This window comes from Arabidopsis lyrata, assembly GCF_000004255.2.
Source record: "Arabidopsis lyrata subsp. lyrata unplaced genomic scaffold ARALYscaffold_7, whole genome shotgun sequence".
Lineage (NCBI taxonomy): Eukaryota > Viridiplantae > Streptophyta > Magnoliopsida > Brassicales > Brassicaceae > Arabidopsis > Arabidopsis lyrata.
The window spans coordinates 2,203,046-2,333,925 of record NW_003302549.1 but is presented as its reverse complement, the minus strand read 5'-3'; the positions used below and the strand labels follow the sequence as shown (position 1 = coordinate 2,333,925).

Here is a 130,880-nt window from a genome sequence, read left to right as displayed (position 1 = left end):
ATAAAGTTTGAACCTTTAGATAGAACTAGAGATTGAGCTGTTTGGTTTGCAATAGATTATGTTAGTAACTGTAGTGTGAATCGTTTGGTATATGTAGGCAATGATGGAGAGAAGCTGAGTTTGATAAAACTTGCTAGTTTGATTGAGGTATCAGCTAAGAAAGCTACTCCAGAGATAAATCTACAGAACAAGTTAACGGATCAAGTCGAGTGGCTTCCGGATTCTCTTGGCAAGTTATCGAGTTTAACTTCGCTTGATTTGTCTGAGAATCACATTGTGGTGTTGCCAAACACTATAGGAGGACTTTCTTCCTTGACAAAGCTCGATTTGCATTCTAACAGAATCGGTCAGCTTCCTGAGTCTATTGGAGAATTGTTGAACTTGGTTTACCTCAATCTTGGTAGCAACCAGTTATCGTTGCTGCCTTCAGCGTTTAGCAGATTGGTGCGACTCGAGGAGCTTGATTTGAGCTGTAACAACCTCCCGATTCTCCCTGAATCCATCGGTTCTCTTGTGAGTCTAAAGAAGCTCGACGTTGAGACAAATGATATCGAAGAGATCCCATATTCTATTGGTGGATGTTCTTCTCTGAAAGAACTCCGTGCAGATTATAATAAACTCAAGGCTCTTCCTGAAGCTATTGGGAAGATTACTACATTAGAGATCTTGTCTGTCCGTTACAATAACATCAGACAGTTACCTACGACGATGTCTTCTTTAGCTAACCTCAAAGAGCTGGATGTCAGTTTCAACGAGCTCGAGTCAGTGCCAGAGAGTTTGTGTTTTGCCACTACGCTTGTGAAGCTGAATATTGGAAACAACTTCGCTGACATGATATCGCTCCCGAGATCAATAGGCAACCTTGAGATGCTTGAAGAACTTGATATAAGCAATAATCAGATCCGTGTTCTACCTGACTCCTTCAAAATGCTTACAAAGTTGCGTGTGTTTCGTGCTCAGGAGAATCCACTACAAGTTCCTCCTCGTGATATAGCCGAAAAGGGCCCTCAGGTTCTTTCTCTGTCTCTCCTCTCTAGTTTTGTCATCATGTGTCTAGATTCTAAATGGTACTCACTCACGGATGAATTCATCATACGTACAGGCCGTTGTTCAATACATGAATGATCTTGTGGAGACGAGAAATGCGAAATCTCTAATGGTTAAGCCAAAGAAGAGCTGGGTCCAGATGTGCTTCTTCTCCAAATCCAACAAGAGAAAACAGAGCAGCATGGAGATTGTATAACACACACAGCTGAAGCTGATAATGTCTCTGACCCTAAATCAGGTAACACTTTTCTTTCATTCCCAAACTCAAAAATCAAGATTCACACTCTGTATTATACAAATAACAATAACACATGTTTTGTTTTTTCCCTCCTTTTTCAGGTAATTCTGTTAAAGCTGTTGACATCACAAGTGACAAACAAATCCAGCTATATTCACACGACAATGCATTGATTTGCATTGCAAGTTTGCAACTCCAAGTACTGTAGATGTTTCACTATTCATTCTTTGTTTGTTTCTTTCTTCACTATTCGCATGTATCATTGGCACAACATTGTTTCATTCATGTCTCTCCACATATCAGTTCTTGCTTAGAGCCCATCCCGAAACAGAACCGAACCATGTCCCTTGTAGATTGAGGGTTTTCTTTTAAGCTCTTACCACTTTGTGTTTAGTCTATCGTCTCTGGTTTTGTTTCTTTGGTTTGCAACTTAAGACACTCACAACTAAAAGCATCTGTGTATATGGATGGATAGAGATGTGATGTGATGGCTTTGATGTTTAGAGGAGAGATATGACATGAGTTGGCCATGAACGTGGTTTTGTCTAAAGAGTAAATTGGTTAATTAAAACTCCCTTGTAATAATGCAACTTTTTTTTGTTTTATTTTGTCTGTATAATCGTCACGAGACATGGTCTTTCTTTTATGTGTGTGTGTTTACAAAGTTGTTCAAAAGCATCTGTGTACATGTGACTTCACATGCGAACCAATGAAAGAAGCAAAACTTTGTTCAACATCAGAAACCCCATATCCCTCTCTCTCTCCCTTCATTCTGTGGAAGAAAAAAACATACAAGCCCATACAGTCTTTATTGGGCTGGATCTGGGTTGCATTATTTTAGACCTAATTTACTCTTAATTTCTTCAGGTGATTCCTTCAGGTATAACTGTTTAGCAATGGCCCAGCCCATACAGAGTAAATCATTTTTGTTGGAATAGAAAACGTGATCTTAGTAGGCCACTTGTACAAAACAATTTATCCTTTTATGTATGAAAAGTAACGCATCTTATGATCAACCTCATACAAATCGATTGAATCTAGTTTTGGTTCTTCTTTTATTAACTTCATTAAACATATATATACTCCAAACTTGATTTTATCTTTTACGAAAGCAGAGGCTGTGATTAATATGGTGAAAAGGTTATATTTTGGGTATAGGATCGCCAACTTTCAATGATGAGGCTGGCAAAAAGTGGTAGTAACTTAAAAGTGACAAATATAATGTGAACATTAGAAATAAGTAGGAAAAAAGGTTAGGGAAGATTAAGAGATGAAGGATTGAATCTTTGAAATATATCACTTTATTGACTGTGAGGGCAAAAGATAGTTAGGAGGAAAGTACCTGTAATGGAAAATTATTATTGATTTAATTAAAAGGAAAAGGAAAAAAAGAGAGAACTAGTTGTTAAACCTCGGACCATTCTCTCTATCTAACTTTCTTTTATTCTTCTTAATTGATAAGTTGATTAGATTTATATATTCCTGAAAATGATCATCATCTAAGAAGTAAATTTTCTTGAAATCCAAATTTCGCTTTACACTAGACACATGATACGCCAAAAACTAAATGATAATATGTTTTAAGAAAAAGTGCGAGGGACTACTTGAGTTTGAAGCTAATAAAATCAACGGCAAACATGTCTTATCAACTTTTCCAGTGTTCTAATTTCTTTGTGCTCATAATAAGCTCCTGAACTAGATAAGTTTTTCTGCATATATTGCTGTATAACGTTTTAAAAAACAGGATTTCACGAATCCAAGCGTGCAATAATTTCAAAACTTGTAATAAACTCAACGGTAACCAAGTGAATACATCGACCTTAAAATCAATCAATGGACTCGTCTATGGTAGTGTTCGGTCTTAACAAGAAAATACAAAAGAAAAGTTGGATAACGTTGAGCTATTATTAGAAGACAGAAAATGTAAAAAGCGAAGTTAAAAAGATGAAAAGTTTTGGCCGAAATTTTTGTATCACTTTTTTGCCTCTTGGGTGCAATTTAATAAAACATATGGAGAAAAAGAGAAGAAAGAGATAAGGCATAAGATTCCATTAAGTGAAACTGAAAGGTGGATGATACTTGGGCTTGTCATGCGTTTCTAGTGTCTCTCTATAAGTGTTTGGTGGTACGTTTATCGTTTCGCTTCAATATTCCTCTTTCTCCACCTTTTCCCCTTTATTCACTTTTATTTTATTCCCCATATTTAAAAATTAAAAATAAATGATAGTAGTCTAGTAGCATTCGATAGTCTAAATAAGAATTTTCAAATTATTAAGACAAATAAAAAAGAATGAATTTAACTTAATTGGTCGAAATCTAAGTACCGAAATAGTTAGAGACAAAGTCAAAAATTGAATTGCTAAAATGGTGAAAAGAGACCTAACAAAATTTATCACCGTCAAATTTATGCTTGTTTTAACATGGAGTAAATTTAGATATTTTTGTTATCAGAAATTGAAAAACATTTAAGACAAAACAAATAATGAAATATATATATATATATATATATATATATATTGTTAATTTGTCGATATGTAAGTTCGAAATTAATTAGTTAGAGTATGACACAAATATCTATTTTAACATAATTCCAAAAGATAATAACTATTAGTATAAATATAAGCCAAATAAATGAATTACTATAATGATGAAAAGGGACCTAACAAAATTAATTACCGTCAAATTTATGGTTTGTTTAACATGGATGTGTACTTTTAAGATATTTTGAGATATTTTGTCAAATCCATAAATGTTTGTAAATCTATAAGAATGAACTTAAACCAAAATAATTGAATTACTATAGTGGTGAAAAAGGACCTAACAAAATTAATTACCGTCAAATTTATGTTTTGTCTAAAATGAATGAGTACTTAAAAAAAAAATGAGTACTTTTTAGATATTTTGAGATATTTTGTTAAATTCATAGATGTTTGTGAATCTATAAGTATAAATCTAAGGAAACCAAAATAATCGAATTACTATAATGGTGAAAAGGAACCTAACAAAATTAATTATTGTCAAATGTATGTCTGTTTAACAAGGAGTACTCTTCTTAGATATTTTGAGATATTTTGTTAAATCGATAAATGTTTGTTTTAAGTTAATCCTCATCAACTTGCATAATAAATAACCAAAAACTTTTTAAAATCGGCCGCTAATGACTAGGTGATACCATAAATGTAAATGTAAGAAAATAATTTGAATTGCTATAGTGATGAAAGTGACCTTTTTTTTTTTTGTCGCTTTGAAATTTTATTATAGAAACTTGTTGTGGAACCTAACATAGTTCATTTTCATCAAATTTAATAATTTATATTTATTTTACATGGAGTATTCCTGGAATTTTTTTTTTTTTGTAGGATTCCTGGGATATTTTGTTAGATATATTAATTTTATTTTAAAATAAAATAAAATACATCTGTTACTTATATTATATGTGGTCGATATACATAAATTCATATATCTAATTCAAAAATAATATAGATTCTTATAAACTGTAGTCTTGTAATTTTTAATGGTTGATTAATATACTTGGTAGACGATTATTTAACACTATAGATATCAATATCCAAACGATTGACATGCGTTTTTCATATTATCATAAATTTGTCAAAATTATTAAGTTTTTAAAATAACATGGATAGATAATTATCTCAATTATTTATATATGCATAATTAAAAAAAAAAAAAAATAATACGTTATATATGCATTCGGATATTGTTGGATGGAAATGAGACTGAGTCATCCTTATTTGCGGGTAATGGAGATGAGGCCATCCATACATGATACATGCTTTCTTTGACTTGTGACTGAAAATAAGGGAGACTTTAAGTACGCACACACATTTACCATGATTTAATTCATTTTGTATAGGAAATGACCATCTTCTTCGTATAACTACAGTTAAATATTACAATCGATACAGACTAGCATTTCGCCAAAACTTAATACTACTAAATTGGACTTACAGTGTGCCAATTTTCCTAATTCTGACTAGTAATCAAAAAAGAATTGCTTAGTTTTATACTTACGTTTTTGTTACCTTTTTAGTAAATAAAATAAATAACATCGCTAACAAAATTTTATTTTGCTTTATTATCTATTTTACTTAGTGTGTTCGTCTGTCGGAAAAAGATAACGCCAAATTGATCGCCAAATATTTGCAAAACATTACAAGAAATTAAGGAAATAAATACTTTCCAGTTCCAAAAATATATATAATTAGTTTTTTTTTCTTGCTCTGAAACGAGTTCACATGACCGACTCTTTTCTTAGTGCTCTGGTTGTCCAATCATTTAAACCATTCTATAGTATATTTTTCGAAATTTTTTTAGTAAGAATATAATTTCTTATCGAATTGTGAATTCTTGGAAAGAAATTTAACAACTCGAACTTCGAAATTTTCATCTGATTAATTCATAACAGTGGATTACAGTGGAGAAAAATCGAAGTAACTAAAGATCACACTAATTCCTAATTAATTAGAACTTTACTTTTCTTTAATCATGCCGATATTTTTAGCAAATTATAAAAATAAATAAAGTGAAAATCTCAAGGAAGAAAAGCAGGAATAATGGCGGAAGTGAACTGTGAAGGATGTTGGTGATGAGGAGGTTGATCTTTGATCTGAGTCTCCGCCGTGGAAGCATGGTGGCCACACCTATCACACTTCACCGGCACCAATATCCGACGACAAGAAGGACACGACGACCGTGAAGTCAACCATTTATCTATACACGCCACGTGGAAGGCGTGACTACACAGCGGTAAGATCCTGATCTCGTCGCCGTCGGAAAATTCCGTTATGCATATTGCACACTCGGTGGATGAATCTCCGTCTCCGCCGGAAGAGCACGGTAGATCATCTGCGGCGGTGGCGGTAGAAGCAGAGGCGGTGTAAGTTGATTTAGGGAGAGCTTGAAGTGCTTTTTTCTTGAGGCCTTTGTTCGGCGGCGGTGATTCTCCGACGGCGGCGGAATTAACGCCGGTGAGACGGCGGAGCCAAGCGCAGCGAGCTACAGCGGCTAAGCCGGCTACGCATATGAGAGCGCAGAGAAGGGCTGAGAGAATCACAACCATGTCGGTTTCGGCGGCGAGGATTTCTTCCGGCGGTGGAGGCGACGCCGTACCAAGGAATCTAGAGGAGCGAGTCATTTTGTTTTGATTTTGAGTTTTGTCTTTAGAGAAAGAGGAAAGTTGTGAAAGACAGAGGGAAGAAATTTTGTTGTTGTTTAGAGAAGAAGAAGAATCTGATCCAAGTTATAATAGAGACACACACATACACATCTATACTTATATAAGACATGTCCAAATTGCAGATTAAATCAATTAAATATTCATAAATAGTAGTATTTAATTCCATGTCATATCGGCAAAAAAGGTTTTGGATGAACAGAAAAAAACGTAGTTTTACTACTTTCTTTTTTTTGTCAAAGGTAGTTTTACTACTTTCCGAAGATAAATAACGAGATTGCAGTATCCATAAAGACAAACATATTTGAATCTTTAATTAAAGTAAAAGATTTGATTTTTTTTATTTATTTTTTTTTTCTCTTTTTTTTTTTTTCTCAATTGATTTTTTTTATTTTGTATTCAAATTTGATGTCCTAAAAAACTTGATTTTTCTCTACAAACAAAATCTTTATTTTTTAGGAAAACCAAAGCTTACTCGAATGGTCCAAAATTTAAATGTTCAATCCAAGATTTTAATACATGCTTTGAACTTTTGAAGTATTTATATTTCTGATTAGCAAATTGCCAAAATAAATCATATAAATATGTGTAGGCAAACCCTAATACAATCATCAACTGGAATTGGGAGACTCACAAAAATGCCCCTTTTTCAATACCCTTTTTCAAAAATGCCCCCTTTGGATGTCCATTTTTAAAAATACCCCTTTTATGTACAAAATGACTAAATTACCCTTCTTTTAATAAAAGATATCATATATATATAAGGAAATATAACAAAATTAGGTCCACAAAATATAAAATATTTTTTGGCAGGAAAAGTGATCTTCCAATTTTTCCCGCCAAAACACTTGTAAAAATTTGTAAAACCTTTAAAATACCTTGTAAAATTTTCCCGTAAAATTTTTTCCCGCCAAAAAATTTTCCCGCAAAAATTTTTTTTTTGCGGGAAAAGTGATTCCGCAAATTTTTTGGCGTTAAATTTTTAGCGGGAAAAATTTATAAGGTATTTTAAAGGGTTTTTACAGGGTATTTATAAGGTTTTACAATGTATTTTAAAAGGTTTTACAACGTATTTATAAAGTATTTATAAGATATTATAAGATTTTACAAGCTATTTTATAAGGTTTTACAAGTTATAAGGTTTTACAAGTTTTTTATAAGGTTTTACAAGTTATAAATACCTTATAAAACCTTATAAGTACCTTGTAAAACCTTTTAAAATACATTGTAAAACCTTACAATACACTTGTAAATACTCCGTAAAACCTTTAAAATACCTTGTAAATTTTTCCCGCCAAAAAAATTTCGGCAAAAAAATTGCGGAATCACTTTTCCCGCAAAAAAAAATTTTTGGCGGGAAAATTGCGGGATCACTTTTCCCGCCAAAAAATATTTTGTATTTTGTGGACCTAATTTTGTTTCAAATAAGGGTAAAATGGTCAATTAAAATTAAAAGAGGGCAAACTTAAAAATGGACTCTCAAAAGGGGCATTTTTGAAAAGGGGTATTGAAAAAGGGGCATTTTTAACAATTTCTCAATTTGTTAATGCCATTACAAAATTTTATAGAATCATGTATTTTTGTATGCAAAAACTATATCATCCTTCCATTTTGTTATTTTTGACAAAACTAGACTTTGAATGTCAAAAATAAACATTACTTCGAATCGATAAAGGATTCACCATGGGATTCAAAACTGAAGATTGAAATATTTTTCCGTATAAAAAAATTGTTATGATTTCTTCTTTTATGCGTAATTTTTATATGTCTCGACGATTAACCTATTTTAGTTTAAGGAAAATCGAAGGCACTAATACTATCTGTTATAATTAAATAATTTCTTAGCCGCATCGGAGATCTTGACAACATGCGTCAGTCTACATTTAAATACGGGGTTCAATTTAAATAATGTTCTCCCATAAAATCCATTTAGATAATAGATTTGGAAATATCGTAATCGTATTCAAAATATCATAATTGGATTAAATTGCCGTATATTATTAGAAAACCAAACATGGAAAAGGATGGGTAGGTGTGGGCAATCTTTTTAGGTTCTGTTTGACGAACTCATTATCAAAAGGTGTAAGTATAAATTACTTTCTTACCTAAACCTACTTCGATTAGACTCTTTTATTTCTTTTTCTTTCTCTACATTCTTTTTTTTTTTTGGGGCATCTTGAAAGATCCCTTTAAAACCAAAAAAAAAAAGGGTAAAAGATTGAGATCAGAAAATGGTTTTCTTGACAGATGGTGCTGAAGTTTGGGTTCAATGAATTTCGAAGTTCTCAGCGATATTATCTAGTTTTATTAAATATTTATCTTCAATTTTACATCTGTGAAAATTAGAGCATTGGCATCAAAGGTATTCGATTTCCTGCTTCGTACAAGGATAATCGGCCTTCTGTTTTTAGTTGCTAGACTCTTGGAAATATCAAATTTGTTTTAACTAAAGTTAATATACTGTAGTAGTTAGTAACTTAGTATAGATATAGTATTATTTTTCATAACAGTTTTGTTTAGATTTTGTAACATATATGTTGGATTTTGTCTAGATGTAGCCGTGTAGGTGGGATCTTGATAATCAATTTACAGAATCTTTGAAATGGATCTACGTGTCCTCAGAGGTAGTATAATATTTACATTATAATATTAACGGCAGGTAACACCGTCCACGTGTGCATAAAGTTTCGGTGTTTCTAGACTCTCTCTGCCTCTGGTCATACTACTAACTGAAAGATTGTTTCAATTTATTTTGTATAATGTGGTTTTAGCTCTAAAAAGTCGAATCAAACCAACATATTATCAAATCAAACCAACGACGATAACCTTTTCCTGAAAAAATAAACGATTTCCGGCCGAAATATCTCAAGATTATCGGTCTTGGGCTGGACTTTAGAGATAGATAGATGGAACTTAGAAGAATAAATGAAAAAGAAATTGCAAGAATAATAACTTTGATCTTTGAAGTTCAAAGTACAATCGGAATGGAATATCTTTTTTTTTTTTGTGTTTGAATGCGTATGATGTGAGTGTTAACGTCATATATGGAACCAAAAAGGTGAAAAGCAAACCGAGTTATTAAACCAATAATTAAAACTAGAAGAGATTATTAGCACATCGGATTATAAAGAAGAAAATCAACAATAATTGAGAACGGAAGCATTAATTATAACATGTAAAAAACGGGAAAAAACAACAATAATGGAGGTTGGAAGCATCAGTTATATATGTGTTTTTTTTTTTTTGTTTTTTACTCAAATAAAGATGCTATATTTGTTATCCTCTGATCATATTATCTTCACTTCTTTTTTTTCGGTTTTGTATTTTTTTTTAAATGTAAATATTTTTCGTGAGTCCACACTAACCGGTACCAGTTTCAAAATCATCAATAACATCACCCCTAATCGCAAACACAACGGATTAGTCCGAATGACTCACCTAGTGTGTGTGTTTAAATTTAACATCTGCATCTTGAAAGTGGATATGAACACAAAACTGTGTAATACAATTGATATACATCATGGGTGATCACATTTTATGTGCTGTTCATCTATATCTTTAGGTATACGGCCAAAAATACGTACACCAATTACAATAAAGTAAGTTTATATCTTGGCATATAATATGATAGAGTCCATGCGATTCCAGGTAACCAGATACTACTAAAAATGATAGAGAAATGGTAGTTTCTAAGTAACGAAGGTTGACAAAATCTAAAAAGCCCATACAATCAGTTTTGAGACTTAAAAAGAGTTGAATAATGGACAGCAGCAACGAGTCAAAGTCATGCTTGTGTTACGTGTTCTATATGTGTCCATGATTATAACGCAAGAGCAATATCATGTCGGTGCGCAAACTTGTTTTGACTTTTTTTTTTGTTTGGGTCATGAAACTGAAATACCAATTTCAATACATATAACATATATACATGACGTCATAAAACGTTCCATTCAATCGCTATGCCATTTTAATATGATATAGTTCTAGAACTATACACCAAACACTCTTTGTTAATTCATTTTTAAATTGTTTTGTCATGTAACTATTGATTATTCGGCAACCGTCCCATGATAATCCCACCAACCGGTCCAAGAAACATCAATTCCAAAACAACGAAATAGAAATAGCTATTTAGAATCTAATGGGCTAAAGATAAGGCCCAAATCAAAAGCAAAGGCCCAATCTCTACACCTTGTCACAAAAACCCTCGAAGAACCGTGGAAGCTCTCATCACGATCGCAACAATGGCGGCGGCTGCGAAGGAGATCTTAACACGGCGACCAGTGGCGGCAACAATAAGGCTAACCGTTCCGGCGGGAGGAGCAAGGCCAGCACCACCGGTAGGTCCGGCGCTAGGTCAGTACAGGCTTAACCTGATGGCTTTCTGCAAAGACTTCAACGCTCGGACTCAAAAGTACAAACCGGACACTCCGATGGCCGTGACGATAACGGCGTTCAAAGACAACTCTTTCGAATTCACCGTTAAGTCTCCGACGGTGTCGTGGTACATCAAGAAAGCAGCTGGAGTCGATAAAGGAAGCACACGACCGGGACATTTGACGGTGACGACGCTATCGGTGGGACACGTGTACGAGATCGCGAAGGTGAAGCAGACGGATCCGTTTTGTCAGTATATGCCATTGGAATCGATTTGCAAATCTATCATTGGTACTGCTAATTCTATGGGTATCAAGATCGTTAAGGATTTGGAGTGATGATTTAGGGTTTCTGATGAAAGAGTGGAGATCAATGTGCTTTTGGTAAACGTTTTGCTTTGAGTAGTTAAGTATAAAACATGAGAGATTGTTCTGTGTTTTGGTGTTACTTCCATTGTTTTGTTTGTTCCAATGGATAATTGAGCTCCAAAAGCTTTTCAAAATCAGATATTGAGTTTGTCAGACTGTGTTACTGTTGTTGTGGCTGTAGAATTTGGATCGTTAGTATTCTAAAGTTTGTTCCTTTAACTTAATAGATCAGATTTTGTTCTCATGGAAGAAGTATTTGATTTTGTTCAGTTTTTCTATGTATAGTCGAGTTTTTTCAGAGCATTGTGTGTTCAAACTTCAAAGTTCTGTGATTTGAAGGAACAATGGGGGTGGGTTGAAATGGTAAGACACAAAGATCTTTAAGAAACATCAATCTCAAATTAACAAAAGTGAGAACTTTTGAATTGCGTTTCTTGAGTCTTCTTCTGCTATATGATTTCAAGTGTTGCAGCTTTTGTAGTTGTATGTTTGGAGAAACAAGAACTTTACTTTTGTTTCATAGGAGAATTGATCACACTGACATGTGATAGTTTGAAGTCTGTAATCGAGTCCCAAGCTTATGACATGAAATGTCCAAAATTTGCCGTGAATGGAAGTTTTTGAAATTTTGATACCATCTCGAATGTTATTGGTCACGCAACATTGACTTGGCCCTTGAGAAACAAAAAGACAGAGACACCTGACCGGAGCAAAGGGCAAAATAGAGAGGATTGGGCAAAAAGTTTAAATCGGGAAAATCTGAAGCAACCACATTGATTAAAAAAATCACAGAAAAGAGCAAAAAGTGGAGAGGGTCTTCCGTTTCAGGGCCACACGCAATCTGAGTGCCATTCCTCTCTTTGTCTTTCTCTCTCTTTCTCTGCTCTCTTGTCTTTCTTGGGTCCTTGCCAAGATCCAATTTTTACGATCAAAATCGACCCGGTGGTGGTATTCAGACACGTCTTTAGATAGAGATATGTCGTGTTCATCTTCTTCCGGATCAGAAGGAGAAGAAGAGGGTTTCGATGCTTACCGGAAAGGTGGTTATCACGCCGTCAGGATCGGCGATCCTTTTTCCGGTGGTCGTTACATCGCTCAGAGAAAGCTTGGTTGGGGTCAATTCTCCACCGTTTGGCTTGCCTACGATACTCTCACCTCTGTACGCATCTCTCTTCTTTTCCTTTTCTTCGATTTTTTTGTTGCTTTGATCGTATTGCTTCATTTTGATTTCTCCTCTATTCATTGGTTTCTTTTTCTCATCTGAGAATCTGTCTCTGACATATCGAGATCGAATCACATTTCAAATACACTGTTGAAAGCTAAAGACTCGTCCTTTATATGCAATACGCATCTGTTACCCTTATAAGTTCAATAGATTTTGGTGCAAGATCATTGCTTCATGTGATGATGATTCTTATTTTGATATTGTTGGATTATAACCCTAGATTTGGCACTGTACTTGTCTCTCTAGTTTACCAGATTTGTTAGCTCAATATGGTTTGCGTATTAAATGGTTATAGAATCTTTAATCATAGGAAGGTAACTGTCATATCCTAAGAATGTTTTCATGTCTCTTTTTGTAGAATTATGTTGCTTTGAAGATTCAGAAGAGCGCACAACAGTTTGCTCAAGCTGCACTTCACGAAATCGAATTTCTTTCAGCTGCTGCTGATGGAGATCTCGCCAATACGAAATGTGTTGTTCGTCTTATTGACCATTTCAAGCATACTGGTCCAAATGGGCAGCATTTATGTATGGTGCTTGAGTTTCTTGGCGATAGCTTGCTCCGTTTAATCAGATACAACCATTACAAAGGTCTGAAAATAAATAAAGTCCGGGAGATTTGCAGATGTATACTGACTGGTTTAGATTATTTGCACCGTGAGCTCGGTATGATTCACTCCGACTTAAAACCTGAAAACATTCTTCTTTGTTCCACCATTGACCCTGCCAAAGATCCCGTTAGATCTGGACTAACCCCACTATTAGAAAAGCCAGAGGGAAACGCAAACGGTGGTGGATCCTCTATGAATCTGATTGAGAAGAAGCTAAAGAGAAGAGCAAAAAGAGCGGTTGCTAAAATATCAGAAAGAAGAGTCTCAATGGTGGGTGCTACAGGTGAAGAAGCATCATCGAAGACAGAAAGAAGTCTTGATGGGATTGATATGAGATGCAAAGTGGTTGACTTTGGTAACGCTTGTTGGGCTGATAAACAGTTTGCGGAAGAGATACAAACGAGACAGTATAGAGCTCCTGAAGTAATACTTAAGTCAGGATACTCTTTCTCTGTTGATATGTGGTCTTTTGGTTGTACGGCTTTCGAGCTTGTCACAGGAGATATGCTATTTGCTCCTAAAGATGGAAATGGTTATGGAGAAGACGAGGTAAGATCTTAATCTAACCTCAAGAGTTTGCTGCTTCATTGTTTTTTCCTGATTTCTTATACGTTTTTGTTATCTGGTTTTGGATTTAGGATCATCTTGCTCTTATGATGGAACTCCTAGGAAAGATGCCTCGAAAGGTATGTGTTTTTTTGCTTTCCCACTGTGTTTTCTCGGTTTATAGTCTCCTTTTGATATACTTGATTGAGCAGATTGCGATTGGAGGGGCGAAATCCAAAGACTACTTTGACAGACACGGGGATTTGAAGAGAATCCGGCGGTTGAAGTATTGGCCACTTGATCGCTTGCTGATTGATAAATATAAGCTTCCGGAAGCAGAAGCAAAGGATTTTGCCGAGTTTCTGACTCCGATTCTTGAGTTTGCGCCAGAGAAACGACCAACTGCTCAACAGTGCTTGGAACATCCATGGATGAATGTAACAACACAGGACAACGCAGATAATGTAGATGCCCAAATGAACAACTTGCAGATCAAAGGGTGAGAGAAACTCAAACTACTTCTTTGTTTCATTCCTTTGTTCATTTTCTTTTAATATAACTTTCTTCTTCTTTTTATATCTTTTTTTTGTTTTGTTTTGTATAATTGTTCTTTACTTTTTGGAGACCTATGATATATTGATTAACCATCGATTTCATTTGTTGCTTATAAAGAATGTCTATGTAGTGATGAGATTGACTAACAAAGATGTTGCATATTCTTGTTTAGACTTTGAATTTTGAATTTTCTTTTGGTTTGTTTTGATATTATTGTTAGATGTCACTTGGTTTGGGTTTAAATCAAATTTGGTTTTGGGTTTGTATCGGTTGGGAGACCTTGTACTCCCTCTGTTTCTTATTAATGTATTTTTTAGGTTTTTCACTCATATAAAAAAAAGATGATAAAAATTGATAATAAATCAATTATTTGTTGTGGTTAACAATTTTTCATAATTTTAAACTAATAGTATTCAATTATTTATTTTGAAATCTACATTTTATTAATTTCTAACTAACAAAAATGCATAAAAACTTTAAAAAATGTATTTTTGCAACATTTTAAACAAATAGTTTTATAAAAAAATTTGGTAATCTAGTTCTTTCAGAATTTTAAATTTATGAATTACATGTTAATGATAGTTCCAATAATTTACATGTTAGTATGTCTAAATAGAAAAATTTGTTATTTATGTGATCTTTTAATGATAGTTCCTTTTTTTTGTTGTCCATTAATCCGTTAAATTTTCTTGTCAAAATATGAAAGTTTCTGTCGGTTGTTTTTGTCAGCGTCATGTAGATATAGTGCAGTTACTTTATACTTTATTGACTCTCATTTAGGAAACCTGGTCAAATACAAAATGAAGTTCCGATTTTAGATATGTCATTGTCAACGTATTTATTCAAGTAATAAATTAACGTTCTATAGAATTAGAAACCAAAGTACCCTAAATGGCGAAACTGAAATTTCGTAGCCATATAAACTGAAAAATAAAAATTACCTAGTTATTAGTAATTTTGAAAAGCGACATGGCCAGATGGTTTTAACTTTCAGACCACATGTGACGTACATGACTTAGCAGCTTTGTCTTTAGAGATTTGCGTATACTTGTGTGTCACACGTTCCATATCAGCACGTGGATCTACACGTGACACCCTGTATCCAATCGTTGAATCCACAAAATATTTTTTTCTACGTAATTTTCTTATTAACGAGTAATTGTTTCTTAGCAAATAAAAAAAAAATGGATTCAATGAAGAAAAAACTTATCATTCAACAAAAAAAATACATCACTTTATTGCATCTATTAATCCAAAATATCAAACTTTCTTCTACACAACTGCAATTGCAAATAAACCCATATATGTATTATGTATATATTTAACAATATATAACATAAATTCAAACACACCCAAAAAAGGAAACAACAATCTGATTCTTCTACTGAAAATGGCAATGCTGACCAAATCTTGAAAAAAAGAGTCATTTTTTCTGTAGACACTATGATCGTACGGCTTTGTTCTGCTTCACGCATTCTGGTGCCTTAAGGTCCTGGCATTTCCAAGAGGACGATCCCGGTATGACCGTTATCGCACCACTGTCCTCCTGCGGCTGAGCCACCGGTAATGGAGACGCGGAGGAAGTTCCATTTTCATGATTTCTAGAATTACAAATGCTCAAAGGAAGCTTCTTTAGCTTCACTACTCTTCCTCTTCTTTTAACCAATGAGTTATTTTCTTCCCCTGCTTTCTCCATCATCAGTCTTGAATCCACTTCATTCCTGTTTGATCTAGCTATCTCTAATCCTTCATACGAGCTGTCTGAATCTACGACTCCAGCAATGTCATTCATAGAACCGGTCACTACAATACTACTACTCCCACCTTCAACTACGGTCTTGTTCTTCTTCTGCTTCTTGTATCTCTGACCATTCTCCTCGAATCCCGAGCAAGTTCTCAAGACTCTAGGGTATGTATTGCCTATAGCTCGATGCAATCTACGCGCTAAATCATCGTCCTCGTCTCTTAGCTGTCCCTTTGAATACAAGAGCTCGACGGGGACATGTTTCTTCTGCTTGTTCTTCTTAGGAGACCTCTCCTTGCAATCAGCCATTGCTTCTTTAGGGAAAGAATCAACCAATTCCAGTGCCCTTTTAGCCGCAGCAATCGCCTTTGCGGAAATCAAAGCCTTCTCGTTCGCAATAGCTCTGGCCGCCTTTGCAGCTTTAACCGCTAAAGCAGCTGCAGATCTCGTTGCCTCCACGAGCTCTTCCGGTGACTGGTCATTGTTGAAACGGGATGATAGCAAGTTGTCGAGATGGGTCTGAACATGGGTGGAAGCAGAGGAAGATCCGTTTGAGTTTGAAGTAGAGGAAGAAGAAGCGAAATCTGAAGGAAAAGATCCATCGCCGTTGGAGTTTAGTTTCTTGAATCCAGCAAGTAATCGCTTTCGAGGAGGGAGATGCGAATCGGAATCGAGCTGATTCATGTCAGACGGATTCGTCTCCATTATAAATCAGCTAAAAACCCAAATCTGAGAAACAAGAACACGAAGTTGCGTCTTAATATCGGATTAAAATGGATCGGAATTCGAATTATAGATGAGATCAGCTCGATGAGAACTCTAGGGAACAAATCAGAGTAAAATACATCACGAGTCAGCTGAATCATTCAGATTACCAAAAAACAAAAAAAAAAAACAATTCCGTTTCATTAAAGATCGATACTTTAAGCAATCGTGAAGAAAGTAATATAAATCGATCCTTAAAACCCATAATCAAATATGCATCCCCAAAATCACACAATTTAACAAGAAAATAAGCAAAATTTTTGACAAGAAGAGCTGAATTACTCGATCACAAGGTGATCGATGAAGAAAGGAATAACGCAGCATTGAAAGAAGAAGAATCATAAATCACATGTATAAAACAAAATTTTAAAAACAGAGTACACGATGAACAACAGAACAAGCAATTCGGTTTTACCTTGGCGTTTCCTTAGAGTATTGAATTGTCGTAGTTTTGAAGTTACCTTATCATTTGGGAAGAAAAAGAGAGAGAGAGAGAGAGAGAGAGGAAGATGAGAAAAGGAAATTAGGGTTTGCAGAGAGAAAGGAGGAGGAGGATGAAGAAGACAAGAGAATTTTGTTCCAATTTCATTTTTATATGTAAACCCTACAAATCAACTCTTTGTTTCTTTTCTTTTTTTCTTTCTCTTTTAAATTAATGTAATTAATTATCACATAATTTTGTAATTTTGATTGACATTTGTTGTTTTTTTTTTACAGTTATCTCTTCCATGACAACAACCTTACTTAGAAAATTAAACAGCTGGTCTCATGCTTTCCGTTATTATTACACATCTCCGTCTAACTATAATAACGGCCGTCATTTATTTCCCCTCTTTCTTCACGGAGTTACTTTTTTTGGATCGGATTTCATTTTTATTACATAGAAAAGGGTCAAACATGATTCGATCTTCTGTCTTAAAAGAGAGAGTTATACTTGAAGGATCTGTATCAGAATTTTAGATCATGTAATCGAGATATACAAAGGGAACTACCTTATTATTTGACGTGTTATAGAATTTATGGTGGATGGATATCAAAGCAACGTGGTTGATCCAAGATCTTAGTTTGGGCCTTTGGGAAAAAAAAGAAATCGACAAAACAATTAAAATTAATCTGATAGATTTATGCTCATTAGTCCCTACTTTGGTGAAAATTAATATGTTTGGCAGAGATAGTCAACTTCACCATCCACTTGCCGTGCCATATCATTCTCAAATCTCAATAGAGCCCAAAAAAAAGTTAATGAAATCATTTTATACAAAGAAATTTATCGAATTATTACATCGTAATTATCAACAGTCTGACCAAAAAATATCATCAATAATGTAGAGAAAATTTTTACCAAAAAAAAAAAAAACAATGTAGAGAAAAGATATCAACAACACCTTTGAATTTTTTTTAGAAAGGATAGGATGTTCAATAATTTGGATACTGATTACGTATATTTTAATCTTGTGGCTTCTCTTTAAACGGCAAAAATTATGTGTGTTGTGTTTTGTATGAAATAAAACTTAACAGGGAAAAAAAGCTTTAAGGTGGTTAGAAATATAAATATGATGTATATACAACCAAAAAACACAAAACGCTGTCGTTTAACTAAACCCTAACCCCCAATTTCCGATTTTCCCTCCAGTTGCTAAACCTTTCCCGTTAAGAGCGAGTGAGATTATGGTGCGAAAGGCGATGCCTTTTTCTCAGTCTCATGTCTAATGGCGATAATCAGCTTCGCAATTTCCAGTAATTGATACCCGCGGGAGTTTCTTCTTGGGTTTAGGGTTTTTGTTTCTCGGTGTTTCAGTCTGATAATTCGGAGATGAAGACGATCAAGCCATTACCCGAAGGTGTTCGTCACTCCATGCGCTCCGGGATCATCATGTTCGACATGTCGAGAGTCGTGGAGGAAATCGTGTTCAACAGTCTCGATGCTGGTGCGACCAAGGTCCACAAAATCAATTTCCCCCTTTCTTCGATTTCTTCTGGTTTTGGAATTCTGCTTATCGATAACTCTATTTTCAGGTGTCTATCTTCGTGGGTGTTGTTTCATGCTCTGTCAAAGTTGTGGATGATGGTGAGTATAGCTTCAAAATCATTACTTTTACCTTTGTGCTAATCATTGAATCCTAATCTGGAAATATTTCACTGATTTTGGTTTTCAGGATCAGGCGTTTCAAGAGATGATTTGGTTTTGTTGGGAGAAAGATATGGTAAGTTCTGGCTCTCTTTTTTTTGTTTTGTTTTGTTATATGTTAGTTTTATGCGGAGAAACTTATCATGAGCAATTTGTAAAAACAGCTACTTCAAAGTTTCACGACTTCACCAATGTGGAGACAGCTGGTGAAAGTTTTGGATTCCGTGGAGAGGCCTTAGCTTCAATATCAGATATCTCGTTACTGGAGGTTAGGACAAAAGCTATTGGGAGGCCTAATGGTTATCGAAAGGTTATGAAGGTATGGGATGACTTTGATGCAACTCAACACTCCTACATTGTTTGTCTGTCGTTGGTTATGGGTTTAAACTTCTGAAAATGCTTTTCAGGGATCCAAGTGTCTACATCTAGGAATTGATGATGACAGAAAAGACTCTGGCACGACGGGTAATGTGTCTTCTGTCATCATTGCTTTTTCTAATATGCTTACCAATTGTGAAAGTGAAGCCTTAAGTACAATTTTCATAAACTATTTGTGCTATACGATATAGAAATGTGTTTGCTTTATTTTTGGCTAACATTGGCACATGCATGATTAACATCTGATCTTGCCCTGGTTGATGCAGTAACTGTCCGAGATCTATTTTACAGTCAGCCAGTTAGACGAAAATATATGCAATCCAGGTTCATTTCTTAGACACTTACTTTTTAGAGTAAGACATCTGGATTTTAACCTATCTTCGCCTTGTCTGAATTTTTTATGAATGCGACCATGTTTTTTTTTCTTTTTGCAATGGAAGCCCCAAGAAAGTTTTGGAATCTATCAAAAAGTGTGTGTTCCGGATTGCCCTTGTGCACTCCAATGTTTCCTTCAGTGTTCTTGATATCGAAAGGTGGGTTCCTACTTTCATTTTAAGGTCTTTATGAAATCAGCCCTTCTGATAGTTTCCTTGTTACAGTGATGAAGAGCTTTTCCAAACCAATCCTTCTTCTTCAGCATTCTCACTACTGATGAGAGATGCAGGGACCGAGGCTGTAAATTCGCTTTGTAAAGTAAACGTTACAGATGGCATGCTGAATGTCTCTGGGTATGTATCTGGTCCTGGAGATAGTTTCAAGGTAGGTTACTTGCTCCACTTATGGGCTTCAAAATTATCTCCCTTGTTTGTCAGATTGTAACTTTGAGCCTTACCTTTCTGAATTATTGTGGTACTTTCCTTGCAGGCCTTGCAGTATATATGTATCCATATTTCTGCATCTTTTTATGTGTGACTATACATTAACTATCTTCTGAAGTTTAGTTAGGCAGTTTCTGTATATGGTTGTATGGCCTTCACAGCGACAGATATCAATTCAAGATTCATTAGCAAAGGTCCTATTCATAAGCTGCTGAACAACTTGGCTACTAGTTTTGAGTGTGCGGATGACTGGAAGCCTACGGATGGGCAACAAACAGGAAGACGCAATAGACTTCAATCCAATCCTGGTTACATTTTGTGCATAACATGTCCACGCCATCTTTATGAATTCTCGTTTGAACCATCAAAGACGCATGTTGAGTTCAAGGTATTAGATTTCATTTGGATCTAAATTTAGGTAGATTTTTTTTTCTTATAATGATTGTGAATATTTCTATCTGTGGCAGAAGTGGGGACCTGTACTTGCCTTAATAGAAAGAATCGTTCTAGCCAGCTGGAAGAAAGATAGAAATCTTGGTATGCCACACTTTTCTCAATCTCTGATAGTATCCCTAATATTTTTTATGGGGTTTTCAATGTATTTATTACGTTTTTTTCTTAGAACTTTTTGGTGGGGGAGCTGATCTACTGGCCCAAGGTGATAGACAAGACCTGATTGATAACAAAATTAGACTTCAAAACGGTAAGTTTTTCAAAATGTTACATTATATAGCATTAATTCTTCTATATTGGAACGGGCAGTATTTATTGTTTGTCCCTTTGACATTCCTAGTCGCTCTTTTCTCAATTCTTCGTTTTTCTGGATGAAGATTGGCCCGAAGCTATGGAACCTACAAAAAAGAAGCTGAAGAGAAGTAATGATCATGCACCTTGTAGTTCTGTATTGTCTCCGTCTGCTGAGTTTAAAAGAGATGGTGATTATTTTTCTCAAGGAAAGGATGTATGGTCTCCACAATATGAAGTTGAACTGAAAATTCAGAGTCCCAAAGAGCAAGGTACTGTAGCTGGATTTGAAAGCCGGACTGATTCTCTTCTACAGTCACGTGACGTAGAAATGCAAACGAATGAAGACTTCCCACAAGTTACTGACCTCCTGGAAACAAGCGTGGTTACTGACTCTAAGTGCCGCAAACAGTTTCTAACAAGATGTCAGATTACCACTCCTCTCAATATCAACCATGATTTTATGAAAGATTCAGACGTATTAAATTTTCAGTTTCAAGGATTGAAAGATGAGTTGGATGTCAGCAATTGCATTGGAAAGCATCTCTTGCGTGGTTGCTCTTCAAGAGTAAGCCTAACCCTTCATGAGCCTAAACTATCTCATGGTGAAGGGTCTGAATCCGTCATGCCTATGATACTTAATGAAAAACAAAGTAGTCCGCGGGTCCTAGAGACCAGAGAAGGTGGTTCTTACTGTGATGTTTTCTCTGATAGGACTCCTAATTGTTCCCTAGGGAGTTCATGGCAGGATACTGATTGGTTTACTCCACAGTGTTCCTCAGATATGGGAAGTGTTGGAATTGGAAAAGATTCTAACATTATCCCCATAGGTACTGCGGAGTTTGGTTCTTATGAAGACAAAGTTGGCAGAGAAAAGTATCATTCTTATGTCAATGTGGGGAACTCTGTTACTGGTAGTTTCTCTTTGAGTTCTGAGTGGTCTCCAATGTTCTCCACACCTTCTGCGACCAAGTGGGAATCTGATTACCAGAAAGGTTGTCGAATTCTTGAACGGAGTTTGAGGCTGGGAAGGATGCCCGACCCTGAATTTTGTTTCAGTGCCGCTAACAACATCAATTTTGATCACGAGGTCATACCTGAAATGGATTGCTGGAAAACCGGTGCAGATTCGTTCACAGATATTCAGAACAGCATTAAGTCAGATGAAATTTTTTGTAAGTCTTCGTGGGAGCATGCAGATGATGTTGGTATTGAACAATATAGTATCAGAAAGGACAAGTTCAGTTATGGCACACAGTATCATGTTGGTAAACAAAGGTCAAAAAGAAGCCGATCTGCTCCTCCATTTTGTCGAGAGAAAAAGAGATTTATCAGCTTAAGTTGTATATCAGACACAAAATCAAAGAACTCTGATCCATCAGGTCTGGTCTTTTTTAAGATGTTGTTATTTTGTTGCTACTGTTGTTTTAGTTTTGGGAATGTGGTATAGAAGATATTAATGAGGTCTAACTTTCTGCAGAACCTGATGATCTGGAGTGTTTGACACAACCTTGTAATGCATCTCATATGCATCTTAAGTGCAACATCCTTGATGACAACATACAAGAAACAGAAAAAAGATTGAGTTCTGCCTCAGACTTGAAAGCATCTGCTGGTTGCAGGACTGTGCACTCAGAGACCCAAGATGAGGATGGTGGCGAAGGTAATTTATCTTATTTTAGCTGTATGTCTCTTTATTTGAATAATCATCTCCAAGACACTGCTACAAAAGGGTAGACATTATATTTTTGCATATCTCCCAGGTCGCTGTAGACTGTAGTTGTCAGTCAAAACGTGCTCCTTGACAAGTTTGGTATATAAGAGTCTTTCTTTTTTTTTTCTCCCCTCTTCCATCTGGAGTATTTAAGTATGTCATCTATCTCGCAGACTTCAGCTCAGAGGAAAATCTGGATCCAATTAAATCCACAACGAAATGGCGCCATAACTGTGCGGTCTCTCAGGTTACGCAAATTGAAAGGGTTTGTTTTTGCCAAACAGAATGACTTTCCGTTTCCATCCATGGAAGACAATTGAGCATCCATAATATTTTTCATTGTTGTGCAGGTTGGCAAGGAATCACACGAGCTTCATGATCAAGATAGTGTACTTGATATATCTTCAGGACTTTTGCACCTACGATCCGATGAATCCTTGGTTCCCGAATCTATTAACAGACACTCCCTTGAAGATGCCAAGGTTCTACAACAGGTTGATAAAAAATATATCCCAATCGTTGCCTGTGGAACAGTTGCCATCGTTGATCAGGTTCATCCTATATCATCTCTTCCGTCTCATTTATTTGAAATTCTAGAAACTTATCTGTAGATGGTTGAGGATTATGTTCAAACTAAGACGCCATAAGTTGTAGAAACTATTGCTCTTAATAAATTTCTTGCTACAAGTTGATCTGAGGGTATAATTTCTTACAGCATGCTGCCGATGAAAGAATTCGTTTGGAAGAGCTGCGTAAAAAGGTAAGAGCATCTTGGAATCTCAAGTTCATGGAACTACTTTTATAATGTTTCCTAGTTTGAATAATAGTGTTCTTCTAATCAACTGATAAAACAATAAAAATATATAGGTCCTGGCTGGGAAAGCAAGGACAGTCACCTACTTGAGTGCAGACCAAGAGTTGGTACGTTTGAACATGATATTAGATAATAGATAAAATCATCTGCTCGACTTGATCAGAGTTCTCGACTCTGGCTCAGTTTATTAATGATGCATCATTAATTTTTTTATGTTGATATTAAAGGTACTGCCGGAGATGGGTTATCAGTTACTTCAGAGTTATGCAGAGCAGATAAGAGACTGGGGTTGGATCTGCAACATTAATGTAGAAGGGTCAACGTCCTTTAAGAAGTAAATTACTTTTTTTTTTTCCTTTTTCTTAACTATATGATAATACCTGATGATCATATATGAGGCCGTATATGCAGTTATGTGTTTTAGATTGGGCCTCGTGATTGATTGTTTCCCTTTTCTACAGAAACATGAGCATCATCCAGCGGAAATCAACACCAATCACACTTAATGCGGTAAGGCAACTAGTCTCTACCTCTTTCATTTCACTTACTGCTTTTGCCAGTTAAAAGAGATTCTATATATACTCACTTGAATAATCACTCTGTTTACCCCACTTGTAGGTTCCATGCATTCTGGGTGTAAATCTATCAGATGTTGATCTATTAGAGTTTCTTCAGCAGGTACACTTAGAATCGTGTATACGCACATGGCTAATCTTTTCTTTTTCGTACTTTGAATTCTTACTCAATTGTTGCAAAACCAGCTTGCTGATACTGACGGATCATCAACAATTCCTCCATCTGTTCTTCGGGTCCTAAATTCCAAAGCCTGCAGAGGTATATTCCCGATCTCTCCAGAATTGTTTTGTATGTGCAAGGATGAGTTAGTGGCTACAATTCATCACTTAGTTTCTCGGCTGATTCTGTGTTTTCTTACAACTGCTAAGGTGCAATTATGTTTGGAGATTCTCTGTTACCGTCAGAGTGCTCTTTAATCATTGATGGACTGAAGCAGACTTCACTTTGTTTCCAGGTGCGTAAGAAACATCAAATCTTACCAAAGGAATTCATGTTTAATCAAATTAACCCATTAAAGTCTGTGTACAGTGTGCTCATGGGAGACCTACAACAGTTCCTCTAGTCAATTTGAAGGCATTGCACAAACAGATAGCAAAGCTCAGTGGTAGACAAGTGTGGCATGGCTTCCAACGCAGAGAAATTACACTTGATCGTGCTAAGTCACGCTTAGACGAAGCTAAAAGCTGAAAAAGTTGCAGCTGTATCACAGCCTTCTCAGGTTGCTATACTCTTAGTCTTAGTCATACTGTAAATGTATAGTTGTATAGGTTGATACCAAGCTTGAGTTTGAAGGGTGATATAACTCATTGTATGTACTCTTTGCATTATATACAAAATCTTATTAGTTTTCATATATCATTATGTAAAATTTAGTATTAAAACAATAAAATTAAAAAGAAAATACAAAAAAAACCCTTTAAAAATCAATATAGAAAATATCAAAATTTTAAAAACTTGAATACTAAAATCTACATAACGATGATGTGAAAACAAGTTGAATATTTGGAATCTCAAACGACTAATGCGGGATCCAAAATCCGGTTAGTTTCATATATCATTATGTAAAATTTAGTATTAAAACAATAAAATTAAAAAAAAAAACACAACGAAAAAATCCTTTTAAATCCGAATAGAAAATAGCAAAATTTTAAAAGCTATTTTTAAAATTCGAATTAAAAACTTAAATACCAAAATATACATAAAGATGATGTGAAAACAATTGAATATTTGGAATCTTTAACGATTAATGCATGATCCAAAATCCAGTTAGTTTTAAAAAATCATTACGTAAATTTAATATAAAAACAATAAAAATTTTTTAAAAAAACACAAAAAAACTTTAAAAATCCGAATAGAAAATATCAAAATTTAAAAATTTGTAAAAAAATAAATAAAAATCATTGTATTTAGTGGGAAAACATCAAAATATTGATTCAAAAAAAGGGAATCAAAATCTTTTATTTAACCTTCGAACATTAAAGCTTACGGACCAAAATCTTTCCCACCGTAGTTCGACTCCACTAAGTCGCGTTACCCCGCGTAGTATAGATTGGCTATGTCTCGGGTCTTCTCGATTCAAAGATGTCCAAAAAATAAAAAATTATGGACCAACTAAGGACAAAATGCTTAGGCTCGGTTAGTTTTCGACGTTATTAAAATTTAACACTTACATTAATTTTTTAAAAAGTAATAGTAAAATTAACATAGTTTTGATTAAAAACATTATTTTCTTAAAGTTTAAGTGTTAATTTTGTTTTAAATTTTAGTGGAAATAATTATTAATTTTTAAAAATGAGTTTAAGTGTTGAATCTATATTACGTGAAAATATGCCGAACTTCGTATACCAAAGCTTACGGACCAACTAAGGACAGGATGCCTAGGCGCTGTTAGTTTTCGACGTTTTTAAAATTTAACATTTAAAATAATTTTTTAAAAATAATAATGAAATTAACATGGTTTTGGTTAAAAGCATTATTTTCTTAAAGTTTAATTGTTAAATTTGTTTTAAATTTTAGTGGAAATCATTATTAATTTTTAAAAATGAGTTTAAGTGTTAAATCTATATTACGTGAAAACATGCCGAACTTCGAACACCAAAGCTTAAGGACCAACTAAGGACAAGATGCCTAGACGCGGTTAGTTTTCGACGTTTTTAAAATTTAACACTTAAACTAGTTTTTAAAAAGTAATAATGAAATTAACATGGTTTTGGTTAATAATTTTCTTAAAGTTTAAGTGTTAAATTTGTTTTAAATTTTAGTGGAAATCATTATTAATTTTTAAAAATGAGTTAAGTGTTAAATCTTTATTACGTGAAAACATGCCGAACTTCGAACACCAAAGCTTACAGACCAACTAAGGACAGGATGCCTATGCGCAGTTAGTTTTCTACGTTTTTTGAATTTAACACTTAAACTCATTTTAGAAAAGTAATAATGAAATTAACATGGTTTTGGTTAATAATTTTCTTAAAGTCTAAGTGTTAAATTTGTTTTAAATTTTAGTGGAAATCATTATTAATTTTTAAAAATGAGTTTAAGTGTTAAATCTATATTACGTGAAAACATGACGAACTTCGAACACCAAAGCTTACGGACCAATTAAGGACAGGATGTCTAGGCGCGGTTAGTTTACGACGTTTTTAAAATTTAAAACTTAAACTAATTTGTAAAAAGTAATAATGAAATTAACATGGTTTTGGTTAATTATTTTTTTTAAAGTTTGAAGTGTTTATTTAAAATTTTAAATAATTAATATTTTTGAAACCCTAAGTTTAATTTTTTTAACTAACAGTTAAGTTTTTAAAACTAATTTAATATTTAAACTAATCTTAAAAAAAAAAGGGAAACAAAAACAAAAATAAGAAAGGAGAATGTAGTACCTTGTTGGATTTGGTAGTATAGAAGGCCCCATACAAAAAGGCCCATTCCAAAGTGAGATTTGAGCTGAAGCTACGGTACAACAACCATGGCTTTAGACTACGATGGCTTTAGACTACGAGTCGTCTGCTGGTGCTGAAGCTACGGTACAACCATCAGGAATCTGCAAGAAACACAACACAAGTTTTAGGACTACAGACCTCAAACATCTCTAACTACTTTGAACAGTTAATATTGATTAAGTTGTTTTTCTTTACCTGGGCCATATACAGAACTCTTGATGTATGACCAGTGAGCTCAGCCATTTTCACCATGGATGGATCATACTTCCAAAGTGTGAGCTGATTCTGTGTAAACCCGTGTGAGCTAAGCAACTCTGTTTCATTCTTGCTCCATAACAAAGAACAAACTTGAGAGCCAGTGTCTACTGAATTCAAGCAAGCCCCTGTGTGAGTGTTCCAGAATTTTATCTTCCTATCTCCTCCACCACCACGCAAACAAATTCGCAGCAGATGTATATTGCTCAAGCCTGTGCAGCCATTGCGTAGTTGAGTTTGAGCTAGCAACAGAAGGATCCCATATGTGGAACACATTGTCGTTGCCTACTGTTGCTAGTTGCTGTCCAGATCCTGACCACTTGAGACCACAAACCTCTTGTAAGTCTCTACAATCCTCACATCATTGTTGATGATCAGTCCATTCTCTTGGCCATCGTCTTCCTCGCATCCGTCTCCGTCGTGTAATCATCTCCTTCGTCGCCGTCGGAAGAATCCTCCGGTGAAAGCGTTTCGGTGGCTGAGATATTTATTAGGGAGACACGAACTAAAAATTGAACTCGATTGATTGAAGATGTTGTCACGAGAGATCGAAAGAACATCAGTGATCAGTCTCGCAGAGCTTTAATCGACAAGAGAAATTGCAGGTCTCAAAAGAAAGAAGAAGAAGAAGGTGAAAGATTGATTTTTTGTTTTTTGATTTCTCAACGAAGAAGAAGATATGAGTATTTATAAGCAAAGGTTCCAAAACAACCAAAAAGGAAACTTTGGTTATTTCCTTTTTCCTAGACCCACTAGTTTCTGATATTTCCTTTTCTTTTTCTTTTTTTTCATGTTTTGCGAAAAAAGGAAATTGCTTAAGGTTAGAAAAGTCACGTTACCGTTACAACATTCATATTTTTTTTACTGTGTAACAACAATCTATCAAGGTAAAATATTTGATGTTTGGTTGAGTGACTGTTGAAACAGAGCATTCTTTAAAGTTTAAACAGAGAATGGAAGATTAGGTAGTTTCTGTATATGGTGACGCTTAGATGAAACTATAAGCTGAAAAATGTTGCGCATGTATCATCAAGCCTTTTGATGCCATAGACTCGGTAACTAACTACTTTCTCAATTTGCTACAATACTCGTAGACATAGTATAAAGGCTTTGCCCAAAAAAAAAAAAAAAAAAAAGTATAAAGGCTATTATAGGTAGATACTACACTAGAGTTTGCAAGCTGATATAACTCATTGTACTCTTTGCATTCGATTACAAAATAAAAGTTGCTTTGACAAACGATACATGGTCCAAAAGTTCACCAGTCAAGAGTTTTTTTCTTTTTTTAAGTCAAATTCTCCCATTACAGAACATATTGTGTGGTCATCTTCCAAACAAAACTGCCAACAGCAAGCAACAAATCTACAAGTTCTCTAATCACAACTTCAGTTAACTAGATACATCATGTTCTTCTTCAGCTATCGTTTCACTTTGGTGGTCTGTGCCGATAGCAGCACACAATGCTTTCCAAATGGGAACCAACATCTTCAATGGAGGACGCAGTTCCTGTACAAAGAGGAAATTGAACTCAAAAATCAATTGCTAAAAGTAATCTTCCCGAATTGAATTATTGGTAACTCTTGATTGTTTCTCAAAGTTGTCGGTAAAAGTTTTTCTCTCACAATGTAGTGAAACAAACTGGTGCCATTACCTTAAACACCAATGTAAGTTGTTCTTCGCCACGCAGAAATAAAGAGAGACTCCAGTAGCATGTAATGGGAGTGACACATTCGACCAACACAGGCTTCAAAATCTTGCCAACAGGGATAAACCTGGAGACAGTTTTTCCACTGCAAAGCAGAAGCATGCACAATATATTAAGTACTTGTGTGCTTGGTAAAACTTAAAAGCATAGATGAGAATAGGTCATGAAAATTATAGCAAATTCCACCATTATCTTAGACACCATTAATACAGAGTAGTTCAAAACATTAAGTCATCATGGAATGCAGACAAAAGAATACTAACTATATGGATAAAGCATACCTTAAATATTGAGTTTCAAGTTGGATCCCGAAGGTTGGCATGATTATCACATATTCTGAACAAATCAAATCAAAGAAAAGCTAGAATTAATTAAAACGTGAAGCTGATGTCATTTGGCAAGCCTGTAAAGCGTGTACAGTTATGAACCAGGATCTCACCTTTGTTGACGAACTTGCGACTTTGTAGCATAACTAAGAAACCACTTAAAAGGCAGCCCCAAGAAAGAGTTCTAACTGGATTTTCCTGTTTCATGTTAATTATCACTTTTCAATTCGAGTTTAGAAGAAATGATGGAACAACAACAAAACAAGCTTGTAATGTAACACAAACTAAGAAAAGTGCTCTTAAAACAAACCTTGTCATGCATTAACATAATGCTCAAAACATAATGAAAATATCAAACTATACTCCATCATCAATCGTAAGAAACAAAATGGTATGCCTTTCTCATAATACGCACTAGCAAAACTTGTTCTAAGCAATGCCTCAGAATTACTCAAATGTCAAGCAGATTCATACCTAAATAACAATCAGCAAAACCAAATTTCCCCTAAAAGTATGATTACCTTTCCAAGAAAAAAGTAGATAGAACTCGCCAGAAGCACAAGGAAGAAACCAATCCCCCTACGACGGGCATAACCAGTTGCTCTGCCTCCGTTGATAATCACATGATGAATGTCAATGGCTTCTCTAGTTGAGTTACTTTCACTTTCATGTATGTAAGTGTATCTCTTATTTGAAACAGACGAGCTCACCATTCGAAAGCTAGTTTAGTTGAAAAACACTCAATGTATCACCGTCGTTTACTCCAACTCATATAGGAACCTGCATAAGACTAGCTTCTCAATACCCAAGCAACAATTCTCAAACTTTTGAGTCTCAGTCAAATCAGACAGCAACAAAACTTCTCTGCGGCTTTCCGTCGAACAACACGCGTGCATTAGAAAAATCCCCGTTGAAATCCCATAAATCTCGCCAACTATTCCCCACACAATGTCCTCTAAAACACAGTAGAAATCTATCAAACAGGAAGAAGCAAGGATTATCCCGACGAGCGAAAGCCGCAATTCTTCGAATAGATCAAATCTGAAACCGGCTTCTCTTACCGGTGAAGAGAAAGAAGGCGCAACTATGGTGGAGGAGACAACAAAAAGCCAAAAGAGAGAAAATAATCCAAACTGTGTGCCGTCGTTAATATAGAAATCTAAGCGCCCTGCCGTTTTAATTTAATTCACATTAACACCTTGCCGTTTTATTTATCTCGACATTATAAAAACCTAATTTAGCTTATTTTTAAGGAAAGGTCAAATCTTTAATCTCTCGATTCGCCGGCGATCCGAATTTCATTCTTCTTCTGCTTATCGGGGGAAAAAAAAAACCTAATTTAAAGTTTGAAGCTTTAGGTTTGAATCATGCGTTGCAAGGGATGCAATAGAAGCAACTTTGTACGCGACGAAGTCACAGGGAATACGCATTGCGGTGGATGTGGGACATCACGAGAGTACGATAATTATGAGGCACACCTTGGCCCCATAGGAGGACCTCAAGGTACATTTATACGAGTAGGCACCATTGGTATAGGCTCTGTTCTTGCTTATAAGGAGAAGAAGATCTATGAAGCCAACAATTTGATTGAGGCTATTACAGAGAGATTAGATCTTGGTTATAAAACTGAAGCGATTAAGAGTATGATTTATTATATTACTGATGGGGAATTTGGACAAGGTGAGTGGTTCCCGATTTTGATTGGGGCGTGTTGTTATGCTGTGGTGAGAAAGGAAGGGAAAGGTGTTTTGTCTATGGAAGAGATTGCTTGTCAAGTTGGATGTGATTTGCATCAGTTAGGGCCTGTGGTTAAGCGTGTTGTGGATCATTTAGACTTGGAATTTCGAGAGATTGATCTTGTGGGTTTGTTTACCAAGACGGCGACTAAATCACCGAGATTGACTGATGTTGGTAGGGAGAAAAAGGAGAGGATAACAAAGCAAGGAACTTTTCTGATGAATTGTGCATTGAAGTGGTTTTTGTCGACGGGGAGGAGACCAATGCCTTTGGTTGTGGCTGTTTTGGCGTTTGTTGCTCAAGTGAATGGTGTGAAGGTAAAGATTGATGATTTGGCGAAAGATGCTCGTGTTTCGTTGACTACTTGTAAGACGAGGTATAAAGAGTTATCTGAGAAGCTTGTGAAGGTTGCTGAAGAGGTGGGTTTGCCTTGGGCGAAAGATGTAACTGTGAAGAATGTTGTGAAACATTCAGGGACTTTGTTTGGTTTAATGGAAACCAAGTCCAGGAAAAAGAGAAAACTAGGGACAGGGAATGAATTAGTTAGAACTGATGGATTTTGTGTGGAGGATATAGTGAGGGACTGCCTAAGCAAAGAATCTATGTTTTGTTATGATGATGGTGATGATGATGATCGTCAAGATACTATGTCTCGGTATTTTGATGTAGGAGGTGAACGTCAGCTTAGTTTATGTAACAACGATGGTAATATATCGGAGAAACAGTTGTCTACGAAGTATAATGAATTCGTGGATCGAGTTCGTGGTGGGACTCTTGCGAAAAGAAGTCAGGGAAATAATAAGAGTATGTGGCAAAGGAGATCAGTTTCCGAGATGTTTTCAAGTGAATATTGGTGGAAAGGCAAATCGGAATTGAGTCGAAGGGTTTTGCTCAAGGATTTGTTGGAGAAAGATGTTGGGCTTGATGCTTTGCCTCCTTCTTACATAAAGGGTTGCGTTGCAGTCGAAAGACGAAGAGAAAAGATTAAGGCAGCTAAGTTACGGATTAAGACCATACAACATCCTTCTGGCATTGTTAGTGAAGGTGCGTTGTCTTTGGAGCTTGAACATAGCAAGAAGAAAAGGAAGAAAGGATCTGAAATTGATTGGGAGGATTTGGTTATCCAAACTCTGGTCTTACACAATGTGAATGAGGAAGAAATCGAGAAAGGTCATTACAAAACTTTGGTAGAGTTGCATGTTTTCGACTCCGGAGAGATTTGAATTGAAACGCTTTACTTGTAATTTTAAGAACTGAATCAATTTTTTTATTTTTTACAGTATAATTAATTAAAGATATAAAAATCGTTGGGCATGCAGAAATTATCAAAGCAAGCATCACAAGACAATTCAACATTCCATGTAAATGTTTCTCTGAAAATGATTAATAAGATAAACTACTTGTTTCTTAATAAGCCTTGAAAAAAAACCATTAAAGAAAAACAAGTCTAAAACTGCTTATGACTGACTACCAAATCCATTTCATTGATCTCTCTGATGATTAGAAGTTTCCTCAGCTTGTTGTATTAATCAGCCTGACATGCCATAATCTTCAACATGATCATAAAGGTTGTAACTTTCAGACAGTCCCATCTTTCCAACAAGATGCTCATCCCCTACAAACACAAATCACAAGAAATTATCTGAGACAGACACAACTCACTTGACCATTTCTTTGAAGCCAATGTCACGTGTGAAGTAAAAGGGTATTTTTGTTACTTACTTGGGTTTGCTAGGACACCTAACAAGTGAAGATCTGAGCTCATCTCAGGGCTCTGGAAGCAAAGATCTTCAGGCCTAGGAGTAGTTGTTGTTGTTGTTGACCCTAACACATTATTGTTGTTATTTCCATCTGGAAGACTAAGAAGACTCTCTGGCCTTACTCTCTTCTCATTTAATGCCTCAACTTCAGTCTCCACCTCAGACTCACCATTATTGTTTCCAGAAGAACCTCCACCCTGCTGCTTCCTCTTGGATCGAGCACGTCGGTTCTGGAACCAGTTGTAGACATTTTGTTCAGCAATCTCGCCGTGTTGGCTCAGCTCTTCTGTTATCTCTTTGATCTTCTGCTTGCTCGGTGTTCCAGTGCCTTGGTCGAATATACGCTCCAGAATCTGAAGCTGGACAGGCGTAGGAGTCCACCTCTGTCTAGCTGTCATCTTGTGACCTATAGATGACATCATTGGGTCTGCATATAGACCTCCCAATCTCCCTCCTGTTACCAAACACATAAAAATGAAGCAGAGTTGTTGAAAGTTAAACTACATAAAAAAAAAAAAAACTAAAACTTTATCTCAAGAACACATCATCAAGCAAAAACACCTTTTTTGGTGGGAAATTCTCAAGCTCAATTGAAGAATTCAAAGGAGCGATTCTAGAATTCCCCAAGAACCATTACTCTTAGCACAAAAATCCACGAAAAGAATTGGCCTTTGAGTCCGATTTAAGCCAACAAATGATTAAAAGGCAGAGAATTTTCAATTACTCATTCACCAAAGTGAAGAAAAATCACTAAAAATCAATCAAATCACACAAAAATTCTGAAATTTTGTTAATCTGTATGTGAACAAAGAAGAAGAAAACTAAATGATAGAAGAAAGAAAGAAACCTGCAAGATCTTGTTGAGCAGTGAGAGTTTTGTGCATCTCAACAAGACGCTCACAAATGGTGCCGTAAATAGCAATCTGTTTCCTCAAAGTTTCATACTGCTCATCGGTCATCACCTTCACGTACATTCCTCCTCCGGCGCCGGAGCCGCCATTAACATCGATCCCTTGAAGATTAGAAGAGTGATGGTTATTGGGCTGTTGCTGATTATCCCATTCCATCATCTCTTTTGTCAGAATTTCGCTCAGAAGATTTCTCTCTTTTTTTTCTCTCTTTCTCTGTGTGAATGAAGGAAACAGAGCAAAGTCAGTGCTTTTTCGGGAGTAGAAGGAAAGGTAAAGGCAGAAAAGGACAAAAAAAAGCTTAATTTATATTATTATTTTTTTCGTTCTATGTATATTGAAATTATAATATATAGTTTTTATTACAAAGGAAAAATAATAAGAAGAGGACGGTAATGATCATTAAAGGAAACTATTTAACCAACGGTTATTTAGTTTCTATATTGGAATTTGACCGTTTGAGATTTTTTTTTCTTTTTTTTCGTTTGAGAATTTATACGTAAACGGCTACTTCCATATCTGAATATTTACATTACCTTAGTTTAAATGTTATTTTGATTTATAGTTTGAGATAGCCGTTGCTATTTATATTTATGGAAATAATATGCTGTTGGATGCAATCGACTTGATACATATATTTATAGCTAGTTCAGTAGTTTGATCGCATCAATGAAGTAGATTGTTAGTTTTTATAGTCGTTGGTTGGTTCTTTTCAAGAAACTGAATTACTATATTGTTCAAAGAAAATTCTGTATCCATTCTTTACGTTATGTATTTTGTTTACACCAAAAAATGATGAAAATGGAGTGTTTTCTGTCAAAGCGATTTTAGACAAATGGTTTGATCGAAATCTATAGCCAAATAATCTGATATTAAATCGTAAACCTCTGAAACTACTAGCAGCTCCCAAGTCCCAAACACTTTTAGCTCTAATATTCATAACAATGTCGTGACATATAAATTTATAAATGATGTATGAAAAGCTTGCTTAGCTTTTTCCAGTTTTTTCCTTTTGCTTTTTTAGTCCAATTCGTGTTATATTCTTTGGTCAACAGTCAAATTGGTATTACACAACTTTTAAATATGCGATAAAGAGCACTTTGTGGCAAAATAAATAAAACTTTTAATTTCCTCTTTTTCTGACCGATTAACTGACATTCCGTTGATTGATAAATTGAGGTTGCGATCTAACTTTTCTGACACATCCCAGATTATATTTTTTTCTCAATTATTTAGCTTCACCGTCTTTTGCAATCCCTATCATCTAATTCAAAATTAAGAAAAACCGTTATAGAAATGAGAAATACAAAAAAATTGCTAGGCCAGTCAGACTTGTGAGTTAAAGGAGTTGTGACCTCCCAAAAAAAAAAAGTTAGGGAGCAATATAATAGTTTCCACGTGTCGTTTAAACAGTAGAATTTGTAGGTGGTCGGTGTCCGCCGCCCATGTTCCACGGGCACTTTAGATTTTAATATGATCTAATCTGACTCATTAATTGCCAAAAACAAAAGAAAAACCAATGAAATTGACCTCTATATATATATATAGGATAAAATAAACCAGGCCAAACAATGAAATGTGACCATGGTCGACAAAAACATGAAAATAAAGAAAAATATAATACGATAATTGATAAAAATAGCATCAAAAAAAAATTTCTTCTAAAATTATCACATTTCTAAAATTTTATAAATAGCACTCTAAGCTTTAACTAAATAGAAAATGAGAAAAAACACTAAGTTAATATTAAATTAAATCATTTTTTAAATAGTAGAAATATATATTCTAAATTAGAAATAGGGAATCCAAATATAATACCACAAACTAATATTACAATGAATCAAAATTTCTTTTAAATGGTGGAAATACATACCATACATTAGAAATAAGGAACTCAAACATAATAACACAAAATCAATATTAACATAAATCAATCTTTCTTTTAAATGGTGGAAATATATATCCTAAATTAGAAATAGAAAACCCAAATATAATATTAGAATTTATTTTAGTTGAATAGTTTCGATATAAAATTATAATATTATTGGAAAAAATAATGGTTTTGCGCAAAAAAAAACCCTCAAAGTTGCCATTTTTTGCAACTTTACATTCCATCTCCGAAAAATAGAACAATTCTATGAAGTCTAAAATAATAGGCAATATAACCTTTATGTATATATTTGAAACGTTTTCACGATCACATACATTTGATTTTTAAAATTATAAAGATAGAATTGCACTCGTCGTCTTGAGGGCTTCGATTTGATATATTATTAATCACAATTTTAAAAACTTGAAAATAACGAAAAAGTGTTAGATTGCCTATTATTTTAGATTTCATAGGATTATTCTGCATTTTTTAGAGATGGAGGGTAAAATTACAAAATTTGGCGACTTTGAGGGATTTTTTGCACAAAACCTAATATATAAACTAGTGATAATATTATTGAAACAAAAAATAAATTATAGTGAGTAACTAATGCTATTTTTTGAAGTTTATTGAATATGTGTCATAATTGTCCTATTTTGGAGAATTCCTCAATATAATATGTGGTCATGACTCATGCCGTATCGTAGTCGGGGGCGTAGTGTTTTGTCGGAACGTATAAATAATTAACTCTTCTACGTACTTAGATACTGTGACCTTTTTTACACTAATATACAAATTATTACTTTTAACTTTCGTCAGCCAAAAGCTGAAGTTACTTGCTTCACAATTATATTCAAGGCAATGCCTTACGTAAATTATACGATAAGCCATACGAAAAAAATATCGAAACATTTGTTTATTTAATTAGTATCGTCGTTCTTAATTTCTTTGATTGATAACGTCTCATGGTTTTTTTTCCGACAGTGTTTTCGTTTGAGTAATATTTTAATTGTCAACATTATGGAAGAAAATAATGAGGTTTGCATGTGCGACCCTAAGTCAAGTATCGAGACCAAGCAGTCTATATGAATGCCAAAAAGTCCATATTCATACAAATATAGATAAAAAAAATTCTTGTCATTAGATGATAGGAAAATTAGATTAATATTCACAAATTTTAAACATTTAAATACTTGAATTATATATATCAACAAGTACAGAACAGAATGAAAAATTATTTTGATTATCCTTCATCAACACTTTTGGATAGAGGCTTGAATTTGAAAAACCTTTATAAATTCTTTACACTAACAAATTCTTTATATAATGTATAAATGTAAAGAATCATTTATCTTCCTTTAAGGATTATCTTTAATGAATTTTTCTAGTTTTTTTTTTTTTTTGTCAAACTAATGAATTTTTCTAGTTTAAAATATTGATTTTTAATTAATGTGAGATCGAGTCACAATGTGTAAGAAGGTTTATGTACATCTAGGAGTAGAACATTAAACCACCCGGACAATATAGAGACCACACAAACGGAAACATCCAGAACAAGACATTAATGTACGTAAGCATCATCAATCAACCAAATGATAGGGAAATTAAATATAGAAGAAAATATTTTCATACAAATTTGTCCGTGTGACCGTGTCTACATATCTTAATTACATGACCCACTTAGTGATGAGCCAGAATATAACCCATTGGATTCTCTTTGGCCCAGCTTCTTTGGATTCTTCTTCCTTTAGATTGGAGAGTTTGGTGTACCTATAGCTTCTCTAGTCTTCTACCCATATTTTAATCTTTCTTCTCTATCATTTTTCTTTTTTTGTATTTATTTTACAGTCTACTGTCGCCTATCTTTGTAATCTATGTTCTTACAAAGGTTTAGTAGGATTGTGAAAAGAAAAGAAAATTATAGATATTAACAAAAACTTGATATCTCTCTCTCTCTCTCTCTCTTTTTTTTCTTTTTCTTTTGTCAACGAGGACACCTTCCTCTCAAATTATTGCAATTGGTGTTCTAAACTTTAATAATATATAAGAGACGTGCTCATGATCAGAGTTTTAGCATGTGTTTATTGGGTGTGTAACGTGTGTTCATCTTACCAATTGCACCAGTACTGAAAAAATGATTTATCCAGGCCCATATTTAATATCTCCTCAGCCCAGCCCACCAGTTTGACGGTAGGAACTTAACATCTACAATATTGGTTAAACTAAAAATAGCCTTGTTCAAAAACGAGGACGCCTAGCCGCCGAGGCGGCCGTAAAGTCGCTCAACGGTGGACCTCCGCTGCGAAGAACCCAAATCGGTCGTATTAATCGCTTGTTCGAGTAAATCTTCTGTTTGGAAGCTTGGGTGAAGTTATTTTGGCTTAGTTTCTTATCAATATATTAGATCTATAGAAAGTTTGGTACATAAAGCAAGAAAAACAACCAAAAATGGTGAAAAAAAATATTAAGACGGCTGTTAGGGTTGAATGTCGCAGGACATAAAGAGGAAGAATGAAAGAAAATTACGATTTTACCCTTCATTAATAGAGAAATCCAAAAAATGTAACCAATATGGGGTTAACTTGGGTCGAACTAGAGGCATGTAGAGAAACACAGAGGAGTTTACCACCAGAGCTAGAGTAGATTTTGGAAAATGACTGCGGTAGTTTATATATATTATAGATTTTAATATAAAAGCCCTAAAACTAATCCTCGATTAATCCCCGTATAATCTCCGATTTTATCGCTAGGCGCTACGCTCACCTCGAGCGCCCGACTAGCGCCTAGCGATGTTTTGAACAAGGAAAAATAGTAATACTTTTTGTGTTGTTGTTTAGTCACTCACTAGCTAGACGTTACAATTTGTTGATTTTGATCAAATATCGAACTTCTAGACGTTACAATTTGTTGATTTTGATCAAATATCGAACTTCGCAATATTAACCGAATCTCTGTTAAAGTTTCACGTTTTTGGTGTCTCGATTTTTTTATGTAATTACAGAAACCGTTTCTCTATACTAATGTACTATTAAAATCGTGTCCAAGCTTGTCTTACACGCTTCACTTTAAAAGGAGGTCAATAAATTTCGATTTTCATTAGACCATACACATTGGGGCATGCTAGAGAATACATGTTAACTATATATTTATTATAAAATTTACTTATTTAAGAGAGAGGGGGAGACTTGGTCGGGGAGAGAGAGAGAGATTTTTTTTTTTAATGTTTCCAGCCACTCAAGCCTCGCCACCTGGCCTACACCCAACGAACACAACTTGCAAGTTTACATCCGTTTCTTGTATCCTCACCCTCAATTCTATTATTTTGGTTTTTTTTAATATTCACACCCAAGCTATACATGTGCCATTGTGTATGCCTGTAATGCAGCGGAAAGATAGCAAAACAAGGTTTCAAGGATCAATGGATCTTGAAACAAGGTTTTGTGCTCTGAATTCTTTGTAAAACAGAGAGAATTCGAAGACTTCAATTTTGAGGGAAACCTCTTTTCTTATTCAATAAAAACCGAGTCTCTAAAGAGACATTACATATCCTTATATAAGCCAAGTCACAACCGACCTTAGCATTATCAAAAACCCTAATCGAAAAGTAAAGTAAAGTTTATCAAAGAAATGGAAATCAACTCAGAAAAGTAAAACTCAAAGAAGAAAGGAAAGAAGTAAGAAAGCTCATGTCTTGCGCTAGAAGTAATAAGGATGACGCTACATCAGGTCGCCCGAGGTGAGAAGAAAATTCGCCCTCGAATTTTCATCTTCGTCTTCAGCTTCAAATGGAACCAAATGTTTGACATTGAATACGTCGGCTGTGTGCATATGAGGAGGAAGCTTGAGACGGTATGCATTGTTATTAATCTTCTCAACAATCTCAAGAGGACCTATCTTTCTCGATTTTAGCTTGTTGTAAGTACCGGGTTTAAAACGGTCTTTGGTTAACACGGCCCACACAAGATCACCCACCTTGAACTCAACATCACGCCTAAGAACATCCGCAGCAGCTTTATATTTTGCGGTCGAAATCTCTAAATTGGAATGAACCTGCTCATGTATTGTAGCAAAATCGTCAATGAAATCACATGCTCGACCATGGAAGCGAGTCCGATCTGGATTGATTCCCAAGTCTGTAGGGCAGCGAGGGAGATACCCATAAACCACCTTAAATGGACTAAAACCCGTACTGCGGTTCACAGCTCGATTATGAGCAAATTCAGCTTGACAAAGAATCGAATCCCAAGACTTAATGTTATCTCCAACTAAACATCTCAACAAGTCTCCCAATGCTCTGTTAGTAACTTCCGTTTGTCCATCCGTTTGTGGATGATACGCAGAGCTCATGTCTAGCTTAGTGCAAAGAAGACGCCACAGAGACCTCCAAAAATGACTTAAGAAACGCGAGTCGCGGTCCGAGACGATAGATAGTGGCAACCCGTGAAGTTTATACACTTCCCGAAAAAATAACACCGCAACTTGAACTGCATCTGTAGTCTTCTTGCATGGTATAAAATGAACCATTTTAGAGAAACGATCGACGACGACAAAAATCGAATCATTACCTCTTTGAGTTCGTGGCAAGCCAAGAACGAAATCCATACTCAAATCCACCCATGGTTGTGTAGGAATCGGGAGAGGTAAATATAACCCAGAATTGGTAGATTTTCCCTTTGCTGCTTGACATGTCCCACATCGTATAATAAAGCGTTCCACATCACGTCTTAACGTTGGCCAAAAATAAGAAGAACTTACCAATTTTAATGTTCTGTCCCGTCCAATATGGCCTTCTCCATGAAGCTCTCGAATTATTTGCAGCCTCAAACTACAATCTGGAATACATAAGTGAACTCCACGAAACAAGAAACCATCGTAGATGAGATAAACCGAACCAATTCCTTGTTCTGTATCCCTCCATATCTTCCCAAAAAAAGGATCGTTGGGATAGAGATCAGGAAGTACCTCAAAACCAAGTACTGAAACGTGTAATGTTGTCAAAAGAGAGTGTCTCCGACTCAAAGCATCAGCAACTTTATTAAGCGTTCCCGCGGTATGCTTAATAACAAAAGAGAATTGTTGTAAGTATGCAAACCAAGAGGCATGTCTCGCAGACACTTTATCTTGTGATCCCATATGCTTAAGCGCGTCATGGTCGGTATACAAAACAAACTCGCGATGAAAGAGATAGTGGCGCCAATGCTTAACCGCTTGAACAACAGCATAAAGCTCCACGTCGTAGGTGCTATACCGCCCACGAGATCCCGCGATCTTCTCACTAAAAAATGCAACCGGACGACTTGATTGGCTCAAAACCGCGCCAATGCCACCTTTGGATGCATCACAATGTAATTCAAATGCTACTTGAAAATTGGGAAGAACAAGCACCGGTGCTGACGTAAGCTTGGTTTTAATCTCTTGAAATGCGTTGTCAGCCGCATCCGTCCATTGAAATGAGGCAGACTTGATACAATCTGTGACAGGTGCCATGATACTACTAAAGTGTGGAACGAAACGCCTATAAAAGGAAGCCAAGCCATGGAAACTACGCACATCGGTGATATTGCGAGGAGTTGGCCAAGATTGTATAGCCGAAATCTTGGTTGGATCTACTTCTAACCCACGCGAAGAGATGATATAACCCAAAAAAAGAACTTGATCCACCCCAAAAACACACTTCTTTGTAGCCGCAAATAATTTCTCTTTGCGCAAGATACCCAACACTTCACGAAGATGACATAAATGCTCAGCCAAAGTAGAACTAAAGATGAGTATATCATCGAAATAAACGACCACACAACGCCCAATAAATGGTCTAAGCGCCTCATTCATCACACGCATGAAAGTACTCGGTGCATTCGACAAACCAAAAGGCATTACAAGCCACTCAAACAACCCTTCACGTGTTTTAAAAGCTGTCTTCCACTCGTCGCCTGGTCTAATACGAATTTGGTGATAACCGCTACGAAGATCCAACTTTGTAAAAACAGAGGCTATCCCAATTTGATCCAAAAGATCGTCAAGACGAGGAATTGGAAACCTGTAGCGAATAGTGATCTTGTTGATTGCCCTGCTGTCCACACACATGCGCCAAGATCCATCTTTTTTTGGTATAAGTAAAGCCGGAACAGCACACGGACTTAAGCTTTCACGAATGTATCCTTTAGCTAAAAGATCTTCCACCTGTTTTCGCAGCTCATCGTGTTCCATGGGACTCATACGGTAGTGAGGTCTGTTCGGTAAGACAGAGTTGGAAGCTAAATCAATACAATGTTGAATGCCACGCAAGGGAGGCAAGCCATCTGGTAACTCTGTAGGAAACACGTCTTGAAACTCTTTTAAAAGCTCATGAAAATCTGATGGTGCTTCTGGAATTACAGATAAAATCTGAGGTTTTGCAAGTAAGAAGAAAACCACATCGGATGATTGAAATTCTTCAAGTATCTGTGATTTTGAGACTAACAAGGCAGGTTTTGTATTTTCCCTTGAAGTAGAAGTAGGTTCCACCTCTGTACTGGAGACAATTGGTCCATCAGAAGCAACCTTAGAAGGAATCAAGGTAATACGTTTACCCTCATAGGTGAAGCTATGTGTATTAGCGAAACCATCGTGAAAAGTTCGTCGATCATACTGCCACGGGCGTCCAAGTAACAAGTGACAAGCGTCCATAGGCACAACATCACAGCAAATCAAATCCTTATAGTTGATGCCCATTGAAAACGGAACTCTACAACGTCTTTTAATTCGAAGGTCTGTCTTCGAAGTTAACCAAGCGATGTTGTAAGGTGTGGGATGTGGTTCTGTAAACAAAGCCAGTTTTGTGACCGCTTCCTCTGAAATTGCGTTTGTGCAGCTACCCGAATCAATCACCATTCGACACACTTTTCCTCGAATTGTACAAGTGGATTGAAAAATGTTGGAACGAAGCCAAGATTCTTCAATGCCTTGAGGAAGGAAGAAATTTCTGCGTAGTACTAACATAGGACCCAAATCCCCAGTGACTTGTTCGTCGGAGTTATCGTTTGCATCATCATCATCACCGTAATCATCAAACACAGGTTCCTCCTTTGCTAATAGACCACGACGTTGTAAATTGGGACATGAAGACTGTCGATGCCCTGTTTCGCCACATTTAAAACACTTGAAAGTTGCAGGTTTTTGATGTCCCAAAGACGAATTTCCTTCCAAAGCATCTGAAATTTTTGATTGCTCCAATGACTTAACAAGACCAGATTCTGTTGTCGATGATAAGCGAGCACGCTGAGCATTCCACGTATTTGTTTGACTTCGTGAGTTCTGTTCAATCAAGAGGGCACGTTGATGAGCTTCCGAAACAGTAAGAGGATCAAACTGAAGTAAAGTGCTTTGAATTTGCGACCGTAATCCTCCGATAAAACGTGACACCCTTTGTTCTTCATTCTCCGTCAATGAATTACGTGCCATTAATGAAAAAAAATCTGCAGCATATTCATCCACAGATTTACTCCCTTGTCTTAAATTCTGTAATTTCGTGTACAAGGTACGAGTGTAATTGTAAGGCAAAAAAGCTTTTCTCATTAATTTCTTCAATTTTTCCCATGATACGAGCTTTTCCTTCCCTGCTTGAGCACGAGAAGCTTTCAATTGCTGCCACCACGCTGAAGCTCGACCTCGAAAACGCGTTGCCACCAGAGACACACGCATATGATCAGGGACTTCTTTGAATTCCAACAGCTCCTCTGTTATGTTAATCCAATCAAGGAAGTCTTCAGATTGAATCCCACCCGTAAACTCTGGTAATTCAAGCTTAAAACCCGACTCCCATCTTCTATTATCCCCTTGTGGGACTGCGATGATGTCACGCTGTTGGCGAGCACCACGTTGATTCTGTTCACCCAACGGTGCAAAGTGATTGACAAAGACGTTATCTTCCTCTTCATCGTCGTCGTCAAAGAGTGGTTCTTCTTGACGTGGTAACACCGGAGCTGCGTTTTGTTGACCTTGAGCAAGAGTTCTCACGGCAGATTCCATGGTAGTACGCAAAGTATCACTCAAACTCTGCTGAAACTCAGTCATCATCAATCTAAACGCATCGTTGTGCTCCTCTAGTGTCGCTTGAAGGCTCTTCTTTGGCGGCATGACTAGGATTCGTTTGTCTCTGATACCAACTAATGCAGCGGAAAGATAGCAAAACAAGGTTTCAAGGATCAATGGATCTTGAAACAAGGTTTTGTGCTCTGAATTCTTTGTAAAACAGAGAGAATTCGAAGACTTCAATTTTGAGGGAAACCTCTTTTCTTATTCAATAAAAACCGAGTCTCTAAAGAGACATTACATATCCTTATATAAGCCAAGTCACAACCGACCTTAGCATTATCAAAAACCCTAATCGAAAAGTAAAGTAAAGTTTATCAAAGAAATGGAAATCAACTCAGAAAAGTAAAACTCAAAGAAGAAAGGAAAGAAGTAAGAAAGCTCATGTCTTGCGCTAGAAGTAATAAGGATGACGCTACATCAGCCTGGATGTAATTATTAATTCAAAGTGGATTCATAAAGTTGAGATAATCCAAAGCTATTCAAGGAAATAAAAAAGTCCCCAAAAAGTTAAAAGAGACCGTATCCGAGAAATGAAATATTCAGAATGGGCTCTCTTTTATTTTATGTTGCTTTCATATACAACCCAATCTATTATTACGCTAAAGAAATCGTAATAGAAAATGAAAATCTATGAAAGACACAAAAAGAAAGTAAGTATTTTCATTTTTATTTATCAAAATAGTCGGTGGTCAGAGATCTCAAAGAAAAAGGCAGCGTGATCTTCCACCGTCCATGTATATGAAATCGGACGTCTCTCGTGAGATCACGTAACAAAGGTCAGATTAGATCACCAACTTCAGCTAGGGGGACCCACATAGCAGATTAGCACTTGCCACGTGTACTATTTTAAGTGGACCCCACAATTTCATGACTATCAAATTTTTTGTTTTGTGGTGCAGTGGGCTTTATTTATAAACCAATATTTCTTGAGTTTGGCTTTTTGCCTATTGATCTTTCACTCTACTCATGTGTTGGTTGGATGAGTTATTAAGGACCATTTTCCTACATTTACTTTATCGCATGGATTAAGGTTTTTGTGGTAGCAATGCTTTGATCAATAGAATATCCGACGTTAGACTTTTATCAGAATACAACAATTGTTTAATTCGTAAAACCAAGTTTAATATAGTTTAAATATTCTTTTGTGACGAATACTATGCCATCTACGTTTAAAATTTTTCCAAAATAATAAAAAAAAGTTCTTTTTCGAATCAAAATATCTACATATACATTTTTACAGGGAATTTTTGCAAAAAATCTTTTGGATCCGGGTTTTATCCGGTTTAAAGCTATTCGGATCCTGGATAAGAGATTTTAGGAAATGTGTAATAAAAAACGACATTATCTCTTTAATTACCTATTTAACTCTGTTTCCTTAATTTATTCCCACATTAATCGGCATGTCATTAACATTTATTATCTAAATTTGCAAAATTTAATAAAGATATTAAGCAAACTAAATATCGATTATGTTGCTATATTCTCGATTGTATATTCTCGATTTAATGTTTTCAATTCTACCTAATCCTAACTAATTTAATATTAAATATTGTTGTTTCCTTACCTAAGATCTCATTTTGGTGTGATTTTAATAGATTTCATTTACTATTTACTATAAATCAAGGCTTCAAATATTCGAATATTTTATTATAAATAAAACAATTACTACTCTTCTAACCGAAATTATAGCATATTCCTAAAGTACATACGATAATTGCTATGTAAATCTTTTTTGGTAAGATATCTCTTAAAAAAAAACGACAATAAAATTAAATGCTAACAATAATTGTAATATCAGAATCAAATCTTCGATTTACACATATGCATGGTAATATGCAATTTTTAAGTAGTACAGTATACCAATTGTGAAGAATATTTCTCACACAAGTTACGGTAATTAGTTTGAATAGTTCCTAATCATGTGGGATCTGATTTCCTTATATGCCAACATATCGAAATTTGAAATTTAAATCCAAAAATAATTGGAAAAAAGTTCGTAATTCGCCCTAAAGGCTGAATCTATATATAGATGCTTCTTGAGATCTTCTCTCTATATAGGTGCCAAAGTCTTTATCGGTTTCTCCATATTATCTAGGTCTTTTAGGTGTATATCCCTTTGATTATTGCATTGCTTGCTTGTTGATTGCTAATCGTTGGCTTGATAGTATAATTCTAGGGTTTCATTAGGATTTTAATGAATGTATGATTATGACTTGATTAAGTTGTATTGACAGGAAAAACATGGCAGATAGCACCAGTGAGCATGTTATAGCATTGAAAGAAGCGATACACCATGATATTATCGTCAAACCTGGTGACAATGGTCCAAGAATTCTACTCCCACTAAGCTGTTTTGGTAAAATCTTTTAGAACTATATCAATTATTTGGAGTTATATATATAGGAATCTAACTTATAATCTTTTTTTAACTTCTTGATATACAATAGATAATTAAATCAAAAGTGTTTAGAAACGTGTTGGAGGCAGAGTGAATGAAGTTTAGAAAAAGGAGTGCAACGACAGGTTGATTCCGTTCTCTTGGTCTGCGTTACTCTGTTTCTATTTTGGTTCGTCCCCTGTTTTGCTCTGTTTTTTATTATTCTGTATCTGAACCCTTTTATTTAATATATCGATTCATTGAGACAAAAAAAATTGTTGGAAAAGGAAGCAGAGAGGACGAGCTCGTGGTAGTGAGACTTTGGTGAAGAAGAGAAGAGGAAGAAGGAGGAGTAAGATAAAGCAGGGATTGTGAATGCTAGAGCTTTTGATTTCGACATCATTGATCATTATAGCTTTATCTTAGATAATCACCAATCGAAAGGGATTTTTTTTTGTTTACTGTAGTTTAGAGTGTGATGGTTTTTATGATAAGGATTTGATGTTCCCAATTATTGATCTTCGAAGGAATCTTTTTAACTTTAATATCATCTCTTTACTTAGAATATTGATTAGGAATAGGATACATAAATTATTACCACACCATACTGATTTTAGGTCCCATTTGTGACAAAACATAAAAAGGTTTTTAGTGATAATGTTCGAAGTGTCAAAAATATTAAATAATCATAAAACACAATTTCCAAGTTTTTGTATTCTCATTCTCTTTTTGATATCAGTTCTTACTAATCAAACTTCTAATTGAACATTAGTCTCTTACCAATCGGTAAGGAAATGCCATATTTTACCATATATGACAATCGTAAATGATAATCATAAAATATACTTACCCGTGAAATATTTATGTGTTGAAATAATATCCTCAATTTATATTTATATATTTTAGATGAATTTTAAAGAAATTTTTTGTTATTTTTTAGTGAGTCGTATATTCAAATATCATATTTTATATTTAATCGGATCAGGATAAAAAGATCCACTTCATTAAAAACGGGTCATGTATTATTATGATCTGTTTTTTTTTCTTTTGGGTTAAGTTTAGTCCTTTTTATTTTTTTAACACATTAATAATAAACATAAACAACTCTATATATCATTTTCATATATTAAGCATAAATTTATAAACAATTGTTAAATATATATAAATTTATAAACACTAATAAATTTTTTTGGTACTTTGCCAAATTAATAGCACGAAGACTCCCTAAAAAGATGATGTGATATTTGTTTTTAAAAAATTATTTTTATTGTCATGCGGTGTACCATATATCTATAAATCATCTTAAAAATAATAATTTTTTATTTAGTAAAAATATAGGTCCGCGGTGTACCGCGGGTTAATTTCTAGTTAAAAATACACATTTGAAGGGACAAAATGTGTAGTATTTCCTTGAATCGTTTAGTTTTGGTTTGGTCAAATTTGTTGGAAATTCTTCAAAATGTGTTGAAAATTGAAATGATTACTCTTAATTACATCCCAGATATTTAGGAATTTTGACTAAAAAATGAAGTAATAAGTTTGATATGTTGCCATAAAATAAATGTTATGATTAATTTTAATTTTTTGCCGTTTATAAAAAACCGTCAAATCAAAGGAACCGTTACTTCCCAACACTCACTTCTTCTTTCTCTCTCTTTCCTCTTCTCTCTAATGTCCGACGAATTGAACCAGTGAGTGATTTGGTGATCTCGTAAACTCTCTTAAAACATTTCGTGTTTTGATCTTTGTCTATTTCATTTAATCGCTTCGGATAAGTTCACTTGGCCGTTCGATAAAAGATGTTCGTGAAGAAGTTGGTCGAAATAGCAGCGAAGAAGGTACTAATCCAATTTTATACGATCCCATTATTTGATTCCTTCTTTCTAATCTTCTTTTGCGATTGGGTTCATGAGATTCAGTGAACAAAGGTTCAAATTGTGATTCGATTTTTTCAAAACTTATCAAATTTCGAAATCCTGATTTACCGAAATCGATGTTAGATCCATATTAGAATAGTATTTGATTTTTTCCCCCTCTGGGTCTTACTAGTATTATTTTACATATTTTCACAGAATTAATGGATATTAGGATATGATTTGATGATTAATTTTTGTCGGATTATTACACAGATCTTATTACTTGAATGTGACTGTGACTCTGTGTCGGTTCCTGGTTAGCCCAGATGTTTAATCCACTTTCATTATAAAAAAAAAAAATGATGACGTAAGACGAATTATGTTGCCACGCATGTTTCGTGTCCTAAATTTTGAAAAGTTGCATCAAATTCGCATCCAAAATGCTGTCTATTTATTTTTCTAATCACCAATTATCTTTTGACTTTTGTACTTATCCATACATAAATTAAGACTTAAGCCGACCGGTTTAGTGTCGTCCAACCGAACCGGTCGGTTTAGTTCTAGCAAGAACAGTCTGCAAAGTCTTTCTTACCTTTTCCCTCCATTGTTGCAGCCTGGAGGAAGCTCAACGGAAGGACTGAGAGCTAATGACGTTGAGCCACGTGTCGCTCTGCATTATGGAATCCCGTCAGGTTCTCACGTGTTTGCTTATGATCCAATTCAGAAGATCCTCGCTGTTTCCACCAAGTAAGAGTTCTAAAAAAAAAGAAGCTTTTTTAAAACTGTTTGTTGTGTATTCATATCAATTCTTGGTTCTTGATTTTTGATTCTCAGGGATGGTAGAATCAAACTGTTTGGGAAAGATCAGACTCAGGCTTTACTAGTGTCTGAAGAAACATCCACAAGCAGGTTTCTTGAGGTGTTCACTTCATTATCTCTTTCTTCTCTCTTTATCTTCTTTCTGTGTTACAATTACATAGCCGTGACAACAATATTTTCCTCCATTTTCCAGTTTGTTCAGAATCAAGGAATTCTTCTCAATGTGAATGCCAAGAACCAGATTGAGGTAAGAATTTTCTTGAATGAACTCGCGTAGTATAGTAGTAGCATCTGGTCTGAAAGATGAAGTTCCAATAGGTTTGGGACTTAGACAAGAAGCTTCTGTCTCATGTTCATCATTTCAAAGGCGAGATCACTTCTTTCCGGGTTATGCAACATACCCCTTACTTGTATGCTCAAATTCTCAATCTTCTTTTGGTACTAATGTTGCATAGTTTCTTGATTTTCTGATAATGAGTGCAAGTGTGATTTTGGATTGGCAGTTACGTTGGAGATTCTTCTGGTAATGTATCAGTGTTTAAGATCGAACAAGATTCTAATCAAGTTATACAAATGGAGTACACTATACCTTACTTAGCATCAAATGGTAATTTTAATCAAATACCAAAAAGAGCTTCTTCAGTTTACCTTTTACATGGATCGAATCACCTATCATGAAACGTCTTGTTGTTGCGCAGGCTCTCCCGTTGAAGCTTCTGAGGATACTTCAGTTGTGAGCATTCTACCACAGCCAACAGCTGAAAGCAAGAGGTAACAAATCAACAAATCTTTTGTGGTGATCATAAGCCCATGAGTCATTTACACTTTTGCTCCATTGCAGGATTCTACTTGTATTTAGTAGCGGGTTTATAGCGTTATGGGACATCAAAGAAAGCAAACCGATTCTGAAAACAGGAGTACACGGGATGGTAAAGCAGGACGCGAAGAAAGCGACTTGTGCTTGTTGGGTTTGTCCTTCAGGAAGCAGAATTTCAGTTGGCTATAGCAATGGTGATATTTTAATATGGAGCATTCCTTCCAAAGGGGAAAGCTCGCCAGAGAGTTCTGCTATGATTTGCAAGCTAAACCTCGGATACAAATCCGAGAAGATACCAATAGCTTCTCTGAAATGGGTTTATGCTGAAGGGAAAGCAAGCCGGGTTTATGTCATTGGATCGTTCTCAAACTCGTTGCAGGTGGTTTTATTGAATGAGCAAACCGAAACTCGGATGATTAAGCTGGGGCTTCATGTATCTGAGCCTTGTGCTGATATGGAGATGATCATAGCTGATGTTAATGAACAAAGCAAGCATAAACAAGATTATCTGTTTGTTCTTGGAAAGTCTGGACGTGTGTATGCTTATGATGATTATATGATCGAGAAGTATCTGATTCAATCTCTATCCAAATCATCCCCTTCTCTCCCAAAGGAAACTGTGGTTAAGCTGCCATTTTCAGATTCAAGCAGCATCACAGTAGGAAAATTCCTCACAAATCCTTCTCACTTACTTAATCTATCAGATGAGGTAAATCTAAATTTTCATTGATGCATTAAGTTTAGAATGAAATGAACAGTCTTGTGATTCTCTTATGCTGCAGGATTATGCTCAGCTGGCGAAAGATGCTGTGCCGTTTCTTCCTTTTCAGGCAGTTCCAAAGGAAGGTTCCCGTTCTGCACATTTTCCTGGTTTCACAAAGGTTAAGAATGTTTACATCACTGGACACAGTGATGGAACCATTGGTGTATGGGACATGACCTGTCCTTTTCTTATTCCTGTCTTGTTTCTGAAAGAACAGGTAATAGTTCCCGGACTCTTTTGTGTTTTTTCGCAAACGCAGATCTTTTGAAAAGTCTTTTGCATTCGTTGTGTGTTCATTTGCAGACCGATCAAGATATATCTTCACGCGGGAATGCGGCATTGACAGCTTTGCATTATGACAGCAACTCAAGACTTCTTGTTTCTGGTGATCATAACGGAATGGTAAAAGGCATTTTACTCAAAATATTCTATGGAATGTCACTAAGATAGTGGCTTATTATCGATTTTAAACTTGTGCAGGTTCGCCTTTATAGGTTCAAACCTGAGCCATACCTAACAGAAAACAGTTTTATTCCTTTCCAAGGTATGTTAGAACATATAGGAGTCGGCTTTACTATCTTAAAGACAATATGTGTCTTCATAAGTTGATATTCTTTGGTTTTTCAGGAAGTTCAAAGAAAGGGAATAACCATATTGTTCAAAGTGTTAAGTACGTAAAGCTTACTGGTTCCATAACCTGTATTCAGAAAAGCCAAAACTCGAAACATCTCGCTATTGGATCAGATCAAGGACATGTAAGCTTGTTCTTCTTCCTTCTAGGATTCTTTAGTTGAAGTGATTGCTGTGTTAATACCGGTTTACTTACAGGTTTCTCTGGTTGACATTGAGGAAGCAAATGTGATATACACAAAACAAATTGGAAGTGTTATATGTCCAGGGATCATCTCTGTGCAATTTGATTGTTGCAGTGTGCAAGGCTTCGAGAAGAACGTGTTAGTGGTCGCTATGAGAGACTCATCAATTTTTGCTCTGGACAGCGACACGGGAAATATGATTGGAACCAACATGATTAAGCCAAAAAAGCCATTCAAGGTTCTATATATGCAGATCCTAGGTAGGTCCACCTCTCCCTTTTATAAGTTTAAATCAACAATCAAGATGTCATTGATTTTTCTCATCTTTATTTGCAGATGGAAAACAAGATACTTCAGGAAATGGATTTGATACGAGCAGAGAGAGCACAGTTGAGGAGATTTCGATAAGGCAGCCTTCGGTTTTGGTTTGCTCGGAGAAAGCTATATATATCTACTCCCTGGCTCACGTTGTCCAAGGAATGAAGAAGGTCCTTCACAAGAAAAAGTTCAGTTCTTCACCAATTTGCTCAGCTTCCACTTTCTATGGAACCTCTGGTGTTGGTCTTACACTTGTTTTCACAGATGGAACTGTTGAGATAAGGTGAAATTACATCTGCCTTTTCTTCTTTCTTCATATTAGCAAAAACGCTCTCTAAATGCTGTGACTTGCCTCAGGTCTTTGCCAGAACTCTCCCTGCTAAAACAAACTTCCATTAGAGGCTTCACATATTCTTCACCTAAACCAAACTCTTTACCAGAGATTACCATATCTGCTTCTTGGGATGGAGATCTAGTCATGGTAACTTTCACAACAGACACTCTGCAAGTAGTCAGTTTTAGAGCTGGATTTTGGTATATGATCATCATCTTCTTTTCTTTGCAGGTGAATGGAGATGATGAACTTATTGTCAGCTCAGTTTTACCTCAAAAAGACACATTTAGGTAAGACTTGAATGATCCTTTGATTAGCACATAGATGAAAAGTCCAAAACTGACTCTTTTATTCCAGGCTTGCCGAGTCCATGAGCCGAGTTTACAAGAAAGATAACGCGGTTTGTCACGAAGGAATCATCACTTCATCATCTCCGAGGGAGAAGAAGGTTAAACATTGAATTTGTTACACACAAACAGAAGTATAAGTACTAATTCATCTTATCTTGTTTGATGCAGAGTATGTTTGGTTCTGTTTTCAAGACTAAATCGAAGCGCGCAACTGATACAGAACCAGAAAGTTCCAAGGAAACCGTCGAGGAGCTGTCTAAAATCTTTGCAACAGCTAATTTCCCATGGAACAACAATGTTGAGAGTAGTAGAGAGATCAATACAGTTACTAGAGTGGAAGATGAAGAAGAGCTGGACATAGGTATGGTCCACTTTTGATGTCCTTCCGTGATGCAATATTTGAGTTTGGCGTATGTCTCTGATCTTTTTCTTTTTGACGTTTTGAAGATGACATTGACATCGACGATCATCATCATAGTCAACAACAAGAGAAGCCTAAAGAACAAGGGATATTGTCAGGGCTTAGTAAACAGAAAATGGCGAATAGGTTTAGCAATTTCAAAGGTAAGCTGAAACAGATGGCAGCCAAGAATGAGAAGAGTGTTGTAATTAATGACGAAAAGCATGAGGAGAAAAATGGCACCACAGTCGATCAGATCAAGAAGAAATACGGGTTTACCTCGTCCGAGGTAAGCTTCGATAAGCCTTATACAAGTTTGTAGTTCTGGCTCTCGTTGATTTCATCTTCATTGGTGTCTGCAGGAAATGGGAGCTGCCAAAATGGCTCAGAGCAAACTTCAAGATAACCTGAAAAAGTTACAGGTACTTTTCATGGCTTTTCAGATTTAACCGAATCTTTGATTGATTCATCTCTGTACTCCAAATTCTGTCTGAATGTATCTCTGCAGGGAATTAGCTTGAGGACGACGGAAATGGAAGATACTGCAAAGTCTTTCTCCTCTACGGCAAAGGAACTACTAAGTGCGGTTGAGTTCAATAAACAGAGCTCAAAACCTTAGCAGTCTTTTCTCTTGCTCGATCAATTGTTTATTTAAACTACATCTTAAAGAACTCGGGATGTCAAAATTAGCTTTCATTTTGTTTCTCCTTGTTGCTAAACAATACTGTAAATACTTTCTTCATAGTTGTACAAGTGTGAGAGTTTTGAACATTAGACAATGAATAGTTGCATTATAACAGAGCAGTGATCTTAACGAGTGATTCAATTTCAGCAAAGATGATAACAACATTGAATGCTTCAGGTAGGAACAAGATCCCACAATATGACAAAGGACAACCACAACATCTCAGACAAAAATAACATAAGACCAAAACCAATATTATCCATCAGAGAATTATTTCCTTTTCACAAGTGTGTTTGACTTTTCACCAGTGATAGATAGAGAGCAGAATAAACTTGCAAACACATGATATCATCTCATAAAATGTAGAATTGAAGCTCAAAGCGAAATCCAAAGTTATCATAAGAAGAAGTAGAAGTTACATCTGAATAATCTCACAGTATACAGAAAGGAGAAAATAGGAACGTAACAATTATTCTCCCTAAAAACTAGCTAAAAACACATAACACAACAGAAATACTCGATACACAAATCACTGATCCAACTTCCTAATCATCAGCTTTCTCCTGTAAAAAAAAACCAAAAACGGTTCAAGTGTTACAACAACAAGAGAGCCAAAAACAATGCGAGATTTACTAAAAAAATTAAGCCAAAACCTCTTGTTTCTCATCATCTCCAGCTGTCTTGGTTCCATTAGCCTGACAAAAAACATACATATATTTGTCAACACAAGAAAAAGCCAAAAAAAAAAAAAAAAGGAGAAGGAATAATTTGGTTATGGTTTACCAGTTCCATGTTATACTGTTGCATAGTCGCAGCATACTCAGTCTTTTTGCTCTTTGCTTTTGCTACAAAAGGTGCTTTATCCTGTTTCATTGGATAGATATTTTGGTATTATTAACTTAGGAAATTGAGTACAGACAGATTCTAAAATTTGAACCAAAACCAAAAACACTTACTTCTTCAGTCATCGATTTCCATTTCTTTCCAGCAGCTTTACCAACCTAATTTGCAAAACAACAAACTAAGATAATTCATATCCCAAAAAATTGCATTTGTAAAATCTCAGATAAGTAGCAGTAACTTACACTAGCGACGGATTTGTTGTCAGGGTTAGCTAGATTAAACTCCCTTCGGAAATCGTCCCTTCAAAATCACCCGAGAGAGATAATTATTATACTAATCTTAAAACAGTAAATCAAATTAGTAAAAAAAAGAGAGAGAGATTTACAGGAAGACGAAGAAAGGACTTGGAGGTTTCTTAGGCTTGTTTGGATCCTTTGTTTTCTTTCCACCTTTATTACCTCGAACTTTCAATCTGATAATCATAGAAGACGATTTGAAAAACAAATTGAATCTAAGGTTCGAGATTTCGGATTAAGATAAAGATACCTATCATCAGTGCTCCTAGATTCAACTTCCGTTTGGTTATCTTTCATCTCGAGATCTGTCACAGAGGGAAAAAAAAGTTAGGAAAACGAATGACTCGGAGTTGACTCAGATGAGGCGGCGAGTTCGAGCGAGCTTACCTCTGAGAAAGTTTTAGGGTTTTTGAATTTTGAGGAGAGACGACGACTGAGATATTTTTTTGATGCGGTGTTAATTTAAATAAAATTTCAGATTTCCCAAAAGATTTAATTTTTAAAATAATGGAAAATATTCCGTGATGTGGCGGGATTTGTCAAGTGGATAATTAAGATGTTGGTACTTTTAATCTTGACCGTCCGTGTATATTCATCGACAGTGTCCAGATTTAACTCTTTTTAAGTCTTAAGTTTGTAAACCAGTCTTAACTAGTACTCTAACAAACATTTTTCCTACACAAGTTTTTAAGTTACAACAACACACAAACATGCTAACATTACATTAATCCCTATAGTAGTTTACACATTAAACGACTCTTGATTTTCAACATCTCTGTCTCATGATGTGTCATGAACTCACCAGTGTCATCCATATACTCACCCCTACCACCACCATCACTGCCACCATTACCGTTGCAACCACCTTCCATTGCTTCCCTCTTCTTCTCTTCCTGCTCTGCACCTGTACCTGTAACCACAACAACTTTCTCTTTAGACAAAGATACTACTCAGTTTCTTTTATCATTACTAGCTCTCACATGCTCTACTGTTTCCTTTCTCCTTTTTCTAATTCTATATTTAGTAGAGCTTACTACTATACTCTTTCTTCATTCATGTCTCACACATTCTTACCTCGTTGTCTGCAATTCTCTCTGCTTTTACTTGGCCTATTGTTCCCCGCGCCCTGAGCTTTATTTGAGGTTTTACCAAAGCATCACTCTTCTCTGCTGCAACTTCTTTGGTCTGCACATCCCAACATTCACGACAAATTAAAAAAGATGTATCATTTATGTTATTGATGTCTAAGAAACATTACTACTCTCGTACCTCGGGAATAACAGTGTGTCCTTCATTCACCTCCTCCTGCTGATTTACTTCAGATTGATTTTTTTCATCAGGCGGCTTAGAGCTAGACTGCAACTGCAGACGGATTCTCCTTGGCGCAATGCCCTGGTTTATCAATCCTGTACTCTGCCGGTTCTGAGGCTGTCGAGCCCGGATCTTTATCCCCCTCCCTTCTGTGAGGTTGTTCTCGGTGTTATGATTGAGCATCTGCTCTGGATGAACCAAATCACTATAGTCCCTTGGCCATCCAGAAGCTCCGCCATTTGAATCATACTGATCAAATAAAAGATGAAAATTATCATTTTACTTATGTCATGATAGATAATGTCAAGAGAGATTGTAAAGATAACTGATCCAGAGGTTTCTACTCTACTTAAGAGAAAAAATTGGAAAACTTCTAAACTTAAGTGATGTCTCAAAATATGTTTCTTTGTGCTCACCTGCAATTGCGCCATCTCGGCATCTGTATCAGTGTAAGCCATAAAGTCGTTGAAGAAAACATCCTCTGGTGCTGGAGATTGCAGTATTTTAGAAGATGAAAAGATCCCATTTGGTGCAACTGTGTTCTCTCGACTGACTGATTCCTCGCAAGAGAAGTCATCAGGGTTATTGAACACCTCCTCCAACAATTCTGTAAGTGATACATCTGGTTCGCTGGTACCATCTTGAAATTGGAATCCAATCTCATCATAACTGAAATCACCAGCATATGTATAATCCATACGCGGTAGTGGTGCCCTTTGATCTTCAAGGTCACAAGGTAACCATAGATTTTCTTCAGGTGCCTATGAACACAAACTCAAAATTGGTCAAATCGCTCAAAAAAAGCCTACTTAATTAATTATTCAAGAGTTTCATTCATACCTCAATCATTGCCCCATCTGCAGCATTACTTTGAGCATAGCCGCATCCACCTGAATAATCTGAGGGTTTCTCCACTGCAGCATCAGAGGAAGGTGTTTCTTGGACAAGATCAGATGATGTGTCATCAGGTGAGTATTTGTTGCAGGTCGTAGGAGCTGCTTCATCGGACTTGACACCATTAACACGATCATCAAGCTTGTGGAAGAGGCGACAAAGAACGTAAGGGCTTTGGCCAGGGGAAGTACCATCAAGGTCCTTAAGAGTAGGACGATACTCGTGCATAATCCAATTGGTACGCTCACCTTTAGGAGCTCGTCCACGGTAAAAGACAAGAGTCTTCTTCATACCGATTAAAGTCTTCTTAGACTTGATGCTACGATCTTTACCAGTAGCTTTCCAATAACCAGAGTCAGTTGCTCTGTTAGAACGATGACCGTTGGGGTATTTCCGATCACGAGGGCAGAAAAAGAACCACTCTGGATCATCCGTCTTAATCACCGAGAGAGCTGCCGACCATCAGATTTGTTTCAATTGAATCAAAAAGAAGAAAAGAAAAGGTGGAATCTTTGAATGGGAAATCAGAATCTGAGAACAAAAAGGAATAAAATTTTGAGAGAAAAAGAGACGAACCAGGAAGATCCCAAGGTTCCCATTTGCAGACATCGATGTCAGGGATGACACGGACATCGGAGTGACGTCCGTTAATCTTGAGACGGAGGTAGTGATTGACGAGCTCTTCATCGGTAGGTCTGAATCTGAAACCTAGAGGAAGCGACTCCATCGATACAGCACCCATAATCAATCCTCTTCTTTAGGGTTTCTTTCCGACTTTGAATACACTCTCTCTACTTTTTTCTACTTTCTAAAAAGTCTTCTACTCTTTGCTTTCTCTCATCTTCTTTTTTTTTTCCCTCTTTTTTTTTTTTAACCTCTCTTTAGACCACGTGAGAAAGATAACTTCCACTAAAAAGACCACGGTTGATCCACTTCCACTTTACTCACCATTATATTGTTAACTATTTCAGAGAATCAACCGTTACTCTCAACGGCGACGCTCAATATTTACCTTCAACGGTGACGCCTTCAATCCTTGCCGTCACAACATGGGTTCGCCGCAACGTAGATCAAAGATTCTTAAAGCAATTTGATTTCTTAAGTTTGTGAAATTGCAAATATGCATCTGATTGATGGGTATTAAGCCGAGAGATTAAATCAAATAATTTTAACTAATTGAGTTTACAAAAATTTCACATGTGGATCTAATTTTTCTAATTCACCAAAAATTCCAAAAGAAAGTTGGATTCCACAAATAGAAAACAAGATTTGACCAAAATAATATAAATGGGATTCATAGGAGAATAGTAAACATAGAAGAGAAGATACGATATGTTTTGAACTATTTGTTTGGTATGTACTATTGGTAATTATTGGTAATTACTAAGGTTGAATGTACTACTTTCTATGAGTTTGGAATGTACTTTTTTGTTTTGAACTCTGATTTGTGTTCATAGTCGATTTAAACTTTAACTTGGTCTATTGGGTTCTATCTATGTAGTAGTCTTTAGGGTTTAACATTTTGTTTTCGTCGTGCATTTAACTTGACAATTTAGATTTTCTATTTTGTATTTCTAAAGATATAACATTCATTTTTCGACATGAGTTTAACTTGATAATTTAGATTTACCATTTTCTTTTATTTCGTTGATAAGTTTTTCATATTAAGAATGTTTTGTTCTATACCATTTCATTTTACTATATGTCATATGTGTTCTATTTATTTATTTATTTATTTTTTTTTTTGTAAACTGTGTTCTATTTATTATACATAAAAATTGTACTTTTAACCAATTTTTTTATTTTTTTATATGTTTATGTCTGTTTTGAAAAATTTAAATCATAATACATGTAAAAAAAAGTTCTAATTTTTTATAAAAGAATCATAAACTTGAATCAACTTTTTTAAACAAAAAAATTTGAGTGAGAATTGAAAAAGGGTAAAAAAAAAAAAAAGAGAAGGAGAGCTTCTCTCTCTTCTCACCCAGCCTTGAACCACCAATGATGGAGCTCTTCCTTCCACCTCAGCTGAATTTCTCCTTTTTCGGCAATACTAGTTTAGTCTTTTTTTTTCCTTCCTTCTTTATGTTACTTTCTTAATTTTTTCAAACATGATGCTATATTCTTAATTAAACATTAGATTTTGGTTATACAGCTAATAACTTTATGAGGGCTACAACATTTTTTTTTTTTTGATAAAAAGTTATAACTTTTCTCCAACCGAATGGCCGGCGTTTTTAGTGTACTTGGAGGAATTTCAGAGTGACAAGGAAGAATTTTCATCCTTCTCTTTATCTTTAATTTCTCGTAATGCTAATGTAAAAGCGGATCATCTGGCACGAAAAATTCGTACAGAACCGCTTCATATCACATTTGTAAACAACATTCTCCAGAAATGGCTCTTTTGAACTCTAATTAATTTCGGATGACAAAAAAAAAAAAAAAATGATAGCTCAATTGACAGTCAGTTTCAAAGTGATACTAACCTCTTAACATTTTTATACAAAACACATGTATATAAACATATTAATCTTTTATTTGTGTCTGAATACAAAGCATTTATATACGATTCTATGAATCTAAACGGTCTACTTTTCTACTTGTACATAACTAAACAAACAAGAGGAACAAAAAATTAAAGCCTTTCGCATACAACATGTCTACAACCAAAAATTCCTTTTTTTTTGGGACAAAATCAACATCCCAACACTTCATCTTCTCTTCTCTTCTATTTGTCACTTACAGACGCGAAAGGTTCGAACCAGCGGGAAAATAAGACACGATGATCGGAGCTCTCGGAGATATGCTTTTTGGTTTCTTTGAGGACAGGACTTTCAAGTTACTCTCATCAGTTGAGCTAATCTGTGAGTCTGATTTTGGAGCAAAGCAATTAAAGAAGGACGCAAAGAGAGAACACATGATCATACGAGTTTTTAAAACGTGTGTGGAGTCTATATACGATGAATGATGTTTAAGATTTGATTTCAGGTAATTATGTGAACGTTATGTATTTATAAGACAAAAACCATCGTTGAAAATTCTTGGACACGTTTCTAGGAAATGACCTCCAAATCTTGCTGGCCAAGCTTTGCCCTTTTCTTAATTGTTTTATATTGACAACACTTGAGCACTTTTTTTGACTTTCTAGTTAAAATATGGGCCTAATCGGACCAACTATTGATATTATGGTCTATGTTAACATCATCTTCATATCCACTCATCCTTTTCCAAAATATTATGATTAAAATTAGGGGTCTTCATGTCACCATCCAAGTATCCAACAAAGTTTTCCAAAATTTAACTTATATGTACGAAATAAAACTTATATATCCAAGCAATAGAAAATATTTAGGTTCTATCTAAACTCCATTTTATACAAAATAATAATTGTTTTCGATTTGAGTTTTATTAGCAAGTTCTCACTCAGATCAAATCAAAACTAGTATAGTTTTATATAGAAAACTCCTTGTAAGTTAATGTTACTACCCAGAGTATTTTGACACACTGTACTGATTTTTGATTGAAACTTTGAAACATGTCCGGCTTAATTTAGCTTAAATTCAGTTTGGAAAAAAATCATAAATAGTCAATAGAAACGTTATAAATCTTACCATATCCTTTTTTAACGCAATTATTCAGTTTAGTTTTTGAATACCTGAAATGAATTGGCTTTTAACATTATTATTTTTTACCCTCTCTCCCACAAAGCAGAAAAACGTATTGACTGTTTCCAGTTTTAGTGCTGCTGGAGAACTCAAGCCCATGACTTTAAATATGAATACTTTCAGCCCATGACTTTAGATATGAACAAAGAAAACCCAAAAAGAGAAAATGAAATCATGGTCATATATCACAATTTGACCAAATTGGAAATTATACTGGAATGCTGAATATTTCTCTGATTCATTTACCAAATTCAACCTCTGAAGTATCATTCTAAAAAACTTCAATTACCAAATGGGCTCGGTTCGGTGCGACCCGCTTCCCACTGTTTATTTTACATAAATACACTCGCACGCTCCGCTTGCCTACACGTGCATTCCGGAATATTCTGCCTTCTGCGTAACCGAGGACAACAATATACGTAACTTATACCAGTGGCCTTTTTGGTAATTTTCAACGGTGGACCAAGGGTAAATTTTTTAACCTACTTTTCTTCAAGCCTTTTTCACTTAATGACGAACGTTTCAAGTACAGAAAGCCTTGGATTCTTCTGCAGATTTTTTACACTAAAAAGGAAAAAAAGAAAAATAATATTAAAATTTTTATGTTAAAATCCTCTGCTTTTGCGACTCTTGGTCTTCTTCGGACATGGCACATTCCTTGACCTCACTCGCCGTTTTCCAGAGCGTCACCCGTAAAGGTTAGTCAAAACACCGACTAGAATCTCGAATCGGGTCGGGTTGAGAAATGGTTTATTTATTTATTTCTATGGGTTAATTTGTTAATGCAGAGATGATGAGGAGTTTGCATGTGTATGGATCGGTGGAGATTGAGAGAGAGTTCTTGTTCAAGAGTAAAAGCTGTTATGTAGAGAAGAAAGCGAAGCCTCTGTTTCGTTCGGAAGATTCCCGGCGACCGGAGATCTCGGAAGGGTCGGTTTTTGGCACGTGGCGTTGTATCTTTGTCTTCCGGTTTACTCACTCGCTTCCTCGGTTTCCTACTCTTCTCTGTCTTTCAAGGTAACGCCAGTTTTGACTCATTTATTATTCGGAACGTTTTTATTTTAATTTGTTTGTGCGATTATATATTCACATAACAGATTGATTTTTTTTTTTCGAATTCTTGAATCGAATTGTAGATTAGAGGAAACATCGCATAACCATTTGACGACAATGGCAAAAAATAGCAATGGAATTATATAAAATGAATGAGCTACTCATCAATTATAACAGAGTTGGAGGCATTATTAGGATGTGATATATCGTTTGTATTATCACGTTAAACTTGTTCTTCTTGGTACTAGACTTGCCACATATAACAGCTCAAGATTTACATATTTTCTTCACCAATATTCACTTCCACAGATCCTTTATATTATTCTTGTGAATCAGTTTGATCTCCCGATTTACTTGCTAAGATTCCCTAATTGTAAACAAATAGGCTTTTAACAATAACACATTGTAGTCTTGCATAGATTTCGGTCATCGGTATCTCTTTGTTGTATCTCCGTAGTAAGTAAAAAATTTCAAAAATGATATAAAACACATTGTAGTGTTCTTGAGTGTGTGCATTTTTAGAAACCAAACATGTTTTTGCTCTTTTTATTGACAGAAACCCTAAGCTGGAGGACATCCCTAATTTAGCCAATGAGCTCAAGTTTATCTCCGAGTTAAATACGAAGAAACCATCAAAGATTTCTGAAGAAGAACAAATTTCTGAAGATGAACAGTGCAGTACAGACGAGTATTATAACTCTGATCTGCCTAAACCGCGAAAGCTCGTTTTGAAACAAGATCTTAACTGCCTTCCTGATTCAGAAACCGAACATTCGGAATCCGAAAACGAAAAAACTGAGCATTCGGAATCAGGTACATCTCTTTCTTGAAATTGTCAATAGACTTGCCTTCCAGATAATATATAACTCTAGGCCAGTTTTAAGCATTTGGTGATTAATTTCGGGTTATTGTAAAAACACAGATGCTAAGTCTGAGATTTTGGAGAGGAAGAAGATGAGGACAACATCCAGACATGTTGCTGAACTTTCCTTAGAAGATCTTTCAAAATATTTTGGTCTTACTATCGTGGAAGCTTCTCGGAATCTCAATGTCGGTCTCACTGTTTTGAAAAAGAAATGCAGAGAGTTTGGGATTCCCCGGTGGCCTCATAGGAAGATCAAATCTCTCGACAGTCTCATCCAAGATCTTCAGGTCTTCTCTCTCTCCCTTCATCAATCCTAATACATCAATTCACTGAACCAAGCATTGCTATGTTTTGTATTGCTTAGAGGGAAGCAGAGAAGCAGCAGGAAAAGAATGAAGCAGCAGCAATGGCGGTAGCTAAGAAACAGGAGAAACTGGAGACAGAGAAGAGAAATATAGTGATGAGACCATTCATGGAGATACAGACAGAAACCAAGAAATTCAGACAAGACAACTTCAAAAAAAGACACAGAGCTTCTAGAGCCAAGAAGAATCAAGAATCTCTTGTCACTTCCTCTTCCACTTAATGAATCTAGGTCCTTTAACAGTAACATCATATATATTAGTTAGTTAGGGGTTTCTGTGAAGTGTTTTGGTATTTAGAAATGTTAGTTACAAGCCTAACAGATGCTAAGCTACGTTTGTTTTTGGCATAACAAGTTCCGAGAAGAGAGGAACTCTTGTATCATATCTTTTTGTGGTCAGATATCGAAAAATTGAACCTTTTATTTTTTCTTAGTGCAATTAGGTAGCAATTAAGATCGAATTTCTTTAAAGATTGGTGAAAAATCAAACCCAAATATTGGTTTATGAACTGATCCAAATTAACCCATCCGTAGTCAAGACACACTTTCAAAAGTGTAATGACCAATTTTGTTTAAGGCTATTGGTTATGTGTGTTATTGAGTGGTCCCTTTTGTTAGCTCGTGCTTTGAAAATCAACGACGACTCTGTCCACACGACGAAGACCATCAATTAACGTGTACCGTACAAAGAAGTTCGAAACTTAAGAGACTACTAGTGTGTATGTGTGTGTGTGTTCCTACGTCAATAATTACATAAAAAGAAAAAATGTTTTTATTTAATTCTTCGCATTTGAATATAAGGATTGAAATTTCATTTTCCATGCAACTGGCATTTTGTACGTGGTCGAGTATCATTTTGAAGTCATTTTCAATGTTTTTGATCGAATTTTTTTTTATATAACGTGAAAATATTTAAAAGAAATAACAATAGTTTATTTTCTGATCTAAAACTGTATATTACTCGACTTTCTTATATATAAAATAATTGTGATCATTGAAAATTATGTTGTTTTGATAACAACTTACGAACATCTCTGACAAATTTAAGTGAAGAAAATAAATTCTCTTACTCATGTTGTTAGTCAGATTCATATAAAAAAAATATATTATAATTTTGCCATTGGAGAATTTTGATGTTTCTAATTTTGAAACAGCTCTATAGACTATAGTAGAAATCGAATGAGTTTCAGAATTGTGGAAATAAATGAGAAATTTCAATAAAGACACAAACGTCCAAGCTGTGTGACTCAGAGGCTGACTTTTAAGCATTTTGATGGCACAAGCAAAAGTCTTTTTACTTCCTTACGGTTTCACATTTCTACTATTTTTTGAATGATGTGGACAGGGATTTAAAAAAAATGTGAAATAAAATTACAAATATAATTCAAAGAATTTCCAAAGTAAATCTATATATAATAATATTTGAGAAGTGTTTTTGCTGACGTGTCGGACTCTCAGCTCTTGTTGAGTCATTGATTTTACGTAATTACTTAATTACCCTTAATGAAATCTAATTAATTTTGGATTAAATTGAATTTCGGAATTAACCAAGAAAAAATAATTTTGGAAACAATAAACATGATAATTAACCAAAAAAAAAAAAGGAACAACGAAGTACCAGTTAGGAAGCTCTAATTGAATTCATCGTGTTCTTCGTCGTGTGAATATAATTCTTCTAAACGAAGGCAAAACTTGAAATCCTAACATAAAGCATATATTCATAGCAATAACAGAGATCTAATAATTTAGTGATAGAATTTCACCTGTTGATCTGTCGAAGCAGAATAGTCAAGCTTCTCATAGTATCTTGCCCATGTTATGTCTTTAAGACGTCAATACTATCCTGCACCCTATAATTCTAACCAATGAAAAGAACAAATATTTATTACCTTGGATACAGAGTTGACGAAGAAACCTTGGATAAAAACTCGACGAAGAAACTTGTAAGTGTTAATGTATGATGAAGCTTCCATGAACGTGAATTCGTGATCATAATGAAGAAACGTGTGAATGGAGACGGTTGATGGTTTTTTTTTTTTTTTTTTTTTTTTTTTTCTTTTTTACCTTTTGTGTAAACAGATCTGTTTCATAATTTATCGGAAAAGGAATTATACCAAAAAAAAAAATCGGAAAAGGAAAATATTTATTATAATATTGATATATTTAAGATGATAATGTCAAATATCCGAAAATTATTAATCGGAGCATTAATATAAACATAAAAGAATACTATTCTAACCTTACTCAAATTAATAAGATTTAGATATCCGAAATTAATCGTAAACGGCTATTAATTGTTAAACTAATTAAAATAAAGATCAAACGTACCGGAATAGATGAAATTTTTGGTATGATCGTCGTGTTCGTCGTCGTTTCAATCTAAATATTTGGAAAAAAAAACGAACAAAAAAAATTATATGTAGATCAATGAAAGAGAACCCACCAATTTAGAAACGGTTATCACGCCATCGTATTGTTCGTCGGATGATTATAAGTCTCTAATCCGGAGATTGACTTGAACCCTGACAAAAACATATATTCATAGCATAAAATCGTAAATAGAAGGTAGAAGACCACCTATTAATCGGTTGTAACCTTGTGCAAACTCGATTTAATTTTGACGAATGAAATGTTGGTGTGGTGTCAAAACTTTCTTGGGGAGACTCGAAGATGAGAGAGCTGAAGTCAGAGATAGGCAGAGAGGTTTACATGTGAATTAAGGTATGGAGTGCTAACGTGAACATGAACGTGAACGGCGGTGATTTTTGCACATAATAGCAATTAGATCGAGTTTTGGAAAAAAATATGGATCAGCGTGACATGACGCATATGGATACCATGCATGTCTATCTATTGTAAATCAAAAATTATATTATTGTTCCGCCTTATTTTTGAAACAGAAAGGAATTTTCCCTTAAATTTTAATATATTTTATAAGATTGTATCACATATAGTAGTAAATCTAAAATAGTTGTTATTATTCCATATTTTTACCAAAAAAAGTAATATTATTTTAAATAAACATGGATAACAATGAATAAATGGCAGTTTTACAAATATTTATTATTATAATAGTGATTTGCTTATTAAAATATGTAAATTTTCTTTTCTTTTTTTGTATTTATCGTCGAAAAATTTAGAAACTCTAAATCATGCACCGCCTCCTATTCAATATAAATACCTTGCTCATGGTATTCAATTTCAGATCATAACTAACCCTTGTTTTTTTGTTCTTTTTTTCAAACTTTTTTTTGCTTCTACTTAATTTTAATTTTTCTTTTTATTGTAGGGTGGATGTATGGAGGGGACGATGTGAACTGGTGTATGGAAAATTTGGACCTAATTCAATGAATAAACAGGTGATCTTATAGTTTATATGTACAAATTTGATTTTTTTTTTTTTTTTGTATTTATGGTTTCACTATTTTCACCACTAATCAATTTTTATAATCAAAAAGTTTGGTTTCAACTTTTGAGAAGGTAATCATCGATGGTTTGGTATGTTTCTTTTTGTTGTAAAAAGATGAGGTACCTCCCGATTTTGTTGAGGTACATGTTCTTATTATTTTCAAATATGTCTTTTCTCAGAAGAAACACTCAACTTTTGATAACACAGTTGCCACAAAGTCAGAAAGATGACTTATTTCAGGGATGAATCTTCAGAGGAGGCTAATTTTTGTCGTTAATACAATTTAAGTATTCCTTTCTTTAGATTAGGGAGAACAAACTTGGCTGTTAAATTCAGGAATTACTCTTCGTTGCCAATCTCTCTCCCCAAACTAAAATATTACATAGACTTTGGTATGTATAGGATTCGTTTTCCATGCACTAAGATTTAATTATTGTTTAATTTATTGGTTTTTAGGTTTCTTTCCATGCTCTGATGCGTTTTCGGGTGTGCCAATGGAAGCTTGCATCACTCTTTACTCCAAGCGTAAGTATGCTCTGCATTAGCTTCTTCTGTTCCATTGGTTATTATGGGTTTTGACTTTTGAGAAATATACAACAATTTAAAACCAGGTTTTGTTGTTGATTGGTTCGGTTTGTATACCATATTTTGCTAAATACATATGACCATAAATAAGACCAAAGGAGCTGGGTTAGCTCCTTTGCCAGCTAGGTTGACTTCGTCTCCTCCCCGTCTTGCGGATTTCCGTTATTCAACGGGTATATTTGAGAAGTATACGGTACTAAAATCACAACCATTGAGCTTAGCTTGATCGGTTCTTCCCTAGGATTTATACATAAAAGTAAATTGTTTTGTTTAATAATTTTCCATTGCATGAACTTTCGAGACAACAAGTGGACAGAAGTGTAATGTCATCAAAAGTCAAATCAAACACTGTGAGGAACATAATAGACAACGTTGGCTTCTTTCGCAGCTGCTCAACGTTGTCTCTCCCGATGGTCCCAACACTCTCTTCTTCTTTTTTTGTCAACATTCAAACGTTGTTTAAAATAAATAAAAATGTTTAACCTTAATCATCTTTCTAGATCTTTAAATGCCTAAAACTTCAACTTAATCAGTCAGCAATCCGTCACGTTAATGATTTTGAAAGGAAGACTTTTGTTTTGTTTCAGTTAGTTTTGTTTGTTTAGTATTTTAATCACAAGATAACTCTAATTTCCCATTAGAGTTGTGTTAATTGTGTTGATTATGATTTGGCGTTCCAATTCTGATATTATTTTTATGTTGTAAATCTTAAACTGTTACGTTATTGTTCTATCTTCCTATGTGAGAAAAAAGTAAAATGTTTTAAAATTTTGACATGGATAATAATATAATTGTAAATCTATAATAATTATATTATCATTTTATTTATATTTTTCAAAAAGAAATATATTTATCTTAATAGATTTAATATGATAATGTCAAATATAGTTATAAATCTAAAAGAGTTATGTTATTATCCCATCCTTTTATGAGAAAAAAGCAGATATTCTCTTAAACTTTTAAATTAACGTGGATAATAATAAATAAATGATAATTTTACTAATATGATAATGATTCGGTTTTAATCTTACCAAAAAACAAATAATGATTCTGTTTTAAAAATATATAAATTTTCTTTGTTTAGTTGTAGATATTGTCATATAAAAAATTCTTAGATCCTCCACTGCCTTAATTTTATGTAAATACCTTGCTTGATATTTAATTTTGATTTGATATCATAACTAATCCTTGCTTTTTTTTTCGGCACTAACCATTGAATTTTTTATACTGCCATTTAATTCTTGCATAAAAAATAATAATTAATAGTAGTGTTTATTATGAATGCAGGTTTGTTTTCCATAAAAACTAGATTGGATTTATGGAAGCACGTCATTGTTTCCAGTGCGAGGAAACAAATGTCGTATCACTGCTGTTGTGGCTCTTTAGTACTTTCGTTTCTGTTTATGGCTTTGCTTCGGTTGTATGGTTAGTCATCAATCATTGATCTTCTCATTGTTTGAATATTGTTGCATAGGAAAAATCTTCCTTTTTTATGAATCTTTCAAAAGTTGGGTCCATGCTATTCTCAGTGATTGATTACGTTTATTGAATATTTGTGTGCTTCCTCTGCTGATATTCTAATTCATGCTTTATTCGTCGTCTTTGATACACTCTGATTAACCATTGTGCACCTCTAGAGTCTAATTTGCAATATTAATGCAAGTCTCTTTAACTTACGGATTATGAAGAGCATCCTAAGATCTTTTAATTTGATTCAGGCTTTATGTGGCTAATGTTTGGTCTTGGATGTGAATTAGTCTATCATGTTTCTTGGAAGGTAGGAAGCAATCTTGATGTTTACCAAAATCCAATGTGCTCTTTTGTAGCTCAGTTTTGAAATATGTACTAATTATTGTAGAGGGAACCCGAAACAAAGAGACCATATGTATGATTTTATATGTGAAGAGAAGCTCCGAATTTGAAATCGTCTCCACTCCGGTGATATGTGGCCATGGTGTGAAGGAGTCTGGAGCCATGGTTATTTCAGATTTGGACATAACCGTAATTGTTAAACTAATAAAAATAAGATCAAACGTACCGGATTGATGAGAATTTTTGGTGTTCTTCGTCATGTTCTTCGTCGTATGGATCTAACAAAACAAAAAAAATATATATACCCCAGAATTTTTTTTTGTTTGTTAATAGAGAGAACCCACCAATTTTGTAGCGTTGATTGTGACATCGAATTGTTTGTCGGATGAATATAAGTCTCTAATCCGGAGACTGAAGTTGAACCCTAACAAAAACATATATTCATAGCATAAAATTCATAAATAAAAGGTAGAGCATCACATAGCTTTTTCTTCAAAGCCAACACATCTCTCTTTGTAGCCGAATTACTCTCCAGTTTGGTATATACTCAAATTTTCCAATGACTTCCTTCTCGAACCTGGAGCGTTTTTGCTTTGCCGGATATTTTTAGGATATGGCTCTTATGTATCTCTTGTGAGTCACTTGATATGTTGTTTAGGTAAAACTTTTGGTTTGAAAGAGAATGATCTACGACAAGCATAATCGGTTATTTGTTATATATGTGGCCATGTTCATATTGCTTCCTCCACAAGCAATTTTCCAGTTTTGTAGCATTCGATATTTAAATTTAAAAGCTTCAATACGTTGTATACATGTGTATGTATGTACATATATGACTTATTCTCAGTTGCACATAGTGGTTTCTAAGGGATAGATACTTGCTCTCTGTAATCCTCTCATTTTTAGTACCTATCTTCAGTGTTTACTTTGCTAAGAGCTTCTTGATAGGCATACATCTTTGCAATCTCAGATCAATATACTACAAATACATATACGATACAGTTAAGAAAATGATATTTCTCTTACAACTTTTTATATGGGTTTTATAAACAAGAGATCAACTGAAGGGTTACGCAGCGACCAATGGCGAAGGTAGAGACAAAGATACTACAATAGGGACGATAAATATGACACGATATATACAAAAGAGATGCCTGTTTCTATACCATTGAAATTTTACGTACATAACTACTTCAAAGAGCAAGATGACTTACTTGATAGGTAAGAGATATGGTAAGAGATTATATTTTTCAATTATTTGTTTCCAACTACGAAAAACTCTAGTGACATACAATCTAAAAGCATGAATATGTCATAAAATCAAGAATACAACAAAAACCAGGAAGATGGGCCCAAATTAAAGTCTGAAACTGGACGTGGGGAACCCACAGACAGTGGCGGTCGGAGCGTTACAAATATGAAAGAAACGAGGAAGCGTGAATATGTCATAAAACCAAGAGTACTACAAAACCAAGAAGATGTGCTCAAAGAACGAAACTGGACGTGGGAACCCACAGACAGTGGCGGTCGTGGCATTACAAATATGAAAGAAACGAGTAAGCATGAATATGTCATAAAATCAAGAGTACGACAAAACAAAGAAGATGAGCCTAAAGACCGAAACTGGACGTGGGGAGCCCACGGACAGTGGCGGTCGGGGCGTTGCTAATATGAAAGAAACGAGTAAGCATGAATATGTCATAAAATCAAGAGTACGACAAAACAAAGAAGATGGGCCTAAAGACCGAGACTGGACGTGGGAACCCATGGACAGTGGCGGTCGGGGCGTTGCTAATATATTGTTGGTTTAAATATATAGATTTTTTATATTTAATTCTATTATATATATCAAGATATAAACACTAATAATTGTTTGTGATTCAAAAACACTATTAATTGTTGATTACTAATAATATATATCAAAAGTTATAGCGTTTTACCATAATTCTATATTAATGTCGTTATAAAAATTAGACTCTTGACAAAATTAATTCAATAAATATCCCTAACTTGATAACCCTAAATATTAATTATTAATTCTGGTCTTAATCAACATACAACCCCGCGCTGGGCGCGGAGACCTCCCCTAGTCTCAATTAATTTTTCAGATCACACGATCATATAGAGATAGAAAAAGGATTTGGCTATGATTTTTCTTTTTGATCCATCTTCTTGGCATTTTCGTATTTATTTTTAATTCGTGGCAAATCAGAAAGAAATGCATCAAAATTGACAAGTTAGACCAAAACCCTTCTTCGGTTCACGCTAACAACCCCCAAATTTCCTCCCTTTCTTGTTATCTAAAAAAATCAAAAATATTTTGCAACCCATCGTTGCCTCTTTCAATAATTCTAAACTCGAGCAATAAAAGCTCAAATAACTAACTGACTTGAGATCCATATCCACTAGCTCTTGTCTGAATTGGTAAAACAAGAAAGACAAGAACAAGAAGAAAAAGAAGAAGAAAGAGAAGGCTCATGAAATGGGTCTTTGTATTTCATTTTTCTCCTCTTCCTCTCCTTCCACAACAGGTCTCCATAGTCATGGTAATTAATCTCTAACATCCACAAATCCATGAAGTTCTTGTTTTTCTTTTTGGGTTTCTTGAATAAAACCTAAAAGATCTTCACTTTCTGATCTCTCTCTCTGTCTTTGTGAATGACAAGCAGCCACAACGAACAACCACAGCAATGGAACAGACTTCTCGTCGTCAACGACCACCACGGGCGCGACAACAAGCAGCAGCGTCGGACAACGGAGCCAATTCTCCGAAGTGGGGAGCGATATTTCCGGTAGGATTATAAGTGATTCCGGTAAACTACTGGAATCGCCAAATCTCAAAGTCTATAGCTTTCTGGATCTAAAAACGGCGACGAAGAATTTCAAACCGGATTCGATGTTGGGTCAAGGAGGATTCGGGAAAGTATACAGAGGTTGGGTCGATGCCACGACTCTTGCTCCTTCCAGAGTCGGTTCTGGTATGATCGTAGCCATCAAGAGATTGAATTCAGAGAGTGTTCAAGGATTTGCAGAGTGGCGTGTAAGATCTATATCTCTAATTTCCAATACTATTTTTGTGATTTTGATTTCTTCTCTGTTGGAAAACAAACAAACAAACCTAGCCCAATTATCACGTAATTCGATCAAGATGAAAGAAGAATTGACTATTCCAATCAAGAAACGACTTCTGCAGAATAACTAAATAATATAAATATATTTTTAAAAATAAATAAATGATGTTTTGTCCTATGATAATATTTTTTACCAATCAAATTATAATTGTTTGAAATCGATGACCTGGTTTTTTCCAATTGAAGATAATTTTCCATTCGATGTAGCTAGGAACTTTCCGTTGTTACCGGACTTTGAGTTGGGGACACGTTGGTCGATGGTATTAGTCAAAAGTATTATTTATTACTATGTAGTATTATAATTTAAAATTAGTAAAAGGTTATTAGAAAGTCAACATTATTTCTCTGTTAACTCGTATTGGATGGAAATCTGGATTCTTTCATTGAGTTTATTGTATGTCTTAATTAGCAGAACAAATTTATCTTGAAGTTATATAGGCTAAATTTGAGATTTGTGGCTATGTTTGTTTTTTGGACAGTCAGAAGTTAACTTCTTGGGAATGCTTTCACACCAAAATCTGGTGAAGTTATTGGGATACTGTCGTGAAGACAAAGAGCTTCTCCTTGTCTATGAGTTCATGCCCAAAGGAAGTCTTGAGAGTCATCTTTTTAGACGTAATTAAGATCTCTTTAACCCACAAGTTCATCATTATAACAAAAGTCTTGATCAGAAATATAACTCTATTGTGTACTTGGCATGATTTATAATTCAGGAAACGATCCTTTTCCTTGGGACTTAAGGATCAAGATTGTGATCGGTGCAGCTCGTGGGCTTGCGTTTCTACACAGCTTACAAAGAGAAGTCATCTATAGAGACTTCAAAGCTTCCAATATACTTCTTGATTCGGTTTGTCTAATTTAATCACTCGAGATAATTAGAAGATTAATCTTTGATCCTTCTATATTTGGCTGATGAGATTTGTTTGATACATATGGGTGTAGAACTATGAAGCAAAGCTTTCAGATTTCGGGCTAGCAAAGCTAGGACCAGCAGACGAGAAGTCACACGTTACGACTAGGATCATGGGCACATATGGTTATGCTGCTCCTGAATATATGGCAACAGGTACATACAGAAAAACATAAACCATAGTCTTTTATTTAAAAACGATATGGACATTTACCTCTATATCCTCATCGAAATTGGGGACCAAAACACGTTACATTAATCTGTTCTCCAATGCTGGTTTTCGAATTCGTCATCTTCAATATTCTCCTTTTTTTGAGTGACTAGATAGTATACTATTTGAACAGCTGACTTCGGATCAAATAATAAACAGTTCGTTTCTTGTTTCATCTGCAGGCCATTTATACGTTAAGAGTGACGTATTCGCCTTTGGTGTGGTTTTACTAGAAATAATGACCGGACAGACGGCGCACAACACAAAACGGCCCAGAGGGCAAGAGAGTCTTGTCGATTGGTTAAGACCAGAACTCTCAAGCAAACACAGAGTGAAACAAATAATGGACAAAGGAATCAAAGGTCAATACACAACACAAGTCGCGACCGAATTGGCACGCATTACATTTTCTTGTATCGAGCCAGACCCGAAAAACCGACCACACATGAAGGAAGTAGTCGACGTCCTCGAGCACATCCAACGGCTTAATGTTGTCCCTAACCGTTCTTCCACTAAACAGGCCGTTTCTAGCTCTTCACGTTCTTCGCCACATCACTATCACTATAGAGCTGGCGGAATTGGGGCTGAACGCAAGAGAGCAACGGCTGGACGGTTTGGAGTAGAAAAATAAATGGTTGCTTGATATTTGTTTTTCCGGCGGTATGAAATTGATTTTAGAGTCCCTTTTATTAAATTTTGTTTGAATGAAATCTTGAAGGGTTTTGTGTATAATACTGTTCCTTTTGTATGGTTTACTACGTACACGGTACACTTCTAGATAAATATTATCTTTCTATATTAAAAAAATGTTCATGGTTATAGAGCTGATACTGGTAACAAGTAGGAGAACATCGTACAAAGAGAATTGTGCTGGCTTTATCTAAAGATTATCGTGAATATGTGATTGATTTGAGAAGAATATACGCGCTAATGACAACTACTAATTTTTTTTTTAAAAATGACAACTACTAATTTCAGATTCAAATATGGAAAGCGGACAAAGTATTAACAACGTGAACTATATGCCCCCTTAGTAGGGACAAATGTTTTTTCTCTTTGGCATATTACATTCAATTTTCACATGAACCATTTTTATGCTATAGAAATTAGCAGTTGTTCAACGATTTCTGATTCATAATTATTTTCTTTCCATTTTCATTTGGAAGTTGTAAACATGTTTAAACGTAAATATTTATATAACAACGACATAACTAACAATTTTTATTTTTTTTTAAAATTTTATTTTGATTACACACACAGTTGCAGATGGAATTGTACAAAGAAATAAAATTAATATTAAATCCTTTTAAAAAACAAAATATATAGTTGCATATTTGCCAAACATTAATCCAAAGAATCAATATAATGTGTTAGATAAATATTAAATAGAATTAAAAAGGAAAAAAATTACTATAATAAAGTATGTTTACGTTAATTATTAATAAAGCTGTATGAAAATCTTTCACTTGGCTTTGTCCTCTTCCTCTTCATCTTTTGGAGGCGATTTATTAAGATCAAACTTGGCAATATATCCAGATTCAGTAGCTTCCTCTACTTCCTCCACAGGATCCACATTCAAGTCAATAGCTGCACCTTTCCCGCCTTCACATCCCCAAGCATCACCACCAGCACTGGCAGGACAACCACCGGAACTTCCTCCTCCTCCAGCAAGGCCACCAGAACTCCCTCCTCCAGCAGTGACAATAGCAAAAGCAGAGTTTCTTCCAGGAATCGAAAACCTTTCAGCAGCCGCAGAGAATGTAGGAGGGGGGAGAAATCCTTGATAGTTTCTATCTTTATGTGCCCTCATATGTCCAAACACAGCCTTCCAAGAACCGAAACCTCGTCCACAGATATGACAAACCGGTGGTCCTTTTGGTGGATGAGTCAATTCCGATGATTTCTTCTTCGGCTTTTTACCCGAACCATCCGCTTTATCATCGGTTTTCGTCGATGTCCTTGGTCTACTCTTTTTCTTCCCACCACTCCCACTGCCCTCATTCACTCCTTTCATAACCGCTTCCTCTGCCGCAGCCAAAACCAACCCCGCCGCAAGAACCGCTTGCTCATTCAAACGCGCTTTTTCTACATCTTCTTCAACGACAGCGACACTACTGCTATCAACAAATATTCTACTGCTGATACTCAAAGCAGGGAGGCCGAGAACGATTTCTCTCGTATCAGTTTCTTCATCGTTCCATTGCTCATCAGAATCTTCTCTCTCATCCTCCTCAACATCATCCACTTTCGTTTTCTCTGGGTTACTAGTCATGCTTTTTTTTGGCACTTTAGTAAGAGAATTGATGTTTCAGAACAACATTGAAATAGCCTTTATATAAAGTTTTCTCTGAGCCATGGCGGTTATGACAGTTAAACCCTCTCCCGCCTTTTCGAATGAAGATTTGCGTCCGTCGGATTTAATTAAAAAAAAATCCACGTGTGATTCGTTCGACTCTAAAACTCGGATATTACGTAAATCTGGGCTTAATATCGTATAAAGCCCATTACTAGCCCATAGCTTATTCGTACTTGGTAGGTTGCTTCAAGAGATTTTTCTGTTTTCTGTGTAATTTTTGCCGGTGTGTTTTTTGGTCATCGAGATTGCAAAAGCTCGTTGCACTGCACTAGTAATACTATTATGCATGTGACATCCGACAATGACGTGACTTGTAAACTTTTGTATAGACATATTTTTGTCTTTTATTCAGTATTACAATGATATTATCATTTATTGGTCATATTTATTACTATTATTCTATATGGTTTACTATTAAAAGTTAAACATTAATGTATACCGGTAACATTATATGTTTAGTTTTCAATGTCAGAACTCAGAAGGAAGCTCTTGAAGCTATGTAATAAATCACAAATACAACTTGTACAACAAAAAAAATCACAAATACAACAAATTGCAACAAAAGAAAAAAAAACTAATGAAACCATTGATGTGTGATATATTAGAATATGGGTTTCCAACCCAAAACCAATTGGCAATGAGTGCAGTGACCCATATCCCTTATATATTACTTAGGATCCCTTCCAACTTTCGATGTGGGACATTATGTCCTAATACGCCCCCTCGAGATGATGGCTCTTTGGCCATTAATCTCGGAATGTTCGGGCTTAGATCGACGGCATCAATTTTGGGCCTTGTCGATGATTGGACCATCTTTGGGTCGGATCGGGTTGGACATGTGTGGATCGGGCTCTGATACCATATTAGGGGGCGTATTAGGGATAATATTATCCCACATTGGAAAGGACAAGGGATCTTGACTAGTATATAAGATATATGGGTCTCTCCACTCATTGCCAATTGGTTTTGAGTTGGAAGCCCATATTCTAATATGGTATCAGAGCCCGATCCGTACATGTCCAAATCCAATCCACCATCGGCCCGACCCAATAGTTGGCCCGCCGATCCATGTCCGAGCATACCGAGATCAATGGCTAGAGCCATCATCTCGAGGGGGCATATTAGGGATAATATTATCCCACATTGGAAAGAACAAGGGGTCTTGACTAGTATATAAGATATATGAGTCTCTCCACTCATTGCCAATTGGTTTTGAGTTGGAAGCCCATATTCTAATATGATATACTCCCTCCGTTTTCGAATAGTTGTCGTTTTAGAGCTTTTTTTTTGTTTTAAATTAGTTGTCGTTTTAAGGTAATAATGTAATTTATGGCAATAACTACCCAAATTACCCTCATTTTATTAAACACAAATTATTTGTAAATAATTACTTGTCATTTTTATGAGGTTAATATAGTCATTGTATACCTTTTCTTAATTTGTCCAAATACAATTAAAATGACAACTTTTAAAAAACAGAGGGAGTATGATGTATGCAAAGCCGCAAATGTTTTAAATAATATCTTGACTCTAACCAAAACTTTTAACAGTTTTCTAAAAATATAGATTTAAAAGTGATCTAAAATTCAAATATGTAAGATACATCATACATATTGAATGACACAAATTAGAAACATAATCACCTTCTAATTGACCATTCTAATAGAGAAGGAAATTCAATTACAATAATTATGACCAGAACTCATCTAGCCTAAAAATTTTCTAATCTCTAAATTAAATATTAAAAAAACTTGACAAAAAACTAAAGAAATGGCAAGAACACTTAATACAGAGTCAGCATAATTCTCGGTAACAATAATTCTTAGGAAAGAGAGCAATTCTTAGCTCTCTGTAAAACACAGACTAAAATAAGCTAAGATTAAGATTAAATAATTAATATGTTGACTTTAAGATCGTAGAACCGCGCCTTAAGGAGGAGGCTCTGGCTAGTGGCAACGAGCCTTCTTTGTCTGAAAAAGGCAAAAACAAAAAAAAGGAATAATAAATTTGAAATGAGAAAGAGAGAGAGAGAGAGCCACCACATGCCCAAAAAGTTACCGTTGGTTTTAGACTAACTTAGAAGCAAATCGTTTCCTTCATGATCCAACGGTCATCTTAATCACCTAGCCGTTGGCTATTTCCTTCAATAAAAACAAAATAATAATAAAAAAGATAGCAACTTTAATTTTAATTTTGATTTAATTTATTTGTCTCGCTTATTTCATCCCCTTCTCTGACTCCTCCTGATTCATTCAATTGCATCAGACATATACACAGAGAGAAGAGAGAAGAGAGATCCTTCTTCTTCTTCTAGATTCTTCTCGAGGAACACTATCACCAAATCGAGTAAAATAACAATGGTTAATCCAGAGGAGAGAAATCGTAATCTCGTTGTCAAACCCATTACAGAGATTCTTCAAGGTAGTAGTAAAACGCGTTTGAGAATCTGAGAATTCTTGGTCTCAAGAACAGAGATTCTGATGTTGTTTTGTTTCTGGGTTTTGTCAGATGATGATACGAGAAGCAGAAAATTCGGATTAGAGGTGAAGAGACAGAACAGAAGAGCATTGAGTGTGATTAATCAGAATCTCGTTGGTGCAAAAGCTTACCCTTGCGTTGTTAACAAGAGAAGAGGCTTATCTGAGTAATTTACTTAAACTCTCTCGAATCCTAAAGTTCATCTCTTTTATCCTTGGTTTTGGGATCTTGATGATTATTTATTTGTTCAGTAGGAGAAAACAAGAAAGCTGTGAGAAGAAGAAGCTTGATTCATTACATCCGTCAGTTTCAAGGTTAATAAAGCTTTAAACTTTGAAAAAAGTTTCTTTGGTTTTGTTTTGCTGAGAAAGAGAGATCTGAGATTGTTATTTGAATTTCTGCAGATCTCAGGAAGAGACTAAGAAGCTGAAACCAAGTGGGAACGAGTTTGGTGATTGTATATTCATTGATGAAGAAGAGGAGAAGAATGAAGAAGCTACATTGGACCAACCTATGCCAATGTCATTGGAGAAACCATACAATGAATCCGATCCAATGGTAATTAACAATCACTTCTCAAAAGATCTTTAGCTTTTTAATGTGAATTCTAATGAAACTTTTTAATTTGGACAGGAGGAAGAAGTTGAGATGGAGGATATAGAAGAAGAAGAAGAAGAAGAACCAATTTTGGATATCGACGACTACGATGCAAACAACTCTCTTGCAGCTGTTGAATATGTCAGTGATCTTTACGAATTCTACCGTAAAACCGAGGTATGGTTTTCGTTGGTTTTTTAAATTGTCTCTGAACCAAAACCATTAGATTTTGAATTCTTCTGAGACAATTTTCCATGGATTTTGGTAATCTGCAGAGATTTAGCTGTGTTCCTCTGGATTATATGGCGCAACAGTTTGATATAACTGATAAAATGAGAGCAATACTTATCGATTGGCTCATAGAGGTAATTCAAAGACCTCTCAATGGTAATGGATTATTGTATATAGAGGCTAACTAAGAAGCTTCTTTGATGTTTCAGGTACATGACAAATTTGAGCTAATGAACGAGACATTGTTTCTAACAGTGAATCTGATAGATAGATTCCTGTCCAAGCAAGCTGTTGCAAGAAAGAAGCTTCAGCTTGTTGGTTTAGTTGCATTGCTCTTAGCTTGCAAGTACGAAGAGGTTTCAGTACCTATTGTTGAAGATTTGGTAGTCATTTCGGACAAAGCTTATATGAGGAACGAAGTTTTAGAAATGGTAATAACCATAGAATAAGATTCTTTGTTTCCAAAAACACGGTAAAAGATTATACATTTGATCTGATTTCAACAAACTTTGTGTGTAGGAGAAGATTATGCTTAGTACTTTGCAATTCAATATGTCGTTACCAACGCAATACCCTTTCTTGAAGAGGTTCCTCAAGGCAGCTCAATCAGACAAGAAGGTAAAGAAACAAATCTATCAATGTACATAATAATATAAATGGATTGTGAATTACAAACTAATCTTGTTATTGACACAGCTTGAGATCTTGGCGTCGTTCTTGATCGAGCTTGCTCTTGTGGACTACGAAATGGTTCGGTATCCACCATCGTTGCTAGCCGCCACTGCAGTGTACACAGCTCAATGTACAATCCATGGCTTCAGTGAATGGAACAGCACTTGTGAATTCCACAGTCACTACTCTGAAAATCAACTCATGTAAGTCTCTTTTATCCATTAGCACAAAAGGGTAATCTACAAAGACTAATCTTTGTAACGAACTGCATCCATAATCTTTTGTAGAGTGATCTTTTTTTCTTATTTTGCAGAGAATGTTGTAGAAGAATGGTGAGACTACATCAGAAGGCTGGGACTGATAAACTAACAGGAATACATAGAAAATACAGCTCCTCCAAATTCGGATACATAGCAACAAAGTATGAAGCTGCACACTTTCTTGTGTCAGATTCTCACTAAAGAGTGGAAAATAGTAGTTTGTGTATAGCTAGCTGCTAACATTTTCCCTCTCAATTTTTAATTACAAAAGAAAACAGCAAACAAAAATAAGTTCAAAAATATCCTCTGAATTTGATCTGTAACTTTCAAGTCTTCCTTTTATTGATATCTCAGCAATAAAATTCTCTAATATTTCTGATAACAATCATATTTTTGTCATTACTTAGTTACAGATTCTTAAAATATGATATAAGATTGAGAGTTTCAATTTGAACTCTTCTTCTTCTACAAAATCACACACATTAGAAATGAGTCTTAAACAAAACCGCAGACAAAACTAGTACCACCTAACACGACGAAACGCCGTCGTTTTCAATCTATTTTTTTATATCTCCCACCAACTCTTTTTCAGATCTTTGTCTAAGTAAAAGCGAAAAGGGCAACGAACAAAAATAAACTGCGACAATCTCACAACAATCATGGCGGCTTCGACGAACTCTTTCCTTGTCGGAAACAACACTCAGATTCCTGCTTTGAAACCCAAATCAACATCTCAATCCCTTCTTCACCTCAGCAAACCAAACACCGTGAACTTCGCCGGCAAAATCAAGCCCGTCGCTGTTAGATGCGTCGCTTCAACGACTCAAGTTCAAGATGGAGTTAGATCCGGCTCCGTCGGATCCCAAGAACGGGTTTTTAACTTCGCGGCGGGTCCAGCCACTTTGCCGGAGAACGTTCTCCTAAAAGCTCAGGCGGATCTATACAACTGGCGTGGATCTGGCATGAGTGTGATGGAGATGAGTCACAGAGGCAAAGAGTTTCTCTCAATTATACAAAAAGCTGAATCGGATCTTCGTCAGCTCCTGGAGATTCCTCAGGAATATTCCGTTTTGTTCTTACAAGGTGGTGCTACTACTCAATTCGCTGCTTTACCTCTCAATCTCTGCAAATCGGATGATACAGTCGATTTCGTTGTTACTGGTTCGTGGGGAGATAAAGCTGTGAAAGAAGCGAAGAAGTATTGCAAGACGAATGTGATTTGGTCTGGGAAATCTGAGAAATACACAAAGGTTCCATCTTTTGAGGAGTTGGAGCAAACTCCGGACGCCAAGTATTTGCATATATGCGCCAATGAGACTATTCATGGAGTTGAGTTTAAAGATTACCCTGTTCCCAAAAACCCTGATGGGTTCTTGGTTGCTGATATGTCTTCTAACTTCTGTTCGAAACCTGTTGATGTATCTAAGTTTGGTGTGATTTACGGTGGTGCACAGAAGAACGTTGGTCCATCTGGTGTCACAATTGTGATCATTCGTAAAGATTTGATTGGAAACGCTCGAGATATCACTCCTGTGATGCTTGATTACAAGATTCATGATGAGAACAGTTCGCTGTACAACACGCCTCCTTGCTTTGGGATTTACATGTGTGGTCTTGTGTTTGAAGATCTGTTGGAGCAAGGTGGATTGAAAGAAGTGGAGAGGAAGAACCAGAGGAAAGCTGATTTGCTTTACAATGCCATTGAAGAAAGCAATGGCTTTTTCAGGTGTCCTGTTGAGAAATCAGTGAGGTCGTTGATGAATGTGCCTTTCACATTGGAGAAATCTGAATTGGAAGCTGAGTTTATCAAGGAAGCTGCGAAAGAGAAGATGGTGCAGCTCAAAGGGCATAGATCAGTGGGAGGTATGAGAGCTTCTATTTACAATGCAATGCCTTTGGCTGGTGTTGAAAAGCTTGTTGCTTTCATGAAAGATTTCCAGGCTAAGCATGCTTAGTTTTAAGGGTTTTGTTTTCTGTTATTGCATTTTGGTTATGTTTGTTGGGTGATGATAATCTTTAAAGCGTATGATTTGGTTTTCTTTCTTCTTTCCAGAATCAATAATGTTTAGCAATGTATCAAAATCTTTCTCCAATCCATTGGAAAAACAAGTTTGTTAACAAAACAAAGAGCTTTGTTTTTTTTTTTTAAGTGATGATGATTAATGATGAAAATCGCCTTAAGAAGCTGCAGGAGATCTCATGTTCTCTTTTTAGTGTCTCTTTTCTCTGCAACTACCTGAAACTAAAGATCCTATTTTTACAAAAAGCAAAACTCAATTCAGATCCGAAACTATACTCAGATATAGAAATACAGTGTTATATGTAAGAATGAAGAAAGTAAGTTACCATTTGGTATTGTCTCTCTGTAAGCAACAGCTACATTTTGAAAGAACTCTCTGGTAGCATCTGCATATTCAATCAACTAGCATGTTTTGTACACTACGAAACCCTGAGCAATGGAGAACAAAACCAGAGTACTATTGGCAGAATCAAGACTCACCACGCTCCATTGTCAAAGACGGATCTTGCTCATCGACAAACCCGATCAGTTTCGCTGGATTTCCAGCCACCATGCTTCAGAAACCCCAGAAAGAAAATGTCAATTTGAGCAATGTTCAAACAGAAAAGCTCAATGAGATTGATATTTTAGATGCATGTCGGTTTCATAATCATACCTACGCGATGGAACATCCTTTAACACAAGCGAACCAGCAGCTACCATTGCTCCTGCGCCTATCCTAATGTTACCAAGTATAGTCACACATGCTCCAAGAAGAGCACCGTCGCCTATTTTTGGATGGCGGTCACCGGTTTCTTTCCCAGTTCCTCCTAATGTCACACCCTGTAACATGAAAATATAAGCTAGCATTTCTAACATCAACAGTTCTTTATAGTTTTGGAGAAATGAAGTCAGAGAAGAGATCTGTACATGCAAAATTGAGACACGGTCGCCTATCACAGCAGTCTCACCTATGACCACACCTGTTCCATGATCCAACAATATTCCTTTCCCAATTCTTGCAGCTGAGCCAAAAATGAAAAGAAAACAAAGTTAGTCAGATGCTAGATGTAAAAGCATAGACAAGGTATGAATCTAAAATCTTTACCGGGATGAATATCGATTCCAAAAACCTGAGAGAAACCATTGACATGGATCAGAGATTGTACACCAAGACTATAGGTCTTTAACAAATTAACAATAACCAAAGAAGTTGTGGAAGTTACACTTACCTCGCTTACTCGGCTTTGCAATGCCAATGCTAATAGTTTTCGTCCTTGCTTCCACAACTTATGTGCAACTCTATACGCCTGCAGTGCAAGATAGCCCTGTGGAACAAACTATTCTGGTAAAATGCACATGAAAACTCACTTAGCAATCATTTTATATCGGTGTAAGAGATGTTATTGTCTTTAAATCAGTAACTAGTATGATTAAGAAACTACCTTCAGATGTAAAATAGCCGAACTATACGATAGACAAGCAGGATCTCTGTCTTTGAATGCCTTTAACAAACCAAAAAAATGGAAGAACTACACTTCAGTCACATTCTCAGACAATACTAGCAGTGTCAAAAGGAAGATTCACGGATACGAGAGATACGTGTTTTTACCTGAACATCAAGACGAATGGAGCTCTGAATACCTCTGTCATGTACCATAACATTGCAAAATATATCCATAAGTTGAGTTGCTAACAAGGTAGAGTTTTGGAGACGGTTAGCCAGAACAAAACTCAATGCTTGCTCTAAACAGTCATGTGATAAGATACTAGCATACAAGAAGCTACTCAAAACCGGCTCCTCTTCTGCCTGTAAAACACACAACAACATTCACCATTTTAGGAACATAAACACACAAACTCTGTTCCTCAACTTGTCCTTTTGTAGTCAATTAAAAATTAATCCAACACCATTAACGGCGCCTAAAAAGTAGACGGATGAGAGAAAAACGCAACAACAAGAAACGTTTAAAAGGTTTCATTAAGTGGTTAAAGAGACAGAGATCACATCACATTTAGTGAGCACTTGACCCCACGGTTTTGTCGGATTGATATAAACGGTACACATGAATGTCTTTATCATTACCTTTCAAAGTTGATTAACAATATCAAAGTTTCTGTCTTTGTTGAATTGAAGTTATATATATGAAAAGCGTATAAATGACTAATAAGAATATGGTTATGGAGCATTATAAGGAGAAAACCTCAAGCTTAGCTTCTTCTCTTATAGAAACCCAAATTGGGTCATAACCAGAATTGGTAAAATCCAGCAAAACCGGGTCGGCCACGGGGTTAAGGGTTCCTCTAGCGTAAACCGGGAAAACCCTCTCGAAAGGAAACTCGTCACCGGTCTCTCCATCGTCTCTGGCAGAAAAGTTCCGCGAGACAATCATTGGAAGAGAAGATAAGGATGATGAGCAAGAAAAATCACAATTCTCGCCGTTTATACAAGCCATGACCAAAAGGAGTGAGCCAATTGAAGAGTAGAGATGATGATAAAAAAAGAAAGGTGAACTTTTCATGGAAATGATAAGGAAACTGAGAAACCCTTTTAAACACAGTGATTGATTGTCTTTACTGTGTTGGAATCGAAGTAGTGACAGTCAAAAAGATAAAAGAAAAAGTAAAACTAAAGTCTTGTGGTTCTGTCCTCGCTGTTTTGGAATGCTTCATGCGAAATAAGATGTGGTCTCTCTCTCTCTGCTCTTGTTTATAATGCGTGTGACCGTTATTCAGTCCAAGTTCTTAATACCACCATTGCAAGAGAATCCAAAACTATTTGGAAGTATCCTTTATATATGTTACTTTAAGCGTACCACACGAAGTGGACGTGAACTTTAGGCTAAAATAAAACATTTTTTTTTTTTTTTTTTTTTTAAACATCTATCTTTCATTCAAACGGTATACGGATGATACAAAAGGTTCACCAACCAAAAGGGTGGTACAGTAAATGTTTGATACATGGAGTTCATAATTGCAGCATGTCGAGAAAGAATATCTGCAGCTGCATTTTTCTCTCTGTTGATGTGAGCTATGGAAGCTTGTGGTAATTTTCTCGTCCAGTTTCGTATGTCATAGAGGAGTGGTCCAAGATCAAGGCGATCTCCATTCGTATTAATCAGATGAACCAATTCCTGATTGTCACCTTCAAACCAGACACAACGATACCCGCTTGCCCATATGACTTGAAGAACATGAAGAAAGCCTAATGCTTCTGCTTGTAGAGCTGAGTGAGCTTTTTGTAATCTTGCACATCCGGACGTAATCATCTTTCCATTGCAGTCTCTGAGAATCCATCCTGTCGGAGTGTACTCACTTCCTTGAACAAAGCCACTATCAAAGTTACATTTTACCCAGCCCATCGGTGGCGGTTCCCATTGTCTACTTCGAGTTCTTCTTTGATGTATGTTAGAAGATTGAGTAGTATTACTCACCTCCTGTGTACTGTTTTGTTGCGCTTCAAGCCATTCATTTGCTTCCTCGATACCTTTTCTTGCCTCATGACTCGGATGTCGATTAATTTTTCTGAAAAGGAAATCATTTCGAGATTTCCAAATTCTCCACATCAACCAAAACGGTAAGAGGCCTTTGTTAGTTGGTAGGACTGAGCTTTGTTGAAGCTGCAATAAAGTTTGTACGTTGATCTCGAAATCATCTCCAAATGTGAACTGTCTTCCTATCTCTGAGGTCACACATCGCCAAACTGCTTGCGCATGGGAACAAGTAAAGATGATGTGGTTGATTGTTTCTGCGTTTTGGCAACATCTTTGACATGTTGGATTTGCTGGGATGGATCTGGTTTGGAGTTGCGTTGCCGTTGGGACCGCTCCTGATAAGCACCGCCAAACAAAATGTTGAATCTTTGGTCCTATCTTGAGTTTCCATATCTCCTTTTTCAAATCAATGTGGCCAGCCGGAGGTTGAATGATCTCGTCTTCCTCTAAATCTATGTGCGTAGCGACCCAATAACCAGACTTCACTGTGTATTGAGCATCCTTTGTATACACCCATTCATGGCAATCTCGATCAGCATATTGAGAAAGGAATAACTTCTTTGCAAGTTGTTGGTCCTCTGGATTTAAAACTCCTTCAAAGATATTTTCATCCCACTCTCTTTTAGTGTCCTTCCATAAGTCTGATACCCTCATGTTATTATCCAGAACAGGTCCATTTGCTGGCCGGGGTGGCAAAGATGGTAGCCAAGGGTCCTCCCACACCCGTGTATTTTTTCCATTGCCAAGTCGAACGCGAGTACCTTTGAGAAGTAACAGCTTGCCCTCTTGAATTGACCGCCAACCATATGAAGCTTGGGTACCTGTTTTCGCTTGCAAATAGTTTGAGTGAGGGAAATACATACCTTTGTAGATTCTGGCCAGGAGGCTAGTAGGTTTAGTTAGGATTCTCCAAGCTTGTTTTGCAAGGAGAGCTTTATTGAAGTTGTGTAGATCCTTAAAGCCAAGACCTCCTTCATTTTTTGGGATAGACATTCGTTTCCAGGCCACCCATGGGATCTTTCTTTTTCCTTTATCCTCACCCCACCAAAATGAGGATATGACACTGATTATTTCGTCACATATGGTAATTGGTAACAAAAAGCAATTCATAGAGTAGACCGGTAGAGCCATTGCGATGGACTTGATGAGTATCTCTTTTCCCGCGGGGGATAGATACTTATGAGTCCATCCTTCTGTTCGGTCTTTAACTTTTGTAACTATATACTCAAACATCTCTACCTTTTTCCTGCCAAATTGTTCCGGAAGTCCCAAATATTTTCCGCCGCCTCCCACTTTTGAAATTCCCAAAATATGTTGAAGTCGCTGTCTCTTTTGCTCCAGGAGCTTAGAACCAAAGATCATCGAAGACTTCTGGTAATTTATTTTCTGACCTGAAGCCTGCTCATAGGTTTCAAAAATTGCCGCTAACTGTTGACAATTTGATGTTGAAGCTCGGCAAAAAAACAGAGAATCATCCGCGAAGAGAAGGTGTGAAATCGAGGGGCAGTGCTTCGTTAATTGAATACCTTGAAGTTTTTTATCTCTCTCTGCTCTCTTAAGCATAGTACTCAAAACATCCGCACAAAAAAGAAAAAGATAAGGGGATAACGGATCACCTTGTCGAAGGCCCCGCGATGGTCGAATATGTCCATATGGTGAGCCATTGATCAGAACCTCGTAGGAGACTGTAGATATACACGCCATTATCCATTGAACCCATCTTGAATCAAAGCCTAACTGAATCATAACCCGTTCCAAGAAATTCCATTCAACGCGATCGTAAGCTTTACTTATGTCAGTTTTGACCGCCAAATAATCACTTTGAAAAGCTCTCTTTGATTTCAGAGAATGAAGAATCTCGTGTGCAACCAAGATGTTGTCGGAGATGTTTCTTCCCGGGACAAAGGCGGCTTGAGATTCAGAGATAACAGAACCGAGACATTGTTTTAACCTCATGATCATTACCTTTGAAATAATCTTGTAGTTTACGGTACACAAACTAATGGGTCGAAAATCTGCCATATGTTTTGAATCTGTGATCTTTGGGATTAGGCAAAGCTGAGTTTGGTTTATCTCCTCATCCATCTCCCCTGTTTCGAAAAATCGTCTTACCATTGCACACACATCGTCTCCAACTTCATCCCAAAATTGATGGTAGAAAGCCGCTGAGAAACCATCAGTTCCCGGTGCTCTATCTGCTCCTATTGAGAAGGCAGCATCTTTTATTTCCTTATTTGTGACTGGGAGAAGAAGTTTTTTGTTCATAGCCTCTGTTACTCGCGGGTCAATATCGGAGATTATCGCTTCCATATCTGAATGTTGAGACGTAGTAAACAGCTCGGAGAAATAGTTTTCAGCCACTTTACCTATAGCATCGTCACGGAAATGTTCCACACCTTGATCATCAATGATTGATTTGATTCGGTTCCTCGACTTACGGACTTTACAAGCAGCCTGGAAATATTTAGTGTTACGCTCACCCAATTTCAACCATTGATTTCTGCTTTTTAGCTTCCAGAAGGTTTCTTCTTCTCTGTATGCACGATTAAGCTCACTTCGCAGGCGATTTAAAGTTGCCAAAGGTGTCGATATGTCTCTTTCTGCAGCATCTATGCGATGTTTTAGAATGTTAATCTGTTCCGCTGAATTTCTCTTTGTGCTTCTCTTCCACTTTGCGATTTCTTTACGACAACACCGCAGTTTGTGTTGAATACCTCCGTGTGCATCTGTTCTACCAAGTCTCCACCCACGTTTGACAGAAGCAATAAAATCCTCAGATCGGGAATGACGTTTATCGTACCTGAATTGTCCTCTTTTGACACAAACCTCCTCTGCGATGTGAATAATAACAGGGGCATGATCTGACCCGGCGATTGGTAGAAATTCTGTTTCTGACGCAGGATAGATGGCTTGCCAATCCGTATTAATGAAGGCTCTGTCCAGACATGATTCAATAACTTCTTTTTGTCGTTTACCAACCCAACTGTACGGATTACCTTTGTATCTCAGGTCTTTCATATTACAACATGAGAGCATGTTCTGAAAATTCTTTAAGCTGCCTTTGCTCCGAACACGACCGCCCTTTTTCTCTTCAGGTAATATGATCTCATTAAAATCACCACACATCATCCACGGACCTGATCTAGTGTTTGATATTCGTTGAAGTTTTTCCCATAAGTAATGTCTCTCTCCCTGTATTGGATGACCATAGATGCAAGACAAGTAGAAATTAAAGGATTTGTATTCAACATAAAGATCTACGAGCCTTACATCATGGGAAATAACTTGAATATCAATATGCTTCTGCCAAAAGACAGCTAAACCACCACTTAAACCTCTAGGGGTTACAAGACACATATCGTGAAAACCCAACTTAACACCTAAGTCCCGAATGTAGTTATCTTGTTGCTTCGTCTCCACCAAGAACAACACGTCCAAGAGATACACCCGTTGCATCTCTTCTAGGCGTCGAACTGTCAAGGGTTGTCCCATGCCTTGACAGTTCCAAAATCCTACTCTCATGGGTCAGGTGGTGGTACTGGCCCCACCGCGGCTCTGCCTTGTTCACTGGTTTCTGTAGTCTCCCCTGATCCACTTGCCTCTCCCCGACTTAAGTAGATACTCTGGCCCTCATCCTCTGTTCGTCGCTTTCGTGAGATGTTGGGATCTTCAACTCCCATGCTTTGTTTCCGCTTCCTAAGACATTTTTTTATATTATCATAAAACAACTTTCAATTTTTACAAAATACTATTTTAGAAAAGAGAAAATGATTGAACCAAATAAAATTTGTTGTTTCTCATATTGTTGAAGAATATAGCTGATTGGCCAAAGAAATAAAAAAATAAATAAAACTGACATAGGCATAAACGCTGCATGTAAATCGCCGAAAACGAAATCGTCCCTCGTTGCTCTGAAACCCTAAAAGAAGCAAAATCTACCAATGGCGAGAAGATCCGTTTCGATGCTTAGTCGCCTTCTGGCGAATCCTCCTTCTCCATTCACCGCACTGTCCCGATCCATCACCTACATGCCTAGACCAGGAGACGGAGCTCCACGAACCGTAACCCTAATTCCCGGCGACGGAATCGGACCTTTAGTGACCGGTGCGGTTGAACAGGTCATGGAAGCTATGCACGCCCCGGTGCATTTCGAGCGGTACGAGGTTCTTGGCCACATGAGAAAAGTCCCTGAAGAAGTAATCGAGTCTGTGAAGAGAAACAAGGTCTGTTTAAAAGGGGGATTAGCGACTCCTGTTGGTGGTGGTGTCAGTTCTTTGAATATGCAATTGAGGAAAGAACTCGATATCTTCGCTTCTCTAGTGAATTGTATCAATGTCCCTGGATTAGTGACACGACACGAGAATGTTGATATCGTTGTGATTAGAGAGAACACTGAAGGAGAGTATTCAGGTCTCGAGCATGAGGTTGTTCCTGGTGTTGTCGAGAGCCTTAAGGTAACTACATATAATTAGGGTTTATTTTTAGTCCAAATTGTGATCCTTTTGTTTACATGAGGTTGTTGAATTGTTTGTGTAGGTGATAACAAAGTTTTGTTCTGAGAGAATTGCGAGATATGCATTTGAGTATGCGTATCTAAACAATAGGAAGAAAGTGACTGCTGTTCATAAAGCTAACATCATGAAGCTCGCGGATGGGCTCTTCCTCGAATCTTGTAGAGAGGTTGCTAAACACTATCCGGGGATTACTTACAATGAAATAATCGTAGACAATTGTTGTATGCAGCTTGTCGCCAAGCCCGAGCAATTTGATGTCATGGTAATGCTCTTCTTCTCCTAGTTACAAATCAAAACTTGAAGCAAAATGAGTCTAATGTGACAGAAAATAAAACCATCATTGATGTTGTTTTGATGTATCTCATTGATAATTTTTGTTGGTTTGTTTCAGGTGACGCCTAATTTGTATGGTAACCTTGTAGCAAACACGGCGGCTGGAATAGCCGGTGGCACTGGAGTGATGCCAGGAGGTTTGTATTAGTTGAAGTTATAATCTTTCTTAATTTTGCCTTAGAAATGACGTTTCTTGGGGTTGTTGGGGACAGGAAATGTTGGTGCAGAACATGCGATATTTGAGCAAGGCGCATCAGCCGGGAATGTGGGGAATGATAAGATAGTGGAACAGAAGAAAGCTAATCCGGTGGCTCTACTTCTCTCATCAGCAATGATGCTTAGACATCTCCGGTTTCCTACTTTTGCTGATCGGCTTGAAACAGCAGTGAAACAAGTGATTCAAGAAGGAAAATACAGAACAAAAGATCTTGGAGGAGATTGTACCACGCAGGAAGTTGTTGATGCGGTCATAGCAGCTCTTGAGTGAAACCATGTGAGCTTCTCTGCTTCTGCTTGCTTCTTCTTTCGTCTTTTTCATTTAAACTAAGAAAAAAGTGTTGGTTTTCTCTGTTTTACGTTGCTCTTTTTTTATTTCTTGATTCATTTTACTAGTTCATTTTTTGTCTTTTGATGATATTCGATCTCACGTCTGAGCTTGAGCTCTATGTTATACAATAAAATCAATAAAGAGAGAAGCAATGTTGTTTATCAAGCAATATTTTGATCTCTTTTGCATCAAAATTGAGTAAAACAGCTAATAAAATCACTTGTTAAAAGAAGGCAAAGGAAATTACTTGAAGTAATCTTGGCAGTTCTAAAACCTGATACAAATTTAGATTTGCGGACACTGATGGTCCAGAAAGATATTATTTAAGGTCTCTGATTACTAAAGAAGCATGTAGAGAACCAATAAAGATAACAGTTAACACCAAATAAGAAAAGAGAGCAGCCATGGATAAGATGCATTTTGCTATAATTAGGGTTTTACAGGGTATGACGCGCAAAGACCAAAGATTTTGAACCTCAGAATGATTAAGAAGAAATTTCTTGTCTCCGTGTTTCATACGAGTACATTCCGTAGGAACATTTTTTTAAACAAAACTTCTCTGTTTCTGCTTTATTGAAATCTTCCAACTATAAAATACATCCTGAGTCCATCATCTTTTGATCAATTAGAACGATATCAGAATAGAAGTCATTAAAGAAGAAGATAAACATTAAAAAGAAGAAAATAATTTGTTTTTGAGAAATTTTGCTCTGATTTCTTGATCCTGAAGATTGAAATGGCATCAAATAGTGAAGCAAGGCCTCTGCCAAAATTCGGAGAATGGGATGTGAATGATCCGGCGACGGCAGAGGTATTCACTGTTATATTTAGTAAAGCCGGCGAGGATAAAAAAACAGGTCGTAGCTCCAGCAAGGCACCTTCACAGAGGAAACAAGACGGCGTTAAACCAACCAAGAAATGGCTCTGTTTTACTTTTTCTTGATTTCCTCTAAATTACTTAAAACGTTTGAGAATAGCATTGAGAAACATCTGTCTTAGAACCTTTTATCATTTGCTTAGCATTTCTCTTTATAAGATGTTGCAGAGACGAGAAAGTAGATAGCTTCTTGTATATCTTGTTTGATGTTTAATGTTATGTTTCGTTTGAAGCTTAAGACTAGATTTTGACAATTCAGATTTAAACAAAATGCAGGTTTTGCAATACCCACTTCCAAAAAAACATTCATAATATTTCTTCTTGGTCTTAACTATTTACAAACATAGAGTTACTTGCTTGTCAAGAAACCGCTCTTCTGCATCAAAGTGGATGAATAAGGATTCAATCATCAATTTTGTTTATATATATATTTACCGGTTTCTGTGTTCCCAGAGCAAACAAAATCTTATTAACGGATTGGATCTTACATTCCTTTTAAGAAAGATGAAGACCGGAAGCTAGAAAATGATAAATTAGCTTGATTCCTGTAGAGATCAACTCAGGAAATGAACTGTCTAACAATGCAAATTTGATAAGGACATTCTGAGTTTTACAGTATCGAAGAAATTGTCCTGCTTCAAAAAGGCATGATTCTAATAGGTAATGTCACATGAACATAAAATCCTTAAGCATACATTGTCAAGATATTGAATTGTTGCAGAGCATTGTTAGGCTAGCTAGCATTGATGTTGTCCTATATACATGTTTCTTAAAATTCTTACCTTTATTGTCATCTACACTACTCTTCTTATAAGAAATAAAAATGGCGTAAAATATGTGAATCTTATGAACGCTTTTACTGTGCTTGACTTTGTGGTTGCTTAAGAGAACAAAAATTGCTTTTTGTAATATCCAAATCTCAACAGAAATTGGATATGTTTTCTAGTAAATCAGACAGCAGTATCTGATCAAAAATTGCTTTGATTACTCTCTCAAATGACAAGAGGAAAAAGACTAAAAGAAGAATATTTTCTTAACACTTAAGTAGCCAAGTGCAGAGTATTGTGACGTTTCAGTGAAATTAGATTGCTAATTATTGAGAGCCAAAAGAGAAGACAATGTTCATGGGATCAATTAGAGAAGATTTACAAAGGACAAGTGGTCAACATTGTGTTAATACTCTATTCATTTTTGATGACTCTCTTCAAATCATTTGGCAAATTAAATTCCTTATTTTTTTTAGTTTATTTCTTCTCTCTTCTGTCATATTCTCAATATATTTGTGAATTAAAACTTCTGTCTCCTTGTCTCACATTAAAATAATAGAAAGCTACGGAAATAAATACACACATGAATAGGAAATGAAACGTACCACGACCTTATTGAACAAGATTCTCCTACTACTCTTATTGTTTTAAAACCCTAGATTCTTGGAATAATGGCCTTAGCTTCTTTTTTTCTTTGTGCAAATATTTGTTTATAAGTTTAAATCTCTCCTTGGAAAACGTTTCTCTGAGTTGTCGTGTTTTTTTTTTCCTCATGAAACAGATCTTTGAGTTTGCCAGCGGTGATGGAGGAGGCAAAGAGGGACAAGTTAGGAGACAAGATAATCATAATAATCAAGAAAGCTTGACGTTGCTCCATTTATAACCACAAAGAGATTATTAAATAAATTAAGCAAAAGGGGATAATTGTGCAAATATCCTCTTTATAAGTTTTTTTTTTAACACATGCCCAATTTGCTCTTACATTAAAACCTTTTTAAAGGGTTATTTTGGATTTCTCTGTTAAGTTTTCTTCTATTATATACCTTGGAGTCTCTGAACCTTTATAACCCACCAAAAACCATTTCCAAGTTTAAGTCTTTTGATTTCTCTGTTTGCTTCAGAGCTTGGAAAAATGGCAGAATCATCATCCTCTGCGGTGACTACGCATGTACCTGCTAGGTCTATTAGTTTGCCTACAAGACTAATCCATCCTAAAGCACAGAGAGTTGAAGAAGAACTGAAAAAGATTCAAGCTTTAAACTCTTCTTCATCAGCTTCTTCTAGGATCAAACTTGGACTTGCCAAGCTCGTTGAGCTCTATGACTTTGTCAATGAACAAGTCATATGTTCTCCTCAAGGCCAACAAGCTCTTCGCCTTTGTCGCAACGGGAAACTTGTGGAAGACTCTCTTGATGAATCCATCTTGTTACTAGATGTCTCTGACTTCACAAGAGACTTGATAGGAACACTCATGGAGCAAATTCAAGAACTTCAATCTGCTTTACGTAGACGCAGAGGAAATCTCTCTTCCGTTCAGTCCGAGATCCGAACTTACATTAGCTTTCAGAAGAAGTTCAAGAACGCAGCAGATAGACAACTTAAATCCCTTGCAAGGACACAAAGAAAGAAAAAAGATCCGGTTATCAAACAATCTCGTGATCTTGATCAACATTCTTCAATGGTCTCCAACATTCTAAGGCAATCAAACGCGTCGACGATCTCTATTTTGCAGTCACTCTTGCAGTTTCTTTCTTCTTCCGGTGAGAACCAGAAGAAGAATGGTGAAATTGGATGTGTAGATAACTCGATGATCCGTTCTTTCTTTGGAAGAATCATCGGTAGGAAGATCGTGAAGGACATTGATGCGCAAACAATCCTCGGGAAATTAGCTATGGTTAATGCGAGCCTTGAAGCAATTAAGGATGAGTTAAGTTACTTATCTAGACGACTTATTCAACATAGAGCGTCTCTCTTGAACATTGTTACTCTATAACAATAAGAGTTTTGTATTTAATTTGTGTAAAAAACCAGGTTTTGTAGAGATGAAATTAAATTATTATAGAAAAATAGTTAATCGTATCTTGAGTTCTTGACTATTGTCCATTTCCATAAAAAAGTTTTTTTTTTTCTTTTGTGGTTCGGATTGGATGATACGTGAATTGATCCGGTGAAGAAATATATAATCTCAGAAGTTATAAGATGAATTAAACAGTATCAAACCGAATTAATTAACAAAAAAAAGAGGTGGTGCATGTGTATATATGGAATATGGTGCATCATCACCATCCATTCATCATCATCACTTACGACATCACATGCTGAACAAACTATACCAAACTTGATGATTGTTGTCTTCTAGCTTCGTGTCGCTCACGTCACGTGCTTGTCGTGGGGAATTAGTCTACATGACATGTTATTGTTTGTGTACGATGATGATCCACGAGAGCACTACTCAGAAACAAATATTTGTTTCTGAGCCAATAAAATTATGCTGCGTGATATTTTTGGTTAATAATAATGTTTTGATTAATGCTAATCGATTACAATACAAAATAATGTTTAATTTTTATGGTCGAATCACTAAATTTAAGTATACTATAACTCACATTCTACCAAAAACACCTAATTTAAGCATGTCACATTCTAACTTGCTCACGAATCCTGACATTGCCTTAACCACAACCTACTGACTATTTTGAGATTTCTCCTCCGTGAACTCCGACCATTTTTTTTTGGCTTTTGACCACCACAAATTTTATTTTTTTCTCCGTGTCTGTAAATTCGGCGACTTCAGTGTAGTCTCTCTAGCTCCTCTTTCTTTATAACATCTCCCTAACTTTTTTTCACTAATTCATTCTAAAGTTGTGGAGAGTGTGAGAAGTATCCAAATTATTTTCTTTTTTTCTCCTGCGTTATCTTGTAAAACATATCATAATCTTGTAACAAATAAAATGTATGTATTACTTTAGAAATATTGTATACAATATTTTTTTTACTTCTTTGTGTACATCATTTAATAAGAGGGAGATGTATAGTTTCATTTATTCAAATGAGATAAGAATTTAGATAATAGTTAAGGTAGACAATTTAGATTTATGTAAGAGGGAACAATATGTATGATTCAGATATACGTAGATGCACATAATTGTGTATACAGGACATAAACACATACAAAACACCTACACTACCGTACCTAGTACTTACACATTCAATAGATTTTCATAATCGTCATTTCACGATGGTAGACATCAAATCAATCCACTTTTCCAATCGTATTTTTTGTTACGTGTTTATTCTAACATTTTTTTTTCTTATGTGTTTTAGAAAACCATATTGGATATTTCGATCTTGATAAATTTTCTCTGTTTTGGTATTGTGTACGGCCAAAATTACAACGTACTCAATTTTGATGCCAAAGGAGATGGTCAAACTGATGATTCAAAGGTAAATTATGTTTTGAATTTATGTTCTCTCTACACAAAATATGTGAATTTTTGATAAATACATATTTTCTTATAATTAATTACTTTGGTATTATTTTGGTATTAATATTTTAAAAAATAATTATGTTAAAAAGGCTTTTCTACAAGCATGGACTGCTGCATGTGGCGGAGACGGGGACATAAAAACACTTCTTATTCCTTCTGACAAAACATTTTTACTTCAACCTACCGTGTTCCAAGGCCCATGTAAATCTAGTTCGATAAAAGTTCAGGTATATAGACGAGTAATTCACAAATTTATATGATGAATAAATTTATGTTTAAATTAAGAAAATCAATAAAAATTGTATTTTCTCATTTGAAGTTGGATGGCGCCATCGTTGCACCTAGTGACAAAGTCGCATGGTCGGACCCCATCTCCCGAATGTGGATCAAATTTTCAACTGTGTCTGGTCTAACAATCGTTGGTTCGGGAACGATTGATAGTCGTGGTTCATCTTTTTGGGAGGTGACAATTTGCTATATCATAATTTATATTACTTTTTAAATATACTTTTCTCCATTGTAATATCAAAATCATTGAGAGTTTCTTTATTTGTAGCTAAATCTGAAAGCTTCTCAACGACCTACAGTAAGTATATCTATTAATCTTAATATACATTCTTTGGAAATTTGTTTTTGATTATGATTGCTTTAAATTTGTTATTAAATAAACCACTTTTTTTTTGTAGGCATTACATATCAGCAAATGTGACAACCTGAGGATAAACGGGATAACCTCGATTGATAGTCCAAAAAATCATATATCAATCAAAACATGTAATACTGTTGCAATATCAAATATAAATCTTTTTGCACCCGAGACAAGTCCCAATACAGATGGGATTGATATAAGTGACTCGACTAATATCAACATATTTGACTCTACAATTCAAACCGGTCCGTACTTAATCTATAAATCGCTCATGCATTTTATTAATACATGAATACTACACATAACAAACTAGAGATTATCCAATTACTAAGTCACTACTTACTATATATAGCTCCAACTTTTATGTATTTGTTATACTTCTCTTGGAAAATTAATTTATAATATTTTTAGACTATGAAATATAGCAAAGTAAGTTTGACAAAAAAATATATATATATAGCAAAGTAAAATTATTTGAATTTCAATCACTAAATTCTCAGGTGACGATTGTATAGCAATCAACAGTGGAAGTTCTAATATTAACATCACTGGAATTAACTGTGGACCTGGTCATGGGATAAGGTAATTCATAATAGTACTTATTATTTTTAGATGACACCATTAACCATGAATAGAAAGCTTACTTGCACAGAGAAAAGGCTGAGAGAATTTATTAAAAAAATTATTATTGGAAAACAGTGTGGGAAGTCTAGGAGCGGGTGGAGCAGAGGCTAAAGTGAGTGATGTTCACGTGACTCACTGCACTTTCAATCAGACGACGAATGGAGCTAGAATCAAGACATGGCTGGTATATTTTTCTTTCTTATTTACTAATTACTACCTCTTATAGTTACATTGATATTAATCATATAAAATGTGTTACATGTATTGTTACTTTTGATTTTTAGGGTGGACAAGGATATGCAAGAAACATAAGTTTTACGGATATTACGCTCATTAACACAAAAAATCCAATAATAATCGACCAACAATATATAGATAAAGGAAAGCTTGATGGAGAGGTAAATACTTTTTAATAATTTATAAATACAATTATATATCTGAAAGTATAATTAAATTGTGAGAATATATGTATTTATGTTTAACAGGAATCATCAGTGGCAATTAGTAATGTAAAATATGTCGATTTTCGCGGAACATCGTCAAATAAAAATGCTATAACGCTTAAATGTAGTGAAACTACACATTGTATAGATGTTGTCATGGATGGAATTGATATTACCATGGCGAATGGAGGAAAACCTAAAGTTAATTGCCAATATGTTGATGGAGAGTCAAGTGATACTGATTTGATGCGAGACTGTTTTAAAAATAACACTAGTTCTTAATTGAGAATGTACATCAAAAGTAGTCTACCCACGTTTTCTACTGTCGTAGAAAGAAATCAATTGATGTCTTTCAAACGGTTGAATTACAGTCACAGATTTTTTTTTGTCTTGGCAATCAAAACTAAATACTTCTGTTACGTACGTTATATCATTTTTTGTCTTTTAACTAAACTTACCTGAAGATTCCTCCGATTGTTTACGCAACTCTTATTTTTAATTTTATTAAAGCATTTGTAACGTAAGACAAGAAAGACAAGCCTTGGTTCTTTGAAGCCGGACACATTTTTAATTCTCTCTTAACCAAAATTATATTTACCCTGACGAACAAGAAACTGAATTTAAAAATTAATTTTGCGAGACAAAGTTTGTATAGATGCATAAGAAGAAGACAAAGAGGAACATGAGTTGCAAGACTCACTGACCATAACTGATGATTTTCTTCATGTTAGAAACAAACAGATCAGATTAGAGACCCATGTTCTTCTCACATGTTCCCACATTGTTTAACCCGAGGATCCCTCTGTTTGTGAGCTTCTCTGCAATATATATATAGAAACCCTCTAGAACCCTGGTAGACCATCTCAATCCAATTTAGAGTTCTGAAAGATAGAAAAAACATGGAAGGTTTAGATTTGGTCTTCTTGTCTGATCAAACCACACACCAACCGGTTCGATCTGTGAGTCTTCCTTCAAGAATCCATCCACTCTCTGTTAAGATCAGAGCAGCCTTGAACCGGCTCAGTTTCTGGCGGAGATCTTCTTCCTCAATCTCGATATCCGCTTCGTTTGGGTATGAGACGGTTCTCGTTGGACTCGTGGACCTCACTGAGCTCTACAGTTGCGTGCATGAGCTACTTGAGTCTCCTTACGTGAAACACACTCTTCTTCATCACCAGAAAGGGAAACAACTTCTGGAAGATTCTTTAGATGGATCTGTTCTGTTGCTCGACGTGTATGAGGCCACAAGGGAGGTGATTGTAGCGATGAGAGAACACGTGACGAATCTCAAATCTGCTCTTCGTAGGAAAGGAAGCGTAGAGAAGGAGGCGAAAGCATACGTTAACTTGCGGAAGAAGGCAAAGAAAGAAATCTCTAAACAGATCAATGCACTCAAGAAAATGGAAACTAGAGATATTTCCACCAACATAGATCACGATTCAACGATAGCATCCACGATTGTTCTGAGAGAGACAATTGAATTCACTGTCTCGATTTTCAGACATCTTTTGTTGTTCCTATCAACAATACCACCACCACCATCTCCAACGAAAAAAATCAAGACCACCATTGGGTTTTTGCCTTTTCCTTTCGTATCGTCGTCATTATCAGATAAATCTCTGAATCTGATAAAAGAAATGAAGAGTCTTGATGAAGTTTTTCTGGGTTCTATTTTGGATCCGAGTAAAACCTTTTTCGAAGTCGAGACAAGGCAGAAGGAGAAGATGAGGAGAGATGTAGTTGAAGATGGTTTTCGTGATCTGGAGGCAGAACTGGACTCTGTTTCCAAGTCTTTAGTTAAAAACAGAGTTTTGTTCCTTAACATCCTCAGTAACTGTTACTACTGAGATTTTTGTTAACAGATGTAAATCTTTTTTCCTCAAATTATCTTCGCTGAGAGCCTAAGGAGGAGGAGGAGACAAGAATATGTATTTGTGCAACAGTTCAAGTTGACTAAATCAGTGGCAATCTTGTTCGGACTTAATTGTTCAAATTTTTTAATTTGGACTGAAACATATCGAAACTTGATGCGTCTTATTATTATAGGATGTATGTATGCGTTTATTTAGCAATGTCCAAACAAGGGAGGTACGTATGCACAAGTAGGCGGTTGCAGCGGCACAAGTAGCCTCCTTCTCAGAAGAGAGTTTCGCAGTACATGAAAATCATGGATCATCAGGTTTAAGAAGACAATCCTGAGACTGAGCACCTAAAACCTTGTGTAGAAAATAGAGGAAACGGTGCAACAATTCTGGGAATCTGTCCAAGAGGAAGAAAACTACACAGAGACCGAAGCAGAAGCAAAGGAAACAATGAAGAGGACAGAGCTACAACTCGGGAAGGGGTAGGAGATATATTATCAGCAGAAGCACCACGGATAGGCATGTTGCTATTGCAATAGTTGAAGCACAAGTAGTGAGGCATCCCCCTCACTGAGAGCCTAAGGAGGAGGAGGAGAATTTGGATTTGTGCAATGAGGTCCTCAAGCAAAAGTCTCAGTCTGTCTCGAGTAAGACAATAAAGTGGTGGTTCACTTAAGGCAACCAAGTCGATCAAGCAAAAGTCTCAGTCTGTCTCGAGTAAGACAATAAAGTGGTGGTTCACTTAAGGCAACCAAGTCGAGATACTAAATGTGAGCAGATTTTGACTAGCTAATCAAAGAGCTCTCAAATTGAGCTTACATGCATAATCATCCACAGAGAAACGAGGTCAAACTAGATAATGAATGATAATAGAGCATACATACTTAATCATCCACACACAAACGTCATACATATGGAGCTTACTTTAATAAACATGGTAAAGAAAGAAAGAGCCAAAGGAAAGGGGGTTGCATTGTATCCAACAAGTGATAAAAACAAAGCAGGTTGCATTGTACCTCGATCCAAATTTATGATGAGGAGGCAAAAGGAAGATTAAGATGCCTATAATCCATTCTGGGATACGGCCTGGCCTTAACAACAAGTTTCTTTCCTCCCAATTCAGTTCCATTAAGTTGCATCACCTTCTCATCAGCGTCGTCTCCGACCATGACGATATTAGCAAGGCCGTTGTCAGGATGTCTCCGGACAGAAGCCCTAAGGATTGCTCCACATGACTTGAAATGATTGATCAACGCCTCCTCCATCTCATCCGCAGGAACCGAAGTGTCGAAGCCCTCAACGTCAATAACCCAACTACAATAATAATAATTCAATCAATCAACACATGATGAAGAAAACATCTTCGCATAAACAAATCTCGAAAAAATCAAAGCATCAATTTACCTGCGTCTTGGTTTCTCAAAAAAGGCTTTCATCTCAGGATTAGAAGCAAAAAAGTTCATCCCCTAAAAAAGTACAAAAGATCTAATCAGAAACCATTAATTGATAAACAGAGAGAGAGAGAGAGAGCCATAAGGATTAGGAGAGGAAGATTACTTGCAAGGCTCCGTAGACGGGAGGTGGCTGACTGAACATACCCATGTCCATGGCGAGGTTGAGATGAGTCGATAACCCTAGGATCAATATATTTTTTCCTCCGATTTTAGGGATTTCAGAGGACGACCACCACGACGAAGCTATTTATTATCCTTTTTTCTTTGCTTTAGAGGTTAAAACTGTCTTTTTTCTCTTTATTTCTGCATTGATTCCGTGACGTGGTCCACCAAGTCTCGCCTTCTTTTTTTTTTTTTTTTCAAAAGTCTGATTTCCTTTTATCACGCACCGACCCAACTATAAATCTCCTTTCGATTTTTTGGTTTGTGCCGGTTCGATTCGGATGCACCCAACCATTAACCGGAATTAAAACTTTTCCTCTTCCTAGACAAGTACGTAGACAACTTAACAAGCTGGCGTGGCATATGAAACTTAGAATAATTAGGATTTACACGTTTAAAAAAAAATATATTAATTTTTATTTTTATTTGGACGCATGCAATTTAACCACATTTTATTTTCTTAGAGAGAAACCTAATGATATACTATATTCCTAATTACTAACACAACATCAATGATACGTAGCACCCACACGATAATATTTCTAACACACTAAGACCACCTCCATTGGTGAGGAGTATTATGCAAAGACTTAGCTTAGGATCTTAAGTTAAAAATCAAAAAATCCTGTAAAACATTTTATCTGAGAGAGTTTCACAGGATTAATTCCTTTTCTCTTTTCTTTTTTATCAAACATTTCAAATTTGAATCCTAATATTGCCTCACTAACATAAACTATTGCGTTCTAAAATTTGTTTTCTTTTCAAAAAAAAAAGGAGAAGTCTATTTGGTTTAATTTCTCAATAATCATATTCCATCTTGAAACTTTTACCCCATGATAGTTCCTAGTAGCACTATTATGATAAAAAAAAAAAAAATTGTACCGATTGTCAGAAATTGAAGTTGGTGGAGGTTTCGTAATAAAATATTATTGTTTGTAGAAAAACATTTTCTGATAACACAACTTTAGTTTAGACACCCCTTTCTTCTAGATAGATCTTATCCCATTCATAATTATTGGTGTAAGATTCTTTTAGTTTTAGCAAGATCATTGACGTGGTAGTTATCATCAATAAGTAAAGATCATTGACAACTACGTGGAGCCTATAGCTAACTGCTAAAAAGAATGTTTGTTTTAGATCTTAATATATTAATAAGAACAGTAACATAATGTGTTGGAACATGTAATAATTGGTGTCTTGCCATAAAAGATGATTTACAACAAAAATATTAAGCTTTTACACGTGTACTTTGTGTAGGGGACTGTGACAAAATATGATGAGGCTAATCATATGGATACTTTGTTGATATGAATCTAGAAACTATTCATAGCCTTTATACACCTGTATACTGCATTGTAGTAACAAATTAGTACTAGAGTCTCGTAGTAACCAATTATTGGAAATTTAAACACAACGTCTCACAAAAGAGTATCTTAAAATTATGAATTTCAGTCTATATTATGTCACTATACGATATGATTATTGTTGGTGCAGGAATTAGCACCTTCGACAATACCAACTTAAACCGGACGAATTACGAATCAAATTAAGAATTTAATGTAAACCGAGAAATTTCGGTTAAATCTGTTAATGGGCTGAAGAAGGAGATCGTCTGGCGAGCTCAACTCAAAGACGGGAGATCGCCTGCAACCGACTTCCTCATTAAAGAAAAAGGAGATTTTTCTAGAAGAAAAAAGAGAATCCCCAAAAGAAAAGAAAATCGGAAGATAAAGCCTTGAAGATTTAGAAGATTAACTTATTTCTGAACCGCCATAAACTTGTATAAATAGAGGGGTTTGTCTTCTATTCAAGGGATCCGCAACTTTGGACAAAAAATCCTAATTGTTCTTGAGCTAAACTCTAGCATTGTCTCTAAGCAATAAATTTCACCCTTTCATTCGAGTCTTTGATCAAATAGCAAGAGAGAGTTAATTGAATTTGTTTTTCCCCTTTAAACAAATTCATTGTGTGATTTTCAGAATCAACAATTATCAAATCTGCAATTAATTTTATGTTAAAATCAGGGTTTTTCATTCATGAGTTATCAAATTAAAATCTTTTCGAAGACGACTTCTAATACAAAAGTACAAATACTTTAATTTAAAGATTAGTTGTTTTGAAAAAGAAAAAAAAATCACAAGTGCTAGACATTGTTTAATTGTGGTTTGTATCCCTATCTTTTAGCATATAAAAATGTTCAATATCTGCATATGGTAGAATTGTACATGTTGTAACATTTGTCTCTCTGTGTTAACTCGCCCCACAACACGTTGCAAAGTGTTATTCATATGATCCGATTTTTAATGAATTGTTATAATTTCTTAAATTAATTTTTGGTTTCAGTAAATGGAAAAAAAAAATTCCAATGTTGAATTTAGTTACCAATATTTGACAAAATAAAATTTTAATTCAAAGAATTTAAGAAATCTGTATTGTGTTCAAAATATAGGTTCCGTTTAGATCGGTTTCTACGACCTTCTTATGATTGCTAATAATAAGTAAACAAAAAAAAAAAAAAAGTAAAAAGTAAACAAGTTAACTAGACCATTCCAGGATAATGAGAATCAATCAATCTGGATTGATACAAAAAGTCAAAGTGATATCTCGCAAGCAAATCAACTCAAAACTCGTGCACTTCTTTATTCGTGTCATACCGGGAAATCTTTTTGTTTTTTTGATAAGATTTGGAATGTGAGGAAAACCATATAGCCGGCAGTTTTTAAGTATAAAAAATATTTTCGTAATAAGCGACCTAAAAATGATGATTTTGGAAAGAAAAAAAAATAGAAGGGACTATATAATATACTGTTGAGGAAGATCTGGATCTCGTTACCTACCGAGACCATTTTAACACCGTTGATCATTTTAAATTTGAAAAACTCGAAAGGTCAATTGATAATGTGGCAAAACCGGAGGCAACACAATCGATGACTCATCAGGCTCATCTCTGTGGCCAAATAATTTGACCAATATAATAGCCCGACAGCTAAGAGAGTCACAGATTTGCCAGTAATAATCGGACCAATCAAATTTAAATAATCAATTATTGTTGAAGTTTTGTTGGTTGATAGGCAAAACCCTATGCTATATATACATGTGTAGAGCAAGTTGAATCAAGCAGATCGATCAAAAAAGCAACAAACACTCAAAAACACATTTCTAGAACACAATCAAAACAAAAGCATATTATAAAAAAAAATGTCGAATATGATCGTCAAGAATCAACTAAGATCTATAAGCTTACCTTCAAGATCGCATCCAAGCACGACCGGGGTCGAGGAAGCTCTTAACAAGGTTAATTCGATTAACACCACGACTGGTTCGTCCGAATCAGTCTTGATGGGCTTGGCGGGTTTGGAGGAGCTCTACAATTGTACGGAGGAGTTTCTGAAAATGGGCTCAACGCAACGGGTTTTGTCGTCAGATGGATCTGAGTTCATGGAGGAAATGCTTGACGGTTCGTTGAGGCTAATGGATATATGCAGCGTTTCGAGGGATCTCATGGTGGAGACTCACGAGCATGTTCGTGGTGTTCAATCATGTCTTAGGAGAAAGAAATTAGCCGGAGGAGGAGACCAACTCGATGTTGCCATCTCGGGGTATGTCGGATTTAGAAAGAACATGAGGAAAGAAGCTAAGAAGCTTTTTGGATCCTTGAAGAACATTGATGGAGGATTAAGTTCATCTTTATCGGTAAATAATGGTCAGAAAGAAGAACATCTTGTGGCGGTTACAAATGCAATGAGAAAAGTAGTTTCCGTTAGCGTCTCGGTGTTGAGGTCGTTTTTGGAGTTCTTATTGGGAAGAAAACAAAGTAACATTAAGAGCAAGCTGGCTTCGGTACTAAAGAAAAAGAAGGTTCATCATGTTGAGGAGACCAAGAACGAGTTGGAGAGTTTGGATTCGGCGATATGCTGCTCTTGTGATGATCTTCAAGAGAAGCTTGAGGAGGTTGAGATGAGCATCGATGGGTTCGAGAAGAATCTAGAAGGGTTATTTCGAAGGTTGATAAGAACACGAGCCTCGCTTCTCAACATAATATCTCATTAGATTTTAAAGTATTCATCAGAGCATTCGACTTTAGAGAATCTGCCGGAGGGATACATTATAGACGCATGGATAAGATTTCGTACACTAATTAAACATAAATATAGAGATTAGTTTGTAAAAATAGATTCATTGATATATACAAGCCAGACTTTAATATAAGAACAAATCAAAGTGTAAAATACATATAGCCTAGTTATATATTTACGATCAAAAACTTATAGAAATAAAAAAAATGTAGACTCTAAAACCAAAAAATCATGGTTTAGTTGATTTCATGGTTTAGAAGAGGTGGGAATTCGGTCCGTGGGCCATATGTGTGCCGGTTTAGTTGATTTCCGGTTCATACCAACTGAAAAAACCAAGTTACATATGGGTTTACACACGTGATTATCTTTCGCTATCCGTGTTTTAAATTAAGTTCTGGTAGGGGCAATTTCGTAAAATGAGATTTTGGGGTAATTTCGTAAAATGAGATTTTAAATGGATCCGACGGACGCAACCTTTTAAAGAAAAGGCGCGAGAGAGATCTAAACGAACACGTTAGACACAGAGAAAAAAATAACGGTCATAACCGCCGTGTGATCAGAGAAACTATATAAAGACCACTTCGATGAACATTGAAAACGTGTTACTCTCTATCTCTACAAAGAAAAAATCATGAGTAATCCCGAGAAGTCCAAAATTAATGAGGAAGACATTATTGAAAATTCTGACGAGAGTGATTATCTTTGGAGCGATGAAGAAGGAGAAATCCGTGAAATTGTTCTTGCCCTTCCTGCACTGAGACTCAGTGAGAGTCTCCATGTGGACGAAACCATCCGTAACGAAGCCGCTGCCGCGGCGAATTTGATTGTGGCAGCCGTCGAAGAAGCGGCGGGGAAGACAGATCAAATTGCAAGTGGTATTGGTAACGCTAGTGGGACTCCCAATAGTAAAAAAATTGGTAGGCCACGTGTCTTATTGGAAGCTGAAGCCGCAGCGTCTGGTTCTACCGCCATTGGGACGACAAGTACTGAAAGAGAGGTAGTGAAGAAACCCCGTAGGAAAGGTTCTACCCAGTTGACTCATCTACCTCAAGGCCCTCCTATGTGTAATGTTTGTGGGAAGGGCTTTGCTTCTTGGAAGGCCGTTTTTGGACATTTAAGGCAGCATAAAGATCGTGGTTATCTAGGTTTTCTTCCTCCGCCAACATTCAATGCGGCTGAGGAAGGATTTGGTGGAGTCGCTACTGTTTCTTCCGCTGTTGGAGTCGCTACTGCTTCTTCCGCTGTTGGAGTCGCCATTGCTTCCTCCGGTGGCGGAGTCGCTACAGCTTGTGCCGCTGGTGGAGTCGCTACATCTTCTTCCGCCGGTGGAGTTCCTACTGCTTCTTCCGGTGGTGGAAAGTTAGGTACAGGCACCGGAGCTGTGGGGATCGATCTGAACAAAGATCCCATCGAGGAGGAAGACAAGGCACCTGGACCTAAACGAAAATTTGATCTTAATAGGTCTCCTCCACAAGACGATGAAGAAGAGAAGGACGAGAAAGCCGAGTGAAGGCTTTGGATGATTCTAAACATTTGAGGATTATTTCCTTTTTCTTTATTTGATGGATTCTTTGTTTAATTTCAACATGTGGGCATGCATGCGAAAAACTCTTCCTTAGTTATATTTTTTTCTTCGGTTTGTCGCATTGAAGTACCTAATCTATGATATTGTTACTTAAAATTCTATGTTATGGTGCAACAGAATAAAATTTTCTAATTGCAACACTGCTGGAAAAATAAAATACGTCACTATTGCTACGGTAAATCTTTTTGTAAACCCGAACCTTGACTGTGAAAATGGGATAAGTAAATCAATGCAATCTTTTGTTTGTATATTTATTATTCTTTATTTTATTTTTAATAATACGTAAATAATTTCACTTTTTTCGGAAATATATCAAGTACAAATAAAAAGGGAAAATTAATTCAACCAGAAAACCACATTTTGTTTATTACTATGCGTCATCACAAGTAGGAAAATTAGTTAGTTTCTACTGTTCAAATTTACTATGCACAAGAAGAGTAATTATTATAAATACTAATGATGATAAACTGATAATGATTGGTAATAAATGGAAATGTCATTTGACCAATAGAAATGTAAATGTTCGAAAGTCTACCTCCACGATTATCAAATCAAACTAGGGGAGGTCCCCGCGCCCAGCGCGGGGTTGTATGTTGATTAAGACCAGAATTAATAATCAATATTTAGGGTTATCAAGTTAGGGATATTTATTGATTTAATTTTGTCAAGAGTCTAATTTTTATAACGACATTAATATAGAATTATGGTAAAACCCTATAACTTTTGATATATATTATTAGTAATCAACAATTAATAGTGTTTTTGAATCACAAACAATTATTAGTGTTTATATCTTGATATATATAATAGAATTAAATATAAAAAATCTATATATTTAAACCAACAATATATTAGCAACGCCCCGACGGCCGCCACTGTCCATGGGTTCCCACGTCCAGTCTCGGTCTTTAGGCCCATCTTCTTTGTTTTGTCGTACTCTTGATTTTATGACATATTCATGCTTACTCGTTTCTTTCATATTAGCAACGCCCCGACCGCCACTGTCCGTGGGCTCCCCACGTCCAGTTTCGGTCTTTAGGCCCATCTTCTTTGTTTTGTCGTACTCTTGATTTTATGATATATTCATGCTTACTCGTTTCTTTCATATTTGTAATGCCACGACCGCCAATGTCCGTGGGTTCCCACGTCCAGTTTCGTTCTTTGAGCACATCTTCTTGGTTTTGTAGTACTCTTGGTTTTATGACATATTCATGCTTCCTCGTTTCTTTCATATTTGTAACGCTCCGACCGCCACTGTCCGTGGGTTCCCCACGTCCAGTTTCGGTCTTTAATTTGGGCCCATCTTCCTGGTTTTTGTTGTATTCTTGATTTTATGACATATTCATGTTTTTAGATTGTATGTCGCTGGAGTTTTTCGTAGTTGGAAACAAATAATTGAAAAATATAATCTCTTACCATATCTCTTACCTATCAAGTCATCTTGCTCTCTGAAGTAGTTATGTACGTAAAATTTCAATGGTATAGAAACAGGCATCTCCTTTGTATATATCGTGTCATATTTATCGTCCCTATTGTAGTATCTTTGTCTCTACCTTCGCCATTGGTCGCTGCGTAACCTTTCAGTTGATCTCTTGTTTATAAAACCCATATAAAAAGTTGTAAGAGAAATATCATTTTCTTAACTGTATCGTATATGTATTTGTAGTATATTGATCTGAGATTGCAAAGATGTATGCCTATCAAGAAGCTCTTAGCAAAGTAAACACTGAAGATAGGTACTAAAAATGAGAGGGTTACAGAGAACAAGTATCTATCCCTTAGAAACCACTATGTGCAACTGAGAATAATTCATATATGTACATACATACACATGTATACAACGTATTGAAGCTTTTAAATTTAAATATCGAATGCTACAAAACTGGAAAATTGCTTGTGGAGAAAGCAATATGAACATGGCCACATATATAACAAATAACCGATTATGCTTGTCGTAGATCATTCTCTTTCAAACCAAAAGTTTTACCTAAACAACATATCAAGTGACTCACAAGAGATACATAAGAGCCATATCCTAAAAATATCCGGCAAAGCAAAAACGCTCCAGGTTCGAGAAGGAAGTCATTGGAAAATTTGAGTATATACCAAACTGGAGAGTAATTCGGCTACAAAGAGAGATGTGTTGGCTTTGAAGAAAAAGCTATGTGATGTTCTACCTTTTATTTATGAATTTTATGCTATGAATATATGTTTTTGTTAGGGTTCAACTTCAGTCTCCGGATTAGAGACTTATATTCATCCGACAAACAATTCGATGTCACAATCAACGCTATAAAATTGGTGGGTTCTCTCTATTAACAAACAAAAAAAATTTCTGGGGTATATATATATTTTTTGTTTTGTTAGATCCATACGACGAAGAACATGACGAAGAACACCAAAAATTCTCATCAATCCGGTACGTTTGATCTTATTTTTATTAGTTTAACAATTACGGTTATGTCCGAATCTGAAATAACCATGGCTCCAGACTCCTTCACACCATGGCCACATATCAACGGAGTGGAGACGATTTCAAATTCGGAGCTTCTCTTCGCATATAAAATCATACATATGGTCTCTTTGTTTCGGGTTCCCTCTACAATAATTAGTACATATTACAAAACTGAGCTACAAAAGAGCACATTGGATTTTGGTAAACATCAAGATTGCTTCCTACCTTCCAAGAAACATGATAGACTAATTCACATCCAAGACCAAACATTAGCCGCCACATAAAGCCTGAATCAAATTAAACGATCTTAGGATGCTCTTCATAATCCGTAAGTTAAAGAGACTTGCATTAATATTGCAAATTAGACTCTAGAGGTCCACAATGGTTAATCGGAGTGTATCAAAGACGGCGAATAAAGCATGAATTAGAATATCAGCAGAGGAAGCACACAAATATTCAATAAACGTAATCAATCACTGAGAATAGCATGGACCCAACTTTTGAAAGATTCATAAAAAAGGAAGATTTTTCCTATGCAACAATATTCAAACAATGAGAAGATCAATGATTGATGACTAATTGATACTAGGATTTTACTATCAATTACCCTAATATACTTTCATGTCATTGCAGTATAAGAGGTTATCAATCCAATCAGGTGCTCTTACTATCAATCAAGATGTGATCAGAGAATACTAAGTCAAGCCAAGCAGAATAGAGGTTTGTTTATCTAACAATCCTAAGCGAACATGCATAAAAACGATAAAACTACAGAACAGGAACGATCATGCATAAAGAGAAAGAACTATCAATACTAAGCAGCAATAAGCAACAGGTAAAGAGACAAGTAAATCAAATGAGATAAAAGGTCCTGAGGATAGGGTAATTGATTATAGCAGTCTCCTTAATCTACTTAGGTGGTTAACAATCCAAACAGGCTATCCCTAGACAATAGATTCAACTACAGATCAATCCACTCTCGTGACAGAGATCCTCAAGCAATACCAGTTCCAGACCTAATCATCATTAGCGAAATCTAGCAAAGCAGGCAATAAGATTCAATCTAATATAGTCAATAAACATTCTAAACATCCAATCTCTTGGGCTAGAGTATGTAAATCTCTGGAGTAGTTGGTTCAGACATTTCATCGAACACCTGGTGGGTGTGGAAATGTCTGGGTTCAAATCCCAGTTGATCAGAAAGGAATAAGCACTAAGTACTACTAATCCAGAAGGGATTCAAGCAATTCTACACTTAACCACCTAAATAAACTAAGGATTCCACACCTAATCTATCCCATCCTCAAGAACCCTAATCCACTACTCAGACATGCTCAAGAACACAAACCCAGAAAATTGCACAAACCCAGAAATCGCTAAAAACATCATATGTTATAGATCAGAGCAAGATAAACAACTTTGCAGAAGGAAATTATTGCAAAAACTCAAAGGATCAAAAGTAATTTGGATTACAAAAGTTTGCAGAAATATTGTTCAGAGGATAAAAACGAGATCCTTTGGGCAAAGCCCTAAGAGGTCTATTTATAGCAAAAGTAGAAAACCCTAGTACACAAAACGACAAAATAGAAAGTCGGTTTAGGGTCTACTCGAGCTAGTACTCGAGTGGCTTGGTCGAGTAGTCCATTCTTCAAAGGTTGCATCTTGCTCGGGTAAGTCTCTCAGGTCCAGTTCGAGTAATCTGCTCGAGTACACTGCTCTGGCTCTGCTCGAGTACACTGCTCGAGTACACTACTCTGGAACTGCTCTGGCACTGCTCTTACACTGCTCGAGTACACTACTCTGGAACTGCTCTGGCACTGCTCTTACACTGCTCGAGTACACTGCTCTTACACTGCTCGAGTACACTGCTCTTACACTGCTCGAGTACACTGCTCGAAAATGCAAGAATGCATGCTATGCTAATGTAGAATACTCTAAGTATGCAAAGTGATGCAAAATGACTACAAATGACAGTAAATAAGAGTGAATACTAAGCTAAATGCATAGCAAATGTATGCTAAAAAGAGGTAAAATACAGAGATATCACTAACCATACAACCGCATCAAAGCCATAAACAGAAACGAAAGTACTAAAGAGCCACAACAGCAGTGATACGACATTTGTTTCCTCACACTGGAAACAATGACGTGCTTCCATAAATCCAATCTAGTTTTTATGGAAAACAAACCTGCATTCATAATAAACACTACTATTAATTAATATTTTTTATGCAAGAATTAAATGGCAGTATAAAAAATTCAATGGTTAGTGCCGAAAAAAAAAGCAAAGATTAGTTATGATATCAAATCAAAATTAAATATCAAGCAAGGTATTTACATAAAACTAGATCTGGACCCGCACCTACGTGCGGGAATTTGTTAACATACAATTTTCTGAGTATAGAACTTATGTCATATAGGTTTTGAATGTGTGTATATCAATTTGAATTTGGGATGATTATTAAAAATAGATTATGTGTGACATATTACATGATTGAATATATTGGTATGGTAAAAAATCAAATGGTCGATAAAATATGTATTTGGGTATAGTTTGTATAAAAAATAGTTGGGTTTTGGAAGGATAAGGTTGAAGATTCATGCGGGGTTTTGTTCGTATTTGTATTTTTGTATAGTATAATAGGGTTGGGCATTGTATACTCATTCCATGTATTCGATCTGTTACCCGACTCGTACTTATTTCGAAAAAAGGTACGCTTGACCTAAAGACGGGTAAAGGATATTATAATTTTGTTACCCGTAGATAATGGTCGAGTATTATGTATTAATATTCTTTAATGCCAATATGTTAATTAATGGCCCAAATATTTTTTCCGATCTAGATTGAATGGGCTTTTAAAATATTGTTTTAGGCCCAATTGTAAATCTCGTGGAGCCATTTAGTATTCCATTTGTTTTTATGTATTTACCGTAATACGGGATATTAGTGTATTTGGACAGATATTTGCTGTGAACAATTTGTTGTCTTATTACCAAAAAAAGAGAAAAGGAATTTTAGTAAAAATAACGAAGACCATCGATCGATCTCCAGAATCATATACGATAATCTCATAGGAACATCATCGTCTCCTATTATACCTCTGGTGGGTTTCAATTCGTGAATTCTACGAAGAGGTAATCTATTTATCAAATCAAATTTATACTTGTACAGCTTTTGTATATGTCAGATTCAATTTCCAATCTTTGAAATTTTTTGTTTTAATAGTATAGAATCGCCAAGGATTTTCAAGAAGCCGGATCTCTTAAGGCTGATTTAAAATTAGTTTTTGATAGATTTTTTTTAAGGTTTGTATACGAATTTGATTTACAGTGGTTTTGAATCGTTGTATAGAGTAGCTCTGTATACAGTTAATCTCGAGTATCCGTAGCTTTTTATAGTTTGAAAGCAATAAATTGAGTATATGTGTATACTGTGTTTTGAATTTTTAATTTTTTTTGGTTGTGTATTCTAGTGAAGGATGATTAGCAAGTAATTTCAGACAATGGAGGAGACAATGAGATATTGTCATTATAGCTATTCATAAATATATGTATCAAAGGTTAGTAAGATTCTTAATTTTTAAAATTTTGTTGATTATGTTTGCAGAGTTCCCTGGTTTTATTGAGCTTAAGATACGTTACTTTATATATGGCACATTGTTTTGATCTTGTATTTTAAAACAAAATCATCCTTGCCTGTGTATTAACGATTTAATGTGAAGGATGATTTGCGATACAGACAATGAGACTATGGGAGAAGCTCTATGATTTTGTCAGTGTAGCTATAAGAAAATATATATGTAAAAGGTTGGTGAAATCTCAATTCTTACGCTTTTGTTTCTCAGATTTGCAGCTTTACTTACTGTTATTGAGTTACTTTAAAAAGTTTAACATGTTAATAACAATATTCAATGTTCTAATGTGAAGCATTCGATTCTATTAACATAAAAATATGGAGAAGGGAAGAGTTATATAGTCATTGCCTCATTGGAGATATCCAGAAATATATATGTAAAAGGTTAGTGCCTCATGTGACTTTTATACTGTTGTTTATTCATATTAGTCTTTGTATGTTTAATCAAAAGTAGTATATCATAACAACGATGAAGATCCTGCAAGATAAAGATATAAGGAAAAAAAATTATATGCAAGATAAAGCTATAACTAAACATAAAAACACCTATAAAGATATTCGCATTCAATCGTGATTCATTCAAAATATCTTGATAGTTTACAAATCGAAGAAAACATCATCTGAAAGAGAAGAACACCGAGTGATAATAGTAGTGTTCATGAGGGACATTTTGCAACCATGTTTGGTAGCTCTGTACTTTCCCTTAGATTTTGAGAGAGTAAATTTTTAATAAATCTCCACTCTCCAGAGTTGATAAACCTTTGCAGCTTGTTCATCTGTTGTTTATTTATAGTAGCATGAATCAAAGTAGCCTACAAAATTCACAATTGTAGTAAGCAAAACAATAATCCTTTTTAAATATGAAAGGTTTGAAGTTAGAAAGTTAAAAATACTTACAGAAACAGTAGCAAGAATCATTTTCATTGTCTCTCGTGTGAATTGAATGTGTTGAGTCTATGAGTGAACGATTGTTTTGAAAAGGTTTCACGTTAGCAAGTTTCGTGATAGGAAGATTTGCAGCCATTTTTTTGACCAAAAAAAAGAAGAAATTAATGAAGTTAAGATTTGAAGGATTGTGTGTTATGAAAGTTGATTATCGAGTTTACTATATATACTATTACAGATACAACTCTCATTTTTAGGGTTTACTTTTGTAAATATGAAAATATATTTGCGTAACCGTATTTAATAGAATCATTAATAGAATATGTTTCATTTGATAGGAATATAATATTTTATACTTTTGAAATTAGGCAAATATAATAAATGAGATTAGATCTTATTGAAAACAGATCCTACAAAATTGGTTATGTTCCTTATATGTGATTTAATTTGGCAATTATTTTGCGTTGATTTTCTGTTGATTGTTTAAAAAACCATTAAATGTTAAATATTTTAATCTATCTTGGAAATATTTTTTAGATATTTACAAATTTAGAATCCAAAAAAATAGTTTTTGAATAAGCTGTATTTTAAAGGATGGAAGTATTTCGTTTAGATTATATACGACAAATATAATAAATGTTTTTCATATTTGGAAAATCAAAATTGAAAAATCTTTTTTCCATGTGTACCAATCAGAATTAATTAGCATAGTATTGTTAAGGAAATTTTAAAAAATCGAAACGAAATGATAATTTGTTATTAGATTAGATTGTCATTTTCGAAAGTATCTAATAATATCTTACGAAAATAATTTAGTTTACATATATGCAATTTCGAATTAAATATACACAATTACCCGTTTCGGTTTATTAATTTTCCTTCTTCAAATTTAAAAATATCAAGGGTATTCTTTGTAATTATTTACCTTTTATAAGGTTATATTTTATCCAATGCTTCCCAATTAATAGTATAAATCTACACTATTAATATCATAAACTTTTATAGATTGGTAACATCGTTGATAAATATTTCTCGTTGCAAAATTGATAATATCGTTGATTAAATTTTATAATTTTAGTATTTACCAACCCGCAAATATTTAATTTTATTTAAAAACATATTATTTCTATTATTAATTTAGTTTAGTTGCTAATAATTTAACGTTTACATCTATACTATTAATGTTTACATATTACGATTTGACAAAAACAAAATATTGGATGGAATGTATGTGGCATATTTTTTTGGCTATGTACTTAATTTGTTATATTTTGTATTTTTCAATTAATGACATTCGATTTATGTTGAATTTTTTTGTTTTATCTCTAATAAATTGAAAAATACAAAATATTTTGATTTATATTTGAAATAAATATATTGATTCTGAATATTCAGTTATTATTTAATATTTAATGTTGCTTCCTTTTTTGTTTTTGTAGAAAAATCATACCAAAAATATTTGTTTTTGTAGACAAATCATACCAAAAATATTGACGAAGCAAATCTCGGAATATATTGGATCATTTAATCTCGTTATTTGTTTTTGCAAAAAATTAATGAAAGATCCGAATCAAATATATTTATTTAGTTGTAGTAGTTGTTTATTTACTAAATTACCCATGTAAAAATTCATTTAGTTAGTCTTAAACTACCCTCACAATGTTGTAGTTCACAAAATGCTTCCCAATTAATAATATAGATTTTTTTTGTTTTATCTCTAATAAATTGAAAAATACAAAATATTTCGATTTATATTGAAATAAATATATTGATTCTGAATATTCAGTTATTATTTAATATTTAATGTTGCTTCCTTTTTTGTTTTTGTAGACAAATCATACCAAAAATATTTGTTTTTGTAGACAAATCATACCAAAAATATTGACGAAGCAAATCTCGGAATATATTGGATCATTTAATCTCGTTATTTGTTTTTGCAAAAAATTAATGAAGGATCCGAATCAAATATATTTATTTAGTTGTAGTAGTTGTTTATTTACTAAATTACCCATGTAAAAATTCATTTAGTTAGTCTTAAACTACCCTCACAATGTTGTAGTTCACAAAATGCTTCCCAATTAATAATATAGATTTTTTTGTTTTATCTCTAATAAATTGAAAAATACAAAATATTTCGATTTATATTGAAATAAATATATTGATTCTGAATATTCAGTTATTATTTAATATTTAATGTTGCTTCCTTTTTTGTTTTTGTAGACAAATCATACCAAAAATATTTGTTTTTGTAGACAAATCATACCAAAAATATTGACGAAGCAAATCTCGGAATATATTGGATCATTTAATCTTGTTATTTGTTTTTGCAAAAAATTAATGAAGGATCCGAATCAAATATATTTATTTAGTTGTAGTAGTTGTTTATTTACTAAATTACCCATGTAAAAATTCATTTAGTTAGTCTTAAACTACCCTCACAATGTTGTAGTTCACAAAATGCTTCCCAATTAATAGTATAGATTAAGGCAGTGGAGGATCTAAGAATTTCTTATATGACAATATCTACAACTAAATAAAGAAAATTTATATATTTTTAAAACAGAATCATTATTTGTTTTTTGGTAAGATTAAAACCGAATCATTATCATATTAGTAAAATTATCATTTCTTTATTATTATCCACGTTAATTTAAAAGTTTAAGAGAATATCTGCTTTTTTCTCATAAAAGGATGGAATAATAACATAACTCTTTTAGATTTATAACTATATTTGACATTATCTTATTAAATCTATTAAGATAAATATATTTCTTTTTGAAAAATATAAATAAAATGATAATATAATTATTATAGATTTACAATTATATTATTATCCATGTCAAAATTTTAAAACATTTTACTTTTTCTCACATAGGAAGATAGAACAATAACGTAACAGTTTAAGATTTACAACATAAAAATAATATCAGAATTGGAACGCCAAATCATAATCAACACAATTAACACAACTCTAATGGGAAATTAGAGTTATCTTGTGATTAAAATACTAAACAAACAAAACTAACCGAAACAAAACAAAAGTCTTCCTTTCAAAATCATTAACGTGACGGATTGCTGACTGATTAAGTTGAAGTTTTAGGCATTGAAAGATCTAGAAAGATGATTAAGGTTAAACATTTTTATTTATTTTAAACAACGTTTGAATGTTGACAAAAAAAGAAGAAGAGAGTGTTGGGACCATCGGGAGAGACAACGTTGAGCAGCTGCGAAAGAAGCCAACGTTGTCTATTATATTCCTCACAGTGTTTGATTTGACTTTTGATGACATTACACTCCTGTCCACTTGTTGTCTCGAAAGTATGGAATAATAACAACTATTTTAGATTTACTACTATATTGATACTATCTTATAAAATATATTAAAATTTAAGGGAAAATTCCTTTTTGTTTCAAAAATAAGGCGGAACAATAATATAATTTTTGATTTACAATAGATAGACATGCATGGTATCCATATGCGTCATGTCACGCTGATCCATATTTTTTTCCAAAACTCGATCTAATTGCTATTATGTGCAAAAATCACCGCCGTTCACGTTCATGTTCACGTTAGCACTCCATACCTTAATTCACACGTAAACCTCTCTGCCTATCTCTGACTTCAGCTCTCTCATCTTCGAGTCTCCCCAAGAAAGTTTTTACACCACACCAACATTTCATTCGTCAAAATTAATCGAGTTTGCACAAGGTTACAACCGATTAATAGGTGGTCTTCTACCTTCTATTTACGATTTTATGCTAGTTCAAGTCAATCTCCGGATTAGAGACTTATAATCATCCGACGAACAATACGATGGCGTGATAACCGTTTCTAAATTGGTGGGTTCTCTTTCATTGATCTACATATTATTTTTTTTGTTCGTTTTTTTTTCAAATATTTAGATTGAAACGACGACGAACACGACGATCATACCAAAAAATTTCATCTATTCCGGTACGTTTGATTTTTATTTTAATTAGTTTAACAATTAATAGCCGTTTATGATTAATTTCGGATATCTAAATCTTATTAATTTGAGTAAGGTTAGAATAGTAATTTTTTATGTTTATATTAATGCTCCGATTAATAATTTTCGGATATTTGACATTATCATCTTAAATATATCAATATTATAATAAATATTTTCCTTTTCCGATTTTTTTTTTTTGGTATAATTCCTTTTCCGATAAATTATGAAACGGATCTGTTTACACAAAAGGTAAAAAAGAAAAAAAAAAAAAACAAACCCATCAACCGTCTCCATTCACACGTTTCTTCATTATGATCACGAATTCACGTTCATGGAAGCTTCATCATACATTAACACTTACAAGTTTCTTCGTCGAGTTTTTATCCAAGGTTTCTTCGTCAACTCTGTATTCAAGGTAATAAATATTTGTTCTTTTCATTGGTTAGAATTATAGGGTGCAAGATAGTATTGACGTCTTAAAGACATAACATGGGCAAGATACTATGAGACGCTTGACTATTCTGCTTCGACAGATCAACATGTGAAATTCTATCACTAAATTATTAGATCTCTGTTATTGCTATGAATATATGGTTTATGTTAGGATTTCAAATTTTGCCTTCGTTTAGAAGAATTATATTCACACGACGAAGAACACGATGAATTCGATTAAAGCTTCCTAACTGGTACTTCGTTGTTCCTTTTTTTTTTTTTGGTTAATTATCATGTTTATTGTTTCCAAAATTATTTTTTCCTGGTTAATTCCGAAATTTAATTTAATTTTTCCAAAATTAATTAGATTTTATTAAGGGTAATTAAGTAATTACGTAAAATCAAGGACTCAACAAGAGCCGAGAGTCCGACACGTCAGCAAAAACACTTCTCAAATATTGTTATATATAGATCAGCAGTGACAACTGACAAGCAAATCTAATCAAAATCCGTGCCTCTCTTCCACGTGTCGTAACGCGAGACGCCACGTAGGAGGCAATGTTATAGTTTTCGTTTTTATGGAAGAATATCTCTTTTTATTCCTGAGGAACCGTAACCAGCAAACTACATGTTATGGTAGGAAAAAGATCTGGATCTCATAACCTACCAAAACGACTTCATGAACGTGAAAGGTCAATTGATAATGTGGCGAATCCGTAGGCAACAGAGATTATGACTCATCAACCTTTCTCTTCGTGGCCAAATAATTTGACCAATATAATAATCTGACAGCTCAGAGAGCCACAGATTTGTCAGTAATAATCGGACCAATGAAATTTAAAACATCAATTATTGTTGAAGTTTTGTTGGTTGATGACGTTTCAAAACCCATTGCTATATATATAAGCGCATGTGTAGGGCAAGTTGAATAAAGAAGATCGATCAAAGGAGAAAGAACAAAAACCCTCAAAACACCTTATAACAAAAAACACAAAAGATGGCGAATATGATTATTAAGAAACAATTAAGATCTATAAGTTTACCTTCTAGGTCGCATCCAAGCACGAGTGGGCTCGAAGATGCTCTTAATAAGATTAAAACAATCACCACAGGTTCATCCGAGTCGATCTTGATGGGCTTGGCTGGTTTGGAGGAGCTCTACAATTGTATGGAGGATTTTCTGAAAATGGGTTCAACGCAACAGGTTATGTCCTCTGGTGGGTCGGAGTTCATGGAGGAAATGCTTGATGGTTCGTTGAGGCTGATGGATATATGCAGCGTCTCAAGGGATCTAATGGTGGATACTCACGAGCATGTTCGTGGTGTTCAGTCATGTGTTAGAAGAAAGAAAGTAGCCGGAGGAGGAGGAGATAAACTCGATGTCGCTGTCTCGAGCTATGTCGGATTTAGGAAGAACATGAGAAAAGAAGCTAAGAAGCTTCTAGGATCCTTAAAGAAAATCAATGGAGGGTCTCGTTCATGTGATAATGATCATGAAGATGAACATCTTGTGGCGGTTATAGATGCGATGAGAGGAGTGATATCCGTAAGTGTCGTCGTATTGAAGTCGTTCTTGGAATTCTTGTCCAGACCAAAAAGTAACATAAAGAGCAAGTTGGCTTCGGTGCTAAAGAAGAAGAAGGATAATCATGAGGCAACCAAGAACGAGTTGGAGACATTAGATTCCGCGATTTGCGGAGAAATTTCCTCTCTCGATGATCTACAAAAGGAGCTTGAGGAGGTTGAGATGAGCATTAGTGGGTTCGAGAGAAATCTAGAAGGGTTGTTTCGAAGGTTGATAAGAACACGAGCCTCGGTTCTCAACATAATCTCTCATTAGGAAGAAGTTAATATATGCAATGTAACCTTCGTGAGCATTCGATTTTAGAGAATTTGCCGGAGGAATGCATATTATATAGAAGCATATATATAAAAGATTTTGGACGCTAATTACTAAACTGATATATGTAGAGAAAATGTGTAAAATAGATTCACCATTGCAGTTATATACCCATAAATGTTATGAAACCATCTAAGACTCAAAATTTAAAATGACATAATTAGTTAGAAAGTTTCATAAACTCGAACCGATGTATTGAAACTCTACATTCATTTCTTGATTTATTATGTAAAAGGAGAGGAGAGTTGACTTCTCAGTGTAAACTCACTGAGTCACTGACCTAGAACGTGTAGACAATTATCGCTGCTGAATTTTATGCATGCTAGTATTATACTAATATCAAGCATGAATGTCAAACATGCTGATATTAGTAGCTAATCATATGAAGATGGATGTAAAAGTAGATATTTATTAAAATTGTAGGTTCGAAATCTGATGTACTGAAATTTATAAGTCTATGTATATATGAAATAACGAACATATTAAGCAACTTATTTTAAACAAAAACGTAAATAGTTCTGTTATATTTTCTTTTCCATTAATTGTGAAGAAATGTCACTTACAGTGTAAGATGGATTTAAAATAAGATTTAGAAAAATAGCCAAATATATTTTTATTTCAGTTGGTTTAATTAAGAAGCTCATTCTCCATTGTTATTTTTTGTATCCAATTGCACTATTAATCTCTATACCGAGATTTTACGAAAATCCTTAATAACGGCTACACTTTCGAATACCTTTACCGTAGGTATATTTCCATCATATTGTCGGTATAGATATTTCCATCAAAATATAAGTCATAGATTTTATATTAATAAATAAATAGTTATAAAATTTTAATTAGTCACTTCCACAAATTTACATTTTGAAAATTAAAGTCATTTTCTCTTGTCAACCATTGTATCAAAAGTGCCATTACTTTTGGTCTCGATTGACACTTTATTTTCAACGATCCGTATATATTAATCCTTAAAGCGAAAAGATCCCAAACTCGAACCAAAAGGTGATCGAAACCTGATAAATGGAAAATCTGATGGTCACTCCTAAATTCATGGTAACATAATTGCTGACGTGTGACGGTGTTATTCAAGGGAGGCATCGATCGTCTTTTACGTGGGACCACATCATCCGTGCATACATGTATATATATCTCATATTTCTTACATAAACAATGTAACAAAATCTTCCAAAGATCTTGAAATTAAATTCAATCGAGGTACCCACCAAAAAAAAATTGAGCATTGTATTTGTAACCTTCAAAAGAAACAAAATCCAACGAGACTAAAAATAATTAAATATTAAAGATTTGTAAATGGACGGTGGCTTTGGTGCATGAAAAGAGGTGTGAAAAAGGTTTCGGTTATAGTAACCGAAACTGAAACATCGAACTTCGACAACGATTTAAATCAATAATCAAACGACATAGCATTTATTGAGCCTTACGTGTTCTGTTCTTCCTTAGTGAAGTACCCACACTCACTTCACATGGTCTTCACGTCTTAGCTAAGCTAGGCCCTACTCATTGACATTTATGTCATTATGTGTATTTATATAAACCTTAGAGTTAAAGGACCGAACAAAGCATAACTCGAGTAACCCATTTTCATTATCATTTCTTGAGATGTATATGTCCTCATTGTCTCCGAGACTCCACAAAGCATACAAAGCTAGATGTGTTAGCTTACCGGTTCGGTCTCATCCGAGTGTTAGGAGGATTCAAGAAGTGGTCTCCAAGGTTAGAGCTTTGGGGTCTTCTTCGTTAGACTCGAGGACGATGGTCCGTGACGGTCTCTCTGGTCTCACCGAGCTTTACAGATGTTTAAGTGAAGATCTCTTCAAGTCTTCTTCTGAAACTCAACAAGCTCTTCTTAACGGTGACGGCTTGATGGAAGAGCTTCTTGAAGTATCACTGAAATACTTAGAGGTTTGTGGAGGAGCTAAGGACGCAGCGTCGAGGATCAAGAAGATTGTTGTCGAGCTTCAGTCTGCTTTGAGAAGGAGCAAGAAAGGAGGTGAGTTTAGCCTCGAGAGTGACGTTGACGCTTATGTGGCGTCTAGGAAAGAGATCAAGCAGGAGATCAAGAAGTATATGGTAATGTCGAAAGAGACAGATGCGTCTTTAGAGAGTGTTTGGTGTGATGGTGATGATCAAGAGATGAGTGCTCTGGTTAGAGTGATGCAAGAGACGAGTGTAATGACTTGTTTCGTCTTACGCTCGGTCTTCTCCTTCTTGTCTTCGCCGAAAGGGTTAAAGACTAAGAATCATCACCACCGCAAAGGTTGGGGGATTGTTATGAAGCTTGTGAAGAAAGGAATGGATCATCATCACCAGGAGAAAAGAGATCATGAGACGGGATTTTCTTGTCTCGTGCTTGAAGCTATGGAATCTGAGCTTGGGAAGCTTGTTGTGATGACGACGAGGGAAGATCAAGAAGAGGAGAAAAAGATTAGTGAAGAAGTATCTGAGAAGGTTCAATGTACATTGGTTAGATCCGAAGGTGTAGAGGCAGCCATGGAAGAGCTTGAAGAGGGACTTGAAGGATTGTTCAAGGTAATGATACAAGCTAGAGTCTCTCTTCTTAACATCCTCTCCACTTAATTCAAAATGGATCAGATTCGAATTTCTTGGTCTGGATTTGGAAATAAATTAGTTGCACTTGACCAAGTCGATTGGGTTTAAAATCTTGGTTTGGTTTATTTGTTTGTTCTTGTATGTTGTGAGAGAGAGTTTAAACATGCGTCCATGTTTTAGAGGATGTGTGTTTGTTGTAAGTGTGTACATCGTTCAGGTGTGAACAACTCTTGTAAAGTTTTATGTACTTATAAATATCTATTATTTTACCACATAGAACGATAAATTTAAAGAGAGAAAGACGAATGCAAAAGCATAACTTTAATGTTTAGAATAGGATAATTACTGATTAGTATTAGTTTTTCCGTTAAAAAAAAGCAATTTAGCTATAGCATAACGTTGAAGTAAATAATTAATCAAATGTCACAATCTTCTCAAAATGAAAAACCAAAAAAAAGGGCTAATATTAAACGTTGAAGTAAATAATTAATCAAATGTCACAATCTTCTCAAAATGAAAAACCAAAAAGAAACGGGCTAATATTAAAGAGGCAAAAGTCGTCATATTAAAATGTCATCCAAAATTTACATAAATTAAACAAACAAAATCATCCATTGATTACAAAAATGTCATGATTATTGTTGGTAGACTTTGACATACCTTCTTAGAATTGATAATGACAGGAATATTTTTGTCCTTTAAATAATTTCTTATGTTAAATTAATGACCAAACTTAACATTTTATTTTCTCATTTTTCTTGAAAATTAGTCGATAAATCTCTCACTTTCTTTTGGAACAATAAACCATTGAAAATGGAATTCAGTGGCTAAAAGCCTAAAAATGGGAGTGGCGGTACTTCCAAAAATTTATTTTCCTAGCTTGATTAACACAATTCTCACTTAAATAGAAAACCATATTAAACACTAGTAGTACTTTTTATTACTTGCGATTATAATTCATGTTTTTATAGGTGGAGGACAAACGCAATAACAGCCTGTACCAAAACATAATTCTTTGCATGGTGGCGTACAAAAACCAAACCCATTTTGCTTAACCGTTAGTGAAGCTTCAGGATGGAGAGAAGTTTCTTCAGGTAAGAGACGTTTCGCCTCAGCAATCTGAACTGTCACGAATATCATCACTACAACACATAAGTGTAATAAACATTAGTAACACAATTCAATTCTTTATAATCATATTATAGTACAAAAACATTAAATTTACCAGTAAAAGCTAAAAGGATGATGAAAGCAGACTTAGACGAAAATTTTCCCATCATCATAGAAAGACTCTGTTTTTTCTCGATAACTTTGTGGACTTAGAAAGAGTTGGTGAAGAAAACGATGTGAGATAGACAATGTTGTATAACGTTTTTATAGAATAGAGAAAGTGTGCTAATTAAGGAAAATTAATATCAAAATTTTGATTTGTGGTGAAAAAGTAACGAAATTGAGAATGAGATAAGATAAGATCAAATCTTCTATTAAGGTCGACAATCAAATTGACAATTGTCACCTAAGATTATCTATTAATTAAAGATGATCAGACCGTATTGATAAAAGTAAAATATGTTCTGACTCAAAAGAAGCCCATTAACAAAACCCACCCAAGCCCATTATATAATCAATCAACAGGCCACGGTGACTTAGGATGCTCGTTGGGGTTTGGCAACGTGTCTAAGACACAACGGCTATATTTTGACATGGTCCAAGTCCAGCTATCATCATCATAAGTCGGTGTGTTCTTGTGGGACCTCTAAAAAGAGCGTTACTTTCCTAATTTCAGCGGACCGTTACATTCACACTCACACACACTAGCCTTCTTCTTCTTCTTCGCCAGCTTCATCTCCTGCTTCTGTGTCAGAGACCAAGAAAATGACGGCGGCCGAAGTAGCTTCTGCGCAGACCAAGAAGCTCATGAAGTTCAGTCTTTCTCTCTTCCGTCGTGGTTTTAACTCCTCTAAATGGTACTCAATTTTAATGATTTGATGCTTCTTAGATTCTTAAATTCACTCAATCTGCTTCACTGCGAAGAAAAAGTTGGTCTTGAATGTTTTTTCCGTGTTTGATTTGGGGAAGTTGGAAAAAGTTAGGTTTTTTTTAGTGTGTTGATGCTTTTTATCTCGAGAATCGATCTGGGTATTCTCAGTTTTTTTAATTCAATAGAGAAAAACAAGAATTTTGATCTGCGTTTGAGAGATTTCCGATCTGGACTTTTCTAAGATTAAGCATCTGATCAAAGCCTGTTTTTTTAATCGGCAAAAAGCAAAACGGCAGCGAAGATGGCTGTGGCTCGGATAAAGCTTCTAAGGAACAAGAGATTAGTTGTGGTGAAGCAAATGAGGCGTGACATCGCTGTTCTTCTTCAATCTGGTCAAGATGCCACCGCTCGAATCAGAGTATTTCACTTTCCTGCTTCACTTTTTAGAGTTTTTTTCCCTGCAATTTTCAGTTCAATGAACATTTTGCTTTTTGACATATTTCAGGTTGAGCATGTGATAAGGGAACAGAACATTCAGGCAGCAAACGAAATCATTGAGCTTTTCTGTGAACTTATTGTTGCTCGTCTCACTATCATCACTAAGCAAAAGTATGTTCATATCTACTATCAGTTTTCATTTGTCTCTTTACTTTGCTTCAATTTTGGTTCTTATATATGTATGTGGAAAAGTAAAATTTTGGTTCATCACTAAGCAAAAGTACTTTTACTTTTAGGCAATGTCCTGTGGATCTTAAGGAAGGTATTGCTAGTTTGATTTTTGCTGCGCCTAGATGCTCTGAGATTCCTGAGCTTGGAGATCTTCGAGACATCTTTGAGAAGAAGTATGGGAAAGATTTTGTCTCTGCTGCTACTGATTTGCGTCCTAGCTGCGGCGTAAACCGAATGGTAACTAAATCATTCATATGTTTCTGATTAGTTTAACTCGACCCGTGATTCGTTTAGATGCCATATGAAATCTTGAACTTGTTTTCTTCTTTCTTGTGCGTTTATAGTTGATTGATAAGCTTTCGGTTAGAAATCCCGGTGGAGAATGCAAACTCAAAATCATGAAGGAAATTGCAAAGGAATTCCAGGTTGATTGGGATACTACAGAGACGGAGCAAGAACTTCTCAAACCTCAAGAAGAAAGCATAGTATGTCTCTTAATCTCCCTTTCAGCCTCCTCTTTTTTTTTTTTTAATATCAAAATCAGAATCTAAAAGCTGTGTTCTTCTTGTGCGAACAGGACGGGCCATGTAAGTTTGTTAGCGCTTCAAGCTTACCAGTTAATCGTGAAGCTATCAACGAGCCTTTTGATCCTACCAAAGCAGTGCCCAGGTATGTATGCATTCCAATCTTTTGCTTCAACAATGTCCAAATAAGGGGTCTGAAACAATGAAGTATTTTTGTTGTTTTCCTCATCAGATCGACTAGTAGCATGAGCATCAACACGCATTATCATGACACCGAGTCAGCAGCGGAAGCAGCTACTGAATTAGCCAAACAGGCAGTTGCAGCAGCACAAGTAGCCTCCTTATTAGCTACCAGAAGAGACAGCACCAAGGAATTCTCTGTATCTTCTGATCATTCAACAAACCAGAAGGATTCACAGTACATGGATCATTATCATCATCATCTAGGTTCAAGAAGAGAATCACGAGACTCCGAAACAAGTTCCTATTACGCAAAACCTAGTGCAGAAAACAGAGGAATGGGTATAAGACACAGCTACAACAATCCGGGTATTAATGAATCTGACTACGAGGGAGACTACACCAAGACCAAAGCAGAAGCAAAGGAAACAATGAGGAGGAGACACAGCTACAACTCTCGATCAGTTCCTCCTCCTGCAACTTCTGAGATCAAGTTTGATGAGTCAGACTACTACGAGGAAGAGACAGAGCCAGAAGAACCATCACATGGTCGTGTTTCTTCTCTCCCGCCAAACCGAGAACCTCCTCAGGCTCCTCAGTCCGGTGAGTCCAGACGGGACTCAAGCGGTCACCATGTTCACCCAAAACTGCCTGACTATGACATTTTGGCCGCACGTTTTGAAGCAATCAGACACAGTAAAGGGCCATTGATCTGAAGCCAATAACTTTCACTACTGCTATATATAGAAAGAAATCACGTACGGGATAATGCAATTATCATGTTTAGTTTTTTGTATGAAGAAGAAGTAGAAAGATGCATTTTTTTTGTTATACTTACTATATAACGGTTCGGTTTTGTTGTGATCTTGTCTGAAACTATAGTTAAACCGGTCCAGGAAATCTGAATTGGAAACTGGCTTTTCAGAAATCCAAAGTATAGATTCCATGCAAAACTGTAATTGGAATCAATTTCTATTAATCTTTGTAAACTAATACTAGGGAATGCTTATCTAATTTAATGGTGCTGCAAGAGTGGAGAAGAAAGTAGAATTTGGACAAAAATCAGAAACCAAGATGAAGATTTCAAGGACATTATTATACTTCCCAGGGGACAACTCTATGCCTTAGATTTAACTGGTGCAATTTGGTGGATTGGTTTATCACAGCTCAGGCTCGTTGAATTCACACCTTCAACTCCAATGGACTACTACGAATATGATAGTTGCAAAGACAAGAGACTCGTGGAGTATTGTGGAGATCTATGCATTATTCATCAACTTCCTGCAAAGGAAGCTTATATCGAGAGAACCATTGGTTTAAAGGTTTATAAGATGGAAGAGGATTTGGCAAAGTGGGTCGAGGCACTCATTGTGGGCTTGTGGCAAAATCTTTTATTTGTTTTAATGTCATATATAATTTATTAACCAAAAAATTGGCCGAACATAGTATAAAATTGACTTTTCTTAAGAAGGAAAATAAATTATAAACTTCAAAAGGTGCATCTTAACATTAAATAATTTTTTCACTCACTTCTTGACACTTTTTTGGTCTATATATAAATTTGGACTAAACAATAAATAAAAATTTCCACCAAGAAACTAATATTAGACTTATTAGTCAAGTCAAGAAGTGAAAATTAATTGTAATAGGGAATCAATATAAATTAGTTAAGCATTCAATGAAAAAATAAAATAAAAGTAAACAAAGCTCTCCTATATAAAAGGTAATAATATATTATTGTTGACCAAGAGATTGATTTTTCATGTAAGATTTTAGACTATAAATATATACATACCTTATTTCGATTTGTCCATAGATTTTTCAGATTATTTGAATCTCAACAAACAAAGAGAGATGAGTGAAGTGATCGTGTGGTCTGATTTACCCGGAGACCTCCTCGATCATATAGCCAACGGTCTCTTCTCCAAAGTCGAGCTTCTCCGGTTCCGTAGCATCTGCAAAACCTGCCGTTCTGCGGTTGCGACCAACAAGAGTTTTCTCGACCACCTCAAACGCAACCGTAGACGCCTTCTTTCTCCTTACAGTACCGGTAAAACGTGTTCACTTTCTCCCGCAGCTTTCTATCGTGTGGTTCTCTCGTCATATCCGGACAAAGGATGGCTTATCAAAATTCAAGATGTCTATGTCTCCTCTCAAAAGCAACTCCTTTCTCCTCTCTCTCGTTTCTCGATAAAATCTTCCGGCCAAACCCTAGATCTCTTGGAGTTCACGGTTACAGAGATGCATCAATCTTACGACGTGGAATACTTATATAATTCGACAAGAACATCGTTTAATTTCGCTAGAGTTGTTCTATTAGAGGACTTGGTTTTCGTAGTTGATTACTACAAGAAAATCTGGTGGTGCAATAGTAACGAAAGTGATAATCAGTGGGCAAGAGTCATGGATGAAGAAGTTAAACTTTTCTCGGATATTGTATTTCACAAAGGTTATATGTATGCCTTAGACTTAAAAGGCGCAGTTTGGTGGATTAGTTTATCTGAGTTTGAAATATTTCAATACGGACCTTCAACTCCACTGGACTACTATGACATTGATACTTGCAAAGACAAGAGGTTTGTGGAGTATTGCGGAGATCTATGCATTGTTCATCGATTTTGTAGGAAATTTCGCCTAAAGCGAGTTGATATCGATATAACCGTTGGTTTTAAGGTTTATAAGATGGACGAGGAATTGGTTGAATATGTTGAGGTTAAGTCTTTGGGGGATAAGGCTTTTGTGATGGCTACAGATAGTTGCTTCACTGTCTTGGCTAGAGAGTATTATGGATGTTTGGAGAATTCGATCTATTTTACTGACGAGGAAGAGCGAAACAATGTTAAAGTGTTCAAGCTTGGTGATGGTAGTATCACTAAGATGGTTGATTCTTCTTTTCAGAGTTGTTTTCAGATGCTTATTCCTCCTTTAGTTTGATCATGTTTTTTTCATTTCTCTTGTGTCCATTAGAGTAAAAATTGTATTCAAGGTTTTAAATTTGCTTGTTACTTTTATTTTTTTTTCCTTTCATATTTTATGATTTTGTTTGTTACTTACTTTAATTTGAGTAAACTGAAATTGCAAAAAGAACAAGTGAAATTTGCATACTCTTTGAGACTTTTTTAGAGTTTGTATTGTGACAAAACTCATTTATTATTGACCGGTTAACTAAATTATGGTTAGGTTGAGATTATTTGGTTTGGTTATCGTCAAACGGCGTCGTTTGTTGTTTTCCCAATTCTTCTTCACTTTCCGCGGCGTCTTGAGGAAGCGTCGACAAATTCTTTGAAATTTCCCCAGAATCAAAATATCGTCTCTACAAATTTGTTAGTTTCGTCGAGACGTTGAATAGGTGACTAGAGATATGAATAAATCGCCGTTGCCGGTGCAGAATGTGCATAGCTCCGATAAGAAGGTTGCCGGAAAAGAAGCATTGGTGAAGCTTTTGAGATGGCATTTCGGTCACGCAGATTTCAGAGGGAAGCAATTGGAGGCTATTCAAGCTGTTGTCTCTGGTAAAGTGGTAACTCATACGAGTTTTTCTCTTATACTCCGGAGAATATTGGAATTTGATTGTTTTTGAATTCTCTTCGCTTCTGTATGTGTGTTTGATGAGATTAGGAAGGGATTGCTTTTGCTTGATGCCTACGGGAGGAGGAAAATCGATTTGTTATCAGATACCTGCATTAGCTAAACCTGGAATCGTCCTTGTTGTGTCTCCTTTGATTGGTAATCTATTTTTTTTTTCTGATTCATTAATGGAGAATCTCTGTTTTTATTGGTCTCTCTAACGATGTGCTTTGTTTCCACTCTCATGCTCTCGTGTTTTTTTTTTAACTTCTCAGCTTTGATGGTAAGTGCCATTGTTCTTTTCTTTTTGTGTTCTTCTCTTTTAAGTTTTTTTTGTTAATGGTTTTTGAAGAAGCGTTTTTTTGTTTCTACTTAGGAAAATCAAGTAATGGCGCTGAAGGAGAAAGGTATTGCTGCTGAGTATCTCTCATCTACCCAAGCTACGCATGTTAAGAACAAGGTGATTTGACTATAGTGTGTTTCTTGGTCTGTGTGACTATATATGCGACCTGACTCTATGCTTTGTCTATTATCTTATCTCTTTCACCAATTCCTTTTCTTAAAATTCTAAATTCATGCCATTTGCTTTGCTATAACATTGATAAATCACTTGGATGATTGTTTCACTTAAGTGTTTTATGTTGATTATTTGATGAGCCCAGTTATCAATTTTTGTTTTTGTTATATTGTTTAATCTCCCTGGATGTGGTTCTTGACTTTGATTTTAGATCCATGAAGACCTTGATTCTGGAAAACCCTCTGTAAGATTGCTGTATGTTACTCCAGAATTGATCGCAACTAAAGGATTTATGTTGAAGCTGAGAAAACTCCATTCCAGAGGTTTGCTAAATCTTATAGCTATAGACGAGGTAAGGCCTTGTAATGCCTATACTAGAGTAACCAGGAAAGCTTAAGGTGTTTAACGTGAATGTTGGCTTTAATTTTCTTGAGTGTTTATTTGATATTTCAGGCACATTGCATCTCATCATGGGGCCACGACTTCAGGTTCATAATTGGTGATTGTGTCAGTATTCTTGTCCATGGGCGCTTACTAAAAAGTCTAACTTGTTTTGTCACATTACAGACCTAGTTATCGTCAACTTTCAACCTTGAGAGATTCTTTGGCAGATGTTCCAGTGTTGGCTCTAACTGCTACTGCTGCTCCCAAGTGAATTTCTATTTCAATGCATTAAGGAAAACGTGTGTAAAATTGTAGATCTTTTTATTAACAGCAATTCTTTGCAGGGTACAAAAGGATGTTATCGACTCATTGAATTTGCAGAATCCTTTGGTCCTCAAGTCTTCTTTCAATCGCCCAAATATCTTCTATGAAGGTTTCCCTTGAGCTATTAGTTTGTGTTATGATATTTTCTCTCTGTAAACTGTTATGAGGTGTTCCAAATATTGTTTTGTTTGAAAATCTTTCAATACTGTTTGATTTCTTTCCTATCATCTAAATAAGTTTTTGTTGGTGCAGTTCGTTACAAAGATCTTTTGGATAATGCTTATACTGATTTGGGAAACTTGCTCAAGTCATGTGGAAATATTTGTGCGATTATCTATTGCCTTGAGCGTACAACCTGTGATGACTTGTCTGTTCATCTTTCCAGTATTGGGATCTCTTCTTCAGGTAAAAATCTGTCCCATCTACCTCTATCTGCTTCAATATTGAGCCACAAGCGCTGACATTTACATCCATATATTTGTAGCCTATCATGCAGGACTCAATAGCAAACTAAGGAGTACTGTTTTAGATGATTGGCTGTCCTCGAAGAAGCAAATTATTGTTGCCACTGTGGCTTTCGGGTATGAATAACTCTGTGAATTACCTTGCATTTGGGTCCTGGATTTATTATGATCATCATCTTTACGTCTTATTATGTTTGGGAGCTCGATGGGGCACGTGGTAAACTTCTAACGGTTTTCCTACAGAATGGTAAACGAAGATTCTCTCTGATGTTGCATCTGTTTAATTTTTTACTTCTGATGTACTGTAGCATGATGAGACTACTGACTTTCTAGGGCATAGATAAGAAGGATGTCAGAATGGTTTGCCATTTTAACATTCCAAAATCAATGGAATCTTTCTATCAAGAGTCTGGTAGAGCAGGTCGGGATCAATTACCTTCAAGAAGTGTATTATACTATGGTGTAGATGACAGAAAGAAAATGGTAACCTTAATCTGGTTATGACAAGTCTTGGCTTCACTACTTTCATTCTACGTGTAAGTTCTATAACTTACTCTACCAACTTTTTGCTAGGAATATCTTCTACGGAATTCGGAGAATAAGAAATCCCCATCCTCTAAGAAGCCTACATCTGACTTTGAACAGGTAAATGCT

General features: G+C 35.4%; 34 protein-coding genes, 1 long non-coding RNA gene and 1 pseudogene across 43 annotated transcripts in view; 23 read left to right on the top strand and 13 right to left on the bottom strand.

Annotated features, from left to right (window-relative positions):
* LOC9303145 (plant intracellular Ras-group-related LRR protein 4) overlaps positions 1–1,783 on the top strand; it is a 2,753-nt gene extending 970 nt beyond the window's left edge. The window contains exons 2-4 of the mRNA XM_021018802.1: positions 98–1,011; positions 1,103–1,285; positions 1,387–1,783. Coding sequence (XP_020874461.1) covers positions 98–1,011; positions 1,103–1,243 — 1,055 coding nt within the window. The 3' untranslated portion in view covers positions 1,244–1,285; positions 1,387–1,783. The remainder of the gene's footprint in view (positions 1–97; positions 1,012–1,102; positions 1,286–1,386) is intronic.
* Positions 1,784–5,679: 3,896 nt separating this feature from the next.
* Positions 5,680–6,547, bottom strand: LOC9305156 (probable E3 ubiquitin-protein ligase ATL45). The gene has a single exon (XM_002867026.2). It carries the CDS (start codon positions 6,438–6,440, stop codon positions 5,838–5,840), a length of 603 nt encoding a protein of 200 aa, XP_002867072.1. The 5' UTR covers positions 6,441–6,547; the 3' UTR covers positions 5,680–5,837.
* A 4,099-nt stretch (positions 6,548–10,646) lies between these two features.
* On the top strand, positions 10,647–11,468 carry LOC9305155 (54S ribosomal protein L19, mitochondrial). The gene has a single exon (XM_002869038.2). The coding sequence runs from the start codon at positions 10,724–10,726 to the stop codon at positions 11,192–11,194; it is 471 nt and encodes a 156-aa protein (XP_002869084.1). The 5' UTR covers positions 10,647–10,723; the 3' UTR covers positions 11,195–11,468.
* A 357-nt stretch (positions 11,469–11,825) lies between these two features.
* LOC9303144 (probable serine/threonine-protein kinase sky1) lies at positions 11,826–14,351 on the top strand. The gene is made up of 4 exons (XM_021018725.1): positions 11,826–12,383; positions 12,808–13,608; positions 13,698–13,745; positions 13,818–14,351. The coding sequence occupies exons 1-4, from the start codon at positions 12,201–12,203 to the stop codon at positions 14,106–14,108; spliced, it is 1,323 nt and encodes a 440-aa protein (XP_020874384.1). The 5' UTR covers positions 11,826–12,200; the 3' UTR covers positions 14,109–14,351.
* Positions 14,352–15,354: 1,003 nt separating this feature from the next.
* Positions 15,355–17,321, bottom strand: LOC9305154. Its single transcript, XM_021019528.1, has 2 exons — positions 17,085–17,321; positions 15,355–16,633 (listed from the first exon to the last, which is right to left on the bottom strand). Exon 2 carries the CDS (start codon positions 16,607–16,609, stop codon positions 15,602–15,604), a length of 1,008 nt encoding a protein of 335 aa, XP_020875187.1. The 5' UTR covers positions 16,610–16,633; positions 17,085–17,321; the 3' UTR covers positions 15,355–15,601.
* A 250-nt stretch (positions 17,322–17,571) lies between these two features.
* LOC110226920 lies at positions 17,572–18,373 on the bottom strand. The gene is given in 2 exon segments (XM_021019862.1): positions 17,572–18,328; positions 18,330–18,373. Coding segments are annotated over 2 exon segments (111 nt in total). The 3' UTR covers positions 17,572–18,261.
* Positions 18,253–24,694, top strand: LOC9303143 (DNA mismatch repair protein MLH3). Of its 2 annotated transcripts, none has more exons than XM_021019861.1 (24): positions 18,253–18,608; positions 18,686–18,737; positions 18,826–18,873; positions 18,962–19,116; positions 19,205–19,262; positions 19,442–19,499; positions 19,616–19,708; positions 19,775–19,934; positions 20,040–20,055; positions 20,161–20,381; positions 20,461–20,530; positions 20,616–20,696; positions 20,824–22,119; positions 22,218–22,400; positions 22,625–22,698; positions 22,802–23,002; positions 23,167–23,211; positions 23,319–23,372; positions 23,493–23,599; positions 23,727–23,775; positions 23,884–23,943; positions 24,027–24,099; positions 24,210–24,295; positions 24,370–24,694. In XM_021019861.1, the coding sequence occupies exons 1-24, from the start codon at positions 18,483–18,485 to the stop codon at positions 24,526–24,528; spliced, it is 3,525 nt and encodes a 1,174-aa protein (XP_020875520.1). In that variant the 5' UTR covers positions 18,253–18,482; the 3' UTR covers positions 24,529–24,694. The 2 variants fall into 2 exon arrangements, with proteins under 2 accessions (XP_020875520.1, XP_020875519.1); XM_021019860.1 differs by having other exon boundaries at positions 22,625–22,716.
* Positions 24,695–26,717: 2,023 nt separating this feature from the next.
* LOC9303142 lies at positions 26,718–27,461 on the bottom strand (annotated as a pseudogene).
* Positions 27,462–28,210: 749 nt separating this feature from the next.
* LOC9305153 lies at positions 28,211–30,216 on the bottom strand. 2 transcript variants are annotated; one of them, XM_021018677.1, is made up of 6 exons: positions 29,930–30,145; positions 29,591–29,849; positions 29,183–29,267; positions 29,025–29,079; positions 28,690–28,828; positions 28,211–28,544 (listed from the first exon to the last, which is right to left on the bottom strand). In XM_021018677.1, the coding sequence occupies exons 2-6, from the start codon at positions 29,780–29,782 to the stop codon at positions 28,428–28,430; spliced, it is 588 nt and encodes a 195-aa protein (XP_020874336.1). In that variant the 5' UTR covers positions 29,783–29,849; positions 29,930–30,145; the 3' UTR covers positions 28,211–28,427. The 2 variants fall into 2 exon arrangements, with proteins under 2 accessions (XP_020874336.1, XP_002867069.1); XM_002867023.2 differs by having other exon boundaries at positions 29,591–30,216.
* Positions 30,217–30,343: 127 nt separating this feature from the next.
* LOC9303141 (plant-specific TFIIB-related protein PTF2) lies at positions 30,344–32,131 on the top strand. Its single transcript, XM_002869035.2, has one exon. The coding sequence runs from the start codon at positions 30,437–30,439 to the stop codon at positions 32,027–32,029; it is 1,593 nt and encodes a 530-aa protein (XP_002869081.1). The 5' UTR covers positions 30,344–30,436; the 3' UTR covers positions 32,030–32,131.
* On the bottom strand, positions 32,111–33,932 carry LOC9303140 (WUSCHEL-related homeobox 13). The gene is made up of 3 exons (XM_002867022.2): positions 33,414–33,932; positions 32,529–33,020; positions 32,111–32,421 (listed from the first exon to the last, which is right to left on the bottom strand). Exons 1-3 carry the CDS (start codon positions 33,634–33,636, stop codon positions 32,336–32,338), a joined length of 801 nt encoding a protein of 266 aa, XP_002867068.1. The 5' UTR covers positions 33,637–33,932; the 3' UTR covers positions 32,111–32,335.
* A 13,477-nt stretch (positions 33,933–47,409) lies between these two features.
* LOC9303139 lies at positions 47,410–53,067 on the top strand. Its single transcript, XM_021017155.1, has 21 exons — positions 47,410–47,632; positions 48,264–48,397; positions 48,485–48,569; positions 48,663–48,716; positions 48,788–48,879; positions 48,973–49,076; positions 49,168–49,240; positions 49,311–49,995; positions 50,069–50,266; positions 50,353–50,451; positions 50,530–50,593; positions 50,677–50,804; positions 50,878–51,124; positions 51,201–51,465; positions 51,540–51,663; positions 51,748–51,806; positions 51,874–51,964; positions 52,035–52,227; positions 52,314–52,555; positions 52,629–52,688; positions 52,775–53,067. Exons 1-21 carry the CDS (start codon positions 47,594–47,596, stop codon positions 52,883–52,885), a joined length of 3,147 nt encoding a protein of 1,048 aa, XP_020872814.1. The 5' UTR covers positions 47,410–47,593; the 3' UTR covers positions 52,886–53,067.
* A 213-nt stretch (positions 53,068–53,280) lies between these two features.
* LOC9303138 (high mobility group B protein 5) lies at positions 53,281–54,519 on the bottom strand. The gene is made up of 8 exons (XM_002867020.2): positions 54,478–54,519; positions 54,341–54,395; positions 54,180–54,266; positions 54,037–54,094; positions 53,908–53,952; positions 53,735–53,815; positions 53,605–53,646; positions 53,281–53,514 (listed from the first exon to the last, which is right to left on the bottom strand). Exons 2-8 carry the CDS (start codon positions 54,385–54,387, stop codon positions 53,497–53,499), a joined length of 378 nt encoding a protein of 125 aa, XP_002867066.1. The 5' UTR covers positions 54,388–54,395; positions 54,478–54,519; the 3' UTR covers positions 53,281–53,496.
* Positions 54,520–54,694: 175 nt separating this feature from the next.
* Positions 54,695–57,153, bottom strand: LOC9303137 (protein NTM1-like 9). Of its 2 annotated transcripts, none has more exons than XM_021017154.1 (6): positions 56,872–57,153; positions 56,242–56,747; positions 55,818–56,162; positions 55,360–55,650; positions 55,155–55,275; positions 54,695–55,015 (listed from the first exon to the last, which is right to left on the bottom strand). In XM_021017154.1, exons 1-6 carry the CDS (start codon positions 57,035–57,037, stop codon positions 54,822–54,824), a joined length of 1,623 nt encoding a protein of 540 aa, XP_020872813.1. In that variant the 5' UTR covers positions 57,038–57,153; the 3' UTR covers positions 54,695–54,821. The 2 variants fall into 2 exon arrangements, with proteins under 2 accessions (XP_020872813.1, XP_020872812.1); XM_021017153.1 differs by having other exon boundaries at positions 54,695–55,000; positions 55,165–55,275; positions 56,872–57,151.
* A 1,656-nt stretch (positions 57,154–58,809) lies between these two features.
* Positions 58,810–59,317, bottom strand: LOC9305151. The gene has a single exon (XM_002867018.2). The coding sequence runs from the start codon at positions 59,218–59,220 to the stop codon at positions 59,035–59,037; it is 186 nt and encodes a 61-aa protein (XP_002867064.1). The 5' UTR covers positions 59,221–59,317; the 3' UTR covers positions 58,810–59,034.
* A 1,023-nt stretch (positions 59,318–60,340) lies between these two features.
* On the top strand, positions 60,341–62,668 carry LOC9305150 (protein RKD5). Its single transcript, XM_002869033.2, is given in 6 exon segments — positions 60,341–60,556; positions 60,558–60,658; positions 60,749–60,977; positions 61,570–61,826; positions 61,936–62,165; positions 62,243–62,668. Coding segments are annotated over 6 exon segments (1,125 nt in total). The 5' UTR covers positions 60,341–60,470; the 3' UTR covers positions 62,465–62,668.
* Positions 62,669–70,258: 7,590 nt separating this feature from the next.
* Positions 70,259–73,119, top strand: LOC9303136 (probable serine/threonine-protein kinase CST). Its single transcript, XM_021019252.1, has 6 exons — positions 70,259–70,594; positions 70,718–71,088; positions 71,659–71,794; positions 71,893–72,026; positions 72,122–72,245; positions 72,483–73,119. Exons 1-6 carry the CDS (start codon positions 70,531–70,533, stop codon positions 72,929–72,931), a joined length of 1,278 nt encoding a protein of 425 aa, XP_020874911.1. The 5' UTR covers positions 70,259–70,530; the 3' UTR covers positions 72,932–73,119.
* A 538-nt stretch (positions 73,120–73,657) lies between these two features.
* Positions 73,658–74,991, bottom strand: LOC9305148. The gene has a single exon (XM_002867017.2). It carries the CDS (start codon positions 74,570–74,572, stop codon positions 73,763–73,765), a length of 810 nt encoding a protein of 269 aa, XP_002867063.1. The 5' UTR covers positions 74,573–74,991; the 3' UTR covers positions 73,658–73,762.
* Positions 74,992–76,865: 1,874 nt separating this feature from the next.
* On the top strand, positions 76,866–79,279 carry LOC9305147 (cyclin-B2-2). Of its 2 annotated transcripts, none has more exons than XM_021017426.1 (10): positions 76,866–77,080; positions 77,165–77,300; positions 77,386–77,448; positions 77,539–77,692; positions 77,768–77,908; positions 78,007–78,096; positions 78,172–78,393; positions 78,482–78,580; positions 78,659–78,837; positions 78,948–79,279. In XM_021017426.1, the coding sequence occupies exons 1-10, from the start codon at positions 77,014–77,016 to the stop codon at positions 79,093–79,095; spliced, it is 1,299 nt and encodes a 432-aa protein (XP_020873085.1). In that variant the 5' UTR covers positions 76,866–77,013; the 3' UTR covers positions 79,096–79,279. The 2 variants fall into 2 exon arrangements, with proteins under 2 accessions (XP_020873085.1, XP_020873086.1); XM_021017427.1 differs by having other exon boundaries at positions 76,868–77,077; positions 77,389–77,448.
* A 130-nt stretch (positions 79,280–79,409) lies between these two features.
* On the top strand, positions 79,410–81,039 carry LOC9303135 (phosphoserine aminotransferase 1, chloroplastic). The gene has a single exon (XM_021017428.1). It carries the CDS (start codon positions 79,554–79,556, stop codon positions 80,847–80,849), a length of 1,296 nt encoding a protein of 431 aa, XP_020873087.1. The 5' UTR covers positions 79,410–79,553; the 3' UTR covers positions 80,850–81,039.
* On the bottom strand, positions 80,919–83,733 carry LOC9305146 (serine acetyltransferase 4). Of its 4 annotated transcripts, none has more exons than XM_002867016.2 (10): positions 83,098–83,733; positions 82,506–82,703; positions 82,339–82,398; positions 82,126–82,221; positions 82,002–82,026; positions 81,824–81,918; positions 81,570–81,736; positions 81,395–81,468; positions 81,241–81,300; positions 80,919–81,145 (listed from the first exon to the last, which is right to left on the bottom strand). In XM_002867016.2, exons 1-10 carry the CDS (start codon positions 83,413–83,415, stop codon positions 81,105–81,107), a joined length of 1,134 nt encoding a protein of 377 aa, XP_002867062.2. In that variant the 5' UTR covers positions 83,416–83,733; the 3' UTR covers positions 80,919–81,104. The 4 variants fall into 4 exon arrangements, 3 of the variants coding, with proteins under 3 accessions (XP_002867062.2, XP_020873089.1, XP_020873088.1); XM_021017430.1 differs by having other exon boundaries at positions 80,919–81,136; positions 82,126–82,233; positions 83,098–83,722; XM_021017429.1 differs by having other exon boundaries at positions 82,126–82,233; positions 83,098–83,720.
* Positions 83,734–88,201: 4,468 nt separating this feature from the next.
* LOC9305145 (isocitrate dehydrogenase [NAD] regulatory subunit 3, mitochondrial) lies at positions 88,202–89,950 on the top strand. Its single transcript, XM_002869028.2, has 4 exons — positions 88,202–88,841; positions 88,924–89,163; positions 89,293–89,371; positions 89,447–89,950. Exons 1-4 carry the CDS (start codon positions 88,329–88,331, stop codon positions 89,719–89,721), a joined length of 1,107 nt encoding a protein of 368 aa, XP_002869074.1. The 5' UTR covers positions 88,202–88,328; the 3' UTR covers positions 89,722–89,950.
* Positions 89,951–90,266: 316 nt separating this feature from the next.
* On the top strand, positions 90,267–90,912 carry LOC9305144 (RPM1-interacting protein 4). Its single transcript, XM_002869027.2, has one exon. It carries the CDS (start codon positions 90,518–90,520, stop codon positions 90,722–90,724), a length of 207 nt encoding a protein of 68 aa, XP_002869073.1. The 5' UTR covers positions 90,267–90,517; the 3' UTR covers positions 90,725–90,912.
* Positions 90,913–91,730: 818 nt separating this feature from the next.
* LOC9305143 lies at positions 91,731–93,464 on the top strand. The gene has a single exon (XM_002869026.2). The coding sequence runs from the start codon at positions 92,558–92,560 to the stop codon at positions 93,416–93,418; it is 861 nt and encodes a 286-aa protein (XP_002869072.1). The 5' UTR covers positions 91,731–92,557; the 3' UTR covers positions 93,419–93,464.
* Positions 93,465–94,236: 772 nt separating this feature from the next.
* On the top strand, positions 94,237–97,182 carry LOC9305142 (probable polygalacturonase At3g15720). The gene is made up of 10 exons (XM_002869025.2): positions 94,237–94,666; positions 94,750–94,869; positions 95,003–95,140; positions 95,233–95,376; positions 95,470–95,499; positions 95,600–95,807; positions 96,063–96,144; positions 96,262–96,370; positions 96,471–96,584; positions 96,672–97,182. Exons 1-10 carry the CDS (start codon positions 94,664–94,666, stop codon positions 96,909–96,911), a joined length of 1,188 nt encoding a protein of 395 aa, XP_002869071.1. The 5' UTR covers positions 94,237–94,663; the 3' UTR covers positions 96,912–97,182.
* Positions 97,183–97,269: 87 nt separating this feature from the next.
* On the top strand, positions 97,270–98,613 carry LOC9303134. The gene has a single exon (XM_002869024.2). The coding sequence runs from the start codon at positions 97,529–97,531 to the stop codon at positions 98,474–98,476; it is 948 nt and encodes a 315-aa protein (XP_002869070.1). The 5' UTR covers positions 97,270–97,528; the 3' UTR covers positions 98,477–98,613.
* A 705-nt stretch (positions 98,614–99,318) lies between these two features.
* On the bottom strand, positions 99,319–100,187 carry LOC9305141 (nucleolin 2). Its single transcript, XM_002867015.2, has 3 exons — positions 100,049–100,187; positions 99,896–99,957; positions 99,319–99,805 (listed from the first exon to the last, which is right to left on the bottom strand). The coding sequence occupies exons 1-3, from the start codon at positions 100,097–100,099 to the stop codon at positions 99,520–99,522; spliced, it is 399 nt and encodes a 132-aa protein (XP_002867061.1). The 5' UTR covers positions 100,100–100,187; the 3' UTR covers positions 99,319–99,519.
* A 3,043-nt stretch (positions 100,188–103,230) lies between these two features.
* On the top strand, positions 103,231–104,355 carry LOC9305140. The gene has a single exon (XM_002869023.2). The coding sequence runs from the start codon at positions 103,306–103,308 to the stop codon at positions 104,155–104,157; it is 852 nt and encodes a 283-aa protein (XP_002869069.1). The 5' UTR covers positions 103,231–103,305; the 3' UTR covers positions 104,158–104,355.
* Positions 104,356–104,779: 424 nt separating this feature from the next.
* Positions 104,780–105,882, top strand: LOC9303133. The gene has a single exon (XM_021016583.1). The coding sequence runs from the start codon at positions 104,815–104,817 to the stop codon at positions 105,691–105,693; it is 879 nt and encodes a 292-aa protein (XP_020872242.1). The 5' UTR covers positions 104,780–104,814; the 3' UTR covers positions 105,694–105,882.
* A 5,366-nt stretch (positions 105,883–111,248) lies between these two features.
* Positions 111,249–112,345, top strand: LOC110226095. Its single transcript, XR_002330216.1, has 3 exons — positions 111,249–111,358; positions 111,697–112,030; positions 112,151–112,345. It is a non-coding gene; the product is annotated as an uncharacterized LOC110226095 (long non-coding RNA).
* A 5,373-nt stretch (positions 112,346–117,718) lies between these two features.
* LOC9305138 lies at positions 117,719–119,157 on the top strand. The gene has a single exon (XM_002869021.2). It carries the CDS (start codon positions 118,143–118,145, stop codon positions 118,983–118,985), a length of 843 nt encoding a protein of 280 aa, XP_002869067.1. The 5' UTR covers positions 117,719–118,142; the 3' UTR covers positions 118,986–119,157.
* An 839-nt stretch (positions 119,158–119,996) lies between these two features.
* On the top strand, positions 119,997–121,890 carry LOC9303132. Its single transcript, XM_021019394.1, has one exon. It carries the CDS (start codon positions 120,666–120,668, stop codon positions 121,641–121,643), a length of 978 nt encoding a protein of 325 aa, XP_020875053.1. The 5' UTR covers positions 119,997–120,665; the 3' UTR covers positions 121,644–121,890.
* A 641-nt stretch (positions 121,891–122,531) lies between these two features.
* On the bottom strand, positions 122,532–122,998 carry LOC9305137. The gene is made up of 2 exons (XM_002867013.2): positions 122,842–122,998; positions 122,532–122,758 (listed from the first exon to the last, which is right to left on the bottom strand). Exons 1-2 carry the CDS (start codon positions 122,897–122,899, stop codon positions 122,574–122,576), a joined length of 243 nt encoding a protein of 80 aa, XP_002867059.2. The 5' UTR covers positions 122,900–122,998; the 3' UTR covers positions 122,532–122,573.
* Positions 122,999–123,384: 386 nt separating this feature from the next.
* On the top strand, positions 123,385–125,898 carry LOC9305136. The gene is made up of 7 exons (XM_021019393.1): positions 123,385–123,583; positions 123,883–124,015; positions 124,103–124,206; positions 124,332–124,503; positions 124,611–124,751; positions 124,844–124,935; positions 125,023–125,898. The coding sequence occupies exons 1-7, from the start codon at positions 123,492–123,494 to the stop codon at positions 125,684–125,686; spliced, it is 1,398 nt and encodes a 465-aa protein (XP_020875052.1). The 5' UTR covers positions 123,385–123,491; the 3' UTR covers positions 125,687–125,898.
* Positions 125,899–126,622: 724 nt separating this feature from the next.
* LOC9305135 (F-box protein At4g35733) lies at positions 126,623–127,977 on the top strand. The gene has a single exon (XM_002869018.2). It carries the CDS (start codon positions 126,825–126,827, stop codon positions 127,902–127,904), a length of 1,080 nt encoding a protein of 359 aa, XP_002869064.1. The 5' UTR covers positions 126,623–126,824; the 3' UTR covers positions 127,905–127,977.
* Positions 127,978–128,113: 136 nt separating this feature from the next.
* LOC9303131 (ATP-dependent DNA helicase Q-like 3) overlaps positions 128,114–130,880 on the top strand; it is a 4,428-nt gene continuing 1,661 nt past the window's right edge. Inside the window, exons 1-13 of one of the 2 annotated variants that reach the window (XM_021019294.1) lie at positions 128,114–128,482; positions 128,589–128,696; positions 128,813–128,820; positions 128,914–128,997; positions 129,266–129,406; positions 129,508–129,542; positions 129,622–129,705; positions 129,783–129,871; positions 130,015–130,167; positions 130,247–130,343; positions 130,470–130,473; positions 130,560–130,709; positions 130,800–130,871. In XM_021019294.1, coding sequence (XP_020874953.1) covers positions 128,332–128,482; positions 128,589–128,696; positions 128,813–128,820; positions 128,914–128,997; positions 129,266–129,406; positions 129,508–129,542; positions 129,622–129,705; positions 129,783–129,871; positions 130,015–130,167; positions 130,247–130,343; positions 130,470–130,473; positions 130,560–130,709; positions 130,800–130,871 — 1,176 coding nt within the window. In that variant the 5' untranslated portion in view covers positions 128,114–128,331. The remainder of the gene's footprint in view (positions 128,483–128,588; positions 128,697–128,812; positions 128,821–128,913; positions 128,998–129,265; positions 129,407–129,507; positions 129,543–129,621; positions 129,706–129,782; positions 129,872–130,014; positions 130,168–130,246; positions 130,344–130,469; positions 130,474–130,559; positions 130,710–130,799; positions 130,872–130,880) is intronic. The other variant, XM_021019295.1, reaches the window with a different exon arrangement.

Bases quoted from the DNA above. Each gene is read 5' to 3' on its own strand.
- LOC9305156 (XM_002867026.2), bottom strand. From the start codon at position 6,440: ATGACTCGCTCCTCTAGATTCCTTGGTACGGCGTCGCCTCCACCGCCG.
- LOC9305155 (XM_002869038.2), top strand. From the start codon at position 10,724: ATGGCGGCGGCTGCGAAGGAGATCTTAACACGGCGACCAGTGGCGGCA.
- LOC9303144 (XM_021018725.1), top strand. From the start codon at position 12,201: ATGTCGTGTTCATCTTCTTCCGGATCAGAAGGAGAAGAAGAGGGTTTC. The intron at 12,384-12,807 runs GTACGCATCTCT...CTCTTTTTGTAG, and splicing joins CCTACGATACTCTCACCTCT to AATTATGTTGCTTTGAAGAT. The intron at 13,609-13,697 runs GTAAGATCTTAA...TTTTGGATTTAG, and splicing joins ATGGTTATGGAGAAGACGAG to GATCATCTTGCTCTTATGAT.
- LOC9305154 (XM_021019528.1), bottom strand. From the start codon at position 16,609: ATGGAGACGAATCCGTCTGACATGAATCAGCTCGATTCCGATTCGCAT.
- LOC9303143 (XM_021019860.1), top strand. From the start codon at position 18,483: ATGAAGACGATCAAGCCATTACCCGAAGGTGTTCGTCACTCCATGCGC. The intron at 23,003-23,166 runs GTTCATCCTATA...AATTTCTTACAG, and splicing joins CAGTTGCCATCGTTGATCAG to CATGCTGCCGATGAAAGAAT. The intron at 23,373-23,492 runs GTACGTTTGAAC...TTGATATTAAAG, and splicing joins TGAGTGCAGACCAAGAGTTG to GTACTGCCGGAGATGGGTTA.
- LOC9305153 (XM_002867023.2), bottom strand. From the start codon at position 29,782: ATGGTGAGCTCGTCTGTTTCAAATAAGAGATACACTTACATACATGAA. The intron at 29,080-29,182 runs GTGAGATCCTGG...TGATTTGTTCAG, and splicing joins TCGCAAGTTCGTCAACAAAG to AATATGTGATAATCATGCCA. The intron at 28,829-29,024 runs GTATGCTTTATC...TCTGCTTTGCAG, and splicing joins CTTGAAACTCAATATTTAAG to TGGAAAAACTGTCTCCAGGT.
- LOC9303141 (XM_002869035.2), top strand. From the start codon at position 30,437: ATGCGTTGCAAGGGATGCAATAGAAGCAACTTTGTACGCGACGAAGTC.
- LOC9303140 (XM_002867022.2), bottom strand. From the start codon at position 33,636: ATGATGGAATGGGATAATCAGCAACAGCCCAATAACCATCACTCTTCT. The intron at 33,021-33,413 runs GTTTCTTTCTTT...GTTTGGTAACAG, and splicing joins TGCTCAACAAGATCTTGCAG to GAGGGAGATTGGGAGGTCTA. The intron at 32,422-32,528 runs GTAAGTAACAAA...TTGTGTTTGTAG, and splicing joins AGGTGTCCTAGCAAACCCAA to GGGATGAGCATCTTGTTGGA.
- LOC9303139 (XM_021017155.1), top strand. From the start codon at position 47,594: ATGTTCGTGAAGAAGTTGGTCGAAATAGCAGCGAAGAAG. The intron at 49,077-49,167 runs GTAATTTTAATC...GTTGTTGCGCAG, and splicing joins ACCTTACTTAGCATCAAATG to GCTCTCCCGTTGAAGCTTCT. The intron at 49,996-50,068 runs GTAAATCTAAAT...CTTATGCTGCAG, and splicing joins TACTTAATCTATCAGATGAG to GATTATGCTCAGCTGGCGAA.
- LOC9303138 (XM_002867020.2), bottom strand. From the start codon at position 54,387: ATGAAAGATAACCAAACGGAAGTTGAATCTAGGAGCACTGATGATAG. The intron at 53,816-53,907 runs GTAAGTGTTTTT...CCAATGAAACAG, and splicing joins GGAAATCGATGACTGAAGAA to GATAAAGCACCTTTTGTAGC. The intron at 53,647-53,734 runs GTAAACCATAAC...GTTTTTTGTCAG, and splicing joins AACAGTATAACATGGAACTG to GCTAATGGAACCAAGACAGC.
- LOC9303137 (XM_021017154.1), bottom strand. From the start codon at position 57,037: ATGGGTGCTGTATCGATGGAGTCGCTTCCTCTAGGTTTCAGATTCAGA. The intron at 55,651-55,817 runs GTGAGCACAAAG...TTATTTGATCAG, and splicing joins CCGAGATGGCGCAATTGCAG to TATGATTCAAATGGCGGAGC. The intron at 55,016-55,154 runs GTGAGACATGAA...CTAAAGAGAAAG, and splicing joins AGACAACGAGGTAAGAATGT to TTGTTGTGGTTACAGGTACA.
- LOC9305151 (XM_002867018.2), bottom strand. From the start codon at position 59,220: ATGATCATGTGTTCTCTCTTTGCGTCCTTCTTTAATTGCTTTGCTCCA.
- LOC9303136 (XM_021019252.1), top strand. From the start codon at position 70,531: ATGGGTCTTTGTATTTCATTTTTCTCCTCTTCCTCTCCTTCCACAACA. The intron at 71,795-71,892 runs GTAATTAAGATC...TTTATAATTCAG, and splicing joins TGAGAGTCATCTTTTTAGAC to GAAACGATCCTTTTCCTTGG. The intron at 72,246-72,482 runs GTACATACAGAA...TTTCATCTGCAG, and splicing joins TCCTGAATATATGGCAACAG to GCCATTTATACGTTAAGAGT.
- LOC9305148 (XM_002867017.2), bottom strand. From the start codon at position 74,572: ATGACTAGTAACCCAGAGAAAACGAAAGTGGATGATGTTGAGGAGGAT.
- LOC9305147 (XM_021017426.1), top strand. From the start codon at position 77,014: ATGGTTAATCCAGAGGAGAGAAATCGTAATCTCGTTGTCAAACCCATT. The intron at 77,449-77,538 runs GTTAATAAAGCT...GAATTTCTGCAG, and splicing joins TTACATCCGTCAGTTTCAAG to ATCTCAGGAAGAGACTAAGA. The intron at 78,097-78,171 runs GTAATTCAAAGA...TTGATGTTTCAG, and splicing joins TTATCGATTGGCTCATAGAG to GTACATGACAAATTTGAGCT.
- LOC9303135 (XM_021017428.1), top strand. From the start codon at position 79,554: ATGGCGGCTTCGACGAACTCTTTCCTTGTCGGAAACAACACTCAGATT.
- LOC9305146 (XM_021017429.1), bottom strand. From the start codon at position 83,415: ATGAAAAGTTCACCTTTCTTTTTTTATCATCATCTCTACTCTTCAATT. The intron at 81,301-81,394 runs GTGAGTCTTGAT...TTGAATATGCAG, and splicing joins GTCTTTGACAATGGAGCGTG to ATGCTACCAGAGAGTTCTTT. The intron at 81,146-81,240 runs GTAACTTACTTT...TTGTAAAAATAG, and splicing joins CAGAGAGACAATACCAAATG to GATCTTTAGTTTCAGGTAGT.
- LOC9305145 (XM_002869028.2), top strand. From the start codon at position 88,329: ATGGCGAGAAGATCCGTTTCGATGCTTAGTCGCCTTCTGGCGAATCCT. The intron at 89,164-89,292 runs GTAATGCTCTTC...GGTTTGTTTCAG, and splicing joins CCGAGCAATTTGATGTCATG to GTGACGCCTAATTTGTATGG. The intron at 89,372-89,446 runs GTTTGTATTAGT...TGTTGGGGACAG, and splicing joins CACTGGAGTGATGCCAGGAG to GAAATGTTGGTGCAGAACAT.
- LOC9305144 (XM_002869027.2), top strand. From the start codon at position 90,518: ATGGCATCAAATAGTGAAGCAAGGCCTCTGCCAAAATTCGGAGAATGG.
- LOC9305143 (XM_002869026.2), top strand. From the start codon at position 92,558: ATGGCAGAATCATCATCCTCTGCGGTGACTACGCATGTACCTGCTAGG.
- LOC9305142 (XM_002869025.2), top strand. The intron at 95,808-96,062 runs GTCCGTACTTAA...CTAAATTCTCAG, and splicing joins TGACTCTACAATTCAAACCG to GTGACGATTGTATAGCAATC. The intron at 96,371-96,470 runs GTATATTTTTCT...TTTGATTTTTAG, and splicing joins CTAGAATCAAGACATGGCTG to GGTGGACAAGGATATGCAAG.
- LOC9303134 (XM_002869024.2), top strand. From the start codon at position 97,529: ATGGAAGGTTTAGATTTGGTCTTCTTGTCTGATCAAACCACACACCAA.
- LOC9305141 (XM_002867015.2), bottom strand. From the start codon at position 100,099: ATGGACATGGGTATGTTCAGTCAGCCACCTCCCGTCTACGGAGCCTTG. The intron at 99,958-100,048 runs GTAATCTTCCTC...GTACTTTTTTAG, and splicing joins CCGTCTACGGAGCCTTGCAA to GGGATGAACTTTTTTGCTTC. The intron at 99,806-99,895 runs GTAAATTGATGC...TTATTATTGTAG, and splicing joins TTTGAGAAACCAAGACGCAG to TTGGGTTATTGACGTTGAGG.
- LOC9305140 (XM_002869023.2), top strand. From the start codon at position 103,306: ATGTCGAATATGATCGTCAAGAATCAACTAAGATCTATAAGCTTACCT.
- LOC9303133 (XM_021016583.1), top strand. From the start codon at position 104,815: ATGAGTAATCCCGAGAAGTCCAAAATTAATGAGGAAGACATTATTGAA.
- LOC9305138 (XM_002869021.2), top strand. From the start codon at position 118,143: ATGGCGAATATGATTATTAAGAAACAATTAAGATCTATAAGTTTACCT.
- LOC9303132 (XM_021019394.1), top strand. From the start codon at position 120,666: ATGTATATGTCCTCATTGTCTCCGAGACTCCACAAAGCATACAAAGCT.
- LOC9305137 (XM_002867013.2), bottom strand. From the start codon at position 122,899: ATGATGATGGGAAAATTTTCGTCTAAGTCTGCTTTCATCATCCTTTTA. The intron at 122,759-122,841 runs GTAAATTTAATG...TATGTGTTGTAG, and splicing joins CATCCTTTTAGCTTTTACTG to TGATGATATTCGTGACAGTT.
- LOC9305136 (XM_021019393.1), top strand. From the start codon at position 123,492: ATGACGGCGGCCGAAGTAGCTTCTGCGCAGACCAAGAAGCTCATGAAG. The intron at 124,504-124,610 runs GTAACTAAATCA...GTGCGTTTATAG, and splicing joins GCTGCGGCGTAAACCGAATG to TTGATTGATAAGCTTTCGGT. The intron at 124,936-125,022 runs GTATGTATGCAT...TTTCCTCATCAG, and splicing joins CCTACCAAAGCAGTGCCCAG to ATCGACTAGTAGCATGAGCA.
- LOC9305135 (XM_002869018.2), top strand. From the start codon at position 126,825: ATGAGTGAAGTGATCGTGTGGTCTGATTTACCCGGAGACCTCCTCGAT.